General features: G+C 41.3%; 3 protein-coding genes and 3 pseudogenes across 4 annotated transcripts in view; 4 read left to right on the top strand and 2 right to left on the bottom strand.

Annotated features, from left to right (window-relative positions):
* Positions 1-2,375, bottom strand: part of TPH1 (tryptophan hydroxylase 1) — a 19,859-nt gene extending 17,484 nt beyond the window's left edge. Inside the window, exon 1 of the mRNA XM_032166482.2 lies at positions 2,259-2,375. Coding sequence (XP_032022373.1) covers positions 2,259-2,375 — 117 coding nt within the window. The remainder of the gene's footprint in view (positions 1-2,258) is intronic.
* A 37,513-nt stretch (positions 2,376-39,888) lies between these two features.
* Positions 39,889-65,632, bottom strand: SAAL1 (serum amyloid A like 1). 2 transcript variants are annotated; one of them, XM_032166480.2, is made up of 12 exons: positions 65,457-65,632; positions 62,771-62,884; positions 56,312-56,395; positions 51,795-51,874; positions 49,984-50,043; positions 49,726-49,841; positions 48,880-49,060; positions 46,690-46,772; positions 46,413-46,601; positions 43,079-43,275; positions 40,964-41,056; positions 39,889-40,037 (listed from the first exon to the last, which is right to left on the bottom strand). In XM_032166480.2, exons 1-12 carry the CDS (start codon positions 65,589-65,591, stop codon positions 39,945-39,947), a joined length of 1,425 nt encoding a protein of 474 aa, XP_032022371.1. In that variant the 5' UTR covers positions 65,592-65,632; the 3' UTR covers positions 39,889-39,944. The 2 variants fall into 2 exon arrangements, with proteins under 2 accessions (XP_032022371.1, XP_032022372.1); XM_032166481.2 differs by having other exon boundaries at positions 43,079-43,272; positions 65,457-65,615.
* Positions 65,633-82,357: 16,725 nt separating this feature from the next.
* Positions 82,358-88,290, top strand: MRGPRX3 (MAS related GPR family member X3). The gene is made up of 2 exons (XM_032168011.2): positions 82,358-82,526; positions 86,976-88,290. The coding sequence occupies exon 2, from the start codon at positions 87,001-87,003 to the stop codon at positions 87,967-87,969; it is 969 nt and encodes a 322-aa protein (XP_032023902.1). The 5' UTR covers positions 82,358-82,526; positions 86,976-87,000; the 3' UTR covers positions 87,970-88,290.
* A 10,186-nt stretch (positions 88,291-98,476) lies between these two features.
* Positions 98,477-99,106, top strand: LOC116477296 (glycolipid transfer protein-like; annotated as a pseudogene).
* Positions 99,107-106,159: 7,053 nt separating this feature from the next.
* LOC116477294 (mas-related G-protein coupled receptor member X3-like) lies at positions 106,160-107,150 on the top strand (annotated as a pseudogene).
* A 12,443-nt stretch (positions 107,151-119,593) lies between these two features.
* LOC116477242 (mitochondrial nicotinamide adenine dinucleotide transporter SLC25A51-like) lies at positions 119,594-120,628 on the top strand (annotated as a pseudogene).
* The last annotated feature ends 23,551 nt before the right edge of the window (positions 120,629-144,179 follow it).

Below are 144,179 nucleotides of genomic sequence, written 5' to 3'. Positions count from 1 at the left end.
CTTAAAAACAGTGCTGGATGGGAAAAAGAATCTTTATAGCACAATATGATTATATAAATTACTAATACATGCACACACAAAAACTACATATTCTAAAGTGCAGATAAAAGTAATTCAATGTACATATCAAACATGAGAGCAGCTCTCTATCAGAAGAGAGAAATGGACATAGAATTGAAGAATGAAATTAAACAGGAAGAGGTTGCACAAATCAACGATGATGGTGTACATGTGATTTAACGAGTGTGATTAACTCAAGCTTCTGCACATAAGGTTGCAAAAAAATTAAATGGAACTTAGGAATGAAGACACACAGAGCAAAAGACTACTTTTTAAAAAATATGTTTTATAGTATGGGTTGAGTTGTTTTCAAGCTATGCACAATTATTCTTTGATTAAAAATTAAATTAAAATAAGTTGATGGAAGAAGACATACAGGCATTTTATTTAAAGATCCAAGGATAATCAATAGAATAGCTAAAAGTAATAATATAATTATCAGATTTGGAAGGACTGGGAGAGGGAAGGGAGGGAGGTGGTATCAGTATCATTGTTCATAATAGAAAGTAAATGAATATAGTGTGAAGTCAATAACTTGAAAAGACATATAAGAGCAATGTTTCAATTTCATAAACTCACCACCAAAAAAACTAAAGGCCAGAAATAGTTAAAAGAGATTGTCTCTAGGGAGTGGGACTGAGAATATAGTATGTGTTAGGTAAGAAAACTGATGCTTTTCATTACAAGCTCTTCTAGACTATCTGTATTTAAGATTTTTAATTCTTTGAAATATTCTTTGCAAACGGCTATATAATAGTAAGTCATATGATTATTAACATAGCTAACATCTATTGATCACTTACTTTGTACTGTACCATCCTAAGCACTTTAGAGATATTAACTCCACTAAAGCTCACAATGACCCTATGAGGTAGGTAGAGTTCTCATTTTACGGACATAAATCCTGAAGTGTAGAGAGATTAATCAATTTGCCCATGATCACCCAGGTAATAACTGACAGAGCAAGGATTTGAATCCAGGTGGCCTGTCCCTGGAGACCAGAGCTTAACCACAGTGGTGTTCTGCTATCACAATTCAACATCCCCTATATTAGGACAAGTGGATTATTTATAATTTTTAGTTCCTATAAACAATAAATCTTTGTGTGTCCCTGAGCCCTTAAACTCAGTTAGGTCCCCCAAGTTCAATGCTGTCAGAATATCTGGTACTTCTGTTTCATGTCACTTTACACATAGTAATTATTCACTTACTGCAGCTGTTTGTTTAATGTTGCCTTCCCCACTAGATTATATACTCTGTGAGGACAGGCACTGTGTTTACTTTGTCCAGCTCCACATCCTTAGTGTCTGCTGTGGTACCTGACACATAGTAAGGAGTCAATAAATATTCATGTTCTGCCTGACTGAGCCATATTTTTAAGACAGATTTATGAAATTAGAATTATGGGTCAAAAATATGAATATTTTACGGCTCATAATACATATTACCAGATAGTTTCCCTACATGGTACACAAATTTATCCTTGTGCCAAAGGTGCATTGGAGGGTAATGTACCTCCAGTACAATGAAGCTCTGACAATAGGAGACACTGTCATTATAGAATCTTTGCTACATGAAAATAATATCATTAAATATACTATGACTATATCATTAAATCTCAAGTATATAATTAATAATATATGATTAAATATCAATACAATTTTAATATTTTATTAAAATTTGCTTCTCTAAAATCTATGAAGTGAATCTTTTCTCCCCCATTTCTCAAAGTAGCTATTTGTATCTCCTCTTCTATAAATTGTTTGTATCCCTTGTTAGAATTCAGCACTATTTTAGAAATGTAAGTTCTTAACAAATGTTTGTACTCCATCTCTGAAGAGTTTACAATAATTTATATATATATAATACATAAAAATTATATATTTCTATTATATATATGTATATATATATAGAGAGAGAGAGAGAGAGAGAGAGAGAAATCTCACTCTGATACCCAGGCTAGAGTGCAGTGGTGTGATCATAGCTCACTCAATGTCACCTTGGACTCCTGGACTCAAGCAATCCTCCCACCCCAGTCTCCCAGGTAGCTGGAACTACAGGTGTCCACCACCACACCCAGCTAAATTTGGGGTTTTTTTTTAAGAGATAGGGTCTTGCTATGTTGCCCTATATTTTAAATACAGTTTTAGAGATTCATTTCTAGAAGAATTCTGTGCAAAAATATAAAAAATGCTTACCTGAAAAATTTTCAAGGCTTTTATAAGTCCTCCAACTTCATTCTTTAAGGAAAAAATGAGACTTGCTCTTCCCCTTTCTAAGGAATGGTCTTTGTTCTCCTTATTGTCTTCAATCATGATGAATTTGGAGTAATTCTCTAAAACTAAAGTATGAAAACAAAGACAATGGGCTAAAAAAGAAGTTGCACAATGCAGACAATATTTGATAACTAAGGGCTCATTTACTTCTAGGAGCTTCAGTTTCTTAACCTTTTATAAAACCTGGATATGCAGATAAGCTTTGCAAGAATCTAGTGAGACCAAAATAAGATAAAACTTTGCCTGACACCCGCCTAGAATAGAATAGGCAAACAATACATGTTAGTAGTTCCCTTTCGTTTTTTTCTAAACCAATCCCTCTTTTAGGGCATGACTCAAGCCTGCTGGCTTCTTGCAGTCTTCCCAACTATTGTAGCCTAAACTAGTCAGGAAGGTCTACCTCCTCCCCGCCTTGCCCACAATCTTAGCACTTCATTATACCAGGTCTCAGATGGTTTCCCCAAATGTTTTATTTGAACATATCTCACCTTCTAACAAGGCAGCAAGCTCCTCCAGAGTGGGGACAAGGCTTTCTATTTATTTTGTGAACTAAAGGCCTGGCCAGCTCTAGATATATGTGCACTAGATGGATAACTGCTAGCCAGGAGAATTCTAGTTCTGCTTCTCAGAAGATGAACCAGATATCTACTTTGGTATCTTCTTAACCACCTATTTACACTGCAAAACAGTGTAAGGAAATATGTGGAATGTGAAGTCGGACATATCTAATCATTGGCCTCATGTTTATCAGTGTATAACCTGGGGCATGCTACTTAACCTTTCTAATATAAAACTAAGTTACCAAACAGCTACCAGAACTCATAACATCCAAAATTCCCCCTCGTTTTAAAACATTATAACGTGGTGTGTTATTCTGAGATTTTCCTCATGGAAGAAACTAGGATAGTTCAGGTACCAAGAAGAGTTAGAGATACATAATTCAAAATTTAACTGACATTTATGAATTCATTGGGTTCAAGTTCCCAAAACTACCAAGATTTTTAAATTATGCCAAATTAGTCTCTAGAACTAAAACAATTTCTATTTCAAATGCTATAAAACTAAATGGCCAGCTAAACTGAATAATTATGTGGATTTTTCTGTGATTCAAATAATTACTAATGGTAAAATGAATAAAATTTCAACCCAAGCGCATTCACATGTGTAAAGCACCAGTCAAAGTTAGGGCAGTAAAGATTTAAAAACAAGAAAATTTGCCTCCAAATAATTCACACACTTGTTCATGGGGAAGGAGAAAATGGAAGCCAGACTTCTCAATAAGTACAAATAAGCAGAAGAGAAGGGACACTGAGATCTCAGCCATGACACCCAAGGAGTATACTTAACCACCCCTCACCTTCCCACCTCCCCACCCCTTTGATCAATATCCCGTGTGCTTCTAAAGATGACTGAATATAGCTTCTAGCCCATCCATGAGTCTCTGCTGAGAAAGGATTTACGGATGAGAAGCAAGAGATCTTAAGAGATTTTCCACTTCAAAGGAAGTGACCATTTCTTAAGGTAAACTTAAGTATACACAGAAAATTCCAAATTGGTGGCTCTGGGGCTAAAAATTCAGGGATGGCCCCAGATAAGCATTCTCAAAATGTTTTTAGGGATGTGAAAACCTTCAGAAACGTTTCTTACCCATTCAATTACCACTCAAAGATTGACTTTTCTTATCAAACAGAGAGTATGGGTGATATTGTCCTATAGCATGAAAATGTAAACAATAAAAGAGATGCAAAATAATATAACAAATTGCTAGGAATAAATCTTTCTGCAAATCCATCTAGGCAAGTTATAATCTTTATGGGTATCAATCTCTTTATTTACATACTTGGAGGGAGGATAATTAACACCACTCTCATGATTATAAGGAGGATTAAATATATATAAATGTATTGTTATGAGAATTAAATAGTTATAATTTATGTAAAACTCTTAGAACAGTTGCTAACCTACACTAAGTACTCAATAAGTATTATCTCAAATAATGGGGAAAATGTCCCAAATTTTCAAGTTTTCAAAAAAAGAGAAAATGTTCAAGTAATGAAATAGACATTCTAAATACCTCTGGCTAAGATTTTTTCTTGCCCTAGGAATTAGGCATTTTACAAGATGATTAACATATTTCTTATAATAGCAAGCATATGGAAAAGTTGCTTTATGATATAAAATGTCATTATTGTTTTGTATCAAGGTGATTTCAGTTTCATTAATTTATTATAAAACCCCCAAAGTGTATTAAATTCCAAATCTCAAGCAAATAATTCAGCAGTTTTTTTGCAAACAGATAGACAAAGACCCCAAAGTAAAATGTACTGAGTTAGCCTATAGTTACTGAGTCCTCATGTTTCCTGATACCGTCACCATAACATGCAGAAGGAAGAGGATTCTGCAAGTATAAGCTATTTCCTGGCCAACCACTAGCTTCATCATGTAAATCAGCTTTAAGAATTGAGAGCAAGGATCAGAGAACAGTAAAGAAAAGTTACCACTAATTTTTTCCAGTCAGTGGTAACACTAACAGAATTCTAGATCTCCTGATAATTTGTCTTTCAACAATCTCTTGGAGCTTGGAATAAAACTCTTCATATAAAACTATATGAGGCCAGCTGCTGCGGTTCATGTCTGTAATCCCAGCACACTGGAAAGCCAAAGCCGGTGGATCACTTGAGCTCAGGAGTTGAAGACCAGCCTGGCCAACATGGTGAAACCCCGTCTCTACTAAAAATACAAAAATTAGCCTGGCGTGATGACACATGCCTGTAATCCCAGCTACTCGGGAGGCTGAGGCATGAAAGTTGTTTGAACCCAGGAGGCGGAGGTTGCAGGGAGCCAAGATCGTGTCACTGCACTCTGGCTGGGCAGCAGAGTGAGACTCCGTCTCAAAAAACAAAAACAAAAACAAACAAACAACAACAACAACAAAAACTATTATGAAGAGCCTGGGTAACATAGTGAGATGCTGTATGAACAACCACAACAAAAAAAATTGTTTAAGTTAGCCGGGCATAGTGGCTTTCACCTGCAGTCCCAGCTACTAGGGAGGCTGAGGCAGGAGGCTTGCTTGAGCTCAGGAGTTCTAGGCTGCAGTGATCCATGATCGTGCCACTGCAGTCCAGCCTGGGTGACAGAGTGAAACCCTGTCTCTTAAAAAAAAAAAAAAAATGAGAGTTTCCTTCAATTTTCAAAACTGGCCCCTAAGCTTTCCTGGAAGTTGCTATTGTGAAAAGGTACAAACAGTCATGGCTCCATCCCTTTAGGGTTCATAATTATTTTCTTTACCTGATTCTGGAATGGATCAAGTTTTGTGCCAACATCTCCTTAGTAGATGTGGGGAGAGGAGGGTGAAGGATACATTAATTGAAATTTATGATATGCAAGGCATTTATATTATTTTGATTTATTTAAAGACATACATTATTATATTAAGATGTGAGTGGCTCACACCTGTAATTCCCAGCACTTTAGGAGGCCGAGGTGGGCGAATCACAAGGTCAAGAGATCGAGACCATCCTGGCCAACATGGTGAAACCCCGACTCTACTAAAAATACAAAAATTAGCTGGGTGTGGTGGTGGGTGCCTGTAGTCCCAGCTACTCGAGAGGCTGAGGCAGGAGAATGGCGTGAACCTGGGAGGCAGAGGTTGCAGTGAGCCAGGATCACGCCACTGCCCTCCAGCCCAGGTGACAGAGAGAGACTGCGTCTCAAAAAAAAAAAAAAAAAGATGTGGAAACACTCCTCCTTGTTTAAGTCATGGTAAAAATGAAGGTTCTCAAAAGGATCTTTTGCTAAGAAACTAGAAAACTAGAAGAAAATTCTCACCCTCTTGTTCCCCCCCACCCCAAAATAATCTTACAGGACATAGATCTTTGATCGTTACTAAAACTTGGCCATAACTTTGCTTGTTTGACAGAGCTTATGAGGCATCAGTTATTTTTTCCTCCATTCAGTTAACCCCAAGCCCCTTTCAGAACCTCAATATTTTGCCTTGTTACTTTTTCCTTTCCCCTTTCAACCTACCTATCTCCTCCTACTCTTTCAGGAAAAAAAAAAAAACACAATACTAACCTGGTAAGATAAAATAGGTCACACTTGTTTGAATCGGTGTCTCATCAATACATAAGCATTTTATTTTTAAAGCAACACTCTGATTAGCTAATACCAACTGGTACCCTTTTCTCATGAAAGGCAGAGAGTCATTTTCCTACTGAGTCTCCTGGCCTGACTAAGGATGCACTGTGTGCAGGACACACCACTGGAAATAAGGAAAAAATACCAAGCAGACACTCAGAAGATGAACAGACCCAACCCTTGGTAGAGATCAAGGCGTATACAATGACCAACTCTTTTCTTCCCTTAGTTTAATCAGTAAAACAAGTGTAATTTATATTTACCTGATCTAGGAAGCACAAAGCACTACTGAATTAGTCTTTTGAAAGCATGGATATTGTTTGAAGACAGAACTAAAAACTGCAAGGAGGATTCTTTCAGAGGGAGGGAATCCTCTAGAGAGTCTTGATTTTCTTTTCTAAATAAGGAGTGGAAATGAGGATGAAAGTGGAGATGAAATACAAAAGAAAACACTATCCATGAAAAACAGTATTCTAGGAAATAAAGGCACTGGCAGAGAAAATGGAATAGAAGACATCCCTCTCTGGAGATAATCTAATAATACATGTACAAATGGACCTCAGTGATAACATATGCAAACCACAGATTATAACTTTACAGAAACATTGATATTAGAATTCCACACCCTCCCCCACCCTTTTTTTAACTAACAGGCACAAACTTTTCTAGTCTTTTTCCTTCTAAGTCAAGTAGAGTGGGACATCAATGGGAAGTTTATTTTAAACCTCTGAAAATCAAACACCAAAGGCAAGGCTGAGTTTACCTGGACTTTTAACTGACTCTAAACCGCAAGGACCTGGTCCTCTTCGTCAATTGCGACCTTGCAAAAAGCTCTCAGTCGTCTGCTGGGATGGTGGCGATGATGGTAAGTGCGATGCTGAGAAGCTTTGCATCTGAGACTCCCTCTTCTTCGGGAGGCTGTTTAAGGGAAGCTTCCCTTCATGGGAGGAGAAGAAAAAAAGAGACATTGCCCTTTGATGGAGAGGAAGGGAAGGAAGAAAAATCTCTCTGTTTCTGCCAACATAGAGGAGTCACACAGACTTGGGTTGGGCTCTGGACCCCGGTTTCCTCATCTGGGGACTCAAGAAATATCTACCAGAGTTTGTTGTGAAGGTGAAATCTCATGATGGATAAAGAGTCTGTTCCTGGCACACAGGAGGCCCTCAAAAAGTGTCTTTTCTCCCCAAACAGCGTAGGAGGAAAGAAGAGTAAGCGTTTACAGGGGTACAACTCCGACCTCCCAAATCTGACTCCGCAAGACCACCAATTTACCTCCCGGGAGGGTGACCACCCAGCCCCGCGCCTGCCAAGCGCCGCCAAAGCCTCGACGGCGGTCCCCGGTGCCCGCGGGAAGGGCCGCCTCACTCACCTGGGGCGCCAGTACGTGCAGGCTGGGTCGGCTGGCTGCCCCGCGCTGCCTGTCTCTTATAGAAGCGGGCGTCGGAGCAGCCGGGCAGCGGCCAATGAGAAGGGAGGGCCGGCTGGTGTGGGGCGTGGGTCCTCCTAGCAGACGGGGTGGCGGCGGGGGGCGGGGGGGCGGCTGAGCCCCGCAAGCTGCTGGCAGTCGCGTCCGCCTGCTCTCAGAGACTCGCACGCCTCAATCTCTGCGTGTATCTGACTGGTGTTTTAATTAAGTGAATGTTAGGCCATCCTTAACCACAGAAGTCTGACTAACACTGAACAATCCAGAGTTGGACATTCTCTCCAAACCCAGATAACGTCTATTATCGACACAATGACCTGCTATAGGACTGCAGTGCTTCTCACCTGTTGGAGACCAAAGCAAGAATCCCCCCACCTCCCACACCTCTCTGTACTTCTGGACTATTTAATAGCCCAGTCCTGCCTCATTATTCTCTTGGTGCTTTCCCCCGTTCCTTGAGGCAGAGCAATAGTTGAACTTTTTAGAAGGGAAGTGTTCAGTACCCTTCTAATTAAAAAAAATTTTAAGCTGCAAGCAGAGAAGCATTATATATTAGCAAAAAATCATGTTACGTGCTATTGTGAACAACAGGATATAGAAGCAAAAAATTTGGAATAGGTATTTATTGGTTGAGTAGTCAGTCGATTAGCTCCTATCCCAAAGGACTGTATACATAACACAGTATATTATAGGACATTCTTTTCTCCAATGTTTGAAAAGTAAGATTTATTGATGTATAATTAACACACAGTAATATTCACCCTGTGAGGTGTACAATTCTGAGTTTTGACAAACATGTATAGTTGCATAACCACCAAACGATCAAAATATAGAACATTTCCATCACTGCGAGAAAGTTCCCTTCTCTCAAGTCTCTCACCTCACACCCAGCCCCTGGCAGCCACTGATCTGATTTCTGTCTCCACAGTTTTGCCTTCTCTGGAATGTCATAGAAATGAAATCATGAAATATGTACAGACTTTTGGCTCCTGGCACTTAACATAATGCTTTTGAGTTTCATGCAGGTATTAGTGATTTGTTCCTTTTCTTTCCTGTTTTCTTTTATGCTGAGTTTGGATGTACTTTAAAGCTCAGGACCTTTAGAGCTTTTCTATGCATTTTTCTTTTATCTGTATAATGCTTCTATGAGGTAAATATTATTTGTATTTTCAGATAAGGAAATTGAAGCACAGGGGTGGCTCTAAGACGTTATTCTGGCACAGGCTAGTAAGTACCATCAATAATCAAGCAAAAGCGTCTGATTTTAAATCCAGTGCTCTTACTTCAATGCCATAAAACATACTGGTCAGGGAGAGACCTTTCAGAACCAAGCTGAGGTCAAAGATGTCTTTCCTAAACTGAAAGCCTTTCCTTGTAGATCTGGAACACGACAAGGATGCCCACTTTCACCACTATTATTCAACATAGTATTGGAAGTTCTAGCTAGAGCAATCAGACAAGAGAATAAATAAAGGGCATCCAAACTGGAAAGGAAGAAGTCAAATTATCCTTGTTTGCAGATGATATGATCCTATATTTGGGAAAACCTAAAGACTCCACCAAAAAACTATTTGAACTGATTAAATAATTCACTAATGTTGCAGGATACGAAATCAACATACAAAAATCAGTAGCGTTTCTGTATGCCAATGGTGAACAGTCTGAAAAAGAAATTAAAAAGTAATCCCATTTACAATAGCCACAAATAAAATAAGTACCTAGGAATTAACCAAAGGAGTGAAAGATCTCTACAATGAAAACTACAAAATACTCACGGAAGAAATTAAAGAGGACACCAAAAAACAGAAAGCTTTTCCAAGTTCATGGATCAGAAGAATCCTTATTGTTAAAATGTCCATACTACCCAAAGCAATCTACAGATTCAATGCAATCTCTATCAAAATACCAATGACGTTCTTTACAGAAATAGAAAAAACAACCCTAAAATTTATATGGAATCACAAAAGACCCAGAATAGCCAAAGCTATCTTGAGCAAAAAGAACAAAACTGGAGGAATCACAGTACCTGACTTCAAATTATACTACAGAGCTACAGTAACCAAAACAGCATGGTACTGGCATAAAAACAGACACATAGACCAATGGAACAGAATAGAGAACCCAGAAACGAATCCACACACCTACAGTGAACTCATTATTGACAAAGTTGCCAAGAACATACAATGGGGAAAGGACAGTCTCTCCAATAAATGGTGCTAGGAAAACTGGATATCCATCAGAAGAATGAAACTAGACCCCTATCTCTCACCATATACAAAAATCAAATCAAAATGGATTAAAGACTCAAATCTAAGACCTCAAACTATGAAACTACTGCGAGAAAACATTGGGGAAATCCTCCAGGACATCAGTCTACTCAAAAATTTCTTGAGTAAAACCCCACAAGCACAGGCAACCAAAGTAAAAACGGTTGCATGGGATCACATCAAGTTAAAAAGCTTCTGTACAGCAAAGGAAACAATTGACAAAGGGAAGAGACAACCCACAGAATGGGAGAAAATATTTGCAAACTACCCATCTGACAAGGGATTAATAACCAGAATATATAAGGAGTTCAAACAACTCTATAGGAAAAAATTTAATAATCCAATTAAAAATGGACAAAAGATTTGAATAGACATTTCTCCAAAGAAGACATACAAATGGCAAATAGACATATGAAAAGGTGCTCAACATCCTTGGTCATCAGATAAATGCAAATCAAAACTACAATAACATGTCATCTCACCCTGGTCAGACAATAACAAATACTAGAGAGGATGTGGAGAAAAGGGAACCCTTGTACACTGTTGGTGGAAATGTATAATAAATTAGTACAACCACTATGGAGAACAGTTTGGAGGTGCCTCAAAAAACTGAAAATAGAGCTACCATATGATCCAGCACTCCCACTGCTGGGTATATACCCAAAAGAAAGGAAATCAGTGTATTGAAGAGGTATCTGCACTCTCATGTTTGTTGCAGCACTGTTCACAATATTCAAGATTTGAAAACAACCTATGTCCATCAACAGATGAATGGATAAAGAAAATGTGGTACTTATACACAATGGAGTACCATTCAGCCATAAAAAAGAATGAGATTCTGTCATTTGCAAAAACATGGATGGAAATGGAGATCATTATGTTAAGTGAAATAAGCCAGGCACAGAGACAAACATCACATGTTCTCACTTATTTGTAGGATCTAAAAATCAGAACAACTAAACTCATGAAGACAGAGAATAGAAGGATGGTTACCAGAGGCTGGGAAGGGTAGTGGGAGGTACAGGGAATGGAGGGATGTGGGGGATGGTTAATGGGGACCAAAAAACAGAAAAAATGAAAAAGGCCTAGTGTTTGATAGAACAACAGGAGGACTATAGTCAATAATAATTTAATTACACATTTAAAAATAACTAAAAGAATATAATTGTATTGTTTGTAACACAAAGAATAAATGCTTGAGGGAATGGATACCCAATTTTCAATGATGTCTTTATTACACATTGCATGCCTCTACCAAAATATCTCATGTATCCCATAAGTACATACACCTACTATATGCCCACAAAAATTAAAAATAAAAATAAATTTAAAAATAGAAAAAAGATATCTTTCCTAAAGTTGGGACTACAGGAGGGCTTAAACCACCCCTGATGAAGAAGAGAGATGGCGCCAACTCATTTAATGAGCACTTCCACAAGGAGGTCAAGAGAATAGGTTGGATGCTGGCCCTGAGGTGGAAAGGCCTTAGTAGTTGACACTTAAAAATCAAGATGTTAGCAGGGCTTGGTACCTTCTGGAGGCGCCAGGGGAGAATCTGTCCCCTCGCTTTTTCCAGCTTCTAGAGGTCACTGCATTTTTTGGTTCATGGCCCCTTTGTCCGTCTTCAAAGCAAGCAATGTGGCATCTTGTAATCTAAGTCTTTTCAGTGACAAAGACCCTGTGCTTCCATTCTGTCTACCCAGATAATCTGGGATGATCCCCCATCTCAAAACCATTCGTCACATTTGCAAAATCTCTTCTCGTGTTAGATAACATAGTCATGGTTTCTAGACATTAGGACGTGGACAATTTGGGGATGCCATTATTTTGCCTACCACAGAGAGGCACTGAAACTAGACACTTTGGGCAGTATTTAGATGGGAAATGGTCTTTCTCCTTATGTGTGTCCTATCATTTTGACCTGTGGAACCTATGGCAAAGGAGTTCTCTGACCTGGAGATGGGGCTTTTGAGAAACTGAAAGTACTCACTGAACTGATGGTAAAGGACACCTCGCTGCACTCCCCAGATCTCCAGCAGAACATATTTGAGAGGGGACACATCCCAACCTCTCAGTTTCTTATTTGGTGTAACCTTTGGATTGATCCTCTTCGATATTCTTTTAGGAGTTCCTCTTTCTCTTCCCTCCAGGTATTCAGGGTTCCTCTGGCTGGGTGAGGATTTGGGCCCTCTTCTCTTTCCAGTCTATACCCTCTTCCTTGTCAATTGCACCTCCTTTCCTGTACCCTTGTTAGGCAAACAACTCCAAAATGTGTGTTTCAAACTCAGGTCTCCCTTCTGAACTCTAGACCTTTATATCCAATAATTTACCTTGTATACATGATACATTGGCATCTTCACATGTTCTAAAGTAAACTCAGGAAAAGAATAGGTGTTTGTGAGAACTGGGAGAAATTGGATCCTATCTTGCTGGTGGGAATATAAAATGGCTCAGCCACTGTGGGAAACAGTCTGTTGGTTCCTCAAAAAGTTAAACACAGAATTAACATATGACCTGGCACTTCCACTCCTAGGTATGCACACAAAAGACTGAAAAGAAAAACTCGAACAAATCCTTGTATGAGAATGTTCACAGCAGCACTATTCACAGCAGCCAAAAGATGGAAATAATTCAAATGTCCATCAACGGATAAGTGAGGTAAACAATCTGTGGTATATACATACAATTGAATAGTATTCTTCCTTATAAAAAGAATGAAACATTGATACATGCTGCAACATGGATGGACCTGGAAAACATTACACAACGTGAAAGAAGCCAGAAATAAAGGTTGCATGTCCTATGATTCCATTTATATTAAATATTCAGAATAGGTAAATCTATAGAAACAGAATACAATGCAGTGGTTGCCCAAGGCAGGGTGTGAGGGAGTGGGAGAATGAGGAGTGACTACTTCATGGGTAAAAGGGGCTTTACTTTGGAATGACAGAAATGTTTTGGAACTAGATAGAGGTAGTGGTTGTGCAACATTATTAATATACTAAATGCCACTAAGATGTTCACTTTAAAATGATTAATTTTAGGTTATGTGAATTTCGCCTCAATAAATAAAAGTAAATCTGATCTCCCTGCCCTCCAAGTCCTTCTTCCTTCCTGCATATGCTTCTCTCTCATCTCCTTCATCCCATCAATTAGCACATTTGGTCTTTTCTACCTCCAATATATACTTGCATCCATCCACATCTCTCCATCTCTTCTGCCACTGAAATTCTGCAATTATCTCCTCACTGGTTTTTTTCTTTTCCCTTTTAATCAACCTCCTCCTATCCATTCTCATTTTAAAATATGCCCAAAACTGTTGTGTAGAGACTAGACAATAATTTTTGCCCTGTTTAAAAAATGCAACACACAATCATGTCACTACTCTAATTAAAACTACGCACTGGCCTATTATTCACGGGATGACATTTAAAACCCTTCCCATGTTCTCTGTAAAGGCCCCACATCTGGCCCCTAAGCACCTCTCTGGCCTCTTATCCAATCGCTCTCCCATCCCTCACTGCATTTCATTTTGGAGTGCTCTGTGTTCCAGTCCTCTAATCCACGCTCCTTCCCGCCTTAGTTAGGGCCTTCCTAGGTGCTTAAAGCTGAAGATCCTCACTCCCACACCCTGACCCCTCCCTCTTTACCTGGTTAGCCCCTTTCTCATCCTTTAGGTTTTCACTTAGGGTCAATTCCTTCCCTGAAGTAAGATAGTCTCTCAATGTAAGTTCTTCATTTTCTTTTTACACTCTGCTCTTTGACTTCAGAGAACGTGTAACAACTGTTCTTATACGGTCATGTCATTTGTTCACTTGTATCCCCCACAGGCAAAAAAGTGTGACTGTTTTCTTCTTTTAGTTTTCTTTTTTTTTTAAAAATCTTAATTGGCTAGCCCAGTGCCCAGTACATAGGCACATAATAGTTTCTCAATAAATATTAGTTGAATTCGGGACAAATTAATGATAGCACCTATGTTCAGATAGGCGCGTGTGCATGCATCCATTCTAGCCTTTCTGTAGAACTGAATCCCAGGTGTGGAGTACTGCCATATTGCCTTCCAAAAAGATTATACCAACTTACATTCCTATTCAAAAGAAAATAAAACAACATCCTCATCCTTCTCAACAGAGGAGGTTCTTAATTGCCTTAATGTTTGATAATCTCAATAGCACAAATAAATATCTAATTTTTCAATTAGCATTTTTCTAATTATTACCAAAGCCAAGCATCTTTTCAAACATTTATTTGTTCACATGTGAACTTATTTCACTGCTCATTTCTCAATGAGGTTATTTTTTCTTATTGATAAGTAGGAGCTCCCTAAATATTATTGATACTGTCTGCAATATGCAGTGCTGTCATCCAAGCCTTTCATTTGCCTTTCATATCATTTCAGATGTCTTGTATCTCAAAACTTTTTAAATTTGTTTTTATAAAGTCAAATCAAACTTTTAGGCTGGAGTTCAAGGGAGTCCCAAAATCACATCCTTCTCTTTCTTCCAAGTTCTAAGCCAGACAGATGAAGATTAGTTGTGAGGCAAGGAGTAAGGGTGGAAGCAGGGAGATGGGTTGAAAGGCTATTGAAGGGGTCCAGATGAAATACAGTCATGGATGTGGGGTAGAGTGGACATGAGGAGTCACTTCTCGGCCTTTTGGCTAGGATCAAGTGTAGAGTGGAGATGAGGAGAATGGAGGACCAACCGAGCACACGCTTGGTAGATGGAGTCACTAGGATCAGCTGATGGCGGGATAGAGGGGTGGTAAGGGAAAAGGGGTCAAGAATGACTCCTAGGCCTTTTACTTGGCAATTGGGTAGGTTGCAGTTCCACTTGCAAAGATGAGGACTGGGAAGAGGAAGAGCAGGCTTTTCAAGGAGGAGAAAATCAAGTTTGTTTTGGACTTGTTAGATTTGAGATGCCTCCTAGCTATCCAAATGAAGATGTCATGTAGGCATTAAATGGAAGTCTAAAATTCAGAAAGACGCCACAGATATAAATGTAGAGGCCACTGGCATAATGATCATATATAAAGATAGTACATAGGCCGGGTGGAGTGGCTCATGCCTGTAATCCCAGCACTTTGGGAGGCTGAGGTGGGAGGATTGGTTGAGCCCAGAAGTTGGAGACCAGACTAGGCAACAAAGTGAGACCCTGTCTCTACAAAAAATTTTAAAAAGTTAGGAGGGGCATGGTAGTCCCAGGTGCTCTGGAGGCTGAAGTGGGAAGATCACTTGGGCCCATGAGTTTGAGGCTGCAGTGAGCCATGATTGTGCCACTACACCCCAACCTGGGTGACAGAGCTAGTCCCTCTCTCAAAAAAAAATATATATATAATATATTTTATATATTATATATATTGTTTTATAATATATATTATATTTATATTTTTTATATAATGGATGGATGATACAGAGAGACAAGAAAGAGGCCAGTACTGGACCCCGGAGCACATCAAGTTTCAGGGGTTCAGAAGAGGGAGCAGAAGGCAGAAAAGGAGATGTGAAGGAGTGGACACCAAGGAGGGAGAAAACTAAGGTGACTGTAATGTTACAGAAGCCAAGAGGAGAAAATGTTTTAAGAAGGAAGGATTCGTCAGTTACCTTGAATGCTACTTCAAGTTGAGGACAGAGGTGTAACCAACAGATTCAGCATCAGAGAGAGCACTGGCATCCTTGATGAGCAATTTAAGTGGTGTAGGGCAGAGGGAATCCAATTTACAGGGGCAGAGATGAGATTAGGTCACAGAGCTCCTTTGGGAGTTTCATCTTAAAGGGGAGCAGAAAAATGGAGAGAAATGCGAGGTAAAGGGAGGGGTTTTTTGGTTTGTTTTTGTTTTTTTAAGATAAGCAATCTAGAGAGAGAATGTTCTAGTAGGGCAGAAGAAATAATTAAGGAAAATAAGAGAGTGATTGTAGAAGCAAAGTTTATCTTGCTGAACTCATTGGTTCTATTAGGCCTGTCAGGTAAGTCTCTTGACTTCCCATGTATATAATCATATCATCTGAAAATGCACCTGAAACAAATAATGGCACTTTTCAGCCAGGTGCAGTGGCTCATACCTGTACTACCAGCACTTCTGGAGGCTGAGGCGGGTGGATCACGAGGTCAAGAGATCGAGATCATCCTGGACAACAGGGTGAAACCCCGTCTGTACTAAAAATACAAAAATTAGCCGGGCATGGTGGCGGGCGCCTGTAGTACCAGCTACTCAGGAGGCTGGGGCAGGAGAATCGCTTGAACCCGGGAGGCAGAAGTTGCAGTGAGCCAAGATCGCACCATTGCACTCCAGCCTGGCAACAGAGAGAGACTCAGCCTCAAAATAATAATAATAATAATAATAATAATAATAATCATAATCATAATCATAATTTTTTAAAAATAATGGCACTTTTCAAATAAGTGACTTATAAAAAGCAAGATAGTGGTTTGTTTTGGGGAAAGGCAGGAGTCATGATTGAGAGAGGGCATATAGAGGAGCTTCTGGATGACTGGAAAAGTTCTATACCTTCAGTCAGGTGATGAATACAGAAGTATTTGCTTTTTAACAATTCAATACAATGTACATTTGTTTAATGCAGTTTTCCCTTTTGTGTTTTACCTTACAAGAAAAAGATGAATGAAAAACAAAATAAACAAGGAAAAAACAATAGGACTTCTTATCCTTTTTTTTTAAATATTTATACCTTATACCTATTTGTTTTTCATCCTGTTGTGTTAGCTAGGGCTGTCAGTACAATGTTCAGTAATAATATCCTTGTTTTGTTCCAGACGTTAATGGGAATGTTTCAAATATTTCAATTAAGAATCATCTTGGCCAGGTGTGATGGCTCATGCCTGTAATCCTAGCACTTTGGGAGGCCTAGGCGGGTAGATCACCTGAGGTCAGGAGTTTGAGACCAGCCTGACCAACATGGTGAAACCCTGTCTCTACTTAAAAAAACAAAAATTAGCCAGGCGTGGTGGTGGGCACTAGCTACTCGGGAGGCTAAGGCAGGAGAATCTCTTGAATACGGAAGATGGATGCTGCAATGAGCTGAGATCGCACCACTGCAGTCCAGCCTGGGCCACAGAGCAAGACTCCGTCTCAAAAAAAAAAAAAAAATCATGTCAGAGACCAAGTGCAATGAATCATACCTGTAATCCCAACACTCTGGGAGGCCAAGGTGAGAGGAGTCTTTGAGGTCAGGAGTTGGAGACTAGCCTGAGCAACATAGCAAGACTTCATCTCTACTAAAAATTAAAAAAAAAAAAAAAAAGGCTGGACATGGTAGTGCATGCCTGTACTCACAGCTCCTTGGGAGGCTGAGGCAGGAGGATTTCTTGGGCCCAGGAGGTTGAGGCTGTAGTGAGCCATGACCGTGCCATTGTTCTTCAGCCTGGGTGACAGAGCAAGACCCTGCCTCAAAAAAAGAAAAGAAAAACGTCTGCTATAAGTATCATGTTAATAAAATTTTCTTCTATTTAGACTATAAAGGACTTTTTCTCAGAAATAAATGTTAAATTTTATCAAATGAGTTGTGAACATTTACTGAAATGATCACATAATTATTTCTTTAGTCTATTAATGTAGTGAATTACATTAAATATTTCCTAATGTAAAGCCATACTTGCCATTCCTCGAATAGACTCATCTTGGTCATGATTTTTTTAATGTATATTTTTATCCATCTTTTAATATAGTTAATTTTGTTTGTATTTTGTCTAGAATTTTTGCATCGACACTAATAGATGAGATTGGTCTGCAGTTTTGCTTTGTGTGTGTATGATTGTTTTTTCCAGTTTTGTTAACAATTTTGTTATCTCTGTAGAATTCATCCATTTCCCACTATTTTCTGTTGCTTTGAAGCACAGATGGAAGTAGTTTTTTTTACTACCTTTTCAACGTGAATATTAGTTTTTAAAGGTTTTCTGCCTCTTCTTGGTTTTAGTATTTAATATTTTCCTAGAAAATTATCCACTATTTTAAAATTCTCATGTGGTTATGTTTAGTTTTCCCTAAAAAATATTGTTTTCTTTATTGCGCAAGAGTCCGAGAATGTGCCTGTATGATTTCTACTTAGGGGGACTTAAGAGAATATTCTTTGTGACTTATCACATCATCTAATTTTACGGATGTTCCATTTAATTTGAAAATAATGTAACATTTCCATTTTGGGGTATGTAACAGTCAGGATAGAGCAAACACACCTGCAATGACGAATTCTCCCTTTATTATGTTAACACAATAAAGGCTTACTTCACTTTCACTCTAAGTTCAACATACATTGGGGGACTCTCCAGGGCAGCTCCTCTCCATGTGGTTCTGTGTGGTTACTCAGAGATTCAGGCAATTTCCATCTTGTGGCTCTGCCATCTTAATCCATGGCTGTCACCAAGAAAGAAGAGAGTTTTGAGATGAAATACCAGCTTTTAAATGCTTTGTCATTTAACTCATTGGCTATCACTAATCACTTCACCCTTCCCTACTACAGAGGGTTGTTAAACATAGTCTTCCCATTGGCTCAAGAGGAAGATAAAAACCAAATATGGAGAGCCCAAATAGTCTTTACCACAGAGTACAAAGGTTAATATATGTGTGCACGTGGAGTGTAGGAATTAAGAGCATGAACTGTGGAGCCAAATGCAGTCCTGCCATTCACTTGGCTGTGTGACTTCAAGCAAGTTATTTAATTTTTCCATGCCTTGATTTCTCAATCTGTAAAATTTCTGTCTCATAGGATTATTATGAGGATTAAATGAGTTCATATTTATAAAGCATTCAAAATACTGCTTGCTTGGCACACAGTAAGTGCTAGATTTGATTTTTAAAAAACAAATATATAAAATCAAACATTGTAAAATGTCATTATTCATATCCTCTGTGTCCTTACTATTATTTTTCTTTTACTTACTTTCCCATTTCTGAGAGATGAGTTTAACTTTCCCACAATTTTTAAAAGAATTACTCTTGGTATGTCTAACAAAATTTGCTTATTTAGTTGCTCTATTGTTTATTGTAAAGTTTATGATGGTTACATCTTATTAATTGTATCATTTGTAGTTATAAAATATCCCAGTGTCCCTGTAATGTTTTTCCCCTTGATTCTATTCTTTGTTTTGCAATTCCTGCTTTCTATTTTGTTATTACTTACTTACTTTTTATTTATCCCTGCCTTTATTGTGTGTTGTTTTAAGTTTGTCACTTGTAAAAACATAAAACTGATTTTGTCTCCAAACAGAATACTTGCTTTTTAATAAAGTAATCTAGCCCATTCATATCATTGGTGTTTTGAGTCTTAAAATGTATTTTGCTTTCTTTCTTTTTCTTTCTCAATCTGACCTTTGCTGGCTTGATCAAATTTTCTCTGGTCCTTTTTTTAAAATCTAGTGGTTTAGAAATTCTACATCTTTTGCCTATTTCAATAGTGATTATCCTTGAATGATTAACAAGCATATTTAAATGTATATATTCCTATCAACACCAAGATTACTCAGTATCTACAAACTCTTTCCTTAACAAGACAAGCCATTTGGAATGCTCTTATTTCTCTTTTCCCTTGCCTCCTCCACCCTAAACCTTCCAATATCTCATTTTTGTTCATTCAACAAATATTTACTGAGCTTCACGTATGTGTTAAAAACATCTGGAATTTTATTTACAAATTGTTGGTACATTAACATTTAACAATTGCATCAAATGTTACATTAACATCATCAGTGATTATTTCATTTTTACTAACAATTTTCCTGATTTGTCAGTTCATTGTTTGTAGAGGCATTACTGGGAGTTGTTTTTTTTTTATTTTTAATTTTTAATTTTTATGGGTACAGAGTAGGTGTATTTATGGAGTACATGAGATATTTTGATAAGACATGCAATGTGTAATAATCACATAGTGGAAAATGGCATATCCATCCCTTCAAGCATTTGTCCTTTGTGTTACAAACTATCCAATTATACTCTTATAGGTTTTGTTTGTTTTTTGAGACAGAGTCTTGCTCTGTCGCCCAGGCTGGAGTACAATGGCACGATCTCAGCTCACTGAAACCTCCACCTCCTGGGTTCAAGCGATTCTCCTGCCTCAGCCTCCCAAGTAGCTGGGATTATAGGTGCCTGCCACCATGCCCAGCTAATTTTTTTGTATTTTTAGTAGAGACGGGGTGTCACAATGTTGGCCAGGCTAGTTTCGAACTCCTGACCTCAAGTGATCAACCCACCTCGACTTCCCAAAGTGGTAGGATTACAGGCATGAGCCATTGTGCCCAGCCTCTTATAGTTATTTTTAGGTGTACAATTAAATTATTTTTAACCATAGTCACTGCGCCCAGCTTCTTATAGTTATTTTTAGATGTACAATTAAATTATTTTTGACCATAGTCACTGTGCCCAGACTCTTACAGTTATTTTTAGATGTACAATTAAATTATTATTGACCACAGTTACTAGACATTACTGTTTTTAATGCTCTGCATCTATTCCCTTTTCTTCTGTTGAAAAAACTCTGGTTTTCTTCTGGTGACTCACTCCTCTCTGTCTCAGTCCATTTGCTTTGGTTGGACCTACTTCTACTCCTCCTGCCCTCACCCTGAGTTCTAGGGCAGTTGCAGGACTCTGGACTGGCTGAGGAGAGGATCAATAGCCTTTGGCCAGATTAACTGGTTCAGTAATGAGTACATGATGCAATTTGGACCAATAAGAATCGGGCCCAAGACCTCTGTTTGCAATTTAGAAGATAGTTTCTCTTTCTTATCTTTAACTCTGGGAGATAAAAGCCTGAAGTTCGTGGAAGTCATCTAGTGAAGAAGGCTTATTGAAGGTGATGCCAAGGTGGTATCTAGTGAAAGATGAAGAGAAACCAGGACCTAAGGCACTGCTTAGGTACCTGGAACCATCCTACCTGAAGCTTGATTCCTCTTTGGTTAAGCCATAGGTTTTTGACCCATAAGTTACTGGGTTTTTTTCCTATCCCGTGAATGTATTTTTTATTTTTTAAAGTCCTTGAATAATTTTTTTCCAGAAAGACTGCAGGGGTATACTTCAAAGTACTCACACGTCCAAGTGTTTCAATTCTAGAGTCTTGCTGTATTTGTCATTTCATAGCTCGCTTTGGGAAGGTAAGTAAAACTGGTACAGCATTTTATATGATGGCAGTTCAATGTTCGTGTATTATACATGTAGAAAATGAAGCATTTTTAGGTAAAAATGGGGGAGGACTTTATAATCAGACAAATATGAATTCAAATTTCAACTCTTCCACTTACTACCTGTGTGAACATCAACAGATTTTTTAACTTCTCTGAACCTTTCTTCACCCAGAAAAGATAGAGATGATATTATCTCCCTCATGAGAATTGTGTTAATAAGATAATATATGTATGCCAATTCCCTAGATCAGGTCCTAGCACACAATAAGTACTCAATAATTGCAAATTTCCTTCCTCTTCCCTTTCTTTATGGTGCTTCAATAAATTTCAACAAAGAATGATATTGCAGAGAGGAACATTTATTTTAATATATGTTTTAACCTCCAATCCTTATACAAATATCTTACCAGGGTTTGGAAAGTAACATGAGCATTCACAATCTGTGCAGTTATTTTTTGGAAGTTATAATCCCAAGATGTTATACTTCTAAGATAGCAAAAGTCATATTGAATTGTTAGTGTTGAGTCATTTAAAAAGTAAATCAAATATGGGTATGTGGTGTATGGAAAGCGTAGAGAAGAACTTTCCTTTTTTGTGTGCAGTGAAATCAAAGCAAAGCGTAGCCTTGCCACTCATATACACACCTCAGGAAAGATCATTCTCTGAAAAATTATTCTTAGGCTGATCTGTAGAGATTTTAATACCATGCTAATATACAAACTGAGAGTTTAAAATGCACGCTAATTGTCTCGTGACTGGAGATTTAGGTAAAAAGAATAGTTTTGGACATCACAATGTGATTTATGTGTACGGTTAAGAAAAGTGTCCCTTCAGGGAAAAATTAGGCCCAAGGTAAAAGTTGTGCTTACTATTCTTCAGCTATATATTTGTGTGCATGCAGCAAACTAAAGGTTTTTCTGATATCAATCTCTAAAATTTATATAGTGCTTTACATTTTACAAAGTACTTTTATTTATATTGTTTACTTTGGTCATTAAAGTAACTGAGACTCAGATGGTTCGGTGACTTATCTAAAGTTACATGGCTTGTAAATGGCATAACATGAACTAGAAACCACCTGTTCTGTCTCTCATCCCTGTGCTGTTTTACGCATCAGGCCACCTCTTCTAAGAGGAAACGTGATTTGAACTCCAGTGAATGAGTATGTACATGCTTAGCTTAGATTTTATCATTTACTTGAAGGAGATCCCTGTAACAAGTGACAACCATTTTCCAGAAACCACAGTTGCCGTGGGAATGCTCCCTGAGCTTACTTCTGTCTATGGCATTGTAAATATTTGTTCCTTTGTTTCTCTCCTTGGCCATAAACTCTTTCAGGGCAGGAACTGTGCCTTTCACCTCTAGGGCAGGATCCAGCACAGTGCCTACTACAGAGAAGGCTGTTAATAAGTAATTATCCAATACATGCTTGTTGAGAAGGAATGTATGAATACAAACATGAAGCTGGGCGTGGTGGCGGGCACCTGTAGTCCCAGCTACTTGGAAGGATGAGGCACGAAAATCACTTAAGCCCACGAGGCAGAGGTTGCAGTGAGTGGAGACCATGCCACTGCACTCCAGCCTGGGCAACAGATTGAGACTCCGTCTCAAACACAAAAAGAAAAAAGCAAGCCTATGTGAGAGGTGAGAGAAATGCAAGACATGATAATAAAAACAAAATGCTGTCTGTAATCCTTAATCATGAAGGTCAAAGCTCCATTTATGCCTCCACACGTGTGAAACAGAGGCTGCTTCTTTAAGACCTCAGATGTTAGAAGCCATATGGCATTCTATCCATGTTCAAATTGAAATTAATTTGATGAGGCAAAGGGATGGAGGAGAGAGGTTAGGCCAGGACATAATCTCTTGAGTCCTCAAGATCCAGATCTACTAAATCTCCCTGCAAAAAGCATAGTAATCTTCACAACATGACATCTTCAGTGAGCTCTCATATCAGATGACACCCAAACGGCTTTACGGGAAGAGTGGTGTACAAGTCTGTTTACACACAGCATTACACAAATTTCATTCCAAGTCTCCTTCAATTCTCAATTACACTTTTTAAAATTACAATTGGAAACCCTGTTTATCACTTGAACTTCTCTGCTTCAACACATTGCCTCATGAAATGTTGGCCTGTGGCCATTTCAAACACACTGAGCAAAATGGCCCAACAAGTATCGATCGTGACAAAGCCTTTCATTTGCTGTGCATTACAGCTTGCCAAACGTCACACAGTAAGTGGCAGAGGGGAAACAGAACCTAAGGCCTCATTTATCCTTGGAAACATTTTCCCTCAATGTACCACAACATTTCAAAAAGTAGATTAAGGAACCCAAAGGATATATTTCATTTTTCAGTTCCTTCATTTGAAAACCTCCCAATCCTTTAGTGATAATTATGAAAGCACCCAATACCATCTGGAAGAGCCAAGACATTCTAAGACTAGGACTCGTGATTTACATTAAAGACAGCATGAATGGTGCCCCCCGGAGTTGTACCATGCAGCATTCCTGCTCAAGCTAATAAAGCAGACTGCAAAAATGCCATTAATATGGAAACACAGAATGGTCTGGATCATTAGGAAGTGCTGGCTACTCAGATTTTTGGGGTGAAGAAGACTATCTTATAGCATGAGAATCAACTGTGCTTGGGGAAATGGGCCCCGTTACTTGGGCACACTTGATTTCCCTCAATGTCTGCTGTCTTAATGTTTGCTTTGTGTTGTTCAAAGAGGCATTATCACCCTGCTCATACAGTGCCACTAGCCTTTTCTCCAATAAGTTAAACAGCATTTGTTGAGGCCACAGAAAGCAAAGCCAGTACCGTTTGTCGAATTAATGATCTCTGAAGCTTTTACGAAAGGGTATGATGAGTCTACCTCAGGGGAAATGAGCAAACGTGATGATTAACCTCCCTTCTTTGTTTCTCCAACTGAGCTTAAGGTACTGTGACCGAGCTTTCATGGAAATCACGAAGATTCTGAGAGAATCCAAATGTGACCATCTGGGAGAGTTAAGAGAAGAAAATACACCATGTGGAGAGACAAGGAATGCCACTCCTGGAATTCCAAATGGACAGAAGGAGAGAGCTTCCTCTCATCTTTGGGAAAACCCTATCTACATAGCATAAATGTCCCGTACCCCACCCTGGAAGAGGCTAATCAGGGGCACCTCCTCATGTGTGCCAGATATTAGAAGACTTTACAGACTCCATTGCAGCAGAAGGTAATCAAAAAGGCCCAAGCCCCACCCTACAGAGAGCAGCAGCATGACCCTAAACGGCCTCTATTGGTCACTTGGAGAGGGAGGGTCCATTTTCCTCAGTGGGCAACAAAGCCACTGATAATCAGATGCGCACATGACGTGGATGTAACCTGCTGAGGAAGTGTTTGATATACTGAAGGGGCCAGGACTCACAGCAAGCCTGGCTAGGAAAAAGAAGCCTCAGAGAACCCCAGAGCAGCCTCTACTTTGTAGATGATGTGAGTAAATACAATGCAGACAGCCACTTAGCAAGTTCAGAGCCACGTCCAAACGGCGCTGAGAGCCTGGCGTCAGCTCCTGCACAGCGAGCTCCATTCTCTCCCCTTCAGGCTGTGTGCATGTTCACTCCAGTGAGTCACAAAGACACATTCCCAGGTGTGCACCTGGCCAAAAGCACAGAAGAGGAAGTTGCACATGTGACCATCCTCTGCCAAACAGCCCACGTGTACAGCAGAAATCAGTATTGTTTGCCTCTGTAATAAAATCATTGCATAAATTTTGTAGAGCTTTGAATCAGCCTCATAAGTGTCACCAGGCAACTCTTCCAGGAAGGGTAGGGGGATGGTGAGGTAGAGAACTCCAGGGACACAGAAAAGGACCATGGTGTGTTTCTTGCAAAGCCCTTGTGCTGGAAATGCTATGAAGGCAGAAACTTTATGCTGACCATGAAACCCAATCAATATAACACAAAATTCAGGCCAGGTACAATGGCTCACACCTGTAATTCCAGCATTTTGGGAAGCCAAGGCGGGCAGATCGCTTTAGCTCAGAAGTTCGAGGCAAAACCCTGTCTCTATAGAAAATACAAAAAAGGCCAGGAGTAGTGGCTCATGCCTGTAATCCCAGCACTTCGGGAGGCCGAGGCAGGCAGACCACCTGAGGTCAGGAGTTCGAGACTAACCTGGCCAACATGGTGAAACCCCGTCTCTACTAAAAAATACAAAAATTGGCCGGTCTAGGCCGGGCGCGGTGGCTCACGCTTGTAATCCCAGCACTTTGGGAGGCCGAGGCGGGCGGATCACGAGGTCAGGAGATCGAGACCACGGTGAAACCCCGTCTCTACTAAAAAAATACAAAAAATTAGCCGGGCGTGGTGGCGGGCGCCTGTAGTCCCAGCTACTCGGAGAGGCTGAGGCAGGAGAATGGCGTGAACCTGGGAGGCGGAGCTTGCAGTGAGCCGAGATTGCGCCACTGCACTCCAGCCTGGGTGACAGAGCGAGACCCCGTCTCAAAAAAAAAAAAAAAAAAAAAAAAAATTGGCCGGTCTAGTGGCGGGCACCTGTAATCCCAGCTACTTGGGAGGCTGAGGCAGGAGAATCGCTTGAACCTGGGAGTGGGAGGTTGCAAGGAGCCAAGATCACACCATTGCACTCCAGCCTGGGCAACAAGAGTGAAACTCCATCTAAAAAAAAAAAAAAAAAAAAAGGAAAAGAAAATACTAAAAAATAGCCAGGTGTGGTGGTGCATGCCTGTGGTCCCAGCTACTTGGGAGGCTGAGGTGGGAGAATCACTTGAGTCTGGGGTGCAGAGGCTGCAGTGAGCTGAGATCATGCCACTGCACTCCAGTCTGGGCAACAGAGCAAGACTCTCTCTCAAAAAAAAAAAAAATCCTCAATAAAACTACAGAACCTTGCACTTGTAGCAACCAATGCTTCCACTCCACACTGGAGTTCCCTCTGAAAACATTGCAAAAATCCCTGTTAAGGCCCTGGGCCAAAACATAAGCGAGACAAAACCACAAAGGGTGACATCTGTTGCTTGTAATGGTTTAGCTGTCATGTGGTGGTAGCCATAAGACGGCTGCTAATCTGCATCTTCAGCCAAATTACACTTCTGAAAAGCTTGTGCTCATTAAGCAACCAGCTGACTGGACTAAGACCACCACAAGGATGGGGAAGGGCAGATTCAGATTTTATGGCACCTGAAAATCATTCAAGTTGGGGGCCTTGTTCAATAAAAATAATATAAAATTTCACATTCAAAATTGCTAGGCACCTCCCAGAGTCGTGGAAGGAGACCACGTGACCAAGTGAGGGGCCATTAAACCCATGGTTCCCAAACTTTGCCGTACAGTAGAACCACTTGGGGAGCTTTTAAAAAGTCCTGGTGCCCAGTTCGCACCCCATATCAATTGAATCAGAATGTCTGGGGGTAGAAACCAGGCGCTGGCATTTTTAAAGAGCCTGTGGTGATTCCAATCTGCATTCAAGTTTGGGAAGGGTTAAGCCTTATTGAGGCAAATCAGCCTCCAGCTAGGGAACATAGTTTTCATTCACTTATTTAACTAACATTTGTGGAGCAATTGCCCTATGCCAAGCACTGTATCCCCCAGCATTTAGTGCTGTGCCTGACATGGAGCTGGCCATCAGCAAATGCTTGCTGAATATAAAAATGAATATGCTCAGCAGTGTCTCCCGTTTCACACTGGAGACGGGTTGTAGACTGGATGTGGAATTCCAGTTTATCTTTCTCTTTAGATGTGTCAGCATTTTAAAGGAATACTTTAGGCTTACCCCAGGATAGATATGCTTCATGGCTTCACCATACATATTAGGTACTCCCTGTAGATTCTGGATATAAAAGAAGTCAGTCAGCAAGCCTACTGAAATATAATGAAATCTCTTTTTTATCTACCATCCTGCTCTTTGTTTTCTTTAAAATGGATCTATGTATGTGGAAGAATATTGAGTATATCTAACTATAGGGATTCCAAAAGTCTCTAAGGATTCTTATTATATCTTACCTATCATAACTTCAGCAAATTGATCTCCTCCTACTCTTCCCATATTGTAGGGTCTAGGTCTCAAAATTCAAGTTATACTGTTACTCAGATGCAGAGAGAAAGGTAACAGCTTCATTTTGCCTGTGACAAATCTGCTACTTCTCTGGAGCCCCCATCTGTTAGTAGCAGGAAAATTAACAAACTGAAGACCAATTCAGTTTAATTTACTCTGGTCCAGTAACTTAAATAAAGCCTTTAAGAATTGCTCAGTCCTTAGTCGGGCATGGTGGCAGGTGCCTGAAATCCCAGCTACTTGGGAGGCTGGGGTGGGAGAATTGCTTGAACCCGGGAGGTCGAAGCTACAGTGAGCCGAGATTATGCCACTGCACTCTAGCCTGGGTGACAGAGTGAGACTCCGTCTAAAAAAAAAAAAAAAAAAAAAATTGCCCAGTCTTTAAATAAAAAAAAAAAAAAAAAGATTCAGTGCTTAAATAGCTTCCTCTTAAGACGGAGCCCAACTTTATGAAAGAGAGGTACACCTACGAGACCTCATGGTAGGTGTGGAGAGGATTATATTCTTTCCAACTCTAGCCTCTTGGTTTCCAACATGCTGGTTGCTTCACTGTTGTGTGAGGCTGTGTCGTGAAGCTAATGTAATTTAAGGATTTTGTTTTTCTTGGCCTGGGTAAGACTCCACAGTACTCCCCGAGTGAGTAGGCCTCATCACAGTTCCCACTGGCAACAAAGCTTTGAGCCTCTCATATATACATCATTCCTCTAGTCTCTGCTGTGGCACAATCTTTCCCTGCCATGCAGGTGTGTTGGCATGTCCACTAGCTCTCAACTCAGCATTGATATTGCATGGGAACTTCAGGAATCACAGGAAAGCTAAAGCTAAAATTCAGAACCTCCCTCTAAAGGTGAGATATGGCCAAGCCCTGGGTTGGAATGAGAGTGGCCTGAGTGATTTCCTTAAGTCCCAAAAGAGCAGTGAGTAGAAGCATTTATCTGCTGTTCTTAATTGTCATGGAGGGTGGGCAATGGTGGAAGGGTGCTGTTGAGCCTGCATATAAACTGCAGGGAGATATTCTCTCACTAAATATGTACATCACTTATAGTTGTGTAATCCTCAAGAGACCCCCACATCTCCGACTAGCATAGAAGTTGGAAGAGTGAAAGTACATAGCTTCAGGAGAAGTGAGATGGACCTTGAACTTTCAGAAACTGATGGAATGAACAGCTATTAACTAGCCCCCCTTGTCTTCCTCCTATCTTGAATTGTCACCTCCTTAGTCCCACTAACTGAGCACAGTGCTTCACACACGATAAGTTCAGCTCATAATATACTTTGGAATGAATGAATGAATGAATGAGAAGTGTTAATCTGCAATTCAGTTTCTCTCTTACGGGTTCAATAAACTTCAACAAAGCACTTGGTGATCACATATTGGAAGTTCATCTTTGACTGAAGGTATGACACTCTCAATAGAACCTATGTTCTATTAACATCCCATTTCTCCCAGGGAGGGCCACACCGTCTGCCCACTGAAACTCTCCAAGGTCCAATAGCAACCTTACTGGAGTGCAGTTTGAGAGAACTAGTCAAGAGTGATGATAGGGGCTTTACAAAGAAAAAATTGAGCTCAAATTTTAGAGCCAGAAAAAATGGATTTTAACCAAAGATAAGTATTCCCAAACTCTACAATGTGGCAAATAAGCTCATGGTAGCTCCTCTGTATCAGACATAGACACAGATAAAAACCACTAGACCAATCCAATTCTTCTGCTAACAATCGCATCAACTACCAAACTTCTCTTCTGCTCCTTCTGCACTTGTTTCCAGAACCGATGTCCACTCCCCGGGACAACCCGTCACATGCACTGTGGCTCCACTGCCCAGTGTTTCTGTTGTTTGGAATTATTTAGGCAGAGCTGTAACCCCTTTCCCGTAACTACTCCCTCCCCACCATCCAATTGCTTTCTTCTGGTTCTTTTTATCTACAATTTCAAAAGAAATATTTTGGCTCCCATTGGCAACAAATCCTTGAATCTCTTTCTCATCATTTCTCTAGATGAGAGGCTTAGAGGGGAAATAAGACAGGAAGAATTTTTTTTTTCTTTTTCAATTAACTTCAATTTCTTTCAGGCCTAAGTAAACTCCGGGCCTAGAACAACCAGGATGATATAATTATGGAAACTATTAATCTCTCCATCAAAGGAGAGCCAGCTCATGGTTACGGAGCAGTTGGCACGTTCCTCCAAAGGGTTTCTGCAGCATGATGTTCCTGGTTTCCCTTGGAGTCACAAATGCTCAGGATACACCTTTTAGGAAGTAGGCAACTTCCTAAGAAAATGAAATAATCCATGAGTACTTTGTGAGTTGTTCTGGGAAATTGGGCACTTTTCCTTTATTGCTCTAAAGAAATAGCCAACCCACATTAAAGCATGTTCAAACAGAATGAAAGAGAAAAATCTAACATTTTGAGATCACTCAAGGCTCATCCAAAATTGTGAAATTTGGATCTTTAAAGACCAGTCAGATATCATTTGATGTGAGCAACGAACAAAGGGGTGCATCTGGAAGAAGAAGTCTCCAAATTGCTTTGAATATTGAACATCATGGAAATGGCAACAATCTCTAGAGGTCACTTAGGACAAACAGAACAGTTATCTGGTTTGTTCAAACCTAAAATAAATATAAAAAGAAATTAGAGTATTTAATTTAGAGATTTTATTCCAGGGCATCAACAAACTTTTGTTCTTCCAATGACAACAGAGTACAGACTTCTCTGTGATGGGGGGCAGGGGGCAGTGTTAAAGGATTTAGGAGTTTCCTCCAGAAATTCCTGCCAATTGGCTTATTCCTGATAGGAAAAGTCCAACATCAGTTGCATTTTGAAGAAAGCACATTCATAGATTTACAAATGCCATCAGCCTTCCAAAATACAGCCCCCCAAAACAACGAATTTGCAGAGATGCCAAATTCCTCAAATGGTTTAGGTTCAACAGGCACCACTCAAAACAAAACTACATGATCGTATGTTGAGTGACATAATAAAGCCATAGTATATGCATTTGCTTGAACTGTGGGCTGTGATTAATATATACAATCCCTACCCACCTACTGCTTTCAATGTATACTGCTTCCTGGAAGCAAGCCCATACTTCAGGAAGTCAAACTCCTCCAAGGGAACAGGAAGCCTCTTTGTTCCTTCTTCCCACTATCCTGTTGTTGGAGCCTGCATGCACATTGGGCCTGAGCAGGAAAGGTGTCACTTCTGTGAAGAGACTGTTCACAGAACTTTAATTTCTCTTGTAATCATATAAAGCCTGAATGGTAAGGGGGGAAACCTATAAAGGTAATTATAAACAGATCCCGTGATGTCAAAGGAAAAACAGCTGGAGAGAGGGAGTTTAATAAGCAGCCTTCTTTTATTATAACAGGCTTGACGTCATTGATTAGTTATTATTTCCAACACTAAAACATAAAGCCATGTGCTACACTGTGGACCAGGATGAAAAGGATATGTGGACTTTTCTGAGTATTTTAATATCCTCTTATTGACAGTAGATAGAAGATCTGAACGAGGACTGGGAACAGGAAATGATTTTAGTGATTTCATTGCAGTAATAGAGAAAAGCATTACCAATGGCAGCGTTTGGCAGATGGTCTGGTAAGTCCTCAACCTCTAAACAGCCTGCAGGTCAACAAGCTCAATATTGATACAAGGTCAGTATGTAATTATGAGGTGTTCTAGCAAGCAGAATAGTTTTTATAAATATAGGCTGTAGCCTTGGCAGTGGAACACAGGAAGCTGGTGTTTAAAAGTTAATTTAGGATGGGTGCAGTGGCTCACTGTGGCCTATAATCCCAGCACTTTGGGAGGCCGAGGTGGGTGGATCACTTTAGGTCAGGAGTTCAAGACCGGACTGGCCAACATGGTGAAACCGCATCTCTACTAAAAGTACAAAAATTAGCTGGGCGTGGTGGTATGCTCCTGTAATCTCAGCTACTTGGGAGGCTGAGGCAGGAGAATCACTTGAACCCGAGAGGCGGAGGTTGCAGTGAATTCAGATCACACCACTGCACTCCAGCCTGGGTGACAAAGCAAGACCACGTCTCAAAAAACAAGGAAAGGTATTTAGAGGCAGCACAAAGTATACAGGAAGACCATGGCTAAAGAGTTCTTGATGTTCCAGTACAAATCAGATTTGCAATGAAATATCAAGTATGGTATATCTTTACTTAGTTTAGCTCTAGTGAAAAATAAACATGGTTGTAGAATTTTCAGAGTTTTGAGACTTTTCAGATCTCATTCAAGAAAACCTAAGAAGTGATCAGCCAATTCATTTTAACCAACATCAAACATCATTTTGGTGAAGCCCCCTTAGAAACAGATTTCCCTGGAACAAAACACTAGTGTTTGGAAGCTCCCTAATATGTGAGATTTGTACAGGCCTTTACAATTTCCAGTGTTAGTTTAATCTCATTAACACTTCAAGTAATCCTGCAGGGTAGGCAATTTAACATCATCTCTACTCTATAGATGAGGATGCTGAGAAAAGCTAACTGACTTGGTCAAGGTCATACTGACCCTTGATCACCTTGATCAATGGTTTTCTTTTCATTTTCACCACTAATGTGTGTTCTATTTGTTTGATATGATCTATTTCTGTTCAATATTCTATGTATTTTAACAAAATCAAAATCATATTTCATATCCAATGTGTTGTTTCCCTTTTTAAAAAACATGCTTCCCATTATGCCATACCTGCTTGGTCAAGCATGGGTGTGAAATATAAGTTCCTTACAGGAAATATCCTTATAGGAAACCTTTCTGTAGAAGGCTATGATTTTGAGTGTCCAGCGCCAATTCATGACACGGAGCTATTTTTCCTGAGCCCTAAGTGGAGCAGTCATGTTCAGAGGTGAGAACAGTGGATCTGGAGTTCAGCTTCAAATGTACTATTTCCTTGTGAACTGTCACTTATAAGCTCTAAATCTCTCCCGAGTTAGTCCAGTATCTCCCTGTACAACCCGTCTCTTTCATTGACATTGTTAGTCCTTTAAATGTTTGTATTCTTTGGTGCTTTGTCCTAAGTCCTTAACCTGTATCTCTACCCCACTCTGTCTCACAGAGTTCCAAGTCTGTATGGAAATGGGACATCTCCATGTGGATGTCCAACAGGTATTCAAAATTGAACACGTCTTTTACCCACCTTTACCTGCAACTCTTCCTGGGTTACTTCCCTATCATGATGAATGATGCCATTATCTATTCAGTCACCTAAGCCAGAATTCTGGATTTAACTTCTCACTCTCCTTTGCTTCAAATTGATGCCCAAATCCAGTTGCGTCTACTGCTAAACCTCTCTGTATCAAGCCCCTCCTCCCTCAGAAGGCTTTCAGTGATCATGACACTTTAAGGGCTTCTCACTGCCTTCAAGGTCACACTCGGCATGGTGATGTGCCACTGAGGACCAGAGAATTTCACTTTTCCACTACGTTTTACAAAAAAGTCCTCCTCAGCCCCATGAGGCCTGTGGTTTAGATCTCAAGGGCACACAAGAAATCAATCAGTTGGCTCTTCAGAACCTTATATCATGGATGGTTTGTGTCTCATCCAGAATTGGGGAACTTTCACTACCCTGCATCCTACCCTTCTGTAATCCCACAGACACTTCCACATTTTCTCTGTCTGTCACTTACTACACCATTCCCAGTGCCATTTTTTTTTTAAAGATGGGAATGCAAATGATCATGTCCCAAGTAGAATTTATTATAAGTTAAATTTACTATAGGGATTTGGGCATATCTTACAGACAACCTAAAGCAGGAATTACTGCTGGAACCCATGAGACTGTGATATGAAGCTGGGAAGCGGCTGAGCATTAAGGCAGTTTTTCTTTCATGCTGTTTCAGTGAGAGGTTCCTTCAATAAAGATGTGTAACAAACTACCCCAAGATTCAATGATTCAAAACAATAAGCATTTAACTACTCATCACAGATCTGTAGGTTGGCTGCAACTCAGCTAGGTTAGGCTGGACTCCAGGTTGCAGATTAAAAAAAAAAAATTTTTTTTAAAGATAGGGGTCTTGCTCTGTCACCTATCCTGAAGTGCAGTGACACGACTATAGCTCACTGCAGCCTCAAACTCCTGGGCTTCAGGCAATCCTCCTACCTCAGCTTCCCAAGTAGCTGGAATTACAAGTGCAAGCCACCACACCCAGCACCGGCTGCAGATTGGGTTTAGGTTTGCTCCATGTTTCTCATCCTCCATGGATCAATGGCTACCCAGGGCATGCTCTTCTCACAGTAAATGACAGAAGCACAAGCAAACTGCTAAAAGTACTCTGCTCACATCAGCTCCATTAACATTCTATTGGCCAAAGCAAGTGACTTGGTCAAGCTCAAAGTCAAGGGACAGGGAAGTACACTCCATTCACGGAGAAGCCATGGCAAGGGCACGATACACAGAGGTGAAGAATTGAGAATAATGATCTAGTCTGCTACAGGATGCATGACCTCTATGCTGACCAGCTTCTTCCTCTTACACATGACTCTGGAATTCCAGGCCCATTGGGTCAAGATTTGTGTGTGCTTTGTCCACTGTATTTCTATTACACAGATTTTGTCTGTTTTGTTTACTGCCGTCTTCCTAGTACTTAGAATACCTGGTACATAGTGGATGATAAATATGACTGGCTGCCCCCGCAAATAGTGCCCTCAGCCTTGTAAGTTACATGGTCTAGAGTTCAGTGTCCTTGAGCCAACCTGAGTTGTCCAGCTTGGGTTAGGAGTAATTCCCTTATTAAACCATATGCTGTAACCAGGGGAAGAATGTGGGCAGTCCAGCGGCAACTTTGGAGAAAGGAATATGGATGTGCAGATAGCCTAGCTGTCTCTTCCACATGATCTATCAAGACCTTCATGCTCCAGTCCATGCCTCCCCACAGTATGCAAGTACAGTATAGTGGCTAAAAGAATATTCATTAGGCTAGGCAGGTCCAGATCCAAGCCCTGGGTCAGCTACTTACTACCAAAGTAACTTTCAGCAAGTTATTTTACCACTCTGAATCTTCATTTCTCCATCTATAAAATGGTGACAATTACCTTATGGGATTATTGCAAAATTAAATAATATATCTAAAGACCTTTATAGAGTGTCTGACACATAGTGAATCCTCAATAAATGGTGGTCATCTCTAACAGGAAATTAAGTCTGGTGTCTACCACATCCTTCTGTGTCCTTAGGTAAATTTTGTATCACACTCATTTGAATTTCAACTTTAGTTGATTGTGTTGGGTCACACACTTAGCCCAAAGCAGCCAAACCACAGGTGATTCATACTGCTTGATACAAAAAGACTAGTAACTAGGCAAGAATTTCTCTCTCACAAATTTAAAGAAATACCAGAGAATAAAGTGATTAAGCTGGCAGAACACAACCCCCCAAAAAAGACAGGCTGGTGTGGTCTTAAAAGACCACATACAAGCTGAAGTCCTAAGAAAGAAGAAACGGAAATAAGGAAGCCAGGTGACACAGGGACTCAGAGCAGACCCCGATGCCACCTCTCTGGGTACAGATCCTCTCCCCTCCAGGTCTAGTTTCAGTGTGGCATGACCCTCTCCCAGAATTGTGGTCCTTGCCAGAGCCCTGAGGCATGAACAATTAGGACAAAATGAGAATGCCCTACTCCATCATGTTACTACACTATAGAATCTTGCAAACGTCCAGGGAAAACACAGTTGTTCAGAAAGGGCAATCACATGGGCACAATCATCATGATAGAAAGAGTAGCCTGATATTACAAAATCCTTGGCTGTGACATGTGAACTCATGGAGGTTTTCTGGCTTTTATATTACAGATGTTCCTTGGGTTGTATAAAATTGGATTTAAGCAAATGTGACCTCATGCAAATTATCTAAGATACATCATAAAAGCTTAGCGATGCAGAAGATTTTGCATTCTATATAGAAATACAAAGCAGTCAGGTTGATGAACAAATAATATGAGAGGTGAGTGGACGGCTAGCAGCACCACCACAAGGTTCCCTCCTGCTTCCAGTCTCACCTGTGTTTTTTCTTTTTTTTTGGTTGCTGAACTGGCCCACAAGACTCAAGACTATATTGGCCCAGGCTCTTGTAGGTTTGACTAGCCCAATGACATAAAAGGAATAAGCATCATTCATAATCAAATTAAAGCTTAAGTTGTGTATGATTTATTTGCTTTTATAAACCTTTAACAGGGAGGCCAGGTGCGGTGACCTGCAATCCCAGCACTTTGGGAGGCTGAGGCAGGATTGTTTGCGGCCAGGAGCTCAAGACAAGCCTGGGAAACAGTGAGAACCCATCTCTACAAAATAAATAAATAGGCCAGGTGTGGTGGCTCATGCCTGTAATCCCAGCCCATTGAGAGGCCGAGGCAGGCGGATCACCTGAGGTTAGGAGTTTCAGACCAGCCTGGCCAGTATGGTAAAACCCTGTCTACTAAAAACATAAAAATTAGCTGGGCTAGGCATGGTGGCTCATGCCTGTAATCCTAGCACTTTGGGAGGCAGAGGTGGGCGGATCACGAAGTCAGGAGATTGAGACCAGTTTGACCAACATGGTGAAACCACGTTTCTACTAAAAATACAAAAATTAGCCAGGCGTGGTGGCATGCGCTTGTAATCCCAGCTACTCAGGAAGCTGAGGCAAGAGAATCGCTTGAACCTGGGAGGTGAAGGTTGCAGTGAGCCGAGATCGCACCACTGCACTCCAGCCTAGGTGACACAGCAAGACTCCGTCTCAAAAAAAAAAAAAAAAAAAGAAAAGAAAAGAAAAGAAAACCCACAAAATTAGCCAGGTGTGGTGGTGCGTGCCTGTAATCCCAGCTACTCAGGAGGCTGAAGCAGGAGAATCGTTTGAACCTGGGAGGCAGAGGTTGCAGTGAGCCAAGATCACACCACTGCAATCCAGCCTGGGCAACAAAAAACAGAGTGAGACTGTCTCAAACTAAACAAACTAAACTAACCTAACCTAACCTAAACTAAACTACACTACACTACACTAAACTAAACTAAAATAAAATAAACTGAACTAAACTAAAATAAACTGAACTAAACTAAAATAAACTAAAATAAAATAAACTGAACTAAACTAAACTAAACTAAAATAAACTGAACTAAACTAAACTAAAATAAAATAAAATAAAAATGAATAAATAAATAAAAATTAGCTGGGCATGGTGGCATGCACCCATAGTCCCAGCTATTTGGGAGGCTGAGATGGCAGGATGGCTTTAGGCCAGGAGTTTGAGGCTGCAGTAACCTATGAGTGTGCCACTGCACTCTGGCCTGGGCAACAGGGCAAGACCCTCAATTCACAGCCAGTCTTGTTTCATCTACTCCATTAACTTACTTCTTTCCCTTTGCCCCAGACTAATTTGAAGCAAATCCAAGACATCATACTATTTCATTATAAATATATAACTTTTAATAATGGTTCTTGGATTGGATCTCAAACCAGCAACAAAAAGAAAACACATTCTATTCAGGATGCTGAGGCAGGAGGATTGCTTCAGCTCAGGAGTTTGAGACCAGTCTTAGCAAGAATATAGTGAGACACGTATCTCCAAAAAAAAAAAAAAAAAAAGGAACGAAAAATATGGTATGGTTAGGAGGGGCATTTTGCCTATTTTCCCTTTCTTAAAACTTCTGACAGGAGCATGGAGGAAACTGAAGTTGCAAAGTGGTAAAAGAGAACACATGCTCAAGTAGAATAAATAATTCAGTCCTAAATTAATATGGACCTATTCTTTTTTAAAGAGGCTATTGATTAAGTCATAAAGAATATTAATTAAAAAAGAATATTAGCTGAAGAAACAGAATACTAGAGTTATAGATTATCAGATTATCAGCTTCACAGCTAGCTCAGACACAGCATCATTATTGCCCAGTCCTGAAGAACAGATAATGGTGTTCAATATTTCATACACTTAAGATTTTCTGAACCCCCTAACAGAGGTTGTTTTTTAATGCTTACAGTCGGTTTCTGCATGAGCTTCACCAAAAAAAAAGTATTTTAGGCTGAGAGGTGGCTCTTAAATTTTTTCCCACTTACATACCAAAATTATTCAGTAACTAATTCAAAGCAAGGCAATAGGAAATATTAAAGATAGAGTGGGAAAACTCTTTTGACCTGGAAAGATGAACCTACCAAGAAAACAAGAGTTTAGCTATATCCCATTTGCTGTAGGGGATAAAATATCTTAAAAAAAAAAAAAAAAAAAAAGAAACAGTGGAAGGAAACCATGCCTTCTTTCTTAGTGGTTTAGGTACTTAAAATATCAAACTCAATATAACAAATGCTAACTTAAGCTCATTTTGTATTTTTCCTCTTCCCTGCCAAAGAGTATAGGGAAAAAAATGAGTTTCCATTTCATTTGTGTATATAACTTCATTTGTATATAAAATTTCATATTTATGGTTCTGGAGAAAGCACCATTTCAAAATATCACTGCAACTGATTCAAGCACTAAATCTTGTGAGTGGATTCTTCAGAACATGTAGCATTAAAAATGCTTTAACACTGGTCACTTAAAAGTATCATAATTTATAGATATAGGATGTTTTCAAACATACCAAAGTACTATGAAAATATGTACCAAAACTCATGTTAACAATGAAGAAGTAACAAAGTAAACAGTGTAGGTCCAAGGCAGAATGTGAGCAGAAAATAAATTGGACACTCCTGGCCTTCCCACTACTATCCTCTTTCTCCTTCTCCCTCTGTAATTTGCCATTTTTGTGGAACACTCCCTTCAGGTACATAAGGTCCTTGTGCTTCCCGTTTTAAAAGATGCTTTCAGAAGGCTGGGCGCGGTGGCTCACGCCTGTAATCCCAGCACTTTGGGAGGCTGAGGCGGGCGGATCAGGAGGTCAGATAGAGACCTCCTGGCTAACACAGTGAAACCTCGTCTCTACTAAAATTACAAACAATTAGCCAGGCATGGTGGCGGGCACCTGTGGTCCCAGCTACTCGGGAGGCTGAGGCAGGAGAATGGCGTGAACCCAGGAGGCAGAGCTTGCAGTGAACCGAGATGCCGCCACTGTACTCCAGCCTGGCGACAGAGCAAGACTCCGTCTCAAAAAAAAAAGAAAAATAATTAAAAAAAGAAAAACAAAAAACATGCTCTCAGAAAAAAAAGTGAAATTCATATGCACTGAGGTAAACATAACTAATAACCTCAAGTATTAATCAGTGTTTGCATCTTAAGCTTAAACTTACAAAAAAAAAACCAAGAGTGGAATCTTCGTGTCAGCTAGCAGGTAGGAGTGATTTCATCAGTGCCTTTGAAATCTCATGTTGAATATAGTCAGTTCAGCCTACCAATAAGGTCAGCACTGAGGACATGCGAATATACATACAGTGTAGTACATATAATCCTACCAATGAGATTTCACCTGTAAGATTTTACTTTTATGTTCCAGTTCTTTTCAGCAATGACACTTCCAACCATAAACCTACCTCTAAACTGGAAATCGTATTATCTCTTACCAGTAAGATTATTCTGTTTTTATCACCAAAAATCTGGTTTTATCACCAAAAATCTCTCAAGGAAAGAAAACAAAGTAAGAGGCAAGACCAATGCTTTAAAGCCAAAAAACTGATATAAATTGGGAAAGGGCTATACCAAAAGTGAGGTTTAGAAAGCTGGCTTTGTTATTCATAACAGATTATTTTCTTAAAATCTATTAAAAAGCACCCCCCCACACCCAGCCAAACACACGTAAAGACTTGGTAGGAAAAAGCCCCTTCTCTTTCTCCCTTTTCCTTCCTGAATGTGGATAAAGGCCCAGAGATGGCACAGCCCCCTTAACCCGAAGACAATAAACATGAACGCAAAGGTCTACCTGGCAGACCACGTGAAGGAGCCACCTCATTACATCTGGACTTTCTGCATAAGGTTCCTGAAAGAGATCAGATTCAGCTACTATAGGTTTCTGTTACTGCAGCTGAATATACTTACAGTGGATACAAAGACATTATTCTCACTTAAAAAAATCAACTAGGCCGGGCGCGGTGGCTCATGCCTGTAATCCCAGCACTTTGGGAGGCCGAGGTGGGCAGCTCACAAGGTCAGATCGAGACCTCCTGGCTAACACAGTGAAACTCTGTCTCTACTAAAAATACAAACAATTAGCCAAGTGTGGTGGCGTGCACCTGTGGTCCTAGCTACTCAGGAGGCTGAGGCAGGAGAATGGCGTAAACCCGGGAGGCGGAGCTTGCAGTGAGCCGAGATCGCACCACTGCACTCCAGCCTGGGCGACAGAGTGAGACTCAGTCTCAAAAAAAAAAAAAAAAAACCAAACAAAAAAAAACAAATTAACAGCTATGAAGAAAATCAACACTGATCTCTCACATACCCTAAAAAGAACGTCAATGATAAGCTTACATTTTTGCTTTCCTCAACTGAGGATGATAAATATCACATAAAAAGAGGGGTGACAGTGGTGAAACCCCAGATTCCAAAGTCAAAAAAGTGAGACGAGTCTAGGACAGAAAAATGTAACACCAGACAATTATGGTCTAATATGGGCTTTAGCTAAGTCAATTTCAACTGTCAGTGAGAAAAATTAAGTTTATTTCTTGTACAGAAGTAATTCCAATTCAGGTTTTAAGTCTGAACCTTCAAACTTAGGAAGCTTTTTTCCAAGTCATCAGCAAGTGCCTTATCAACTTCACGTAGGATTTTAATAAAATCTTCCACCTGTGAGTCAAACAAACAAACAAAAAATCAAACACAGAAGAGAAAAATGTGCTTTAAGGTACTGATTGCTCTACCTGTGGTTTCTAAATGGTCCAATGGAAAAGAAATGCTGGCAGATCTCTAGATGACAGTAATAGTACTTCCTAAGCAGTCTTCTAAATCATTCTCAAGGAAATGACTATGCTTTCCCATTCCATTTTACTCTTGAGCTAGTACTTCTCCCCCTGCCTCCTCTTTACAGCCTGTTCCCACATTCTGTCCTTCATTTTCCTGAAAAAGTTCCTATTTTGAAATCTGATTCTAATGGCAGGAAATGTGATGTCATTTGAAGAACCATAAAAACTTACTGACTATTCCCAAGAATCTGATTTTGGCTTAATATAGATGCTACCTACTTCATAACAGAAAGGAGTACTATAAATTCAGAGCTTATTTTTTTCCTCTTAGAATTGTTACTCCCAATAGTATTATGAATTTTCCAGTAGTCATCTTTTTTTCCCTCAACTTTTATTGTAGACTCAGGGGAGTCTAATTGTCTAAATGTGCAGGTTTGTTACAAAGGTATATTACATGATGCTGAGGTCTGAGGCACAGATGAACCTGTCACCCAGGCAGTGAGCTTAGTACCCAATAGGTAGTTTTTCAGCCCTTGCCCTCCGTCCCTCCCTCCCCTCCTCCTGTAGTCCCCACTGTCTACTGTTCCCATTTTTATGTCCATAGTATCCAATGGTTTAGCTCCCACTTCTAAGAGAGAACATACAGTATTTGGTTTTCTGTTTCCAGCAGTCATCTATCTGACAAACGCATTAAGTCATATAAATGGTATATACTATCATTTTTGACAATGACCTCGAAATCAAGTGCTTACTTGGAAACATTTAGTAATCCTACGAAACTTGGCCACCTATACATTTACCCGTACTCACCACAGGGCTATAGAAAGGAAGAAGGTTTTGAAATGCAGAGGAACACTTCTGTTTGCTCAACTGGCCTTCCTTTACTCCCTGAGCCACCGTCTCCTAAAACAACAACAAGATTTAATGTCAAAAAAGGAAAATTTTTCAAGCTTTAACTAGTGAATAAAAACAAATCAGGATATTCAATTTCCTCCTGACTTCATAGGCATTTCAAATGTCCCACCTGAACCCACCAACATCAAGGAGGCTTATGTAACCCAAACATGTTCTCCACTGTCATCTTTATTTTAGTGAAGGGCACCACCATCCACCCTGCTACAGAGATTACAAACTTGGAACACAGAAAGACTTTTCCTTCTCCCCTCCCACTGTCCCCTCCTGGCAAGTGCGCAATTCTATTCTACCAAATCTCTTACACCAATCCCTCCTCTCCATTCCATTGTTTAGGCTGCCATCATTTTTCAGATTATTCTCGAAGATTACCAACCACAAGAGCCTGTTAGTTGATCTCCTGCCCTCCAGCCTCAACTCTCTCTACTCCTTCCTCTCTATTGCTTTTGGAGTAATCTTTCTAAATTGATCATATCACTTGGTGCTTAAAAGAAAAAAATCTTTAGTAGCTCCTCAGTTTCTTCAAGATGAAGTCTAAATCCCCTAAATATTACATAAGAATTTGCATGACATAGCACTTGTGTATTCTCAGCCCACCTTTCTTTGATGTTCCTACCACTTAAAAGTTAAGAAATATTGATGTCTCTTGCTCCAAAAAACAAAAGCAACAGCAAAGAATGGGAAAAAAATACATGCGATAAATATGGAAAAGATACATTATTACCCAAGACATTCACACAAATAATCAACATGGATAAATTATAAAAAAGTAGGAAACAAAATTAATATACAACATCCAAATATTTCAATCTCATTAATTTAAAAATGCAAATCAAAGTAAGACACAATTTATTACCTAAACTTTGACATAAAAATTATAATACCCAATAATAAGGATCAAGTAAAACCAACATTTTCACATGTAAATAGCATTTTGACAAAATATGGCCATTACGCCTTAGCCATCTTCACATTTATAATGTTGAATCCAGTAATTTAAATTCTGTAAAACCTGCTAAGGTAATAACCCCAAATCTGGAAAATACAAATATGGAAAAGGGAAGCAAGACAACTAATAAAAAAAAAAAATCATCAGAATAAGAGAAACTTTTTGTTTCATTTTGTTTTTTGAGATAGGGTCTCACTCTGTCGCTCAAGTTGGAGTGTAGTGGCACAGTCTGGGCTCACTGCAGCCTCGATCTCCTAGGCTCAAGCAATGCTTCTATCTTTGCCTCCTAAGTAGCTAGGATCAAAGCGTGTGCCATCATGCCCACCTAATTTTTGTATTTTTTGTAGAGATGAGGTTTTGCCATGTTGTCCAAACTGGTCTCAAACTCCTGGGCTCAAGTGATCCACCTGCCTCAGCCTCCCAAGTGCTGGGATTATGGGCGCCTGGCCAAGAGAAACTTCTTAAGGAATACTCTTTAAAAAATTAAGTGGGTATGAATAAATATATTCTTCACAGCTATATTTATAACATTTTATATTCATAGTACAATATATTCATAACATACTCATAATACATTTCTTTCCAAATATATGGATAGAAAAAATATGGTCAAAGGAAGAATGTTAATAACCACTGAACATATTCAGGCAGAATATTCCTTAAGAGAAGTTTGCAGTAAATTTTGAAAACTGATTATTTGGTAAATTAGGTTTAAACTGGCTCTCAGTAAAAAGTCTTTCATCTAGAATCAAGAAAAATGCTTATAATATAGTGTTAAGGGAAAATAGTCGTCTATAAAAATTGCATATGCTGGGTTAAAGTATATGAAAAATGCATTTATAAAAATACATGCACGCAAACATACGCATATGTCTGTCACACATAAATATATCAAACCACATCAGCTAGTTGTTTTTAAGATTATAAACTCATGGTGATATTAAGATTTTACTTTATTTTCCCAAATTATATATTACTTTCATATTTTTTAAAAAATAAAGTTTGGAGCGTTAAGCAACCCACACTTTCTTTTGCTTATGACATCATCAATACTTCTTTCCTACCTTTGTTAATGCCTGAAAAATATTAGAAAGAAATTCACATAAAATATCCTTCAAGATTTTCAAGTGGAAATCATCTTGGGTTAAATCAGTCTTTTTAGTTTCTTCTGTGTTAGACTCCGCCGAGTTCTCTGTTTTTTTCTGACACTGTTCCATATTTTGTAAGACCCGAATGAGGCTGTCAATTAGAGGAAGATCTACTGTATAAACAAATCAAGAAGCATGGAATTGGCCAGTTAAATTTGGTTTTTCATTCACATGTACTGAATTAGTGCTAGACATTATTATTTTGGGTATTACAGATACAGTGGTAACATCAGCAAGATGTCAGCCTGTAGGAGGCTTACATTTTTATACTTTCAAATACGTAAATAAAATAGACTATTTCAGGTTTTGGTTAAGTTTTATGAAGGAAATAAAAGAGGAATATAACATAGCAGCCTAGCAGGGCTAGCTCTCTGACAAGGTGACATTGAGTTGAGAACTAAAGCAATGAAGCACCAGCAATCAAAAGAGCCTAGGAGGCCAGGGGTGGTAGCTCACGCTTGCCATCTCAGCACTTTGAGAGGCCAAGATGGGCGGGTAGCTTGAGCCCAGGAGTTCAAGACCAGCCTGAGCAATATGGCGAAACTGTGTCTTTACAAAAAGTACATAAAAATTAGCTCACAGGATTTTTCTACCACTACCACTGTTACCATCTTGGTCCAAGTTTTAACATTTCTTGCTATGAGTCAATTATCAAGAATCTCTAAAAGCCTCCTAACTCATGTCCCTTTTGTACCCATGACTCCCTACATTTCTCATCAAAACAGCAGCCTATTAAAGTCAGCTCATGTGTATGCAACTTCTGCTAAAAACCCACCATGGTTCCCCACCTCATTCAGAGGAAAAGGCAAAATCAGGCCCTCCATACTCTACCTCTCTGGCTCCATGTGCTACTTTGCTAAATCCACCCCAGTCACATGGGATCTCACTGTTCCTCCTCAAAGATACCAGGCATACTTCTGGTTGAGGGCTTTTACACTTTCTATTCCCTCTGTCTGGAATGTTCTTCTCCCCAAGTATGCACATGACTCCCTCATTCTCTCTCTAAGGACTGTACTCAATGCCACCTTCTCAATGAGGTAATGTATCTATAAATGAAGATCTTAAAAATATTCAACTTTCCTTTTTTATTAAAAACTCAATAAAATAGAAACGGATTAATATTTCCTTAAATGGTAAGACATATCTGTTTTTGGAGCGGGGGTGCAGAGTCTTGCTCTGTTGCCCAGGCTGGAGTATAATGGCGCAATTTCGGCTCACTGCAGCCTCCGCCTCCCAAGTTCAAGCAACTCTCCTGCCTCAGCCTTCTGAGTAGTTGAGATTACAGGCGTGCGCCACCAAGCCTGGCTAATTTTTTTATTTTTAGCAGAGACAAGGTTTCATCATGTTAGCCAGACTGACTTTGAACTCCTGACCTCAGGTAATCTGCCCTCCTCAGCCTCCCAAAGTGCTGGGATTATAGGTGTGAGCCACAGCACCTGGCTGTAAAACACATATCTTATACCCAATAATGCTTAACAGTGGAACTCTAGGATTATTCCTAATAAAATCAGGAAGAAGGTAAGGATGTTTTCTACCATCACTATTATTTTACACCAGAGATTCTAGGCAACCCAGAAAGACAAGAAGAATAAACCAGAGATAGACAAGTGATAAAATATATCTAATTTAAGCCAAAGCACTATCAGATAAAGCCCAAAGATTATTACTGGAACGACTACTAAAAATAGTAAGAATTTGGTAAGGTTACAGGATACAAAGTTAATATACAGAAATCAATAGCCTTCATATATTCCAACAATAATAATCAGTGGAAGAAAATATGTCATAGACAATAGTAAACCCAAAAGATAAAACATCTAGGAATGAAACTAATAAGAAATATCCAAGATCTATATGAAGAAACCATTACTGAGGGACACAAAAAAAGACCTGAACAAATGAAAGGGCATAACATATTCTATCAAGTTAACACGACATCAACAAAAATGTCAGAAAAGTTTTTGTTTTTGGAACTCAAAGTTAGTGATAAGAATAGTTAAAAACATTCTGAAAACTTAGAATGAAGAGGAATTTGCCTTATTAGGTATTAAAACATAAAACCTTAATATTTAAAAACACTATGGCTACTAATATATGAATACAGCAATGGAAATGAATAGAATATATAGGTGAATTTTAAAAATAATGATGAAACTTCAAATCAGTGTGGGTAAGCTGGATTATTCACTAAATGATGTTGAGATAACTAGGTAGCCCTCTGGGAAAAAACTGATACCACTAGTACCAAAGTTATCAAAGGGGGAAAAAAAAATTAAAGCCACACTTCACATGTGACACCAGAATAAATTCTAAACGAATCATGAATTTAATTGTGGTCATAAAAATCATTCTGTGAAAGAATATGTGTTTACATAGGAAAATACTCATTTTATATTTCTAAATGAAGTGTTGGCTAAAAAACAGAATTAAATATATGTGCATGTGTGGGATGGTAAGATTACAAACATCATGTTTCCTTGATATTTTTTATTAATTTTTAGGCAGGGTGCAGTGGCTCATGCCTGTAATCCCAGCACTCTGGAAGGCAAGGCAGGAGGGTCATTTGAGCCCAGGAGTTTGTGACAAGCCTGGGCAAGACTGTGAGACCCTGTCTCTACAAAAAATTTAAAAACTAGCCAGGTGTGGTGTCATGTGCCTGTAGTCCCAGCTACTCAGGAGGCTGAGGTGAGACAATCACCTGAGCCCAGGAATTCAAGGTTGCAGTGAGCTATGATCCTGCCATTGCACTACAGCCTGGGCGACAAAATAAGACTCTGGCTTTAAAATAAGTAAAGAGGCCAGGTGGGGTGGCTCACGCCTGTAATCCCAGCACTTTTGGAGGCCAAGGTGGGTGGATCACCTGAGGTAAGGAGTTCGAGCCCAGCCTGGCCAACATGGTAAAACCCCGTCTCTACTGAAAAAATACAAAAATTAGCCAGGCATAGTGGTGTGCGCCTGTAATCCCAGCTACTTGGGAGGCTGAGGCACGAGAATCACTTGAACCCAGGAGGCAGAGGTTACAGTGAGCCAAGATTGTACCACTGCACTCCAGCCTGGGCAACAGAGCAAGACACTTGTTTCCAAAAAATAAAAATAAATAAAAAATAAAATAAGTAAATAAATACGATAATAAAATAAATTTTTGAAGTTTAGCATGTAATATTTTTATAATTAGGGAAATGAAAGCATTTTTTAAAAGGGAGAAATAAATGAAATGAAAAACAGTATGAGCCTGGGAAACTGTACTTGCCTTTTTCTATCTTTAGATACTCTTGCTCAGTCTGTGAGGCATAGATGGCAGACAACACTGAAAAAACAGAGGCTAGCACTGTTTTCTGTTCTTGAAGAATGATGGGTGGATCATCAGACTGGCAGAATTCATGGCAGACCAGGTCAAAAAGTAAATTCCAAATGTCTTTTCCAGTGTCAGGACAATGTACTTAATAAAGAGGACAAATAAAGCAGTACTTTAAAATCAGCAAACAATTAAATGAGTAACTGTAGTGCATCCCGATAAACCACCTTACCAATTGCTTGAATTCCGTCATCCACTGTAGTAAGCAGTTGTAAAATATGCATGTAAACATCAAGCCATTCTGGATTTTCAGAACTAAATAGGAAAAGTAAAAGCACTGAATCAACAACTTTACTGTCCAGGGGATTCCAATCATTCTTCCATTCAATAAATGTTTATTACTCTGCCAGCCACTGTTCAAGGTGCTGAGGATAAAACAAGGAAAGGAACGAAGTCTCTGTGCTCATTAGAGCTTTTATATTCTAATAGGGGAAACAGCAAAAAATAAACAAATATTATATAATATAATCAACATACACAGGAAAAGAAGTAAAAAATTCTTTTTGGCTCTATCTCATAAAAGCAACAATGCAGAAACCTGCTAGTTGATACTTTATCATTTTGGTTTGCTTGAATAATCAGAACAAAAAATGACTGCGATTTTTATAGTATGAACGTAAGGTCCACTGCACCATGCATCAACAATAATGATGTTCTGAAAATGTCTCAGGATTATCCTAGCTCTGTAGCTGAGAATACTAAAACCATGTAAGTCTAATTCTTATGATCAACCGTTTGGATTCTCAAAAATCTAAATAGTTTCAAAACTCAAAATCTTTAGTTCTTCAACCAAACAAGTGAAAAGACAGTGAACAATTAAAACGATGGTTTGGCAAATGTTTATTTAAGTACTTACAAATTTCACGCACTATGTTACGAGTTGAGAAAACAGATGCATAAGATGTTATCCCTACCTTCATAAAGTTTATACTCTAAAAGGAAAGAAGATTGCAAGTGGGGTAATTACAATAAAGTGGTACTAACGTAGCACTATAGGGCTAGGAACTTCACAAAGCAAGGAGACTTAGTTTGCAGGGTCAGGTAAGGTATCTCAAGAAAAATGATGTTTACATAGAAACATGAAAGGGCAAAGAAGTGTCTGAGGTGGAGGAAACATACTGTGCAAAGGCCTAAAGACAAGAGAGCCTGGTTCAGTTGAAGAAGTGAAGCAAACTTCACATGACTGAAACGCAGAGTACAAGGAATAAGGATAGCGCTACTGGGTCTATAAGCTGTACTTTATTTTTTTGAGAATTTTTCATTTATTTCATTCTTTTTTCCCCTATTTTATTTATTTATATTTTGGATTCAGAAGGTACATGTTGGGGGTTGTTACATGCATGATGCTGAGGTTTGGGAATATGGATGGTCCCATCACACAGGTGATGTACGTAGCACCCAAGCTGTGTTTGTTTGTTTGTTTGTTTTTCTGGACCTTATCCTAAGGAAGGCAACTGAAAAGACTGAAGCATGAGAGTGAGATGAGTGCATACTTTGCAAAAACAGCTTTAAAGTCTAGGCTTGGCAAAAGCAAGCATAGAGGCAGGGAATTCAAGTAAAAGAATGTGGCAGTTCTCCAGATGAGAGACAATAATGGCTTGATTGGCATGGATGGAATCCCAGAAGAAGTCAGGAATAAGGGTTGGGAGTTGACTGCAATGGGAAAATACTGGGGCAGGAAAGATTCAGTAATGGCTTCTCCATTTCTTCTAGATTATCCAAATAGGATAATGATTACATCATTTACTGAGATTGAGAATATTGGTGAAGCAGGTTTAGGGAAAGATGATGAATTTAATCCTCACTTGGAAAAAGGACACAAAATTAATAGGTTTTGATGTGGCTTACTCAGCACTAAGAATGCACTAAGCAAACCACTAAGCAGATCAATTTAAAAATTAATTTTCTAGTGATTAGCAATAAACAGTTTTAATGACCTGTAAGGCTTAGTAATCACTCTTGGCAAGACATCAGAGTCCCAACATCAGTCACTTATTGAAGACTGGCATATAAACACAAGGAGCAAAAAAAACCAAATGCAACGTTAATGAAGAAGTTGTTAAATGTTCAATGTAAAATAAAGCACAAGAAAATGTTTTCTCTTTGATTTAAATTACATAAAATATGGTAAGACAGAAACCACAGCTAATGTTGAGTAACAGCCTATAGCTAAATGATAATATAACAGGAACTTTGTAACCACTATACAGGTTGCATCACAAATAGTAGTAGTGAATTAACGTAACAAGGAGTGACTATGTACTTTATTCTGTTGTAGGGAATATAAGAAGACTTTTATATCTGAGAATATTTCCAGCAATTGCATTTTCCCAGAACATTTTGCACGAAAGAGCTCACCTACCGTACTTGTTTGGCAGCTTCAAGTATACAGGGCACAAGCCGAAACACTGGCTGCTCTTCAGACTCTTCCTGGGGTTGGTCCAGAGGCTGAGTAGCCCCATTTCTGACCCATTCTAACATTAGTTTCTCATCCAAATCAAAGAGCTTGTCCACAACCTCCCCCACCTTCACCAGCAAGTCAACTGAAGAGAATAAAACAGATATCGAAATGAAAAACAAACTGCTAAAAGCAATAGGGTTAAGCAAAATTCCTAAAGCTATTCTAAGAAAACCAAATCTTGCCAAAGCAGTACTTATTCCAAAGGGTGATTTACTTATCTTGTATGTTTAAATTTGCTTATCTTTCCTCATTTTTAAATGAGGAATTTATCACTGTCCCAGGAGTTTAAGAAATTTTATATCTTCAATCAAAAAACTTTCTCCAAAAAACAAACAAAAAGCTGGACATGGTGGCTTACACCTATACTCCCAACACTTTTGGAAGCCCAAGGCTGGATGACTGCTTGAACACACGAGTTGGAAACCAGCCTGGGCAAGAAAGCGAGACCCTGTCTCTACAAAAAATTTTAAAATGAGCTGAGCATGGCGGTGCATGACTATAGTCCCAGCTATTGGGGAGATTAACAGAAGGATACCTTGAGCCCAGGAGTTTGAGGCTGTAGTGGGCTATGATCACACTACTGCACTCCAACCTGGGTGACAGAGCAAGATTCTGTCTCAAACAAACTTCATTACCTTGCACTCGAGGCTTTTTTAAAAAAGGTGACTTCTAAAAATAGTTACTTGGTTTCCTAAAAATTAAATACAATTTAAAACATTTTTTTTTCTAGAGTACATGATGACTTACCATTTGTTGAACTTGACATAATGAAGCAAATGCTATCATAAATAGCTGGATGTTCCCGGATCCTTTCAACCCAAACACTGGCCACTTCTGCCTGGGAAAGGCAAGTAAGCAACAACCTACATGGTAAACGTGGGTTGAATTTCTACTTTTCAAAAAAAAAAAAAAACAGTAAAGGAAATTTGAAAATAAAAAATTAACTTTTTTTTCTTATCTACTCTTATGAGTAACCTTATAGAATTCATAAAAGGAAAAGTATACCTGCTTGTTTCCAGCAGAGTAGGTGGGTCTGAATCATACAAACAGTGCAATAACATCTGCCTACAAAAACAAAGAAGTTAACCGATATGCCTCACTTCTCGCATTTAAAATATCAGTTTTCATTTAATTTTTTGAACATCTTTATTGTGAAATACAGCATATATTCAGAAAAGCTCAAAAGATACAAATCTATAGTTAATAAATAATTATGAAGCAAACACTCGTGTTTCCAAGAAACAGAACAGAGCTGCATCTCTGTAGTCACCATGTGTCCATTCCAAATCACAATTCTCTTTCCCACCTAGAAATGATGACCATTCTGATTTTTCCAGCAATCATTTCCTTACTTTGCTCTATAGTTTTATTATTTTATATATTTTGATGTTGCTTTATACTGCAGGTAAAAGGATTAAGAGGACATGCTGAATAAATAGACATAATCTGGGAGGTTATTTGGATTCATGAAGACAGTCAAGGAGAGGAGACAACATATGAAATAAATTATACTTATTGAGTCTTCATTTATTTGCTGAAAATTATACATGTAAGATCCACCCATGTTGTTTCTTTAGCTGTTATTCTTTGACAGATTGCTGCAGAGCACTCCATTGTGTGAAAATAACACAATTTATTTTTCCAGACTACTGTTGATGGACATTTGTGTTGATTCCAATTTGGGGCTATTTCAAGCAATCCTCCTATAATATTTGTAAGAGTTATCCTGATGCACATGTGCACAGTTTCTCTTATCATATATGCCCACTATGAGCTGGTCACAGCACATGCATATGTTCCAACGTGACCAGATAATGCCCAACTATTCTAAAGTGGTTCAACAAATTTATATACCATCAGCAATATAAATTGCACCATACTAATATTAAGACAAGCATTTAGTTGAATTTATAACATTTGTTAACATTTCTCATTTTTGGATTTTTGATAGAGAACATTAGAGACCAAACATAATCTTAACTCATTTGCTCCATGGATGACGGTAAATTACTGAGGAATAAATACTCTGAACTAGGATCTTAAAGTCCCTCTACAACTAGGAGTTCTCTCTTTCTGAGAAACCCAGGTACTTGAATCCTGTGATAAAACCCTCACGGCCCCAGCTCTGACAAAAACTGCCTAGAACAGTTTTCTTAACCTATTTTGGGTACAAATTTCTTTGAGATTCAGATTAAAAGCCATGAACCCTTTGCCTAGAAAACTAATACACTCACAAAATTCAGCATATAATTTCGGGGTGTTCTCAGAACACAGTAACCACTTGGGTTTCCTCCATTAAAAAACCTTCTGCCCAGAACTTTACACATGGAGAAGAGAACTAGCCTCGAAGCAGAAATCTGAAAGTCTTTTCATCAGAGGCAACCCTTTATCTTCTAGTTGTTGGCAAGTCTTACCCTCTAAGTCAGAGCTCTCAGGATGACATTATTCAACAAATCTAGTTTCTGTAGACTCCAGCCGAGTCATCAGATTCCCTGCCCCTAAACTGTTTTGGATTCCAGTTGGCTGCCCCATCTCCAAGTTTTGGCCCACTGGTTCTTCCCCTATCTGGCTTACTGCCACCAGCTGACAATTCAGGTTCCTTTGCTACTGAAGAAAACAGGCTTAAATCCTGAATCATTTCAGTACCTCCTGAAGAAGCCCCTAGCTATCATCAACACACAATGAAGTTCCCAGAAAATGTTCATCAAGACAAAGAAAGGACTGTCTTTCAAATTTGCTGCTTTTCCTATGTATTAGAATTTCCTTAAGGATATAAATGAATATATTAAAAAACATAATTATATAGCAAGACTTACCCAAGATTTTTATCACTGCTGATGGACACACATATCTCCTGGAAACAGGCCATATTACCTAAAATTCCCACACAGATTTCCTGCCAAATCAAATTTTACAAGTCACAATGGCTCTGAGATGAAAGGCATAAACAAAAATATCAACTTGAACAAAAACTTTTGCTGAGCCAAGTTTTGGGGCAAGGCGGAGGGGAGGCAGGATAAAGAAATACATATACTGCCTGTACCCTAACCTTGACAAGCTTACAGTATTTGAGAAGGGATGAAAAACATAAGAACAAGAAAGGGCAAAGGCAGGAGCTATGCAATAAGAACTCCTATCGATAAAATGAGTTTTAAATGATTGATAGGACTGAGATATGCAAACAAAAGACAGACGTTCAAATAAGGGGAAAGTATCAGTAAAGGCAGGAAGGGAATCATGTACATGGCGAATACTGTAGACAATAAAGTACTCTGGTTGTGGCACAAAGTGGGTGAACAGCATGAGGTAAATACTGCAGGTATAAAGGACAGAGATTAAGGGCTCTGAATGCCGTGCTGAAGAATTAGACTTAATCTGGGAAGTTATTTGGAATCATGAAGATGCTCAAGGAGGGGAGACAACACACTGAAACAGTATCTTAGAAAGATTATTCTGGTGGCAAAATGCATAATGTATTAGTGTAGACCCTCTTTATCCATGGTTTCAGTTACCCATGGTCAACCTTGGTATAAAAGTACTAAATAGAAAATTCTAGAAATAAACAATTCATGTTTTAAACTGCATGCCTTTCTGAGCAGCATGATGAAACCTTGCACCGTCTCACCCGGGATGTCAATCATTCTTTTGTTCAACATATCCACACTGTATATGCTGCCTGCCCATTAGTTACTTAGTAGCCATCTTGGCTATCAGATCGACCATCGTGGTATCTCACAGGGCTTGTGTTCGTGTCACCCTTATTTTACTTAATAACGACCCCAAAGCACAAGAGTAGTGATGCTGGCAATTTGGATATGCCAAGGAGCCGCCATTAAGTGCTTTCTTTACATGAAAAGGTAAAAGTTCTTGACTTCATAAGAAAAACAAAAATGTATGCTGAGGTTGCTTAGGATCTCTAAGAACAAATCCATCCATGAAACTGTGAAGAAGGAAAAGGAAATTTGTGCATATTATAAATAGGGTTCAGCACCATCTTCGGTTTTAGGCATTGGGGGCCTTGGAATATAACCCCCAAGGATAAGGGGAGACTAGTGTATAGGGAAAAGAAGTTGAAAAGAACTTAAGAATCTATCTCAGTAATAGTTAATTAATATGTAATAACAGTTTATTACCACTCATTATGGCCAGGCATTACTCTAAGCATTTTCCGTGTATAATTTCACATAATAACTTAGGTGACAGGTACTAATAGTATCCTTATTTTTTCAGATGAGGAAACTAAGGCACAGAGAAGTTAACCTACTTGCCTAAGATCTTAAGATCTCCAACTAGAACACGGCAGAGCTCCTGAGCTTGAGCATTTAACCACTATTCCAAACTGCACCTCAGTTATCAAGATGCAAGAGGAGGAGGGCCCTCAGGCATGGAAAAGGATGAAGCTGAGGAAGACTCTCAAGGTGAAAGCAAAATAATCCAGTGTGAGGATAAGGGAGAAAGCAGTTGAACTTGACTCCTAGCTTTCAAGTTGCCTCATTTCCCCGTCAGTGATATTGGTCCCGTTGACAGGAAAACTAAAAAAGAAAGTGCATAAAAGGCTACAATGAGTTCAGATGGTACAGTGTTTCCAACCTTGCTGGAACATAAGAATCACTCAGGGAGCTTGTTAAAAATACAGATTTCCAAATCTCATCTCAGATCTACTGAATCATAATTTCCAGGGTAGAGCCTGGAAAGCTATTGTTTACTCAGCATATACCAGGTGACTTTTATGATCAGTTAAGTGTGACCATAAATCACTGAGGACATACAGAATTCAGGGTTAGAGAGTACAGCTGACCCTTGAACACAGGTTTGAATGTGTGGGTCCACTTATAGGTGGATTTTTTCTAACCAAAATTGGACTGAAAATACAGTGTCCTCAAGATGCAAAACCTGCGTAATATGCAGAGCTGACTTTTCATACACACAGGTTCCACAGAGCTGACTGCAGAATTGAGTATGTGCGGATTTCAGTATGGGTGAATGTCTTGCAACCATCCCCCATGTATACCAACGGACAACTGTATGGATATGCAAGCAGAGAATGCCTGAAGAAAGTTGGAGATGTGACATCAGTTATCAGAAGGGAAGTCGAGGCTTTGCTCCTACAGGCAGAGCTGCAACTTTAAGGTGTAAAGAACACGTAAGTTCACTAGGGAAATGAATATAACGAGAACAAAGGATCAGGGCCTACACCTTAGAAAAAGTCCATATTCAGGACAGTATAAAAAAGGAAGAAAGAAAAAAGCCAATGAAAGGTGACAGACGAGTGACTGAAGAGGTCAGAGACGACAGTGAGGTGACATAGGAGCTATAGAAATGAAGTTTCAATAAAAAGTGGGTGGTCAAATGTTGGGAAAAGATTAAGAGTGAGTAGGGGCAGAAAAAAACCACATAACGTTTCCCTTATACACTAAAGAGGGAATAACTGAACTTCCAATCAAAGATCAAGTTTTTCTGTCTTGGCTGTTCACTGGAATCACCTGGGGAACTTTAAAAGCTGCCCAGAGTCTCACACTTGGAGATTCTGCTTTAACTCATCTAGGGTATGGCCTGACCCAAGATTTTCAAAAGTTCCCTAGGGCAAAGCTTCTCAGAGTGTGGCAATGCACTAGAGCACCAGCATCACCTGGGAACATATTAGGAATCCTGGACCTACTGGACTAGAAATGCTGGAGGCAGGCTCAGCAATTAGTGATGCGGGGACATGCTTAAGTTTGAGAGCCCCTGTCCCAGGTGATTCTAACATGCAGCCAAGGCTGAGAATCACTGTGGCAGCAGACGGTGGCCAGCAGATATATACAACAATATGACTAATTCCTAAAAGGTGCCATTCCTGACATAAGCTTATTTCTTTATATACTAGTAGTGAGTAAATATATTTAAGACAGAAAAACTCAGTACAAAAATAGCATAATCGTCAAATCTTATATTAATGTAAGGAACCAAGGAAAAAATGATTAATCAGGCTCTAATTCAGAGATAACATTCTGCTTAAATAAGAATTTTAATTCAACATTCAATTTGTAAAAATATACTATGGAATTCTCCATTTTATAATCTGAAAGAGAGGAAATACAGTACAGTGGTTATATTGGAGTCAGGCCTAGGCTGAAATCTCAGCTCCATTCTTTCCTAGTTGTGTGACCCTGAACACATATCTTCACTCAAGATTTAGTTTTTTAAAAGTATACCTCATAGCAGTAAGACCAGGTATTCAGTAAATAGCAGTTTTCCATAATTATTGAACAGATATTTACTAATCCACAATATGCATAGAACATGGCAATTTAATTGGCAATAAAGCACAGTACACTGCACAGTATATAAAGGCCTCTCCTTTAGTCTTTATCTGTTGTTTATGGCAGTTTACTAACAACAATGACCACTGAAAGCTTACTTACTTATTTGGGAAGGTGTAAAAGGAAAAGTACCACTGTGAATAACAGATGCAAATACTGAGAGGGGACAGAAGGCACACAAAGGGAGGCACGGAGACAGCGTGAGACAGGGAGTAGAAAGGTCTGGCTAAATCGGAAGGGTTATCTGGCTATCCAGATTTTATGCTGGAAAGATGAGTTAGGTTCAGAGAGTAGAAGTCTTGAGCAGTAGGCTGAGTTTAGAATGGTTTTCAAGCAATGGTGGATTTTGTCAGTAAAAAAGAGAAATCAACTGAAAAATGGGAGGCCCAGGCTCTGTTCCTTGTTCTGATACGTACTAGCAGCATAACAGTGGTTATGCCTAACTCATCTCCACAGCTGGTAAATGAAAGTGCTAATTTCCCTGGTCCGGCCTGACTCTAAAATTCTATGATTCTCATAATTTTAAATTATTAAATGATTAATCATTTAATAATTTAAATTATTACAGGCATGTAGTTCACGCTTATAATCCCAGCACTTTGGAAGGCCAAGGTGGGAGGATCACTTGAGGCCAGGAGTTCAAGACCAGCCTGGGCAACATAAGGAGACCCTTGTCTCCACAAAATAAAAGTAAAAATTAGCTGGGTGTGGTGGCTTACACCTACAGTCCCGGTTACTTGGGAGGCTGAGGTGGGAGGGTCCCTTGAGCCCAGGAGGTCAAGACTTCAGTGAGCCGTGATCACGCCACTGCACTCCAAGCCTTGGAGACATAGTGAGACCCTGTCTCAAAAATAAAATTAAAAAAATTTAAATAGCAAATTACCTAGGACCTGGCAATGTTCAATTAACATCTACAGGCTGATTTGTTGATTTATGGTCAGTAAGAAAATCAAAGTGAGAAAAATAAATGACTATCCAGCACTATTTGTTCTTATTGCTTCAAAGAAGGCTTTAGAAATGTACATACTTACTCTTAATCGAGGACACTTGGACTTGGCCAGTACTCCCATGAATATATCAGGAGCATTAAATTCTTGGAGAAATAAAGCCACATCCTGAAAAGAAAAATGATTATTAGCTTGGATGTTGAATATTCCTCCCTAAACCCCAAAGCTTAGGCAACCATAAAATTCTATATTAAAATTAGAACTTTAGGCCAGGCGCAGTGGCTGACACCTGTAATCCTAGCACTTTGGGAGGCCAAGGCTGGCAGATTGCCTGAGCTCAGGAGTTCAAGACCAGCCTGGGCAACATGGTGAAACCCTGTCTCTACTAAAAATACAAAAAAATTAGCCAGACATGGCAGCATGCGCCTATAGTCCCAGCTACTCGGGAGGCTGAGGCAGGCAAATCGCTAGAACCCAGGAGGCAGAGGTTGCAGTGAGCCGAGATCACGCCACTGCACTCCAGCCTGGGTGACAGAGCGAGACTCTGTCTCCAAAAAAATAAAAAAATAAAATGAAATTAGAATTTTAGACACAAGGAAAAAAAAACACAGGCTTAAGAACTGTGTCAACAGACAAAAGTGATGTTAGAGAGTCTTTGTGGTAACTGGTCCCAGACAATGGAACAATTTCATAAACAAATCTACAACTACCTACAATACTCCAGAGGATTATCCCACTCTTTTCTGCCCCAAATCTATTTACCTTAATAATTTTTCTGCCCACTAGGAATTCTCATTAAACACATTCAAACACATTTGGTGATTACCTATCAGGTATTGAGCTAGAAGTGGGGGACAAGGGAAAAAAGCAACACGCTGGGCACAGTGGCTCACACCTGTAATCCTAACACTTTGGGAGGCTGGTTAGAAGGCCGAGGTAGGTGGATTACTTGAGCCCAGCTTGGGGAAACATAGTGAAAATCCATATCCACAAAAAATACAAAAATTAGCCAGGTGTGGTGGCACATGCCTGCAGTCCCAGCTACTTGGGAGGTTGAGGTGGGAGGATCACTTGAGCCCGGGGAGGTCGAGGTTGCAGTGAGCCATGACTTTGCCACTGTACTCCAGCCTGGGCAACACAGCGAGAAAAAAAGGAAAAAAAAAAAAAAAGTAAAACTTGGCTGGGCAAGGTGGCTCACGCCTGTAATCCTAACACTTTGGGAGGCCAGGGCAGGCGGATCACTTGAGCCCAGGAGTTCGAGACCAGCCTAGGCAAACATAGTGAAACACCATCTCTACAAAACATACAAAAATTAGCTGGGCATAGTGGTGTACCATCTGTAGTTCCAGCTACTCAGGAGGCTGAGGTGGAAGGATTGCTTGAACCCGTGAGGCAGAGGACGCAGTGAGCTGAGATCTCGCCACTGCACTCCAGCCTGGGCGACAGAGTGAGACTTTGTCTCAAATAAAAACAAAATTCCTCCTTGTCCTCCAAGAGCTTAAAACATGGTAGGGGAAAGAAGTCAAGAACTGCTATAGGGTCCTGTCCAAAACCAGAACTTGTGTTTTCAAAATCATCAACAGAATAAAAATTCTGATCACAATGTAACTGTGGCAGCCTCATAACTTCTTCCTACAGAGTCTGCCACAGTGCCTAAAAGGGCATCACACAGGTGACATATGAGTGGACATGTGGCCCCAAATGGGCCAAATCTCACCTAGGAATGTAAGATACAAAAGCGAAGTCAGTTTGCTTGGGGACTTGCAATGTAAAATATATAAATAAAATTAAGTTTCTGGCTGTCCACTGCTTCAGATTTTCACTAAATTTGAGGTGTATATTTGAGAAGCCTTAACTTAAAATATAAGCTGCATGGCTTATGTAAAAATTAAGGGCCCTGGAACATCTCAAAGAGAGAGGCAATTATTCTGCACAGCAACTGAAACCAGTAACCTGCCAGACAACTGACTGAGACACACTCTACTTACTAAAAGACCGTGGTCAGAGAAAATAGTATTTTCAAAGATACGCTCTAAACTGAAAGTCATAATGGCAGATTCTCTTCACTGTAAGTGATCAAGCTGTCCTGTAGGCAATTCTTTGTCACATGCAGAAAATTTTAAATTTAATGGTAATTCCTGGAGTAGCACAAGGGTGGCCTAACAATATCAACACCAACAGTAATAAAATTAACATTCATTGAACAAGTATTAAATGCCAGGCACAGTGAAGTGGCTTGCATGCTATCTCATTTAATTCTCAAAACAACTCTATCAACTAGTTATTATTAGCCCCATTACACTCATAAGCACTCTGAAGTTTAAAAAGTTTAGCAACCTGCCCAAGATTATACAGTCTCAGTAGAGCAAAGCTAGGATCTGAACCCATAAGAGTCTGATTTGAGCCTATGGTCTTGTTTTTTAAAAGAGATGGGGGTCTTGCTATCCTGTCCATATTGGAGCAGTGGCTATTCACAGATTCACAGGCATTATCATAGCTCACTGCAGCCTCCAACTACTGGGCTCAAGTGATCCTCCTGCCTCAGCCTCCCAAATAGCTGGGAATACAGGCAAGTACCCAGCGAGACTATGTTCTTAACCAGCACAACATGCTACCTCTCAGGTATTCATCTATTCATTCATTACCCCCCAAATATTTTCTGAAAAACCTAATAGGCACTGTTTTAGGTTCTGGGGACACATCAGTGAACAAGCTAAACAAGGGCTCAGTCCCATGGAATTTTCATTCTAAAGAAATGAACAAACAATAAATATAAAACAACTAAACTACACAATTTCTAAATGCTACAAAGAAAATAAGATATTATGTGCCAGAAACCAAGATAAAGCAGGCTACTTTAGATATGACATTGAAGAAGGTATTTCGGAAGGGGTGACATTATGCTTTGATGAGAAGGAATTTAAATCCATCAGAGGATACATGTAACAGAGTAAAGCAATTCTGTGGGAACACTGAAACAAGAGAGGTTAATTCTGACTGGAGTGTCTGGGGTGGCATCACAGAGGAGGTGACATTGAAGCCGGACCATAAACAATGAGAAGGATTTTGCCAGCTGGAAGCCATTCTAAGCAGAGCGGCATGAATAGTGCCCATGGACACATGAAAGTGCAGGAAGTATCTGGAGGTCTCTGGTCCTCACACACTGAATTCGTGGTTACAGAACTATAGGAGACAAGGCTGAGATATAAACTCACTAGACTTTGCACCAGGGACCTCAATGGTCAGTGGAGAGCTCAGTACTGAGTGGTGCCTCAAGGGCACCTCTTGTAAGGGAGCAAAAGGAGGCCAAAGAACATGACTTTGCCCTGCACCAATAACCTCCTTCAAACAGTAGCGCTGTTTTCTCAATTTTAAAACTGAGATTTTCACCCTAAGAGTTATTTAAAACACAGGTTTTCTTTTTTAAAAAATTTGTTTAACCATAATTTATCAATAGTTGTAGAATAGAAAGTAGATCTGAGCAATACTCTCAACCAACCTGATCTGACATTGAGAATAAGATACTCCACCCAGCAACAGCAGAACACACGTGCTCTTTAAGTGAACATGGAATATTTACCATGTTCACTTAAAACCATATTCTGGGCTATAAAACAAGTCTCAACGCATTTAAAAGGATTCAGCGTTCACCAACCACAGCAACAGAAAGATAACTGAAACATTCCCAAATATTTGAAACTTATTATGAACCAAAGAAAAAGTAAAGAATATTAGACAGTATTCTGAACTTCTGCGGTCATGGTGGCTCACGCCTGTAATCCCAGCACTTTGGGAGGCCGGGGCAGGCGGATCACTTGAGGCCAGGAGTTCAAGACCAGCCTGGCCAACATGGCAAAACCCCATCTCTACAAAAAATACAGAGCGAGACTCTGTCTCAAAAAAAATTGTAAACACAGCATATCAGAAATTGTGGAATACTGGTAAAGCATAAATATTTAGGGAAAATTTTATAGTGCTAGATGTCTATCTTTAAAAAGAAAGGATTTCAAAGTATAAAGTATGTGGACAACTGATTTTTGACAAAGACACAAAAGCAATTAGTGGAGAAAGGATCGTCTTTTCAACAAATGAACTTGAACAACTGAATATCCATAGGCAAAAAAAAAACTTCAATCCATCCTTGCACCATATACTATACAAAAATCAACTCAAAATGGATCACAGACTTATATGTAAAACCTAAAATTATAAAACTTTTAGAAGAAAATGTAAGAAAACACAATTAAAAAGCAGGCAGAAGATTCAAACAGGTACTTCACCAAAAAAGATACACAGAGTACAAATAAACACATGAAAAGATACTCATCATTAGGAATTAAGGAAGTCCAAATTATAATCACAATGAGTTATCACTACATACTTATTAGCATGGCTAAAATTAAGAAGACTGAACATACTAAGTGTTGGTGAGGTTGAGGAGAAACTGGACCTGGAATTATGTCTCATACACCGCTTGTGGTTATGTAAAATGGTAAAAACTGCTTAGGAAAACAATTTGAAAGTTTCTTAAAAAGTTAAGCATACACCTACCATATGATCCAGCCATGCCACTTGATATGGTCTGGCTCTGTGTCCTCCCCTAAATCTGACCTTGAATTGCAATCCCCATAATCCCCATGTATCAAGGGCAAGACTAGGTGGAGGTAAGTGAATCATGGGGGTGGTTTCCCCTACGCTGTTCTCATGATAATGAGTGAGTCTCATGAGATCTGATAGTTTTATAAGCGTCTGGCATTTCCCCTGCTCGCACTTCTCCTTCCTGCCACCGTGTGAAGAAAGTGCCTGCTTCCCCTTCCCCTTCTGCCATGATTGTAAGTCTCCTGAGGCCTCCCCAGCCATATTGAACTGAGAGTCAATTAAACCTCTTTCCTTTATAAATTACCCAGTCTCAGGTATTTCCTTATAGCAGCATGAGAATGGACTAACACACCACTCTAGGTATTCACTCAAGGGAAAAAAAAGTATATGTCCACAAGTATATTGTACACTTGTATACAAAAGTTCACAACAGCTTTATCTGTAATAAACCTTAAACAACTCCAACATTCATCAACAGGTAAAAAATAAATTGTGGTATATACATATAATGGAATACCATTCAGCAATAAAAAAAAAAAAATAAGCCACTGATATACACAAATGGATGAATCTCAAAATAATTATGCTGTATAAAAGAGCCAGACCAAAAAAAGAATATGAGCACATTTATATAAAACTCTAGAATACACACTAATCTGTAGTGACAGAAAGCAGATCAGTGGTTGCCTGGAGAGGATGGAGGAATGGAGAGGCAAGAGGAAGAGACTACCAAGGACCGTAAAGAAACTTTTAGGGGTGATGGGTATGCTCTCTATCCTGATCACAGTGACAGCTTCATCTGCGTACACATCCGTCAAAGTTTATTGGCTGGGTGTGATGACTCATGCCTATAATCCCAGCACTTTGGGAGGCTGAGGCGGGTGGATCATTTGAGGTCAGCAGTTCGAGACCAGCCTCGCCAATAGAGTAAAACCCTGTCTCTACCAAAAATATAAAAATTCGCAGGGATTGGTGGCGCACACCTGTACTCCCAGCTACTCTGGAGGCTATGGCAGGAGAATCACTTGAGCCCTGAAGGTGGAGGTTACAGTGAGCTGAGATGGCACCACTGTACTCCATCCAGCCTGGGTGATAGAGACTCCATCTCAAAAAAAAAAAAAAAATCAATGTCAATGACACTTCAAAACAATATGCAGTTTTTTTGTGTTAATTATACCTCAATAAAGTTTTAAATAAAATGACTGAAACAATGAATAGCCATTGACAATTTTTAAGAAAATGAGTACAATTAAGTCTGTATTTCTGGAAAAAAAGGTAACACAGGTGGCAATGTAGAGGACAGAAAGGAGGTTAAAGACACTAAAACAAGGATTTTAATCAGGAAGCTACTGCAAAAGTCCAGGTAATAAATCAAGAGAGATTACATAGGTCATTTAATGTCTTTTGGCCTCTATTTTCTTAACTGTAAAATAAGTGTACTACCTACATCACAGGGTTATTGTGAAGATCAAATAGAATACTACACATGAAAATGCTTTTGAGCTATAGAATACAGATATTAAAACACAATGATTAACATTGCAATTATAGACATATAACTATTTATTGTCCTTTCCTTCTAACATTATCATGGTATATTAGCGGTCTTCCAACTCCTAACCTGCTCTCAAATATATGGCCAGAGTTCTCTTTGGGTAGGAAGGTAGGTATCAGAACTTTCCCGGCCTACATGTGTGTAGGAATACATTCATAAGAGCTACGTATTTAGTCCGAATCTATCGAGAGCTCAGATCCTCCAGCCTCAAAGACAGAAGTTAAGCATTTATAGCTCCTGGGATCTCATTCCCTATATCATATATGGGTGTGATTAAAGACAGGAGATAAAGCCTTTCCCCAGAGTGAAGGACTGAACCGTTTTTAAAACATCCATTCACCATCTCCTCACCCAACAGTCTTTTCAGAGTTTTGTTTCCAGCCTCATACCTCATCCATTGACATATCCCATACTCTGCAAATTTCATTCTCCATTTCTTCATCAAGCTCCGTCTGCTGCTCCTCATCATGTGAGCGAGATTTGGTGTTTTCAGGGCTAACAATCTTCAGAAACATAAACAAAGAAAACATGAATAAAAGTTGTCTACAATACTAACCAGGTACCCAAATACAGCAGGTGATCAAATAACATTTCCTTGTAACGCTGATGAGAAAAAAATTTGATTCCTGGCCAGGGCCACCGTCTGTGTGGAGTTTGCATGTTCTCCCCAAGTGTGCATGAGTCTGTTCCAGATACTTTAGTTTCCTCCTACATCCCCCAGATTTGCACATTAGCATAACTGGTGTCTAAATGGTCCCAATTTGAGGGAGTGTGGGTGTGTGTGTACCTGTGATGGGATGGCATCCTGTCCAGGGCTAGTTTCTGCCTTGTACCTTGAGCTACTGGTACAGGCTCCAGTCACCCTCAACCCTGAACCAGAGCAAGTGGGTTGTGAAATGGATGAATACAAAATTATTATAAAACAAAAATCTGTAAAGAAGACAATAATCATAGAGATGCACGACAATAATTATGTGGTAGGAAAGTGCTCAGTAAGCCTGCCTTATTTGTTATTGTTTTTGGACTGTACAGTAGTAAGAGGTGGTCATTTTTGCTTTGTAAACATTTATTCCTTGATTTAACACAATCAAAGAATAAAGGTTGTAGTGATAATCACTACAACCACCATCACTCACTAACTCACCAAAATTGGGTAAATAATTATCTTGTTTTTATTAACCTCTCCTAAATGTATTTATAGCTCACATTTATCTCAATGTTTAATATTAGAAGTGTTTTAGGTCCTCATTTAGAAGTTTGGTGATGTTCTTGTGTCCAGAAGTATGCCACAGGGACTTAACTCTTGTTTATATCAATTAGCTATGGTAAAATTGGTTTCATTATCAGTAATTTTGCTTAAAGTCACAATTTCCAAGAACCTACTGATGTTAAGTGAGGACTTACTTTAATATTAACCCATAATCGTTTAGAAGTCACAAAGAAGCTATCAGCAAAGTATCTTCTCTTGCAAAAATCTTTTAAAACCGTAGTGCCTTGGGTAGATCTATTCTTTCAACATTCACAAAGTAAATACTGTTGCTAGGCACTGGGGTAGATATACAAAGACGAGTAAGATATAATCCCTTATGTTTAAGCTTTTTTTTTTTTTTTAACTTTTAGGATCTAGTGGGGAAAGACATGTAAAGGGATAGTCACATTAGAAAAGGCAAAGTGATGCAACTGAATTGTGGACAGAGTTGTGGTAGCAAAAATGATGGACCAATGACCTATTCCTGGGAGAAGATGGGGAACCTTCTCTTAGGTGTTGACATTTAAGCTAAATTTTAAAGGAAGAATAGTAGTTTGTCATGTGAAGAAGGAGAGAAGTGAGTACTCAGAGGAAAGCACAAGAGTTCAGAGTTAAGAAAGGGCCTAGCATGTTTGGGGATGCTGAACAGTTCGGTGTTGATGGAACACAGTGTATCACGAGAAGATGAGGCTGGAAAATGTACAAACAGCCCCGGATTCCAAGCTTCAAGAAACACGCATTTTTCTCCCAGGCAAAGAGAACTAAGAGCAGTATCATGAATAGCCCTGTCTTTAAAGAAGATTATTCTGGCAGCTGTGTAGAAAATTGACTGGAGAGGATAGACAAGAGAAGCAGAGGAACCAATTAGGGAAACATGGGGAGAAGAAAACTCACATTTACTGACAGCCTCCTATAAGCCAAACACCATGCTAAGCACTCTATTGCCATTATAATCTCACTTAACCTACACAATAATCCTATATATAATAATATAAATATTATAATCCCATTTTATAGAAATTAAGAGACAAATAGAGGTTCTGAGCCGTTAGGTGACCTGCAGCTAGTGGGTAATGAAGCTGCGTTTTTTGTTTTTTTGGTGTTTTTTTGAGACAGGGTCTCACTCTGTCCCCCAGCCTGGAGTGCGGTAGCTGGATCATAGCTCACTGCAGCCTCCAACTTCAGGCTCAAGCGATCCTCCAGCCTCAGCCTCCTGAGTCGCTGGGACTACAGGCGTGCACCGTCACGACCGGCTATTTTTTTTTTTTTTTAAGTTTGTAGAAACCAGGTCTATGTTGCCCAGGCTGGTCTCAAACTCCTGGCTCAAGCGATCCTTCTGCCTCGGCCTCCCAAAGTGTTGGGATTACAGGCGTAAGCCACCGCGCCTGGTCAGAAGCCACGTTTTTTATATAAAAGTTGCATAACCCTAAAGTCACCATTTATTCTATTACAACGATAGTCCATGAAATATATAAATTAAGGACCTGGGCTTCAGAAATGACAGTGGGGATGGGGAGCAAAACCCGAGCAATGCAGTTACACGATCATGTATTTTTGGAGAACTTGAGAAAGCAAAATAGAACGGCAAGTATTTCAGCATCCCTACCATTATACTTCCCTTTGTGTCGAGAGATCCCGAGGGGGCCCAGATAGTTTTGGGGTCCGCAGCGGCCAGCGAAACGCAAGGAGCGAGGTCCCGCAGCGCACGCCTCGGGAGGGGTCTTTGTGGGGATGGCGGCTCCCGGGGCAGGAGGAGCCGCCAGAGGCGGAGCCCCGGTGCCCGGGGGATGTGGGGAGAGCCCACGCCTGGCGCAAAGTTTCCACACCTGGATGAGTCCGCTGAGGACGCCGAAGAGCCAGTGTTTGCTGTAGACCGTGCTCCCTATGCAGTCTCCACCGGCCACCTCCTCCTCCTCCTCCTTGTTGAGACCCAACGGCGGCGGCGAGGGGTTACGATCCATGACTTTGTCGCGTCCCGCGCTCGAGGTCCGTGCCGGAAGCTGCGGAGGAGACGACCGGCGCCCTAGTGCCAGAGCGCCCGGAGCACCGGGCGGGACTCCCCCTACAGCGCCCCCTGCTGTTCGGAGCCTGGCCAGCCAGCCAAGATGGCTTGACCTCCCCCACTCCATCCTACCCAGGACCCAGGCATGAACATACTCATAATTATTTGTCACCCTCACTGAATCAGGTGTTCCATTTCTCCAGGAGCTCTTAGCCTGATTAAAGAAGGAAGAGTAGGGAGCAGGGAGGAAGCCTCAGGAACAGATGTGAATCTAAAACTATTGGCTGCACACCACAGTGGCTTATGCCTGTAATCCCAGCACTTTGGGAGGCTGAGGTGGGAGGACTGCTTGAGCTCAAGAGTTTGAGACCAGTGTGAGCAACATTGAGAATCCCTGCCTCTACAAAAAATACAAAAGTTAGCCAGGTGTGGTGGTGCATGCCTGTATTCCCAGCTACTTGGAAGGCTGAGGTGAGAGGATCACTTGAGCCCGGGAGATGGAGGCTGCAGTGAGCCATGATCATGCCACTACATTCCAGCCTGGGTGACAGAGTAAGACCCTGTCTCAAATAAAAAATAAATAAAATTTTATTAAACCAGACATGGTGACATGCACCTATAGTTCCAGCTACTCTGGAGGTTGAGGTGGGAGATTGCTTGGTATCTGAAGTTCAAGACCAGCCTGAACAACATAGCAAGATCCCATCTCAAAATAAATAAGTGAATAAAATAAAATGATGTGGCTGGGCATGGTGGCTCACGTCTGTAATCCCAGCACTTTGAGAGGCCAAGGTGGGCGGGTCACCTGAGGTCAGGAGTTCAAGACCAGCCTGGCCAACATGGTGAAACCCCATCTCTACCAAAAATACAAAAATTAGTTGGACGTAGTGGCGCGCACCTTTAATCCCAGCTACTCGGGAGGCTGAGGCAGGAGAATTACCTGAACCTGGGAGGCAGAGGTTGCAGTGAGTCAAGATCACACCACTGCACTCCAGACTGGGCAACAGGGAGAGACTCCATCTTGACAATAAAAAGAAAAATAAATAAAATGATATGGGGTTTAAAAATTATTATATCCAGTATCATTAAAATACCTTTTTAAAAATTTAAGTCAGGAAAACCTTAGCTAAAAGAATATGTTAGGGCTGGGCGTGGTGGCTCATACCTATAATCCCAGCACTTTGGGAGGCTGAGGCAGGCGGATCACATGAGGTCAGGAGTTCAAGACCAGCCTGGCAACATGGTGGAACAACGTCTCTACTAAACATACAAAAATTAGCCGGGCATGGTGGTGCACACCTGTAATCCCAGCTGCTCAGGTGGCTGAGGCACAAGAATTGCTTGAACCCGGGAGGCAGAGGTTGCAGTGAGCCAAGATCTCGCCACTGCACTCCAGCACAGGAGACAGAGCAAGACACCGTCTCAAAAAAAAAAAAAAAAAAAAGTGTTAGTATTGCAGATAAAATCATCCCACCAACTTCCCACCAATTCCAAAGATGTTCATGTCCTAATTTTTGGAAGCTAAGAATATGTTATCTTGCATTGTAGAAAAAAAATTCAATACCATGGATCATTTCTTTCTCTACCTTTTGAGACTATACATCATCCAACTACTGTCAATTTGATGGCCAAGTCATTGGAAGAAGTATACATGCTTCTTCTTGTCAAATCAAGACAGTGAAGGGGGAATGGCTTCACTAATGACATCTGTGTCAAACATACACACCAACTAAAAAATCAACAAATTATCTAGAAATTATAAGAGTATTTGAGGAACAATTTGTGCTACAACCATACCTTTTGATAAGCAGTTCTATATTTATGTGTTCATATGGTGGATCAGTAGTCTAACTTGTAAATTTAATATGTTAACCTTTAATATATTAATTTGTATTACTTTATTAGTTAAAATTTTTGAACTGTCACCCCCCTGTGAGCTCTCCAAGCAATCCAAGAAATAGAAATGACTAATACTGCCGGAGGTCCTTATGCTCCTCTCTCTGGCTGCATGCTTCTGCCTGCTTTTTCTTCAGGGTAACCCCCATCCTAAACTTTGTTCTTATTCCCTTGCTCTGTTAAAATTGTTTGTGTCACATGTGTGTATTCGTAAACAATATTTTTACAAAGCAATCAATGGGCTCATGGTCTGATGCATATAGAAGCCAACAGCATGGCACCAGCTTTTGGGAAAAGAAAAGCTTCACTGCAAGTTGACTGGCAAGGAGATAGCAGGAAATGCTCAAATCTGTCTTCCTGAGCTGGGGGCTGGGTCGGGTTTTATAAGCGTAGGGTAATGAGACATGATCTGATTGGATCTTCCAATGAGGTGATGCTGATAGGCATGACCTGACTGGATCTTGCCATGGGGTGATATCAGGGCTCAATCTGATTGGATCCTCAATCCTGACATGTGTTGTCTGCTTCTTAATTCAGTTCCCATTTCTCAGTCTGAGCACTTACTGGTTTCATCCATGGCTGTACACTTAGTTCTTCTGGGTATGCTTATCTGGGGGTCCATAGCAACTGAAAAACAACTCACAACTTTGTTAGATAAAAGCTGAACCAGACTGGTATGCTGTGGTTACAGTACTATTTAGGCTTTTACCTCTTTTTGAACTTCTTATTAACCGAATTATGTTATATGGATTCTCTGGTCACTGACTTGTTTTGATGAACAATATGTTCTTTAGACATAAGCATGTTGATGTCTGTTATACTAGTTCTTCATTTCCAATGCTAAATAGTGTTCCAAAGTATGACTAGACCACAACTTGTTCCAATATCTGGGTTGATTCTATTTTTGCTACTAAAAACAATGATGTTTTAAACAATCTTACACATGTGTCCTGGTACATGAGTTTCTTTCGGTACAGACCCAGGAATGGAATAGAATATGATCGTGTTGAACTAAAGTTGGTAATGTCAGATTGTTTTTCCAAAATGATTGTACTAATTTATATCCCCACCAGCAATGGGTGAGTGGCCTCCTCACTCCATATTCTAGGCCATACCTGTTTTTTACGTCCAATTGGTTAGTGGTAAATAGCATTGAAACTACCTTTCCAAAATTATAACAGTGAGAAAATTATGAGAGTGAACTAGATCAGATCTAATCAAGCCCCATCTTGCCTTTAACCTCCAAACTGTCCTTAATCATTCCTGGGCTTAGGCCAAGCTAACTTTGGGAGACATTTAGTTTATAGTTTAATCAATACTAGCACTTCCTCCAAAGTAAATTGCCTTTGTAAAGCTAATAAAAAACCACCACGTTAGGATGATGAGAGGATCCTGAATTCTGCTAAGGCATAGACATACGTGATTACCAGCCATTATTCCAGAAACCACAAGATTTACAACTTTCCCAATTACTCCTGAAGATAACACCACTATTCTAGAACCCAAGATTGGCTTTTGAGATGTCTTTCCAGGTTTTTGCATTTCAGGTGATGATGGCTCTACCAAGACTGGCCAACAAGTCCTGTGATCCCACCCAGAAGAAGACCACTTCCCCACATCTCCATTCCCTTGCCCACCAAACTATTCTTGAAAAGCCCTAGCCTCCCAATTTTTAGGGAGATTGATTTATGTAATAACACCGTCTCCCACGTGGCGTGGCTGGCCTCATGTCAATTAAACTTTCTTTTTCTTTTTTTCTGTTTTTTTCTTTCTTTTTTTTTTTTTTTTTTTGTGAAACGGAGTCACTGTCTGTCACCCAGGCTGGAGTGCAGTGGTGAGATCACAGCTCACTGCAGCCTTGATCTCCCAGGCTCAAGCAATTCTCCTACCTTGGCCTACTGAGTAGCTGGAACCACAGGCATGCACCACCGTGTGCAGCTAATTTTTGTATTTTTTGTAGAAATGGGGTTTTGCCATGTTGGTCAGGCTGGTCGTGAACTCCTGACCTCAAGTCATCCACCTGCCTCGGCCTCCCAAAGTGCTGGGATTACAGGCATGAGCCACTATGCCCAGTCTTCAACTCTTTCTTTATTGCAATGCCCTGGTCTCAGTGAATTGGTTTGTGCAATGAGCAGGGGAGAAACCATCTGTCAGTTGCAGTATCACATTGTAGTTTACATTTGTATTTTCTTGATTATTACTTCGATTGATCACTTTTTTACATTTATGAGCCATTTGTGCTTCCTCTTCTGTGAAATTTCTACTTGTTTCTTTTGCCCTTTTCTAAAAAACTGATGCTTAGGAGTTTTGTTTGTTTGTTTTTGAGACAGGGTCTCACTCTGTCATCCAAGCTGGAGTGCAGTGGTAAACATGGCTCACTGCAGCCTCAAACTCCTGGGCTCAAGTGATCCTCCTGCCTCAGTCTCTTATGTAGTTGGGACCACAAGCATGCCACCATGCCTGGCTAATTTTTTTTATTATTTTTATTTTTTTAGTCTTACTTTGTCTCCCAGGCTGGTCTCAAACTCCTGGGCTCAAGCAATCCTCCCACCTCAGCCTCTCAAAGTGCTGGGATTACAAGTGTGAGCCACTGTGTCCAGCCAGTTCTCTGTATATTTGATTATATGTGTTGCAAATATCTTGCCCCAATTTGTGGCTTTTATTTTCACTCTATCGTCAATCATTTTGTTAATGGAAGTTGTGGGGATAGGAGTGACTATATTTTAGATGCTAAGCCACCATGTGACTCCTGACTAGACTCAAGTCCAGAGATGCCTCCAAGATGTCTAGTTAATATATTATTCTTTATGTAGAAACACCTATTCACTGTAAGTTTTGCCTTCCCCCCAAAACAACCCTGATGTTGTTGCATACATTGGCTGTGAAGTCTGTAACCTCCTACACATTCGTTCCAAAGCACATGTACGTCTTCCCCAAGATGTAAGCTCTGTGTCTGGGGGATTGCAATGAGGAAATCTACCTGTTTTGTGGCAGTCCAAGACTATGTGGCAGCCCATACATTCCCCACATAAATTGCCTTTTACTAACAAACTGGATTTTTCTGCCTCATTCTTTGGTTTCTCGGCTCCTTCTGTGTTTGGGGGCCACTTTGCAAATATGGCCCTTTCACAGGACAGAAGTAAATATATTTGATTTTATATTTAACAGACTCATAATTCAATAAAATTATAATTTATAGCCAAACACTAATCTTTTTAGTGCTTTTTTTTCTCTTTTTTAAAAATCAATTTTTAGAATAATGGGTTGTAATCCTGTAAGCAGATAGGGAAGGTCTCCAGGGACTATCATGTTGTTAGTGGACCAGTTTGGGTTCTTGACTTCACCACACAAAAGAATTTGAGAGCAAGTCCAAAGTAAGAGTAGGCAAAGAAGTTTATTAGAAAGCAAAATATACTCTGAGAGGCAAAGTGGGCTGCTCAAAGCTAGAGACAGCAGCTAGTGCCTTAAGAGGAGCTTGTTTCATGGGACTTGTATAAACATACTCATAAAATACAGGTGAGGGGCGGGCACAGTGGCTCACGCCTCTAATCCCAGCACTTTGGGAAGCTGAGGTGGGTGGATTACCTGAGGTCAGGAGTTCTAGACCATCCTGACCAACATGGTGAAACCCTGTCTCTACTAAAAATACAAAAATTAGCCGGGTGTGGTGGCACATGCCTGTAGTCTCAGTTACTCAGGCGGCTGAGGCAGGAGAATCACTTGAACCCAGGAGGCGGAGGTTGCAGTGAGCTGAGATCGTGCCACTGCACTCCAGCTTGGGCAACAGAGTGAGACTCCGTCTCAAAAATAAAAAAATAAAAAAATAAAATACTGGTGAGGTCAAGTATGCAGAGGTGGGCCTGTGGTTGGTGCATGCGCTCAGCATCTACATGCTTTAACATGGACTGCATGTATCATTAGCATATAAAATCTCAACCTAGGGACATGAACAGACACTTTTCAAAAGAAGACATACATGTGGCCAACAAGCATATGAAAAAATGCTCAACATCACTGATCATTAAAGAAATGCACATCAAAACCAAAATGAGATACCATCCCACACAAGGCAGAACGGCTATTATTAAAACGTCAAACAATAACAGGTGCAGTTGAGGTTGTGGAGAAAAGAGAACATTTACACACAGTTGGCGGGAATGTAAATTAGTTCAGCTATTGTGGAAAGCAGTTTAGCAATTTCTCAAAGAACTCAAAGCAGAATTACCATTCGACCCAGCAATCCCATTATTAGGTATATACCCAAAGGAATACAAACCATTCTACCATAAAGACACATGCATGCATATGTTCATCACAGCTCTATTCACAGTGGCAAAGACATAATGCCCATCAGTGGTAGACTGGATAAAGAATCAACCTATATGTCCATCAGTGGTAGACTGGATAAAGAAAATGTGGTACATATACACAATGTGATACTATACTGTCATAAAAAAAGATCTTGTGATCATATCCTTTGCAGCAACATGGATGAAGCTGGAGGCCATTATCCTAAGCAAACTAATACAGGAGCAGAAAAGCAAATACCACGTGCTCTTACTTATAAGTGGGAGCTAAACACCGGGTACAAATGGACACAAAGAAGGGAACAACAGACACCAGGGCTTACTTGAGGGTGGAGGAGGAAGGAGGGTGAGGATCAAAAAACTTTCTATCAAGTACTATACTTATTACCTAGGTGATGAAATAATTTGTACACCAAGCCTCTGTAACATGCAATTTACATATGTAACAAATCTTCACATGTTTCCCTGAACCTAAAAGTTAAAAAAATAGGCCAGGCACAGTGGCTTGCACCTGTAATCCTAACACTTTGGGGGCTGAGGCGAGTGACCTCCTGAGTAACCTCAGGTGATCTTGAGGTCAGGAGTTCAAGACAAGCCTGGGCAACATGGTGAAACCCTGTCTCTCCTAAAAATACAAATATTAGCCGGATGTGGTGGCATGTGATTGTAATCCCAGCTACTCGGGAGGCTGAGACAGGAAAATCGCTTGACCCCGGGAGGCAGAAGTTGCAGTGAGCCAAGATTGCACCACTGCACTCCAACCTGGGTGACAGAGTGAGACTCTGTCTCTAAATAAATAAATAAATAAATAGGCCTGGCGCGGTGGCTCATGCCTGTAATCCCAGCACTTTGGGAAGGCAAGGCGGGCAGATCACAAGGTCAAGAGATCGAGCCCAACCTGGCCAACATGGTGAAACCCCATCTCTACTAAAAATACAAAAATTAGCTGGGCATGGTGGCGCGTGCCTGTAGTCCCAGCTACTTGGGAGGCTGAGGCAGGAGAATCACTTGAACCCAGGAGGTGGAGGTTGCAGTGAGCCAAGATTGCACCACTGCACTCCAGCCTGGCGACAGAGTGAGACTCTGTCTCAAAAATAAATAAATAAATAAATATTAAAAAAAATAAATATCCACCTAGGAGTGTGGTTTTTACTATTAAAATGAGGAAAAGGTCACTGTAAGCTAAACCTTGAGCCTAGCTGAGCATCCAGGACCTCGGAGAAGTACCTAGCTCCACCAATGCAGGAATTTGTAGCTAATAGCTTCTTGGGCTTTTGGTGATGGTTGACTGGACAGTGGGGAAGCTACATTAGGAATAAGGAGCTTTTGTTCTCTTCCCTGGGCTCTACTAGGTATCAGGAACTTGTAACCATCTGGCAGTTGGCTGGTATCCTGCAGGACTAATCATCTTGCAAAAGGCAGTCTAGGCCATAAGGACTGCAATTCATAGGCCAGTCCTAGGGCTGAACTAGGCCAAGAGGCAGTGAACTTGGGGGCTAGGACACACAGCCTACTCAGATGCTAGCTGGGGTGGCTAAGGTAGTGTTAGAATCAACCCTCCCCTAACCCACGCTGCACAGCTTGTGGCTCCAAAAGAGACCCCTTCCTTCTGCTTGAGGAGAGGAGAGGGAAGAGTGGGAAGGACTTTGTCTTGCATCTTGGATACCAGCTGAGCCACAGCAGGATAATGCACAGGTCAGAGTTATGAGACCCCTATTCCAGGTCCTAGGTCCCAGATAACATTTCTAGACACAGTGTGGGCCAGAAGGAAACCTGCTGCCCTGAAGGAAAGGACCAGTCTCACCAACATTCATAACCTGCTAACTGAAGAGCCCTTGGGTCCCGAATAACCAGCAACAATACCAGGTATTACATCAAGGGCCTTGGTGAGCCTCTGAGACTTGCTAGCTTCAGGTACCCATACTGCCACAGGGGTGTAGAGCACCAAGCAGGCTCTTGGGGTCCCCAGTTCCAGGAATTGACTCTTAAATGGCATTTCTGGAAGTGCCCTGGGCCAGAGGGGAGTCCATTTTTCTGAAGGGTGAGTCCCAGGCCAGGCAGCATTTACCACAAGCTGATTTAAGAGAACTTGGGTCTTAAGGGAACATTGGTGGTGGTCTGGGAGAACTCCTTGTGGCTAGGGATGGCTACAGGAGCTACAGTGTGAGGCACCTCTGCCTTTGGAAAGTGGAGGGAAGAGTGGGAAGGACCGTGTCTTGTAGTTTGAGTGCTAGCTCAGCTGCAATACAATAGAATACCAGTCAGACTTCTAAGGTTATTAACTCTAAACCCTGCCTCCCAGATGATGCTTCTGGACTCACCCAAGGCCTGGGGTACCAACCTCCCTGAAGGGAAGGACACAGGCCTGGTTGAATTTGCCACGTAGCAATTGTAAAGCCCCAGGACCTTGACGGAACATAGGCAGTGGCTAGGGAGTGGTTACAGTAGGCCTTTGGGTGAGACCCAGCACTATGCTGCTGGCTTCAGGTCAGACCCAGTTCAGTCACAGTGGTGGTGACCACTGGGGTGCTTATATCACTCCACCCCCAGCTTTAAGTGGCTCAGAATAGAGAAAGAAAGGGGGGCGGAGAGAGAGAGAGAGACAGAGAGAGACTCTGTATGTTTTAAGGGAAGAGGACAAGAGTCTCTGCATGGTATTTCAGAGAATTCTCTAGAATTTTGTCCAAGACCCTCAAGGTGATACCTCTACAAGTCTGCAAGAACCACAGCATTACTTGGCCTGGGGTGTCCTCTAAAGCAGAAACAGCTTAGATCACAACACCCAAGTCCTTTTGAATGTCTGGAAAGCCTTTCTAAGAAGGATGGTACAAATAAACTCAGGCAGTGAAGACTACAATAAATACTTAACTCTTGAATGCTCAGACACTGAAGAACATCTACCAGCATCAACAACATCCAGGAAAACATGACCACCAAATAAGCTAAACGAGTCACCAGGAACCAATCCTGGAGAAACAGGGATATGTGATCTTTAAGACAAAGAATTTGGCTGGGCACAGTGTCTCAAGCCTGTGATCCCAGCATTTTGGGAGGCTGAGGTGGGTGGATCACTTGAGGTCAGGAGTTCAAGACCAGCCTGACCAACATGGTGAAACCTCATCTCCACCAAAAAATACAAAAATTAGCCACAAAAAAAAGTTGGCACACACCTGTATTCCTAGCTACTCAGGAGGCAGAGGTGGGAGAATTGTTTGAACCGAGGATGCACAGGCTGCAGTGAGCTGAGATTGGGCCACTGTGCTCCAGATTGGGCAACAGAGTGAAACCCTGTGAAAGAAAGAAAGAAAGAAAGAAAGAAAGAAAGAAAGAAAGAAAGAAAGAAAGAAAGAAAGAAAGAGAGAGGGAGGGAGAGAGAGCGAGAAAGGAAGGAAGGAAGGAAGGAAGGAAGGAAGGAAGGAAGGAAGAAAGAAAGAAAGAAAGAAAGAAAGAAAGAAAGAAAGAAAGAAAGGAAGAAAAAGAGAAGGGAAGGGAAGGGAAGAAGAGAAGGAGAAAAGTAGACAGATAATTCAAAATAGCTGTGTTAAGGAAACTCAAAGATATTCAAGATAACCCAGAAAAGGAATTCGGAATTTTTGTTTTGTTTTGTTTTTTTTATTATCATACTTTAGGTTTTAGGGTACATGTGCACATTGTGCAGGTTTGTTACATATGTATCCATGTGCCACTCTGGTGTGTTGCACCCATTAACTCGTCATTTAGCATTAGGTATATCTCCTAATGCTGTCCCTCCCCCCTCCCCCCACCCCACAACAGTCCCCGGAGTGTGATGTTCCCCTTCCTGTGTCCATGAGTTCTCATTGTTCAATTCCCACCTATGAGTGAGAACATGCGGTGTTTGGTTTTTTGTCCTTGCGATAGTTTACTGAGAATGATGGTTTCCAGTTTCATCCATGCCCCTACAAAGGACATGAACTCATCATTTTTTATGGCCGCATAGTATTCCATGGTGTATATGTGCCACATTTTCTTAATCCAGTCTATCGTTGTTGGACATTTGGGTTGGTTCCAAGTCTTTGCTATTGTGAATAGTGCCATAATAAACATACGTGTGCATGTGTCTTTATAGCAGTATGATTTATAGTCCTTTGTGTATATACCCGGTAACGAGATGGCTGGGTCAAATGGTATTTCTAGTTCTAGATCCCTGAGGAATTGCCACACTGACTTCCACAACAGTTGAACTAGTTTACAGTCCCACCAACAGTGTAAAAGTGTTCCTATTTCTCCACATCCTCTCCAGCACCTGTTGTTTCCTGACTTTTTAATGATGGCCATTCTCACTGGTGTGAGATGGTATCTCATTGTGGTTTTGATTTGCATTTCTCTGATAGGCCAGTGATGATGAGCATTTTTTCATGTGTTTTTTGGCTGCATAGATGTCTTCTTTTGAGAAGTGTCTGTTCATGTCCTTTGCCCACTTTTTGCTGGGGTTGTTTGTTTTTTTCTTGTAAATTTGTTTGAGTTCATTGTAGATTCTGGATATTAGCCCTTTGTCAGATAAGTAGGTTGCAAAACTTTTTTCCCATTCTGTAGGTTGCCTGTTCACTCTGATGGTAGTTTCTTTTGCTGTGCAGAAGCTCTTTAGTTTGATTAGATCCCATTTGTCAATTTTGGCTTTTGTTGCCATTGCTTTTGGTGTTTTAGACATGAAGTCCTTGCCCACGCCTATGTCCTGAATGGTATTGCCTAGGTTTTCTTGTAGGATTTTAATGGTTTTAGGTCTAACATTTAAGTCTTTAATCCATCTTGAATTAATTTTTGTGTAAGGTGTAAGGAAGGGATCCAGTTTCAGCTTTCTACATATGGCTAGCCAGTTTTCCCAGCACCATTTATTAAATAGGGAATCCTTTCCCCGTTTCTTCTTTTTGTCAGGTTTGTCAAAGATCAGATAGTTGTAGATATGTGGCATTATCTCTGAGGGCTCTGTTCTGTTCCATTGATCTATATCTCTGTTTTGATACCAGTACCATGCTGTTTTGGTTACTGTAGCCTTGTAGTATAGTTTGAAGTCAGGTAGCATGATGCCTCCAGCTTTGTTCTTTTGGCTTAGGGTTGACTTGGCAATGTGGGCTCTTTTTTGGTTCCATATGAACTTGAAAGTAGTTTTTCCAATTCTGTGAAGAAAGTCATTGGTAGCTTGATGGGGATGGCATTGAATCTATAAATTACCTTGGGCAGTGTGGCCATTTTCATGATATTGATTCTTCCTGCCCATGAGCATGGAATGTTCTTCCATTTGTTTGTATCCTCTTTTATTTCATTGAGCAGTGGTTTGTAGTTCTCCTTGAAGAGGTCCCTCACATCCCTTGTAAGTTGGATTCCTAGGTATTTTATTCTCTTTGAAGCAATTGTGAATGGGAGTTCACTCGTGATTTGGCTCTCTGTTTGTCTGTTATTGGTGTACAAGGATGCTTGTGATTTTTGTACATTGATTTTGTATCCTGAGACTTTGCTGAAGTTGCTTATCAGCTTGAGGAGATTTTGGGCTGAGACAACGGGGCTTTCTAGATATACAATCATGTCATCTGCAAACAGGGACAGCTTGACTTCCTCTTTTCCTAATTGAATACCCTTTATTTCCTTCTCCTGCCTGATTGCCCTGGCCAGAACTTCCAACACTATGTTGAATAGGAGTGGTGAGAGAGGGCATCCCTGTCTTGTGCCAGTTTTCAAAGGGAAAGCTTCCAGTTTTTGCCCATTCAGTATGATATTGGCTGTGGGTTTATCATAGATAGTCTTATTATTTTGAGATACGTCCCATCAATACCTAATTTATTGAGAGTTTTTAGCATGAAGTGTTGTTGAATTTTGTCAAAGGCCTTTTCTGCATCTATTGAGATAATCATGTGGTTTTTGTCATTGGTTCTGTTTATATGCTGGATTACGTTTATTGATTTTGGTATGTTGAACCAGCCTTGCATCCCAGGGATGAAGCCCACTTGATCATGGTGGATAAGCTTTTTGATGTGCTGCTGGATTCCGTTTGCTGGTATTTTATTGAGGATTTTTGCATCAATGTTCATCAGGGATATTGGTCTAAAATTCTCTTTTTTTGTTGTGTCTCTGCCAGGCTTTGGTATCAGGATGATGCTGGCCTCATAAAATGAGTCAGGGAGGATTCCCTCTTTTTCTGTTGATTGGAATAGTTTCAGAAGGAATGGTACCAGCTCCTCCTTATACCTCTGGTAGAATTCGGCTGTGAATCCATCTGGTCCTGGACTTTTTTTGGTTGGTAAGCTGTTAATTATTGCCTCAATTTCAGAGCCTGTTACTGGTCTATTCAGAGATTCAGCTTCTTCCTGGTTTAGTCTTGGGAGGGTGTATGTGTCGAGGAATTTATCCATTTCTTCTAGATTTTCTAGTTTATTTGCGTAGAGGTGTTTATAGTATTCTCTGACGGTAGTTTGTATTTCCGTGGGAATCGGTGGTGATATTCCCTTTATCATTTTTTATTGCATCTATTTGATTCTTCTCTCTTTTCTTCTTTATTAGTCTTGCTAGCGGTCTATCAATTTTGTTGATCTTTTCGAAAATCCAGCTCCTGGATTCACTGATTTTTTGAAGGTTTTTTTGTGTCTCTATCTCCTTCAGTTCTGCTCTGATCTTAGTTATTTCTTGTTTTCTGCTAGCTTTTGAATGTGTTTGCTCTTGCTTCTCTAGTTCTTTTAATTGTGATGTTACAGTGTCAATTTTAGATCTTTCTTGCTTTCTCTTGTGGGCATTCAGTGCTATAAATTTCCCTCCACACACTGCTTTGAGTGTGTCCCAGAGATTCTGGTATGTTGTGTCTTTGTTCTCGTTGGTTTCAAAGAACATCTTTATTTCTGCCTTCATTGCGTTATGTACCCAGTAGTCATTCAGGAGCAGATTGTTCAGTTTCCATGTAGTTGAGCAGTTTTGAGTGAGATTCTTAATCTTGAGTTCTAATTTGATTGCACTGTGGTCTGAGAGACAATTTGTGATTTCTCTCTTTTACATTTGCTGAGGAGTGTTTTACTTCCAATTATGTGGTCAATTTTAGAATAAATGCAATGTGGTGCTGAGAAGAACGTATATTCTGTCGATTGGGGTGGAGAGTTGTGTAGATGTCTATTAGGTGTGCTTGGTTCAGAGCTGAGTTCAAGTCCTGGATATCCTTGTTAATTTTCTGTCTTGTTGATCTATCTAATATTGACAGTGGGGTATTAAATTCTCCTATTATTATTGTGTGGGAGTCTAAGTCTCTTTGTAGGTGTCTAAGGACTTGCTTTATGAATCTGGGTGCTCCTGTATTGGGTCCATATATGTTTAGGATAGTTAGCTCTTCTTGTTGAATTGATCCCTTTACCATTATGTAATCGCTTTCTTTGTCTCTTTTGATCTTTGTGGGCTTAAAGTCTGTTTTATCAGAGACTAGAATTGCAACCCCGGCTTTTTTTTTCTTTCCATTTGCTTGGTAGATCTTCCTCCATCCCTTTATTTTGAGCCTATCTGTTTCTCTGCACATGAGATGGGTTTCCTGAATATAGCACACTGATGGGTCTTGACTCTTTATCCAATTTGCGAGTCTGTGTCTTTTAATTGGAGCATTTAGCCCATTTACATTTAAGGTTAATATTGTTATGTGTGAATTTGATCCTGTTATTATGAAGTTAGCTGGTTATTTTGCTCGTTAGTTGATGCAGTTTCTTCCTAGCCTTGATGGTCTTTACAATTTGGCATGTTTTTGCAGTGGCTGGTACCGGTTGTTCCTTTCCACGTTTAGTGCTTCCTTCAGGAGCTCTTTTAGGGCAGGCCTGGTGGTGACAAAATCTCTCAGCATTTGCTTGTCTGTAAAGTATTTTATTTCTCCTTCACTTATGAAGCTTAGTTTAGCTGGATGTGAAATTCTGGGTTGAAAATTCTTTTCTTTAAGAATGTTGAGGCTGGGCACGGTGGCTCACGCTTGTAATCCCAGCACTTTGGGAGAGGCGATGCCTCGCCCTGCTTCAGCTCACGCTCGATGCACTGCACCCACTGTCCTGCACCCACTGTCCTGCACCCACTGTCTGACAATTTCCAGTGAGATGAAGCCGGTACCTCAGTTGGAAATGCAGAAATCATTCGTCAGATTCTGTGTCGCTCACACTGGGAGCTGTAGACTGGAGCTGTTCCTATTCGGCCATCTTGGCTCTACCCCCCCTCCTGAATTATTACTGGATCAACAATGAAATCAAGATAGAAATTTAAAAATTATATAAACTGAACGATAATAGTGACACAACCTATCAAAACTCTGGAATATAGCAAAAGTGGTGCTAAAAGGAAAGTTCATTGCATTAAACGCATATATCAAAATGTCTGAAAGAGCACAAATAGACAATCTAAGGTCACATCTCAAAGAACTAGAGAAGCAAGAACAAACTAAACCCAACCCAGCAGAAGAAAAGAAATAAAAACTATCAGAGCAGAACTAAATGAAACTGAAACAAACAAAAAAAACAAAAGATAAATGAAACAAAAAGCTAGTTATTTGAAAACATAAACAAAATTGATAAACCATTAGCAAGGTTAACCAAGAAAAGAACAGAGAAGATTCAAATAAGCTCAATTAGAAATGAAAAAAGAGATGTTACAACCAATGCTATAGAAATACAAAAGATCTTTCAAGACTACTGTGATTACCTTTACATGCAGAAACCAGAAAACCTGGAGGTTATGCATAAATTCCTGGAAACATACAAACCTCCTAGATTAAACCAGGAAGAAATATAAAGTCTGAACACACCAATAAAAAGCAGTGAGATTGAAATAAAATTTTTTTTTAAATTGCCAACAAAAAGTACAAGACCAGATGTATTCACATCTGAATTCTATCAGATATTCAAAGAAAAATTGGTATCAATCCTACTGAAGCTATTCCATAGAGAAAGAGGGAATCCTGCCTAAAGCATTGTATGAAGCCAAAGTCACCCTAATACCAAAACCGGGAAAGGACATACAAAAAAGAAAACTACAGACCAGTACCACTGATGAATATACATGCAGAAATCCCCAACAAAATACTAGCTAACCCAATCCAACAGCTGTTCCTACATCTGAAAAAGAACTAATATCCAGAATCTACAAGGAACTCAAACAAATCAGCAAGAAGAAAGCAAACAATCCCATGAAAGAGTGGGCTAAGGGCATGAATAGACAATTCTCAAAAGAAGGTATACAAATGGCCAACAAACAGGAAAAAATGCTTAACATCACTAGTGAAATAATAGATGTTGGTGGGGATGTGGTGATAAAGGAACACTTTTACGCTGCTGGTGGGAATGTAAACTAGCACATTTTTTTTTTTTTTTTTGAGGAGTCTCGTCTCCCCAGGTGGTGCAGTGGCTCGGTCATGCAAGTCCGCCTCCGGTTCATCTCCGAGTAGCTGGGACTACAGGCACCCGCCACCATGCCCGGCTAATTTTTTGTATTTTTAGTAGAGACGGGGTTTCACCATGGTCTCGATCTCCTGACCTCGTGATCCGCCCGCCTCGGCCTCCCAAAGTGCTGGGATTACAAGCGTGAGCCACCGCGCCCGGCCTGGAGATTTCTTAAGGAACTAAAAGTAGATCGACCATTTGATCCAGCAATCCCATTAAATATGTATGAATATATATATATTTATATACCATGGAATACTACTCAGCCATAAAAAGGAATAAAATGATGACATTCACAGCAATCTAGATGGAATTGGAGAGCCTTATTCTAAGTGGGGTAACTCAGGAATGGAAAACCAAACATCATATGTTCTCACTTACAAGTGGGGGCTAAGCTGTGAGGACACAAAGGCATAGAATGATATAACGAAATTTGGGGACTTGTTGGGGAAGGTTGGAAGAGGGGTGAGGGATAAAAGACTACACATTGGGTACAGTGTACACTGCTCAGGTGATGGGTGCACCAAAATCTCAGAAATTACCACTGAAGAACTTATCCACGTAAGCAAACACCACCTGTTCCCCAAAAACCCAATGAAATAAAAATAAGAATAAGAATAAATGATTTAATTTCACAGAACTTAAAAAAAGTTCACTGTTCAGAATTGATAATAATAAAAGCAGTAAGAATGAAAAGTGTAGCAAGTGGTAGCCTCTGGACAATGGGACTCTAGATTTTCACCTTGCATACACTTCTCTAGCATTTGGAAAGAAAGTATACACATTAATATATCACCACTATGATAAAGAAAACATCAAAAAATGGTGTCAGGCCATTGTCAGCCTTAAATGATCCCATGATCTACTTTTTCATTTGGATATAAAGCCCCATAATGATAGTTCACATTGCTTAATGTGATACCTAGGCCCATAATTGATTTTTAAAATCAGGACAGCAATTACTTACAGGAAGTTGAACAAGATAGGATGTGATAGGAGAGGCTTAAATGTACTGGATATGGGACAGAGGCCAAGAATCACCTCAGTTAGGATTTGTGTCTCAAATACCTCTGGCCTCTGATTTGTCCATAGTCCTCATACAGGAAATAACAAGACTGTCCAGCATCTTCATAAGCCTGGATTGCTCACCAGCTTTCATTTCAGCTCCTGCAGGCATGTCCTGAATTAAGCAACACAGAAAAGTCCTCTGAAGTCACTGAATCCCAGAAAGGCTCTCTACCTTTAGCACAAGGGAGGTCTTCACCACTGGACAAAGAAGGAACGATAAGGGTAAGTACCAAGAACTGTCTTCTTCCACAGTCAGTTATGGTTTTTGCTGTAAGATCATGTCCTTATGCTTCCACCTTGGTGCTACATGCAGGGGTTCATGAGCTTGTTTCAGGAAAAGACAGGAGACATGAAGCTTCCTTTCGGAAACTGAGTGCTGTCAACCCAAACTATGTGAGTTCTAAATGGTGTCCCCCCTTCTAATTTATCTCCCCATATCATCTCCTTCATTCCAATCATTCAATCTGCCCTCATGGAGAGACTGCTGCCTCTTACATTCATTTAACGAGCAAGGGGACATGCAGGCATTTCTTCCCAGAGTTGAACTGCTATAGAGCCAGTTTTGTTGTTTCGCTTACTTTTCAAATTTATTCTTCTTTGCCTATCTGGAAAGGTCTAAGGAAGATATAGATGGTCTGATAATTAAGGTGTGTTTCATGAGGAAAGTATTTACAAAGATGCACAGAGTTAAGGGTCAGCACCCTAAGCAGCAATACATAGGGGAGCACTACTTCCTCCCCTAGGCTGAAAGGGACAGGGAAGGAGCAGTTACCATTGTCGCCATAGCCATAGCTGTAGCCATAAGGGTGGGAGAGCACGAGCAGGCAAGTGGAGAAGCCCTGCATGGCCAACACACAGCCACACAGGCTGATATAGTTTGGATCTGTGTTCCTACCAAAATCTCATGTTGATTGTAATATCCAGTGTTGGAGGAAGAGCCTTGTGGGAGATGATTATTAGATCATGGGAATGGTTTTGCATGAATGTTTTAACACCATCCCCTTTTGGTATTTTTGTTGTGATACTGATGAGTTCTCATGAAATCTAGTTGTTTAAAAGCGTGTAGCACCTCCTCCCTCTCTCTTGCTCCTGCTCTCACCATGTGAGATGCCTCGCTCCCCCTTTGCCTTTCACCAGGATTGGAAGCTGCCTGAGGCCTCCCCAGAAGCAGAAGCTGCTATGCTTCTTGTACAGCCTGTAGAGCTATTAGCCAGTTAAACCCATTTTCTTCATAACTTTCCCAGTCTCAGGTATTTCTTTTTAGCAATGTGAGAAGGAACTAATACACAGACAGAGAGCCAGGAGGTGGAAATCCCAAGGTGCTCTCCCGCCGTCTTCCAGTCTCCTGCTGGTGACTCCCAGTGTCTCAATTCCACCAGAAACCAGAAATAAAAAGAATCTCACTGATGTGGTATATAGAAGCCACTCTCTTGGGGTGTCAAACAGGATAAAGAAGAATGGAAAGCAAATCCTCATGGCAAATGAGACTATCCTTCTCACCTTCTTGTATCCTCCTAATTCCTGGGGCTTTCTCTATCTGATTGATCCCTGTCTCATTTCAGCTCTATCAGACTACTTTAATGTTTTGCATGTCTTTCTCTACTGTCACTTTTATGCAGAAATGTTTGCATTTGTCAAAAATGCATAGAAAATAAAATGTAATTTTAAAAAGAGAACATATTTATTTTGTTTAGAATATAAGTTTGGCTGATCTAATAAAGACATGAAGTAGAAATACCTTAAACAAGAAAGTACAGTGGTGCCTCTGGGTCACTAGGTTCTGAATCTACAGATTCGACAAACCACAGGAGGAAACTTTTCCAAAAATAAAGGTGTGGCGGAGTTGTGTATGTACTGAACAGGTACAAATTTGTTTTTCTTTGTCATTATTTCTGAAAAACTACAATATAACAAGAATTTACATAGCATTTGCATTTTGTCAGTTATTCTAAATAACTTTAAATGATTTAATGTATCTGGGAGAAAGTGTATAGAGTATATACAAATAACCACATATAAGGAAATTGAGCATCTGCAGATTTTGGTGTGTGCTGGGGTCCTGGAAAGAATCTCCTGTAAATACACAAAAATGACACTCTTCGAGATCTGGACTAGAAGCTCCAAAGCATCATACATCAGAATTCCAAAAATTGCTGCTCCCCAGTTCCTAGAGAGTTGCCCTCATCCTTGTGATCCTACATGGTTCCCAGCAACATTAGCGTTCCAGTCTTATGGAAAAAGGACGAGGGGAAGGAGAGGCTTTCCTCCTTCTATTAATCCCATGATCCGGGACTTGCTTCCATCACTTTTGTGATTATTCCACTTAACAGCACCTGGTCATGGGATGTCATCCAGCATCAAGGAACACTGGGATGTGGGTCCTTGTGCTACTTGTACATTCTCAGAATTGTTATGTGACCAAAAAAGGAAATGAATATTCGGGCAACCTAGCAGTCTCTTCAGCCCCTGACTGTCTCTGATTCTGTGCTCACATCAAGATTTTTCGAGAACTCCTCAGAAATAATAAATGATGGGGCAGAGAACAGAACTGGAGTCTCATGCAGGGCTCCAGGGACCAGGGGCTGGTATTGGACCTGCTCTTTGTGTTGCGAACCAGGAAAACCCTTTAATTCTCTAGGCCTTGGCTTCATCTTATGTTATATGAGGATAATACCATAGATGGTCTTTGAAGAACATCATAGCATGTTAAACAACATGCTAAATGTTGGTGATACCACAGTGAAAAAGATCGGCATGACTTACTCCTTACGGATCTTCGGGTTTCATGAGGAAGACAAACATATCACACCATAACTATAGATGGACAAACAGTTTAGTGCCCTGAGTGTGGATAACAGAAGTTTTCTCCTTTTCCTCCCATTTCCTTTTTGGGCCAATCAGAGCTATGGAAGCTTGTCTCCCTAAGAGAGCTCAAGATGGATGCACTCACTCCTGATGCTCCTCTATACTTCCAGAAGAGGGTGCTTCTTCTTTCCACCTGGAGGGCTCCTGCCCATGTGCATTCTCAGGATTCCAGAGCAAATGTGGCCTCTGATAGGCAAAAAAGAACTCCTGAATTTGTTCCAAAATGGTGCTCATTCACCTCTATTTTTTTCCCTATTTCATTTGCTTCTCATTCTCTATCTGGAGTTTGTTTAGGTTAATTTTTTTTTCCAGCCCACAATTTTGACTGCCAACTTGGATTTAACTTGAGAATCACTCCTCTACTTTACCTCCTCTAACATGTATAATCGACACATAGTGGTGCTGGGTCCAAAGGGCTGGTGAAAAAATGGATCGTGAGTCAGCCCTGCTGGGCTCACATTCATGCTATATAATATATAACCCCCAGGACAAATAATACCCTCTCTTTGTACTCTAATTGCATTATCTGCAATACAGGAATAATACTAATTTTTACCTCCTAGGCTCTTCAGATGATTAAAAGAGGCAATACCTAATAAACTGTCAATCAGCTGCTGTTATTCTCCCAAATTAGACCTAATCCTCATTCTCCAGTTGAAATTTGCATGAATATCTCTCTTTACAACCCAAGCCCTACACTTCTCCTATTTCCACTCATGGACTCCTCTCATACAAATGTTTGCATCAGCAAAGAAACGCTACCAAAGATTTCCCTAAAGAGAGAATGAAATAGGTTTACATTGTGTACACCCAGCAGAACACTAGGTAGTGCCCCACAGATATTCCCACACTTCAATTACCTGCTTCAGTGGCACTCAGACCTCACCCTCACTTACTCTTACCTCTGCTGTATTGCTGAGCAATTCAGCTTAGACCCACACCCTACCCAAAATATTGTGTATGAAATGCTTCTAGGCGTTCAGCAAAGACACACTGAGTCCTTATTTTAAAGGCACATCAGTGGTCAATTTCAGGTTTTGGGCACTCATCCATAATTCTTCTCAACACAGATAGAGCTGTCCACAAATAGAATTCTGATGAATTAAATTTTCTTCATCTAATTATATGTGTGTGTTCTAATGCCTTACATTGTGCTTTCATTTTTATTTTCCATTTCATCCAAATCTACCAGTACCATTAGGCTCTCATGCATGCATTCCTTCATTAAATGAACGTTTATGAAGAGCACAGTGTGCTGCTTATGGAATAGGCACTGGGAGTATAAAATGTAAAATGTGGTCCTGTCTGCAATGACTGACACACTGAGTTATTTCTCACCCACCAGGTCCAGCCATTTTCACACTTATCCTAGCGAAGATCCCATTTTCCTCTGGTTCATAATGCATGACCTTTTTTCCTGTCCAGAGATGACCAGTCCTGGTCATGGGGGTGTCACAACCACCTTTTGTGTATCTGAATTCCTCCACCTGAGAGAAAATGTCAGGCCTAGGATACAGTAATGATCAGGTCCACAGCCCTGGCCAGATGAGTGGGGGTGTTTTGATCCTAATGTTATTCCCATGTCAGCACAGAACTTGTGTGGCAGTAGAGAGAGGTCAGGCTTCAGAGTCAGTAAGACTGGATTTCAAACTGGATTTGAGGACGCCCACCTCTTGATAGGTGACTTATTCTCTGCAAGTCTCTGATCTCTCCTCTTTAAATGAGGACAGTAAATCCCATGTGGCAGGGTGGTGGGGAGAATCAGAAATCATACAGCTGGTGATTACATCTGGTCTGTGTTCCCAGGGACACCAGACTGGGGTTTCTGAGCATGGATTCAACCATCCCAGTCTTGGGTACAGAACTGACACCAATCAATGGACCTGAGGAGACTCCTTGCTACAAGCAGACCCTGAGCCTCACGGTGCTGACATGCATCATTTCCCTTGTTGGGCTGACAGGAAATGCGGTTGTGCTCTGGCTCCTGGGCTTCCGCATGCGCAGGAACGCCTTCTCTATCTACATCCTCAGCCTGGCCGCGGCCGACTTCCTCTTCCTCAGCGGCCACATTATACGTTCGCCATTACGCCTCATCAATATCCGCCATCCCGTCTCCAAAATCCTCAATCCTGTGATGACCTTTCCCTACTTTATAGGCCTAAGCATGCTGAGCGCCATCAGCACCGAGCGCTGCCTGTCCATCCTGTGGCCCATCTGGTACCACTGCCGCCGCCCCAGACACCTCTCATCGGTCGTGTGTGTCCTGCTCTGGGCCCTGTCTCTGCTGCGGAGCATCCTGGAGTGGATATTCTGTGACTCCCTGTTTAGTGATGCTGATTCTGTTTGGTGTCAAACATCAGATTTCATTACAATCGCGTGGCTGATTTTTTTATGTGTGGTTCTCTGTGGGTCCAGCCTGGTACTGCTGGTCAGGATCCTCTGTGGATCCCGGAAGATGCCGCTGACCAGGCTGTACGTGACCATCCTGCTCACAGTGCTGGTCTTCCTCCTCTGCGGCCTGCCCTTCGGCATTCAGTGGGCCCTAAGCTACAGGATCCACCTGGATTTTGATGTCTTATTTTGTCATGTTCATCTAGTTTCCATTTTCCTGTCCTCTCTAAACAGCAGTGCCAACCCCATCATTTACTTCTTCGTGGGCTCCTTTAGGCAGCGTCAAAATAGGCAGAACACGAAGCTGGTTCTCCAGAGGGCTCTGCAGGACATGCCTGAAGTGGATGAAGGTGGAGGGCGGCTTCCTGAGGAAACCCTGGAGCTGTCGGGAAGCAGATTGGGGCCGTGAGGAAGAGCCTCTGCCCTGTCAGTCAGGTGGGACTTTGAGAGCAACGCTGCCCTGCCATCCTTGACAATTATATGCATTTTTCTTAGCCTTCTGCCTCAGAAATGTCTCAGTGGTTCCTCAAGGTCTTCGAATAGATGTTTATCTAACCTGACAATTGCGGTTTTCACCCATGGAAAGCATTAGTCTGACAGTACAATGTTTAGATTCTCCTTGATATTACCAACACATTTTCCCTGTTATCTTACACTGAATCTTTCCTACTGAACACTTTTCCTGCAATTTTCATTGTAATAAAAGGAGTTCCTGTCCACAACCCTAAAACTCTTCTTTATACTTGTTTCCTACCTGATAGTATCAAAAAGGAAGATTCCTTATTAATCTCTCAGACTATGCTGCCCTGAAAATCATGCTCCCTTCTATGACTAGAGGCATTACTGCAGTTAGAAGCTCAATTCTTAATAAGTGAGTTCTGCTACCTTTAAATTCCATTGAATTCTCAGATATAAAGAAAAATAATGTCCTTAGAGACAGACTCTGTCTTCATAAAAACACTCTCACCAATTGGTTTTATGAAAAGTCCTCTCCTGTCATTTGTCCACAGCATGGTGACATCTTGGCCTTGGTTTCTAGTAAAGACAACTGTGGCCCCTTCCCCTTGAGAACTGGAGAGTTCTTATTTAGCTCTTCCTGGACTAACGGACTAGTGAAGAGCCTATAAATATGCCCCACCAGTTCCATTTTGGCCATTGGAAACCTCAATATTGATTTTAAAGTGGAAATTATCTTGAAAACCATTTATTATTCACTTACAGATTCTTTCAGTTATAGGAGAATTCTTCATACTTCCAGGTTTTGTGTAAATTGTTCTGACTGTAACTTTCAGTTAGTTTTATGGCTGTTTACATGAGAAGCAAAACTGAAAACATCTGACCTTTCCATGCCAATCTCAAGTATGGTATCTGGATAATAACTTACAGTTGGTACGGAATTCCGATACGTGCTGTGACATAGATGAACCTGGAAATATTGTGCTAAGGAAAATAAGCCAGATGCCAATCAATATTGTAAGTTCAAATTCTATGAGGTATCCAAACTAGGAAATTCTTGAACACAGAAAATAAATTAAGAGGATCCTGGTGCTGGAAGATGGAGAGAATGTGTAGCCATTATTAAATGAGCACAGGATTTCTGTGTGGAATAATGAAAAGTTTTTAAAAGGGACAGTGGTAATGGTTATGACTTATTGTGAATGTACTTACCTACACAGAATTGGACAATTAAAATGGTTAAAGTTGTAAAATGTATGTTATGTAAATTTTACCACAATTTAAAACATTTAGTTATAAAAACAGGATCAATACAAAATTCAGGACTATTCTCCACCAGTGGTTATCCCTTCCACAGATAACTCAAGCAGACAGAAGAGACCACCAAGAGAAGATGTGACATCACAGTGGACTCTGTGCTGCTCACAGTGAGGCTGCCCCTCAGATAACCCTCACTGAGGGGAGCTGACACAAGCAATCTGAGTATGCAGGAGGCAGTACAAAGCAGCTATGAAAGTAATAAAGAGGTCTATACTTTTCCATTTTTCAAACCATATTTATTGCTGGCTCTTATCACACTGTTCACAATGTTGAACTCAGGTCCCCTGAGTCCAGATCCATTGCTCTTCCAGGCCTGGCATTCTGCTGATGCTCAATCCTATCTGTCCACCCTCAATTTCCAAATGCTGTAGTAGGACATAGCTGTAGGTGAGAGTTTCCTACAGGTGACAGGAAGCAGGAAAGCAGTGTTTGCAGCCAATGCTCTGGGCCAGGAGCTTTGCTGTGATGTCTTTAGTTCAGACTGAGGGTTATTGAGAGAGTGCACTCTGGAAGTCTGTGATATCAATTGTACAGTTTCGGCTAAAGATGTTGTCTGTCATGAGGAATTCTGTAGAGAATTTTCACCTGGCAATTGAATCAAATAATGTTGGTTCTCACCTGCGATTCTGCTTATTTTGATGCTAGTGACATTCTTTTTCTTTTGATAGAAGAAAACTTCAACTTCATGAAGGCTTAGATTCTGTCCCTGATGCCCATTCTGAACTCACTTGGCCTCACACATTACTCCACTACAGCACTTATAACAGTGTACTTCAAATATTTGTCCTCACATCTTTCTCTTCAACCGCACCCTGAGGTCTTTAAGAGCAGAGAACCTGTCTTTGAATTTCTAGTGCAACAGACTAGGTGTGGAATTTAGAAGAGTGTTGGTAACTATTTCTCTCAAGCAGCTCCCGCCTGAAAATCAGAGTCATCCAGCATCTTGCAAAGGCTGGCTCAGTCGCCAGATCTCACTGGAACTCCTACAGGCACCTCCCACTCAACAGAGTGTCCTCTGCAGTTGGTCATTCTGAGAACAGCTGTTCCCCTTCATTGCAGGTCTGCTCACTGCCTCTGGGAAGAAGAACGGAGGGGATGCGGGAATCTGCTCATGAGCTGCCTTCTTTCCAAGGCCAATGATATCATTTCCTCTAAAAGTTACATGTCGAGGAAGAGCATGCAGGACATTCAGGAGTATTCTCCAGAAAGTGAGAAATGATATGAAAATCTCACGTGGCACCTTTTGGGAACTACCATTCATGACTACTTTTTTTTTTTTTTGGAGACGAGTTTCGCACATTTATTTATTTATTTATTTATTTATTTTTGCCCAGGCTGGAGTGTAATGGCATGATCTCGGCTCATTGCAACCTCCACCTCCTGCGTTCAAGCGATTCTCCTGCCTCAGCCTCCCAAGTAGCTGGGATTATAGGTGCCTGCCACCACACCTGGCTACTTTTTTGTATTTTTAGTAGAGACGGGGTTTCAGCATGTTGGCTAGGATGGTCTCGATCTCTTGATCTTGTGATCCGCCTGCCTTGGCCTCCCAAAGTGCTGGGATTACAGGCGTCAGCCACCACACCCGGCCCAGACTACTTTTTAGGCATGAATTCAACAAACTTTTAAACCTAATTCATCAAGCACTGTGCTAATTCTATGTAAAAGCAAACACCTTTCAAATAAGTCTCTCACTAATACATCCTATCTCTATATCCAATCCTTTCTACTTCATGAATAAAATATATTGATTGATGCTGAGCAAATGCTGAGACCTCGTGGCCATTCACTGATGCTCTAGTACACCTGGGCTCAAGGGCACTGAGTCATCAGCCTCACAAGAACCAACTGGATCTGTTTCCTGTCTTTCTTTTGCCAATTAGGCTTGTCATATAATTACCTAATTTATGAAAATACACCACAAATCAATGAAATACGAGTATGAAAGAAGAATTGCGGTTTCCATACAAATTAATATGAATGCTTAAAGGGACAATAAAAGCAGCTTCCAAAATTATTGTTAGTTTCATAGGTGTGAGTCTGCCAACTCTATAAGATTAAACAAAAATGAACAATATTGAACAATATCCTCAGAGAGAATGTTATGTATTTGATGCTAAGATCTACACTTAAACTAATCCACACTGCAAATCATAGACAATGATTGATAGATATGCTTTCAGACAGATAGAGTAGAATTCTATTTGCTGAACCCTACACAAAGGAATGTTCTGTAGTCTAGTTCTGTTATAGTGAATGAATCTAGGTAAAAATGAAATATTCATGTTACAAATGAACCCTTTTTTATTAATACTGATAAACAGATATTTTCAATTAATCTATCCACTTGCATTTCTGAATATATCATTAAGTGGGCTTTTCATAGCAATATCTCTCACTTATTCTACTGTTTATTATATAAATACATACTAGCATCTTCTATTCTCTAACTTGCATGCCAGACACTTAGGAATCAAAGCGAACACACCTACATTCACAGAGCTCATAGCCTGTGAAGGAAGGACACTAGTGCAGGAAAGACTGACTCCCAATGTGACACATGCTATCCAAGCGTTGTGTTTGTGGCTCAAGGGTGCTTAGAGGAGAGAGTATCTAAAAATTCTGAGTTATCTTGCTGCCATCCTGAAGAGGAATGCCACCCCCAAGCACCCAGCTGAAGCAGGGCAATATGACTCCAATAAACTAGAGAATGTTCACCAGGTGGCTGCTCATGCAGGATAATAATCTCAACAATGGTTTTATAATTGATGACATCAAAAGATTAATAGGCTGAATCTTACAACACCCCTCAGTCTATAGTCCAATATCACACCAGTGTACAATTCCAGAAAAGATTTTCAACAGACACTGCAGGTGCGTGGGTCACAGGCATTGCAGAACTACCTACTACCATTACCCTGTGTTCCAGCAGAAGAATCCCTTACCTCAAGGCAAACCCAAATCAAAGTATCTAGAAATCTTAGAATACAGAAGGATGCAGAATATGCAAGTGCTAAAATGGGAAGAACATGGACACAGTTTCAGGGATTTGGGATTCTCAAGCTGACTGCATGGCCAACATGAGTCACATGCTCATTCCAGGCAAACCAAGCAGATAGTGAGGTTATGGGATTGTCTCAGTCTGAAACTGTGTCATTTGTGCATTTGTGCTCAGGTATCTCTTTTCAGAATATGTGGGTAAAGTGTGACTTTGCCATAAACATGAACTGAAGATAAGTACTGTTATGATCCAGACTGCCTGAGAAATTCATGTCTCTGCACAGTGACTATAATTACAGTCAGTATATATTCTTCTCACCTATGTGGCAGCGACCTAGAATCCGAAGAGACTGCTGTGATGCTTGTTCTGTATGATGGTGTGGTATCCATTGGGCACCATTACTGTCAATGAACCAATGCTGACTATAGATATAGATGGCATTTGTTTGCTGTTATCTAACAACAACAGCAGAGTGTAGAAGAAGAAATCTCAATGCTCATGCCCATCATATTGGTCCAATTCTTCTGAAACCTTGCAGGATGCAAACACAAGGAAGGAGAGCAGAGACAGAGCAGATCTCATTCCTAAGTGTGTATGTAGAAGTGAGTGGATCATGGAAGGCCTCGTGTAATAGGTAGGATTTTAACTGATGACTACAATTTACCCGGGATTATTATTATAATTATACCCTCTGTAAATTTTGCCTGTCACACAAATTTTTGTACTGGGCAAGGAGAGATAAATAGGATCTGGACAGATGGAAATAGAAGAAGAGATAATTTACAGTGGCACTGTTAATAAAAGCATAGAGTTTTTCAGGGAATGGTGAATAATTCATTCATGAGTTTTATTCCTTGTGTCACCCCATGTATCTGGTCATGGTGGCAAGATCCCTCTTAATAGAATCACAAGGCTAGAGTGCTCTGAATAATGAGCATTATCTTTTGTGGCCTTGAAGTGGTAGGTGTTGGTGTTAATTTTGTGATATTTGTAGGAGTGAGCTCTATAATAATGTAAAGTCCAGAGTGGGCCAGGTAGGTCAGGCCAAAAGGACAAGCCACAAAGTCAATGTCCTGCTCTCCATACCCTCCTCCAGCCCTCCAGGGTCAGAAGGCATATGTGCAGCCCTCCAGGGTCAGAAGGCTTATGTGCAGCCCTCCAGGGTCAGAAGGCATACATAAAAGATAAGAAAAAGTTGGGGGGTTGGGGGGAAGACAGAAACAGTGGAATGCAGCCCCTTCTCTGGAGCAGCAATTTTACCTGCAAAAGACCCACATTGGGAGTAGGGGAGATAGTTAATCTTTGAGTTAATTTTAACATTTTATTTGTCACATAAAAATTTAACTCTAAACTTTTGCATAGCCTTGATATGGGTGCTAGCTTAAGAGTTGGTAACCAGTTGTCCAAAATATCTCTATTCAAATTCTGTGTGTCATCTTGCACCTCTTTTGTAATGTAGTATCTATAGTGTGTTGATATTTAGCTCAGTAATCCTGGTTTAATATCCTGATACACATGTGAAAGAATAATACATACCAACCTGAGAAGTTCTAAAGAAGTTGATGAGAATTGTCATTCCCTGTCCAGGTCCTCAGGCACGCTTACCTTCTTATCAAATTCATATACAGTTACTAGTGAGAGTAGAGATGCAGGATTCAGCCTTTAATTGTGTCTGTAAAAGTTTATATATTAATTGCAAGATAAATTGGAAGCAAATATGATAAAAATTTAATATGTGCTCAATTTTGTGGTAGGTGTGTGACTCATTATTATATCATCTTCTAGCCTATGTCCCTGGCTTGCAAACTTCCTTCCAGTATACCCCATATCCTCATTCTTAGTGTATTAGTTTGTTCTCACATTGCTAACAAAGGCATACCCAAGACTGGGTAATTTATAAAAGAAAGAGGTTTAATTGACTCACAGTTCTTCAAAGGTGGGTAAGCCTCACAATCATGGTGGAAGGCGAATGGGGAGCAAAGTTACATCTTACATGGCAGCAGGCAAGAGAGACGTGCAGGGGAACTCCCCTTTACAAAACCATCAGATCTTGTGAGACTTACTCACTATCACAACAGCATGGGAAAGGCCAGCCCCATGATTCAGTTATCTCCCACCAGGTTCCTCCCATGACACATGGGAATTATTGGAGCTACAATTCAAAATGAGATTTGGGTGGGGACACAGTCAAACCATATCACTTGGTGACTTCAATATCTATGGAAGTTATACATACAAAGAAAAGGCCTTTTGCTTGTTTTTTAAGTTTTCATTCTCAACTAATTGTAGACTATGAAGAAGTTACAAAAACAGTACAGAGTTTCTGTATGCCTACCACCCAAACTACAGCAATAGTAACATATAACATAAATGTGTTATCAAAACCAGAAGATTGACATTAGTACCATCTAATTACTACACTTCAAATCTTATCAGATTTCACCAAATATCTACAGTACAATCTTACCAGATTTTACCAGTGTTTGCATGCACTCATTTTTGAAGCGAGCTATGCCTCTGTGTTTCATTCCATAATATTTTGTCCCATGTGTAGATGAATATAACCAAAACCACACTGAAGACCCAGAAGTGTTTATTCCCCACAAAAGAACTGCCTTGGACTCCCCCTACTGTTATAGCCACACTATGTTTCTTCCCAAATCCCTTTAATCACTGACCTATTTTCCTTCTCTATAATTTTGTCATTTCAAACGTGTTACATAAATGGAGTCATACAGTAACCAATCTTTTGACTTTGGCTTTTTTCATTCTGCACAATGGTTTCAAGATCCACCCAAGTTGTTGCAGGTATCAGTAGCTTATTGCTGATTTTTTTTTTAATGCTACCGATTAGTGTTCCATTGTGTGGATGTGCTATGCTTTGTTTCACTATTCATAAGTGGAAGGACATTGTCATTTTTTTCTAATGTGGCATTTAAAAATAAAGCAACTAGAAACCTATGTGTACAGATTTTTAAGTTATCATAGTTTTCCTCTCCATATAATAAATTCTAGAGCTGGATTTCTGGGTTGTATGAAAATAGGATTTCCCAGCATAGCTCTATCATTTTACTTTCTCACTGGCAATCCCTCCAAATCTCAGCCAATATTTGAGATTTTTTATTTATTGCCCTAAATATTAGTGATGTTGAGCATCTTTCGTGCATATTTATTTGCCATGCATACATCTCCTTGCTGAAGCATCTGTTCATCTTTTGCCCTGGTTGAATCCAGCTCTTCACTAACTCCAGGCCTGTTCCCATAGAACTGAATGTGGCTGGAGCAAAGTAAACAACCATGCCCCATTGTTTCACTTTATATTTATGACTTTCAACCTGAAATGTCCATTTATTTCTCCTGAACAATCATCTAGCATTTCCATAATTGCCTCTCACTCTGCAAGCGAAACTCTTCACCCCATCTCTCTCTTGAAACCACTTCCTCATTCTTTTTATCATTCTGAAGTGATGCACTCCTGAGCATTACCCACCTCCCCACACAAGCTACCTGCCCATTTGTCTCTGAGCCCATTTCTCTGCCTTTTCTCTCATGCCAGGAAATGGGCTCTGTGTGCTCCTGTTTGAAATCATCCTTTCCACTTGAATGCAGTTTCTCTTGCCCCCTCGCCCTGAATCATTTTATAAAATCATTGGATCCCCCTCCTGCATCTTTCATATTTTCTTCTCTATTGGATCCTTCCATTACAGTTGAAACCCACTATCCTATTCCTGGCTTAAATCACCACCCATGTCCACATTTCCCTTCATCTACAGCCTGATTTCTTTTCTTTACTTTAGAAAAAGTCTCTTCCAAAGAGTCTTCCTACACTCATTATCCTTATTTCCTTTCCCATTCATATCTTCTCAAATCCCCATCTCCCTCTCTTAGCTAGATCATTAAATTTATTTACCTTGCTTGAAAACTTATGTTGTCAAAGTAATAAAGTCACAGGTTTCAAAAAAATTTAATATACACAGTAAAAATTGTCATTCCCATTCCAGGTCCTCAGGCATACCTGCATATATATATGTTTCAACTGTAGTGGGAGGATCCAATAGAAAAGGAAACATTGCAGGTGCAGGAGGGAGATTCAATAATTATGTAAAAGACTAAGCCAAAAGAACAAAGCTGGAGGCATCACGCTACCTGACTTCAAACTATACTACAAGGCTACAGTAACCAAAACAGCATGGTACTGGTACCACAACAGAGACATAGATCAATGGAACAGAACAGAGCCCTCAGAAATCATGCTGCATATCTACAACTATCTGGTCTTTGACAAACCTGACAAAAACAAGCAATGGGGAAAGGATTCCCTATTTAATAAATGGTGCTGGGAAAACGGCTAGCCATATGTAGAAAGCTGAAACTGGATCCCTTCCTTACACCTTATACAAAAATTAATTCAAGATGGATTAAAAACTTAAATGTTAGACCTAAAACCATTAAAATCCTACAAGAAAACCTAGGCAATACCATTCAGGACACAGGCGTGGGCAAGGACTTCATGTCTAAAACACCAAAAGCAATGGCAACAAAAGCCAAAATTGACAAATGGGATCTAATGAAACTAAAGAGCTTCTGCACAGCAAAAGAAACCACCATCAGAGTGAACAGGCAACCTACAGAATGGGAGAAAATTTTTGCAACCTACTCATCTGACAAAGGGCTAATATCCAGAATCTACAATGAACTCAAACAAATTTACAAGAAAAAAACAAACAACCCCAGCAAAAAGTGGGCGAAGAACATGAACAGACACTTCTCAAAAGAGGACATTTATGCAGCCAAAAAACACATGAAAAAATGCTCATCATCACTGGCCATCAGAGAAATGCAAATCAAAACCACAGTGAGATACCATCTCACACCAGTTAGAATGGCCATCATTAAAAAGTCAGGAAACAACAGGTCCTGGAGAGGATGTGGAGAAACAGGAACACTTTTACACTGTTGGTGGGACTGTAAACTAGTTCAACCATTGTGGAAGTCAGTGTGGCGATTCCTCAGGGATCTAGAACTAGAAATACCATTTGACCCAGCCATCCCATTACTGAGTATATACCCAAAGGACTATAAATCATGCTGCTATAAAGACATATGCACACATATGTTTATTGCAGCACTATTCACAATAGCAAAGACTTGGAACCAACCCAAATGTCCAACAACGATAGACTGGATTAAGAAAATGTGGCACATATACACCATGGAATACTATGCAGCCATAATAAATGATGAGTTCATGTCCTTTGTAGGGACATGGATGAAACTGGAAACCATCATTCTCAGTAAACTATCGAAAGGACAACAAACCAAACACCGCACGTTCTCACTCATAGGTGGGAATTGAACAATGAGAACTCATGGACACAGGAAGGGGAACATCACACTCCGGGGACTGTTGTGGGGTGGGGGGAGGGGGGAGGGACAGCATTAGGAGATATACCTAATGCTAAATGACGAGTTAATGGGTGCAGCAAAACAACATGGCACATGGATACATATGTAACAAACCTGCACGTTGTGCACATGTACCCTAAAACCTAAAGTATAATAATAAAAAAAAAAAAATTTGCTCAGCATTGAAGAATATTTCTGAATATTTTAAATAGGTTCTAATTCAAATGACTTTTTTTTAAATGACGAGTAGCTTAATTTGGCTACAGCATGAGGCACAAGAGGGCAGTGATAGAAGATAAGTCTTTAATTTTTTAATATTCATACCAAATGAAAATAAATAACAAATTTCATGAAGTAGAGGGAGAAAGAATAAGGATATATTATATGTGCTGAACTATTTACATTTTATAAGGGATGTCCATTGAGCCACTCCTTACTGATAAATTAAAGATAGAAATATGTTTACTATTCAGAGCTCATAATTTTAAAAAGTAGGAATAAAAAGAGTAGCAAGGGGAAGCCTCTGGAGAATAGATTTACGGAGTCTTTCACTTTGTAGGTACTACGTTGTCATTTGGAATTAAAATACACGCATAGATGCATTATCACTGTGATCATGAAAACATACCCAAAAAAAGGGGTGTGACGGCCCCGGCGCTGACGGCGGCGGGCGTGGGGTGCGGTGGGGTGGGGTGGGGCGGCCGGCTGCGGCATCACCACGGGCCTCGACCCCGAAATGGCGCTGCTGGCCGAACAGCTGCTGAAGCCGCTGCCCGCGGACAAGCAGGTCCAGACCGGGCCCTTCCGCGAGGCGATGTCCCACCTGCCGCCCTTCTTCTATTGCCTTAGGTCCCCCGTGTTTACTCCCATCAAGGCAGACATAAGCGGCAACATCGCGAATATCAAAGCTGTGTACGACACCAACCCAGCCAAGTTCCGGACCCTGCAGAGCATCCTGGAGGTGGAGAAAGAAATGTATGGAGCAGAGTGGCCCAAATTAGTGGCCACACTGGCGCTGATGTGGCTGAAAAGAGGCCTCCACTTCATCCAGGTCTTCCTCCAGAGCATCTGCAACGAGGAGCGGGATGAGAACCACCCCAACCTCATCCGCGTCAACGCCACCAAGGCCTACGAAATGGCTCTCAAAAAGTACCACGGCTAGATCGTGCAGAAGATCTTCCAGGAAGCACTGTACGCAGCCCCCTGTAAGTCCGGCTTCCTGAAAGCGCTCTCCAAGAGGCAGAATATGACGGAGGAGGAGTGCCTGGAGAAGATCCGCCTCTTCCTAGTCAACTACAGGGCGACCATCGATGTCATCTACGAGATGTACACCCAGATGAACGCTGAGCTTAACTACAAGGTGTAAGCATGCCCACCGCTGGACACGCCCCCGACTAGTGGCCAAACGGAGAAACAGGCAAACCAGAATCACTGTGAATCAAGTCGGTGAGCTGCCCCTGGCCTGCATCCCCCACAGCGGCCCAGGGTCCTGCCAGAGTCTGCAGGGGACAGCCCTCGTTTTTTAAGTTTTTTTTTTTTTTTGGTCTATTTTAAAAGACCAATAAATAATGATCTTACTTCCAAATCTCCTTGGAATTTCACAACAGCACAGACTGACTTTACACCTTCATTTCAGCGTGGTAAAAATCAATTAACACTTCTAATGAGTCAAGTCCTAGGGTTTTTTGTTTTTGTTTTGTCGCCAGCGAGGAACACGGCTCTGGGTGAATGGTGTCATCCACCTCGCTTTAAAAATAAGCACATGATGGCTGGGTGCCGTGGCTCACGCCTGTAATCCCAGCACTTTGGGAGGCCAAGGCGGGTGGATCACCTGAGGTTGGGAGTTTGAGACCAGCCTGGCCAACATGGTGAAACCCCATCTCTACTAAAAATATAAAACAATTAGCCAGGCGTGGTGGCACGCGCCTGTAGCTCCAGCTACTCAGGAGGCTGAGGCAGGAGAATCACTGGAACCCGGGAGGTGGGGGTTGCAGAGAGCTGAGATCACACCATTGCACGCCAGCCTGGGCAACAAGAGCGAAACTCCGTCTCAAAAAACAAAAGAGGCAGGTGGATCACTTGAAGTCAGGGTTTGAAATCAGCCTGACCAACATGGTGAAACCCTGTCTCTACTAAAAATATAAAATTATCCAGGCATGATAGCGCATGCCTGTAATCCCATCTTCTTGGGAGGCTGAGGCAGGAGAATCACTAAAATCCGGGAGGTGGAGGTTACAGTAGCTGAGATCGCGCCACTGCATTCCAGCCTGGGCAACAAGAGCGAAACTCCGTCTCAAAAAAAAAAAAAAAAAAAAAAAAGCACGTGACCTTATGAGACTCTCACTATATTGCTATTTTGGTTATTTTAAGGACTATAAAGAGTTTGATTTGAAATTATGCAGGGCCCCTATGTGTGATTTTTTTAAAAAGCAAACTGGCGTGTATTCTCATGTGGTTTGCACAGCCCAGCCTCACAGCACTATTATAAACCCTGCTCTTTCTGTCTCACTAGACAGGTTTTTTTTTGTTGTTTTCCTTATTCTGGTTGTTTTTGTTGTTGTTGTTTTACAGCTGAAACCAACCAGCAAGCCCTTAATGACCAAGAGGCGTTTCTTTCAAAGCTATAGGGCACAAACAATTGACCATAGAAGACTGTTTGCATCCTTCTGCAGAATTATTTCCTTCAGGGACAGATTTTCCAACCTAAGAAACTACCTACTGGTGACAGGGAGAGATGGACCCTTCAGTTGCTAAGATCCAAGAAAACGCCTCACTGCCTTAACCTTAACTGTTCTTCCTGGTGCTAAAAAGAGCCGTATTTTTTAATGTGCTGGGGCAAACAAAGCAACTCCAAAAGAGTTGATGTGTGTTTTTAAAGAAAAAACCCAATGAGGAACAATTGGAGATTTTTATGCAGAAACTAAATAATCCTTAATAAATAAATCTCTATTTTGGAATCACAAAACAAAAAAATACCAAAAAAAGTAGAATCAGACCATTGTAAGTATTGAATGACCCTATGATCCACTTTATTCTTTAGTTATAAAGCTCCACAATGCAAGCTCTCATTGCTTGATGATACTACCTAGGCTTGCAGTTGGCAATTAAGGGTCCAGAACAGCAATTACTTACAGGGAGGTGAACCAGAAAGGATGGAATGAGAGAGGCTAAGGTGTTAGTGGAAATGGGGTAGAGGCTAAGAAACATCTCAGTGAGAAATCCTGCCTCAAATGCCTCTGGTCTCTAATTTTTCTGTAGTTCTTGTGCAGGAAATCACAAGATGTCCAGCAACTTGATAAGCCTGGCTTAGTCATCAGCTTTCAGTTCTGCTCCTGTAGGCATCTCCACAATTAGAGAACATAGAAAAATCCTCAGGTAGAAAAGAAGTCATATTAAAAAGACACTTGTAAACACATAGAGTTTTGTTTTGTTTTGTTTTGTTTTGTTTTGTTTTGTTTTGTTTTCTGACGGAGTCTCACTCTATTGCCCAGGCTGGAGTGCAGTGGCGTGATCTCGGCTCACTGCAACCTCTGCCTCCCTGGTTCCAGCAATTCTCCTGTCTCAGCCTCCCGAGTAGCTGGGACTATATGTGCACACCACCATGCCTGGCTAATTTTTGTATTCTTAGTAGAGACGGGGTTTCACCATATTGGTCAGGCTGGTCTTGAACTCCTGACCTCAGGTGATCCACCTGCCTCGGGTTCCCAAAGTGCTGGGATTACAGGCATGAGCCACCATGCACAGCCGTAAACACATGTTTATAGCAGCACAATTTGCAATTGCAAAAATATGGAACCAGCTTAAATACTCATCAACCAATGAGCGGACAAAGAAAAAGAAACAACATAACAGCATTCGCAGCAACCTGGTTGGAGTTGGAGACCATTATCCTAACTGAAGTAACTCAGGAATGAAAAACCAAACATTGTTATGTTCTCACTTTTAAGTGGGAGCTAAGCTATGAGGGCGCAAAGGCATAAGAATGATATAATGGACTTTGGGAACTCGCGGGGGAAGGGTGGGAGTGAAGTGAGGGATAAAAGACTACACACTGGATACAGTGTACACTGCTTGGGTGATGGGTGCACCAAAATCTCAGAAATCTCCACCAAAGAACTTATCCATGTAACCAAACACCACCCGTTCCCCAAAAACTATTTAAATAATAATAATTTCATTAAAGAAAAAGGAAAAACAAGAAAAATCCTCAGGCATCACCCAATCCAAAAAAGGCTGTCCCCATTCAGCACCAGACAACTCTCTACCCCTGGACAAAAGAATGGAGGAAAGGTAAGGATATACACCAAAAACTGTCTGATTTCCAGTTATAACTTTTGCTCTAGTTTTACATCCCTGTGCTTATACCTTGGAGTGCTACATGCAGTGGGTGATGGTGCCTCCCTCAGGAAAAGGCAGGAGACATAAGGCCTCCTTCTGGAGACTGAGTACTGGCAGCCTAAACTATGGCAGTTCCAAACGGAGTCAAGCAGACCTTTCTTTGGATCCATCTCCCTGTATCACTCCCTTTATTCCAACCATTCAAATCTGCTTTCATGGAAAGAAGCTGCCTCTTACATTCATTTAAGGAGTAGGATAACATACAGGTATTGCTTCCCAGAGCTGAACTGCTGTACACCCAGGTTTTATTGCATTACTTGCTTTTCAAAGTTATTCTCCTTTGTATATTTGGAAAGGTCCAGGAAGAAACGAATAGTCCTAACTGAAATAATTGAGGAGTGTTTCATGAGGGAACTATTTACTAAGATGGGCAGAGTTAAGGGAAAGAGACAATGCCTAGGGCAGCATCCTAAGCAGCAATAGTGGAGCACTGCTTCCTCTCCTAGGTTTAAAGGGACAGGGAAGGAGGAGTAATCATTGAAATCATAGCTTTACCTGTAGCTAGCTGTAGGGGTGGGAGAGGACGACCAGGCAGGTGGAGGAGCCCTGCATCACCAACACACAGCCACATAGGCAGAGAGCCAGGAAGCGAAAATCCAAAATCACTCTTCTTCTGCTGGGATCTCCCAGTGGCTCAATTCAGAAACCAGAAGGAAAAGAATCCCACTGATGAGGTAAGCATCCCTCTTGGGATGTCAAACAGAATGGAAAAGGGTGAGGAAAAAATATCCAGGGCCAATGAAATGATCCCTCTAACCTCCCTTTATTCCCGGGGTTTTCTCTATCTAAATGTTAGTAAACCATTTTTTTCATCACATCTCCATCAGTTAGTTTTTTTCCTGTTTGCATTTTCTTTCTCTAGTGTCACTTTTATGAAATAATCTTCCATATTCATCAAAAATTCCCTGAAAATGGAATGTATTGAAAAAGAGAAAACTTTTTCCTTATCGGTCAGAGTATAAGTGTGGCTGCTCTAAAAAAGTCCCATAGTAACAATGACTTCTGTAACAAAGTTTACTAGACCTGGGCTGGACTGGAGGTTCCAGGCATTAGACACCAGGAGCCCTTCCATGTTGCTGCTCCCTAATCCCTAGACAGGTGCCCTCATCCTTGTGATTCTGCAGGCTTCCCGCAACATCAACCTTCCAGCCTGGGATGAAGAAGAGGAGAGAGGGAGACCACACTTCTTCCATTAATCCAAGAGTCAGTTACATCATATGTGCTCATCTATCATTGTCTAGTGCCTAATCACAAGATGTCATGAACATCAAGGCAGGGGTTAGGGTAAATAGGATCCTTTTCATGATTTATAACTCTCAGAAATACTATGTGACAGGCCAGGCACAGTGGCTCACACCTGTAATCCCAGCACTTTGGGAGGTCAAGGCGGGTGGATCACCTGAGGTCAGGAGTTCCAGACCAGCCTGGCCAACATTGTGAAACCCCTGTCTCTACTAAAAATACAAAAATTAGCCGGGCATGGTGGCAGGTGCCTGTAATCCCAGCTACTCGGGAGGCTGAGGCAGGAGAATCACTTGAACCTGGGAGGCGGAGGTTGCAGTGACCCGAGGTCACACCACTGCACCCCAGCCTGGGTGGCCGAGTGAGACTCCATCTCAAAAAGAAAAAAAAAGAAAGAAATACTATGTGACTGAGGAGAGGAATGGTTAGCAGGGGACACTAGCAGTCTCTACAGACCCTAATAGTCTCTTCGATTCTGTGTTCACATGACAATGTTTTGGGTGTTCCCCCAAGAAATAATGATTGATAGGGCAGGAGACAGTGGAAAAGCCTCAGATAGGGCTCCAGGAGACAGAGGCTGGTATTGGCCACGCTCTTCATGATGTGAACAGGAAAATCCAATGTACTCTAAGCCTCTTCCTGTATTAACTGAGAATATTACAAAAAGTGGCCCTTAAGGAGCACATACTAAATGTTGAGGACACAATAGTGAACAAATACAGGTACGACTTAGTTATGAAGGTTCAGCTTTGATAAGGAAGACAAATGTATCACACCCTAATAATACATTTACAAACTATTCAGTACCTTGAGTGCGAGCAACGGAAGTCTTGGTTTTCCTTCCTTTTCTTTTCCTGGCCAACCAAGGCTGTGGGAGTTTGTCTCTCTAAGAGAGCTCATAGTGGATGCATTCACACCTGATGCTTCTCTCCACGCTCGGAAGAAGATGCAACCTCTTTCCACTTAGAGGCCTCCTGTTTTATTGAATCCTCTGGATAACCGAGTGATGGCTACATCTGTAAGGTAGAAAAGGGCTCCTGGATTCTCCTATCTGTTCCTAATTGGCTTTCACTCATCACTCTTTTGTTTCCTATTTGATTTGCTTCTCATTCTCTCTCTAACTGAAGTTTGTTATAGTTAGCTTTTTTTTCAACCCCTAATCTTGACAATCAACTTGGATGAAACTTGGGAATTACTCCCCTGTTTCCCCCTCAAACATGTGTATTGAACGCTTGGTGGTGTTGGGGCCAAAGGGCTGGACCTAAGATTGAATCCTGAGGCAGCCCTGTTAGGTTCAAATCCACATTGTGTGAGACCAAGGAATAATTATGCATCCATTTTGCGGCCCTATGCCATCCTCTGTAAAATGGGAATATTAATAATTCTTCCCTCCTAAGCTCTTGAGAGGATTAAAGGAGACAGTAGCTGGTAAACTCTCAATTAGCTGCTGTTATTTACCCGGATGAGAGCTAGTCCTCTGTCTCCAGTTGAAATCTGCATGAGCATCTCTCTTTATACTCCAAGCCTGGTGCTTTTTCTGCATCCCAACATAGACTCCTCTCACACAGAAGATTTAGCCAGCAAAAGAAACTCTTCTAAAGATCTCTTGGGAAAGAGTGAAGTAGGTTTACGTTGTGCACACTCAGCACACCACTTAGCAGTCTTCCATCTCTATTCCCACACTTCAGTCTCCTCCTTCAGTGGCACTCAGACCTCACACTCACTCCTTCATCCACTATATTGCTGAGCAATTCAGCTCAAATCCACTTCCTACCCCAACATTGTGTACCAAAATGCTTCCAGGTGTTCAGCAAAGCCATACTGAGTTCTCATATCAAAGGCACATCAGTGGTCAACTTCAGTTATTTGGGCACACATCAGTAATTACTCAACACACACAGAGCTGTTCAGAAAAAGAATTCTGAATAAATGAAGTTTTCTTCATTTCATTATACATGTGTATTCTAATGCTTTTAATTGTGCTTTCATTTTTATTTCCCGTTTAACCACCAAATCTGCCACTACCATTAGGCTCCTCATTCATGCATTCATTCATTGAATAAACATTTGTGGAGAACACAGTGTGCTGAACAAGGAATTAGGCACTGGGGTTATAAAAAGTGCTTCTGACTTCAATGACTGACACACGGAGCCATTTCTAACCCACAAGGCCCAGCCATTCTTACATCTGTCCTAGCAAAATGTTACATTGCTCTCATGTCCCTTAAATCATGATCTTCTTTCTCCTCCATGGATATACCACTCCTAGTCATGGGGGTGTCACAGTCACCTCTTTGTCTTTCTGAATTCCTGCACTTGAGGGAAAATTTCTGGCCCAGGAGAGAGTAATGCTTGGGTCCATAGCCTTAGCCGGTTGAGTGAAGGTATTTCCAGCATAGAATAGTCCCATGTCAGCAGAGGACCTCTGTTGCAATAGAGCCCAGGCTTTAGAGCCAGCGAGAACTGGGTTTGAATCTAGTTTCAAGGGATCTCTACCTTTCGATTTGTTATTTATTCTCTATAAGCCTGTATCCCTTCTCTGTAAAATGGGGACAGTAATTCACACATTGCAGAGTGGTCCTACAAATCAGAGATCATACAGATGGTGTTCAAATCTTGTTTGTGTTCCCACTAACCTTCCAGGGGCACCAATGGAGGGTTCTGAGCATGGATCCAACCATTCCAGCCTGAAGGACAGAGCTCACACCAGTAAATAAAAACAAATGAGACTCCTCTTCTAACTTGTGACTTGGACACTCTGAACTTCTTCACCAGCGTGATGACCTTTGCCTACCTTGCAGGCCTGAGCATGCTGAGCACCGTCAGTACTGAGCGCTGCCTGTCCATCCTGTGGCCTATCTGGTGCTGCTGCCGCCGCCCAAGAAACCTGTCAACAGTCATGTGTGCCCTGCTCTGGGCCCCGTCCCCGCTGCTGAGCACTCTGGAAGGGAAGTTTTGTGGCTTCTTAATTAGTGATGGTGACTATGGTTGGTGTTGGACATTTGATTTCATCACTGCAGTGTGGCTGATTTTTTTTTTTTTTTTTTTTGAGAAGGAGTCTCGCTCTTTCACTCAGGCTGGAGTGCAGTGGCGCGATCTCGGCTCACTGCAGGCTCCGTCCCCCGGGGTTCACGCCATTCTCCTGCCTCAGCCTCCTGCGTAGCTGGGACTACAGGCGCCCGCCACCTCGCCCGGCTAATTTTTTGTATTTTTTAGTAGAGACGGGGTTTCACCGTGTTAGCCAGGATGGTCTCCATCTCCTGACCTCGTGATCCGCCCGCCTCGTCCTCCCAAAGTGCTGGAATTACAGGCATGAGCCACCGCGCCCGGCCCAGTGTGGCTGATTTTTATTTTATTTTATTTTTGTTGTGGTTCTCTGTGAGTCCAGCCTGGTCCTGCTGGTCAGGATCCTCTGTGGCTCCCTGCACATCCTGCTGACCAGGCTGTGTGACCATCCTGCTCACAGTGCTGCTCTCCCTTATTTGCAGCCTGCCCTTTAGCATTAAGTGGTTCCTATTATTCTGGATCCTCGGGATTTTGATGTCTTCCTTTGTCATTTGCATCCAGTTTCAGATGTCCTGTCCTCTCTTAACAGCAGTGCCAACCCCATCATTTACGTCTTCATGGGCTCCTTTAGGCAGCGTCAAAATTGGCAGAACCTGAAGCTGGTTCTCCAGAAGTCTCTGCAGGACACACCTGAGGTGGATGAAGGTGGAGGGTGGCTTCCTCAGGAAACCCTGGGGCTGTCGGGAAGCAGATTGGAGCAGTGAGGAGGAACCTCTGCCCTGTCAGTCAGACAGGACTTTGAGAGCAACACTACCCTGCCAGTATTGACAGTTACCTGCTCTGCTCTCAGCCTCATGCCTCTGAAGGGTCTCAATGATTCCTCAATGACTTTGGGTAGATGAATTTTAGCCTTGTTTTTCCTGTTTTTGTTTTCTTTTTTTCTTAGAAAAAGCAGTCTGAACTAAGAACATCTCCATCTTTCTCGACTGTACCAATAAATTCTTTTTTTCTGGAAACGGGAAAGGAGGGAATTCATAGTAGCATTGTTAATAAAAGCATAGAAGTAATTTAGGGAATGGTGATCTGTATGTAAATGAGTTTCTTTCCTTGTGCCACCCTAAGTATTTTGTCATTGATACGGTTTGGCTATGTTCCCACCCAAATCTCATCTTGAATTCTCATGTGTTGTGGGAGGGACCCAGTGGGAGGTAATTGAATCATGGGGGCAAGTCTTTCCCATGCTGTTCTCATGATAGTGAGTAAGTCTCACGAGATCTGATGGTTTTAAAAAGAGGAGTTCCCCTGTACAAGTTCTCTCTCTTCGCCTGCTGCCATCCATGTAAGACGTGACTTGCTCCTCCTTGCCCTCTGCCATGATTGTGAGGCTTCCCAAGCCACGTGGAACTGTAAGTCCAATTAAGCCTCTTTCTTTTGTAAATTGCCCCCATCTTGGGTATGTCTTTATGAGCAGCATGAAAATGGACTGGTCATAGTTGCAAGATCCCTCTTAAGAGTACTCTAAAGGCCAGGCACAGTGACTCATGCCTGTAGTCTCAGAACTTTGGGAGACCAAGGCAAGAGGATCTCTTGAGTCCAGGAGTTTGAGGCTTGGAGTTCAAGACTAGCTGGGCGACATAGCAAGACACCATCTCCACAAAAAATTAAAAATTAGGCACAGTGGCACATGCCTGTAGTCGCAGCAACTTGGGAGGCTGGGGTGGGAGGATCGCTTCAGTGCAGAAGGTCAAGGCTGCAGTGAGCCAGGATTGCACAACTACACTCCAGCCTAGGCAACAGAGCAAGACCTTGTCTCTAAAAAAAATTTAATTCAAGTTTTAAAAAAGAAGGTTTATAAGGCTGGAGTGCTTTAAACAATGACCAGTGTCTGTAGTGGCCTTGAAATGATAGGAGTTGGCAATCCTTTTGTGAAATTAGTTGGAATGAACTGTTCAGTATGGCCAAGTCTTGTGCAGGCCAGCCAGGTCAGCCTAGCAGGAGAAGCCAAAAGGCAATGTCTTACCCTCCCAACAATCCTCCCCGGAATATGTCAGATCCTTCAGGGTCAGAAAACATTGGTAAAAACAACAGAGAGATTGGAACAAAGAGAAGTGTGGGAGTAGGGGGAAAGAGAGAAGCAGTGGAAAGCACCCCCTTCTCTGGTGCAGCATTTTTGCCTGCAAAAGACCCAAAGTGGAATTAGGGAAGATAGTTCATCTTTAAATTAAGTTCAACATTTTATTCCTCACGTAAAAATCCAACTCTAAACTTTTTTATAGGCTTGACATGGATATATGGATGATGGATTGAGAGTTGGTAATTGGTTATCCAAAAACTTCACATTTAAATTCTGCATTTCACCTTGCACCTCTTTTGAAATGTAGTATCTACAGTGTCTTTTTTTTTTTTTTTTTTAGTAGAGACATGGTTTCCATGTTGGCCAGGCTGGTCTTGAACTCCTGACCTCAAGTGATCTGCCCGCCTCGGCCTCCCAAAGTGCTAGGATTACAGGTGTGAGTCACCCCACCCAGCCTAGTGTCTTGATATTTCAATTAAAACTCCTGTTTCAACATCCTGCTACACATATGAGAGAATAATGAATATCAGATTCAGAAGCTCTGAAGAGATCAGTGAGAGGAGAGATGCAGGTTTGAGCCTCTAGGTATATCTGTAAAATTGTATTTATTTATTTTAAAGACCAATTGGAAGAAAATATGACAAAATTTAAACATATGCTTCATTTTAGAGATGTGTGTATGATGCTTATTATATGATCTTATGGCCTGTGTATCTTGGTTTACAAACTTCTCATTAACATACCCCTCATCAACATCACCCTCATTCTTTGTGACTTCAATTATCCACATAGGTAGTAGGTAGTCAACCCAACCAACTGCTCTTTCCATTGTTTCTTAACTTTTCATTCTGAATTAATTACAGGTTAACCAGAAGTTTCAAAACTAGTACAGAGAGTTCCTGTGTACCCTACACCCAGCCTACACCAATGATGATAGATTGCATAAATATAGTATATTATCAAGCAATTGACACTGGTGCAATAAAATTATCTATACCATAGCTAACCATTCAGATATGACTAGTTTTTTATACACTCATTTTTTTTGTTTGTGGATTTCCCTTTGCGAATCATTCTATGACATTTTATCACATGTATAGATTGACATAACTACCACCATATTCAAGATATAGGACTGTTACTTCACCACAAAAGAACTCTCTTAGGTTACACATTATAGTCACACCCACACCCATCCCCCTTCCCAAATCCCTGGCAACCACTTACTTGCTCTTTATCTCTATAATTTTGTCATTTCAAAAATGTTATAAAATGGAATCACATAGTATATAACCTTTTTGAGTTTGACTTTCTTCACTAAGCATAATGTCCTCAAAATCTACCCAAGTTGTTGTAGTAAGTAATTTGTTGTTGATTTTCTTTTCTTTTTTTTTGGAGACGGAGTCTTGCTCTGTCGCCCAGGCTGGAATGCGGTGGTGTGGTCTAGGCTCACTGCAAGCTCCGCCTCCTGGGTTCACGCCATTCTCCTGCCTCAGCCTCCCAAGTAGCTGGGACTACAGGCGCCCGCTACCATGCCCGGCTAATTTTTTGTATTTTTAGTAGAGACAAGGTTTCACCATGTTAGCCAGGATGGTCTCGATCTCCTGACCTCATGATCTGCCTGCCTCGGCCTCCCAAAGTGCTAGGATTATAGGTGTGAGCCACCGCGCCTGGCCATTGATTTTCTTAAATTGTTAAGCAAAATTCTATTCTCTAGGTGTATTATAGTTTCTTTCACTATTCATAAGTGGAAAGACATTTGAATTGTTTCCACTTTGGCTATTATAAATAAAGCTGCTTGTATTAGTCTGTTTTCACACTGCTGATAAAGACATACCTGAGACTGCGCAATTTACAAAAGGAAAAGGTATAAATGGACTCACAGTTCCACATGGCTGGGGAGGCCTCATGATCATGGCGGAAGGCAAGGAGGAGCAAGTCACATCTTATGTGAATGGCTGCAGGCAAAAAGAGAACTTGTGCAGGCAAACTCCCATTTTTTAAAGCCATCAGATCTCATAAAGACTTATTCATTATCATAAGAACAGCACGGGAAAGACCCGCCCCAAAATTCAATCACCTCCCACCGGGTTCCTCCTGATATGTGGGAATTGTGGGAGTTACAATTCAAGATGAGATTTGGATGGGGACACAGCCAACCCATATCATTCCACCCTGGCCCCTCCCAAATCTCATGGCCTCACATTTCAAAACCAATCATGCCTTCCCAACAGTCCCCCAAAGACTTAATTCATTTCAGCATTAACTCAGAAGCCCACAGTCCAATGTCTCATCTGAGACAAGGCAAGTCCTTTTCACCTATAAGCCTGTAAAATCAAAAGCAAGTTAGTTACTTACTAGATACAATGGGGGTACAGGCACTGGGTAAATACAGCCATTTCAAATGGGAGGAATTGGCCAAAACAAAGGGGCTACAGGCCCCATGCAAGTCTGAAATCCAGCAGGGCAGTCAAATCTTAAAGCTCCAAAATGATCTCCTTTGACTCCATGTCTCACATCCAGGTCACACTGATGCAAGAGGTGGGTTCCCATGGTCTTGGCAGCTCTGCCCCTGTGGCTTTGCACGGTACAGCCTCTCTCCCAGCTGCTTTCACGGGCTGGCGTTGAGTGTCTGCAGCTTTTCCAGACACACGGTGCAAACTGTCAGTGGATCTACTGTTCTGGGGCCTGGAGGACGGTGTCCCTCTTCTCACAGCTCCACTAGGCAGTGCCCCAATAGGTACTCTGTGTCGGGGCTCTGACCCACATTTCCCTTCCGCACTGCTCCAGCAGAGGTTCTCCATGAGAGCCCCACCCCTACAGCAAAATTCTGTCTGGACATCCCCTGAAATCTAGGTGGAGATTCCCAAACACCAGTTCTTGACTTCTGTGCACTAGCAGGCTCAGCACCATGTGGAAGCTGCCAAGGCTTGAGGCTTGCACCCTCTGAAACCATGGCTCAAGCTCTATGTTGGCTCCTTTCAGCCACGGCTGGAGTGGCTGATACACAAGGTACCATGTCCCTAGGGTACACACAGCACAGGGACCCTGGGCCCAGCCCACAAAACTATTTTCTCCTAGGCCTCTGGGCCTGTGATGGGAAGGGCTGCTGTGAAGACCTCTCACATGTCCTGGAAACACTTTCTTCATTGTCTTGAGGATTAACATTCGGCTTCTCGTTACTATGCAAATTTCTGCAACTGGCTTGAATTTCTTCTCAGAAAATGGGTTTTTCTTTTCCATCACATTGTCAGGCTGCAAATTTTCCAAACTTTTATGCTCTGCTTCCCTTATAGAACTGAATGCTTTTAATAGCACCCAAGTCACCTTTTGAATGCTTTGCTGCTTAGAAATTTCTTCTTCCAGATACCCTAAATCATCTCTCTCAAGTTCAAAGTTTCACCAATCTCTAGGGCAGGAACAAAATGCCACCAGTCTCTTTGCTAAAACATAACAAGAGTCACCTTCACTCCAGTTTCCAACAAGTTCCTCATCTCCATCTGTGACCATCTCAGCCTGGATCTTATTGTCCATATTGTTATCAGGCTTTTGGTCAAAGCCATTCAACAAGTCTCTAGGAAATTCCAAACTTTTCCACATTTTCCTGTCTTCTTCTGAGCCCTCCAAACTGTTCCAACCTCTGCCTGTAACCCAGTTCCAAAGTTGCTTGCACATTTTCAGGTATCTTTTCAGCAACACCCCACTTTACTGGTACCAATTTACTGTATTAGTCCATTTTCATGCTGCTGATAAAGACATGCCCGAGACTGGGCAACTTACAGAAGGAAGAGGTGTAATTGCACTCACAGCTCCACATGGCTGGGGAGGCCTCATGATCATGGCGGAAGGCAAGGAGGAGCAAGTCACATCTTATGTGGGTGGCAGCAGGCAAAGAGAGAACTTGTGCAGGCAAACTCCCATTTTTTAAAGCCATCAGATCTCATGAGGCTTATTCACTATCACAAGAACAGCATGGGAAAGATCCACCCCAAAATTCAATCACCTCCCATCAGGTTCCTGCCATGATATGTGGGAATTGTGGGAGTTACAATTCAAGATGAGATTTGGGTGAGGGCACAGCCAGACCATATCACTGCTATAAACATTTGTGTGCAAATTTCTTAAGTGAACATAGTTCCATTCTCTAGGATAAATGCCTAGTATGGATTGTTAATTAAGAACGGTGTGTATAGATACCTTTTTAGGTAAATATGAAAGAGTTTCCCAAAGTAGTTATACGATTTTACTTTCTTACTGGCAATGTATGAAAAATTGAGTTTCTCCAAACCTCTGCCAACATTCGAAACTATGAACTTTTTTTAGCCATTCTAAGAGGTGTATAGTGATATCTCATAGTGGCTTCTTCTGAGGCCTCTTTCCTTGGCTTATTTATGGGAACTTCTTCTCCTCTCTTCACATGGTCTTCTATGTGTCTGTGTCCTAACCTCCTCTTCTTATAAAGACATGAGTCATATTCAGTCCAGGCTCACCCTAACGTGCTCATTTTAACTTCATTCGCTCTGTAAAGGCCTTGTCTCCAAATACGGTCGTCTTCTGACATACTAGGGGTGAGAACTTCAATATATGAATATTGCAGTGACACGATTCAACCCATTACACAATCCTTAATAAATATTTTCTGAATGAATCTATTAAAAAACTTTTCTAAATATTTTAAATAATTCTTAATTTAAATGGCATTTTTTAAATGACAAGTAGCTTGATTTAAGTGTTGCACGTGGCACAAGAAGATAATTCATAAGAGATACCATTGTGAGTATATATACCAAATGAAAATAAATACATAACAATTTTCATGAAGTGGAAGGAGGAAGAAGAAGGATACTTACATGGGATTAACTCTTCACCTTTTAGAAGGGAAGTCAATTGATCTACTTGTTAATATTGACAAATTTAAAATAAAACTATAGAGGAGGGGCTTTGAGATGGCTTACTAGAAGCACTGGACACTAGCCTCCTCCACAAAGAAGAATCAAAATAGCAACTGGATTATCACACTTCAAACAGAGCGTCTAAGAGAGAATGCTGGAATTCAGCAAAAAAGTGACAGAAAACACTTAAGGCATGAAAAGACGGGGAAGCGAGTGGGAAAGCCTAACTGGGATCAGCTGGAAGCCCTGAGCAGCTTCCCAGTGTGGGGAAAGGGTAAGAGAGAGATCTCCAGCAGTTTCACATTCCCATCATGAACTCCTGCAGTCTTAGCCACCGGAGAGCCCCTCAACTGCCATGGGCCCTGAGACTGTTATAGAGAGCCCCCTGGAGTCTGTACTACAACATTGCTCCAGAAAGGGAGCTCATGCGAGGTCCCACACATTTCCTGGAGATCCGGACAGCTGCAGCATGGCACCATTTTGAGAGGCCAGAACCCATAAGACTACATCCTGCCCTGGGATCCAACAGCTCTTGCATCACTATATTGCCCAGAGCCCCACCAACATCGCCCCACGTTCACCTGGAGTGCCACAGTTAAACGCAATAGACTTGCAGGGTTTTCGGCACTCTAGCCCACATGCTCTCCTGCACCCTGGGGAAAGGGTGGTGCAGCACTCAAAGGAAACTGCCCCCAGGATAAAGGGAGTCAAATCACATTTTTCCTAGAGCCTGAATCCCACCTGCCTCATGCCACTGCCACTGATGGCATCTCTGCTCCCACCTGCAGCTGGACTACCGTGCACTTGCATGCACTCTGAGAATAAGCTCTCCCTGCCAGCCACTGCCACTAGGAGGATGAAGTGTGCACTCCCCATATCCTGAGAGCCACCTGTCTGGGGTGGCTGCCACTGTCAACAACTCTACCTCTCCCCAGCAGCAGGGCCGCCATGCACTTGCCCATGCCCTGAGAAGACAGGCTCTTCCCACCCACTGCCACCACTGCCACTGCCAATCAAGCACACCACCGAGAGCCTGAGGATAGCCTCACCTCTCCCACTGCAGCCTGCACCTGTGTGTGCCACTGGAGGGCCTACGGACAGACCTGCTCAGCCTGGCACTGCCACTCATGGCTCAAGCCCCCTGCCTAGGGGTCTTCGGATTGTCCCACCCATCAGTTGTCCAAGGCACACATGTATACCACCAAAGGATCTAATGACAACTCCAAAATGCCTGCCACCACCAGCACCCTAGCACACCATCCAGAAGCCTGGAGATTGCCCCACCTAGCCTACCACAACCTATGCCTGTAGACACCATAAAGGGGAGCCTGAGGACAGGCCTGCCACACCTGGCATGGCCCACCTCAGTGCCCAAGCACACCACCTAAGGCCTGGGTGGTGCCCCACCTAGTCTACTACCACAGATATCTATACTGTCCTCTTGGGGGCCTGAAGACGGGCCTGCCAGTCTGCCACCACTGGCACTCACCCACATCCACCTGAGAAGCTGGAAACTGGCCTGCCCACCCTGTCACACCCACTGCTAACACCAGTGTTTGCCACCTAGGAGCCTGAGGGTTGTCCCAACATGCCTGTTGTCATCACTTATGACCACACACTCTGCTCAGAGACCAAGGACTTGCCCACCTACCTGACCAAGTGCTGTCATCGCTGGCACCCAAGAAAGCTGACTGAAGTCCAAGAATCAGCCTGCCAAGACCCTCTAACACTAATGCCTGTGTAGATGCCACCCAGGGGCCCAAGGACAGGCATGCTCGGCCTGCTGCCACCACTGGAGCCTGTGGACTGGCCCACCTGGCATCCTATCCCAGAAAAGCCTCATCGCATCCTCCATTAACAACTGCAGCCTAAGTCACTGAAGGAATCACAGACAATATTGACAGTATTTATAGGCAAAGAAATTATATGGGGACAACACTACTGCATGTACCCATAATCAAACCTAAAGTGCTTTACTCAACCAATACAATGGATACATCTACAGGAAAAAGTCTTGCCCTACAAATGCCAATCCAAAAAATTTAAAAAACTACTCTTACACCACATGCACAGATATTAATGAAAGGACAAAAGAAACATGAAAAAGCAAGGATATATGACACCTCCAAAGGAACACAGTAATTATCCAGCAGTAGATTCCAACGAAAAAGGAACTTATGAAATGCCTATAAAAGAATTCAAAACAATTGTTTAAAAGGAGCTCAGTGAGATACACAAGAACCCAGATAAATAATACAAAAGAATTAGAAAAATAATTCAGGATATGAATGAGAAATTTACAAAAGAGATAGATATCATTAAAAAGGAATCAAACAGAAATCCTGAAAATTATTAATTCAATGAATGAAATTTTAAAATAAGAGCTTCAACAATAGACTATATCAAGCAGAAGAAAGAATTGTAGAATGTGAAGACAAGTCTTTCAAAATAACCCAGTCAGACTTTTTTAAAAAGAACAAAGGAAAAAAAAATAAAAGGGATGGGAAGGGAAGGGAAGGGAAGAGAAGGGAAGGAAAGGGAAGGGAAAGGAAGGAGGCTGAGGCGGGCAGATCACGAGGTCAGGAGATCGAGACCATCCTGGCTAACACGGTGAAACTCTGTCTCTTGCTAAAAATACAAAAAATTAGCCGGGCATGGTGGCAGGCGCCTGTAGTCCCAGCTACTCGGGAGGCTGAGGCAAGAAAATGGTGTGAACCCAGAAGACAGAGCTTGCAGTGAGCCGAGATCGCACCGCTGCACTCCAGCCTGGGGGACACAGCAAGACTCCGTCTCAAAAAAAAAATAAAAAAATAAAAAGTAAAAAAATGACCAAACCATATACCACCACCTACAAGGAACTCACTTTACCTGTAAAGACACAGACTGAAAATAAAGGGGTGGGAAAAAATATTCCACATAAATGGAAACCAAAGCAAGCAGGAGTAGCTGTACTATTAGATAAAACAGACTTTAAGTCAAAAATAGTAAAATGAGACAAAGAAGGTCATTATATAATGATAAAAGGAACAATTCAGCAAGAAGATAAAATAATTCTAAATATGTATGCACCCAACACTGGAGTATATGGATATATAAAGCAAATAGTATTACCTCCAATGCGAAAGATAGACTATAATACAAGAAAAGTTGGGGATTTCAACACCCCACTCTCAATATTAGACAGATCATCTAGACAGAAAATAAACTAAGAAACAGTGGACTTAAACTGCATTTTAGACCAAATTTATAGAACATTTCATATGACAGCTACAGACTACACATTCTTCTTATCACTACATGGAACATTCCCTGGGATAGACCATATGACAGGCCACAAAACAAGTCTCCACAAATTTTTTTAAAGTCTAAATTATATCAAGTATCTTCTCAGACCACAATGGAATAAAACTAGAAATAAATAATTCTTATTATTTGAAAATTGGACAAACATGGAAATTAACAACATGATCCTCAACAACCTTTCAGTCAATGAAGTAATTAAGAAGGAAATTTTTAATAATCTTGAAACAAATGAAAATCAAGACACAACATACCAAAACCTATGGGATACAGGAAAAGTAATGCTAAGAGCAAAGTTCATAGCAATAAACGTCTACATCAAAAAAACTGAGAGATTTCCAACAAACACGCTAATGATGCACCTCAAGTAACTAAAAAAGTCAGAACAAAGCCCAAAATTAGTAGAAAGAAGAAAGATAAGAGCAGAAGTAAACAAAATAGAAACAAAAAATATATACAAAGGATCAATGAAACAAAAAGTGGTTTTTTGGAAAGATAAACTCAGGCCGGGCAAGGTGGCTCACACTCGTAATCCCAGCACTTTAGGAGGCTGAGGTGGGTGGATCACGACCTCAGGAGTTCAAGACCAGCCTGGGCAACATAGTGAAACCCTGTCTCTACAAAAAAAAATACACAAATTAGCAGAGCACAGCGGTGCATGCCTGTAGTCCCAGCTACTTCGGAGGCTGAGGTGGGAGGCTCTCTTGAGCCCGGGAGGTGGAGGTTGTAGTGAGCCAAGATCGTACCACTGACTCCAGCCTGGGTGGCAGAAATAAAACTTTGTCTCAAAAAGAAAAAGAAAAAAGATAAAATCAATAAACTACTAGCTATACCAACCAAACAAAGAGAGAGGACCCAAATAAACAAAATCAGAAAATATTACAACTGATAACATCTAAATAAAAAGATCATCGGACTATTGTGAACAACTGCACACTGACAAACTGGAAAGCCTAGAGGAAATGGATAATTTTCTAAACACATACAACCTACCAAAGTTGAATCCGGAAGAAATAAAAAACCTGAACAGGCCAATAATGAGTAGCAAGATTAAATGAGTGATAAAAAGTCTCTCAACAAAGAAGAGCCCAAGGCTGAATGGTTCCACTGCTGAATTCTACCAGACTTACAAAGAAGAACTAATACCTATTCTCCTCAAATTATTTCAAAAAATGAAAAAGGGGAGACAGGGCAAAATGGCAGAATAGAAGGCTCCACCCATCATTCCCCCCACAAGGACACCAATTTAACAACTATCTACACACACACACACACACACACACACACACACACAAAACCTTCTTAAGAACCGTAAATCAGGTGAGCCCTCATAGTGCCTGGTATTAACTTGGTATCGCTGAGAGGCTCTGAAGAGGTAGAAAAAACAGTCTTGAATTGCTGACACCCCCTCTCCCCCACACCCCAGCAGCAGCTGCATGGTCTGTAGAGCATCTCTGGGTGCTGGGGGAGGGAAAACACAGCAATTATGAGCCATTGAACTCAGTACCGTCCTGTTAGAGCAGAAAGGAAAACCAGACCAAACTCAGATGGTGCCCGCCCACAGAGAGAGCTTTTAAACCGGGACCAGCCAGAGAGGAATCACAGGCCCAATGGTTGGAACTTGAGTTCCTGCAAATCTCGCCACCTACACTGCTCTGTTTCTTTAAGTAAATATGAAAGGCAGTCAAGGCCATAAGGACTGTGTGATGATTAACACTGAATGTCAGCTTGGTTGGATTGAAGGATGCAAAGTATTGATCCTTTGTGTGTCTGTGAGGGTGTTGCCAAAGGAGATTAACATTTGAGTCAGTGGACTGGGAAAGGCACACCCACCCTCAATCTGGGTGGGCACAATCTAATGGGCTGCCAGCATGGCCAGAATAAAAGCAGGCAGAGGAACATGGAAGGACTAGACTGACTGAGTCTTCTGGCCTACATCTTTCTCCCGTGCTGGGTGCTTCCTGCCCTCGAACATCAGACTCCATGTTCTTCGGCTTTGGGACTCTTGGACCTTCCACCACAGACCGAAGGCTACACTGTTGGCTTCCCTACTTTTGAGGTTTTGGGACTCAGAATGGCTTCTTTGCTCCTCACCTTGTGACGGGCCTATTGTGAGACCTCACTTTGTGATAGTGTGAGTCGATAATCTTAAGAAACTCCCCTTTATACATACATCTATCTTATTAGTTCTGTCCTTCTAGAAAACCCTAACTAGGATGGGTGAGTGCGGGGCGGGCGTGGGGAAGGACCGGGCTTCCCTCGCATGTGGCTGGAGGGAGGAGAAACGCGCCTAAGGGCCAGTCGCGGCAGCGGGCCGCCCTGGCGGCTCACCCTAGTTCTCTGTGCGAGCCGGCTGCCCCAGCATGGCTGCTGTGGGCCCCGCCCAGGCGGCGCGCGTGGAATCAGTTCTGAGTCTCTTCGGCTTCCGGCTCTTTCTCCTGCGGTGGGTGTTTGTCCCGCTGCTGGGCGACCTTTCCCGCGAAGGAGGTTGTGCCTTCATTCGGTCGCGCCCCGGGCTGGGGAGGTACCTCCCTGGTGCTCAGGAACCGCAGGGACGGGTAGGAGCCTGGCTCTGCCTGAGCCCCGGAGAGAGCAGGGCCGGCACCGCGCAAGGGCCCCTGCCTCCCGGGAGACTGGGATTTCTGGCCTCCTCACCTCCGGACCCCTGACTGTGGAATGTCAAAGACGGAAGAGGACTTAGTGATCTTGTCCAACCCCCTCCCCGCTTTTCACAGATTGGGGAAATGGACGCCTGGAGAACGGAAATCCAGTTATCAAAATTGACTCCAGAAAAGAGAACCTAACAGAACAATAACAATGGAAGAAATGGGGAATATTATCAAAAAGCTATCATTCTGTTAAACTCCAGGCTTGGATGGTGTTACAGGTTTAAAAAAAAAAAAAAAAAAGTCCTTCATGAAAAAGAAAGAACTTAAGCAACATGATGGATTCAGAAGCTCATGGATAGAGACCACCAATACTAACATCTTCGAAACAAGATATGTCACCTTATATTACAAATTTGGTGAAATGAAGCATTGTGGCTGCTGTGCAGCCTTCAACAACGTCGCAATCATATTTCCCATTCAGAAGGTCCTCTTTCGACAACAGCTGTATGGCATCAAAACCGGGGATGCAATACTTCAGTTGAGAAGGGATGGATTTCGAAACTTGTATCGTGGAATCTTTCCCCGATTGATGCAGAAGACAACTACACTTGCACTTATGTTTGGTCTGTATGAGGATTTATCCTGCCTTCTCCACGAGCATGTCAGTGCTCCAGAGTTTGCAACCTGTGGCGTGGCAGCAGTGCTTACAGGGATAACGGAAGCAATTTTCACTTCAGACATTGCTTCAAGACCACAAGCATCACGACAAATTTGCCAACACTTATCAGGCTTTCAAGGCACTGAAATGTCATGGAATTGGAGAGTATTATCGAGGGTTGGTGCTCATTCTTTTCCAGAGTGGACTCAGCAATGTCTTTTTTTTTTTTTTTTCGGCCTTCAAGGTCACATTAAGGAGCATCTGCCTACCGCAACGACTCACAATGCTCATTTGGTCAATGATTTTATCGGTGGAGGTCTATTGGGTGCCATGTTGGGATTCTGTTTTTTCCAATTAATGTTGTAAAAACTCGCATACAGTCTCAGATTGGTGGGGAATTTCAGTCTTTCCCCAAGGTTTTCCAAAAAATCTGGCTGGAACGGGACAGAAAACTGATAAATCTTTTCAGAGGTTCTCATCTGAATTACCATCTGTCCCTTATCTCTTGGGGCATAATCAATGCAAAGGTTATATGAAAAAAACCATCAGTTAAGTGCCACTTATCAACTGAATAGACCTTCTAAGAAGAATGCAGTTTGGCCTCTTTCTTAATTGGCCAAATACAAGTTGGTGTCATAACTCCAGGCCACAGTGACTTATGGGCAAAGCTGTTTTCCTTAAGCACCAACAAAATAGAGTAAAATGTTCCAATAGGAAAATATAAGGGTTCTTTTTGTTTTTTGTTTTGTTTTTTATCATTACCTAAGATATTTAGGCTAATTGCCTGGTAAATAGCTGTCCATCTGATGGCCTTTGACAGGGATCCTAATGCCCGAGACAGGAATCTTTTTCTCAAACCAGTCTTGAAATCTTCTGCATTGAAACATAAGTGGCTGTGACTGGCCAGAAAGAAGGTCCTCAGGGGCCAGGGGCTCCTCAGGCTTCCTTTGTTACTCCACTGCTTGCTCCTCTGCCCCCAGGGGCAGCTGCGGAGGATAATCTTCATTAAGCTCAAGCATATGACAAAGAGGCGGAATAGAGAAGAAAAACAGCTTATTAGGTATAGGCTTTTCATGACAAATTGCTTGTATTAGTTTTGAAACTAAGCACCTATTGGATAGTCGTTATACTCTTTCTATTCAGATATGGTAGATCAAGGAGGTATGAAAGTTCTCATTTTGCTCTGTAGGTTTGAAAGTTTTCTGTTTGATTCAGACTGTGACCTTCAACCCTTCCAAAATATCCTTATGTTAATTTCACTTATTTCATTGTCAAAAGATGAAGGGACTTAAATTTTGTTATAGTTTTCCATCAAGTTTTCATATTAATTGTGTATAGATAAAATTCTGGTTAGCTTGGTTTCTTTGAATTATTGGTGCCATCTCAGCAAAGGACTGTGGTTATTTTTCCCCTTGAGTAGGAGTTGGTCATATTCAAGCATCCTGTTCTCTTAAAACTCTCCTTTTAAAAAATAAACTCTTCCGTAACATTTTGTTTTAGAAGTCTATTAATGCAATCCCACTTCCCCCCAACCAACCCCGGTTTCTAAATATTACAGAGGGGGGAAAAGGGCTCAGGATCGTTTTCACCCCACAGTGTTGGCTGTCTTTTATTTTACTCTTGGAAATAGAGACTATATTAGAGTTTTGACATTTTGGGAACCCAGTTTTACCATTGTGTCAGTAAAACAATAAGATAATTTGAGAGCATATGATCTAAATAAAGGCATTTGAAGGGTTAGTTTGAATTCTAAAAGTAGGTAATAGCCAAATAGCATTCTCATCCTTTAACAGATGAAAACTTCTTTGACAAAGGAATTGGAAAATGTGAAAATATTTTTTTCAGATAAAGCAAAATGACTCATGTGCCACTTCTAAGTGACTAATGAAATATAAGAGACAGACTGAAAAAGTGGATTATGAATCTTAAAACCCTTTCTGTAAATATTATGTAGTTAAAGATTGATTTCCAGCATCTGACATGATGGTAGGTTTCTTGTTAACCAGTTTTTCTTCGTTCTGGGTAATTGCATGTGAATATGTGCACATACTGACCAAAATAAAATCAGGGCCTCAACTTGGTAGTTTACTTAAAGTTTCTGGGCAAATAGTCTATAAACGCTGTTTACCTCCAAATGCTGTATGGCTGGTTAAATACAGTGAACATCCTTCTTCCAGCTATAAAGAATGAAGCATATGAAGTATTAGCCAGGCAGTAATGAACTTAATAGCCATACGGCAGCTCTGTCTGACAATGCTGTGCTGGATATTGCAGTTTACTTTCAAGGTGCAGATGTAAGGATTTAAAAATAATAATAATTTGGCACCAAATAAATACGAAATAAATATGAATAGCATCCTTTGGCCTATTAAATAGAGTCAGGATTTGAAGGGAGTTGAGTTTGAGAAATGAATGAATAAAAGTACCTTGGTGCCTGATCCCCTCATTCATGTATGCACTTCACAGGCGTGTCCAGCTACTCAGCACAGGGCATGTGGGTTAGCCTGGGGTTATGACTTGGCCCTAGGAATAGACACCATTGGGCCTTTGATTTTGTTGGGCTTCCTTTTGTCTTTACACTCCATACAGGTGGTAGAAATCTGAAGCACTTTTGTGAAATATAAGCTAAGTGAGAATTCTAAGGAAAATGCTTTGGTTTCTGCTGTCTCAAATAAGTGGCATTTAAAAACAATTATTAATAAATATTTTTAGGCTGGGCACAGTGGCTCACATCTGTAATCCCAGAACTTTGGGAGGCCGAGGTGGGCGGATCACAAAGTCAGGAGATCAAGACCATCCTGGCTAACATGGTGAAACCCCGTCTCTACTAAAAATACAAAAAAAAAAATTCGCCGGGCGTGGTGGCGGGCGCCTGTAGTCCCAACTACTCGGGAGGCTGAGGCAGGAGAATGGCATGAACCCAGGAGGCAGAGCTTGCAGTGAGCCGAGATCACGCCACTGCACTCCAGCCTGGGCAACAGAGCAAGACTCCATCTCAAAAAAAAAATAAATAAATATTTTTAAAGGTTTCAACTTAATTTTTTTTTATTTCTTTGTCACTTTTTACAGCTTTTGAAGACCAGACTGCAAATATATTACCAGGGATGGTTTTGTGTTGTCCTATAGACTTCTTAAATTTGACAAAAAATTCAACAGAACTTGTAACCAACAGCTTTGTCTGAACTTGAAGTCAAAATGTGTTGTTAATAAGAGATTCTAACTACTGCTTTTACCTTCAGTGTGAACTAGTGTGGTAATAATTTTGAAAAGGCAGGCTGGGCACAGTGGTGCATGCCTGTAATCCCAGAATTTTGGGAGGCCGAGACGGGCACATCATTTGAGGTCAGGAGTTCAAGACCAGCCTGGCCAACATGGTGAAACCCCATCTCTATTATACAAAAAATTAGCAGGGCATGGTGGCACATGCCTGTGATCCCAGCTACTGAGGAGGCTGAGGCAAGAGAATCGCTTGAACCCAGAAGGCGGAAGTTGCAGTGAGCCGAGATAGTGCCACTGTACTCCAGCCTGGGCAACAGAGCAAGACTCCATCTCAAAAAAAAAAAAAAAAAAAAAAAACTTGAAAAGGCAAACATGATTGAATATCTGAAAAGCTTTAAAAGTGCCCTTTCTGTTACATATGTGGCACAAATGGCTCATGATAGCAGGACATTTATGGTCTTGTGTCCTATACTTCATGTCTGATGCCATCAGAAATGTTATGGATTCTGGATTTAACACATTTAGAGTGATATGATCCCTCAGGACTGCACCACAGAGTAAACACAACCTTTATATGGTGGTGAATATGTGTGTCTTTCTTGTTTCATTTGTGGTTGGGGACAAAATCAATGTTTTTGTCTAAATAGTCAATATTCATCTTAACATGTTTGGTTGTGTAATCACCGGCTATATTGTGAACTGTGCAATAAAACAGAAACGTGTGTATATAATTACCTTTGGATACCTGAAATTCCCAAGCCCAGTTACAGTGTAATACTCAGTATAAGACTGTGCAAACATGTAAGGAAATAATGGTGGTCGACGGGATATATGAAATGGGATCTAGAGGGCTTTGAGTGAAGCCAATCATGCTGAACTAACACTGGTTCAGTGTAGATGAAGTAGAGTGAGGGGTATGCAGTCATAAAATGAAGGGCAAACAGATTACATTTGAAGAAAGGGTAAGCAGTCAGACTTGCTTTCTTTTAAATTAAAATATTTCTTTTATCATGTGCAAATGCATATCAAAGACTTGAACAGGCATTCTCTTGAAATTTGAGGATTTTTAGTTTTTAATGCTGTCTTTGTTTAAGATTAAATATATGTTGCCTAATAGCTCCCAAATTTTGTGGGAGTCTCTAAATGTTTCCTCTTAAAAGTTCATTATGAAAAGTGGTTAAGCACACAATGCTATTTTTGTTTGATAGTTTGAGTTTTATGACCATACGAGTTTAAATGAAATCTGTTAAATGTTTCAGAGTTAACACTTTTTTTGGATAATTTGGAATAAATTTTGTTTTGCAAGTCAAAAAAAAAAGAAAGAAAGAAAGCCCCAACTAATAAAGACCGCAACTCTTAGATGAGTCCTAGTGCTGAATCAGGCCCAGACACAGTGGACTGGGCAAGGACGGCACGTAGGGGCAGACAAATTATGGAGACACCAGCTGGGGTGCTAAGGGAGTGCTGATATCACCCTCCCCTAAGCCCAGGCTGCACAGTTTGTGGTTCCAAAAGAGAACTCAGACTTCCACTTAAGGAGAGGAGAGGGAAGAGTGGGGAAAACTTTGTCTTCCATCTTGAATACCCACCCAGCCACAGAAGAATAGGGCACTAGTCAGAGTCACCAGGCCCTCTTTCCAGGGCTCTTGGATAACATTTCCAGACACACCCTGGGCCTGAAAGGAACCCATAGCTTTGAAAAGAAAAACCCAGTCCTGGCACCATGCATCACCCACTAACTGAAGAGCCCTTGGGCCCTGAATAACCAGCAGCAATACCCAGGTATACACAAGCAATACACCAGCAATACCTATATTGAAGGCCCCGAGTGAGTCTCAGGACTTGCTGCTTTAGGTGACACTCAGCACATTACCAGCAGTGGTGGTGATGGAGTGAAACTCCTTCTGCTTGAGAAAATCAGAGGAAAAAGTAAAGGAGACTTCACCTTGCACTTTAGGTGCCAGCAGCGCCACATGGGGTAGAGCACCAAGCAGGCTCTTGGGGTCCCCAATTCCAGTACTGGCTGTTGGCATTTCTGGACCTGCCCTGGGACAGAGGAGACCCCACTGCTCTGAAGGGTGACTTTTAAGCCACACAACATTCACCACAAACTGACTAAAGAGACCTTAGGCTTTAAGAGAACATTGGTATTAGTCTGGTGGTACTCCCCACAGGCCTGTGGTGGTAGTGGCCACGGGGTGAGGCTTCTCTGCCTTTAAAAAGGGGAGGGAAGAGTGGGAACAACTGCATCTTGTGGTTTGAGTGCCAGCCTACCTGTAGTGCAGTAGAAAACAGGTAAATTTCTAAGGTTTTGGACTCTAGTCCCTGAATCCTGGTTGGCACCTCTAGACTCACCTGGAACCTGAGGATACTCACCACCCTGAAGGTAAGGACACAGGCCTGACTGGCTTTGCCACCTGCTGACTGTAGAGCCCCAGGGCCTTGAGTGAACATAGGCAGTAGCCAGAGAGTGGTTATAGCAGGCCTTGGGCAAGACCTTGTGCTGTGCTGGCTTCAGGTCTGACCCAGACCAGTCACAGTGGTGGTGGCCACAGGGGTGCTTGTGTCACACCACCCCCAACTTTAGGTGGCTTAGAACAGAGAGACAGACTCCATTTGTTTGGGAGAAGTAAGAGAAAAGAACAAGAGTCTCTGCTTGGTAATCCAGAGAATTATCCCAAATATTGTCCAAAACCATCAAGGCAGTACCTCTACAAGTCTGCAAGAACCACAGCTTTACTGGGCTTGGGATGTCTCCTAAAACACATACAGCTTAGATCAAAATACTCAAATCTGTCCAGATATCTGGAAAGGCTTCCCAAGAAAGTTGAGTACAATAAATCCCAGACAGAACACTACAATAAATACTTTAGCTCTTCAGTGCCCAGACAGTGAAGAACATCTATTAGCATCAACACAATTTAGAAAAACATGACCTCATCAAATGAACTAAATAAGGCACCAGAGACCTATCCTGGATAAATAGAGTTTATGTGACTTTTCAGACAGAAAATTCAAAATAGCTGCATTAAGGAAACTCAAAGAAATTCAAAATAACACAGAGGAGAAATTTATAATTCTATCAGATAAATTTAACAAAGATATTGAAATAACTAAAAAGAAACAGGAATTCTGGAGCTGAAAAATGCAATTGGCATACTGAAGAATGTATCAGAGTCTTTTAATAGCAGAACCGATCAAGCAGAAGAAAGAATTAGTGAGTTTGAAGACAGGTTATTTGAAAATACTTAATCAGGCTGGGTGCAGTGGCTCGTGCCTATAATCCCAGCACTTTGGGAGGCCGAGGTGGGTGGACTGGTTGAGGCCAGGAGTTTGAAACCAGTCTAGGCAATATGGCAAAACCCCATCTCTACTAAAAATACAAAAATTAGCTGGGTATGATGGTGTGCACCTGTAGTCCCAACTATTTGGAAGGCTGAGGCACAAGAATCACTGGAGCCCAGGAAGCAGAGGTTGCAGCAAGGCTGGGCAATAGAGTGAGACTCTGTCTGAAAAAAAAAATAATAATAATAATCAAAAAAGCAAGAGAATAAGGAATAAAAACCAATGAAGCACATCTACAGGATCTAGAACACAGTCTCAGAAAGGCAAATCCAAGAGTTATTGGCCTTAAAGAGGAGGTACAGAAAGAGATGCGGTAGAAAGTTTATTCAAAGGGATAATAACAGAGAACTTCCCAAACCTAGAGAAAAATATTAATATCCAAGTGCTAGAAGGTTATAGAACACCAGGCAGAATTAACTCAAAGAACACTACCTCAAGGCACTTAATAATCAAACTTCTGTCCAGGCACAGTGGCTCATATCTGTAATCCCAGCACTTTGGTGGACAGATACAAATGAATCCCTTGAACCCAGGGGTTTGAGACCAGCCTGTCTCTGCAATAATACAAAAAATTAGCCAGGTATGCTTTCATGTGCCCACAGTCCCAGCTATCAGGGGTCTGAGGTGGGAAGTTTACTTGATCCTAGAAGGTTGAGGCTGCAGCACTGCACTTCAGCCTGGGTGACAGAGTGAGACCCTGTCTCAAAAAATGACAATAATAATAATAAAACTTTTAAATGATAAAGAAAGGATCCTAAAAGCAGCAAGAGAAAACAAACAACATACAATGGAGTTCCAATACATATGGCAACAGACATTTTGGTGAAACCTTACAGGCCAGGAGACGGGGCATAACATACTTAAAGTGCCGAAGGGAGAAAATTTTTACCCTAGAATAGTAAGTCTGGCAAAAATATCTTTCAGACATGAAGGAGAAATAAAGATTTTTCCAGACACACTAAAGCTGAGAGCTTTCATCAACACTAGTCCTGTCCTACAAGAAATGCTAAAGGGAATACTTCAATCAAAAAGAAAAGGATGTTAATGAGCAATAAGTAATCATCTGAAAGTACAAAACTCACTTGTAATAGTAAGTACACAAAAAAACACAGACTGTCATAACATAGTAATGGTGGTGTGTAAACAGCTTTTATCCTAAGTAGAAAGACTAAACACTGAACCAATCAAAAATAATAGCTACAACTCATAGATGGTACGTAATATATAGATGGTACAATAAGGTATAAGTAGAAACAACAAAAAGTTTAAAAGTCAGGGGATGTAGTTAAGATGTAAAGTTCTTATTAGTTTTCTCTTTGCTTATTTGTTTTGTTGCTGTTGTTGTTGTTGTTCATACAGTGTTAAGTTCTTACTGGTTTAGAGCAATGGGTTATAAGACAGTATTTGCAAGCCTCATGGTAACCTCAAACCAAAAAAACATAAAATAAATATACAAAAAAAAATAAGCAAAAAACAAACCATATCACCACAGAAAATCACCTTCACTAAAGGAAGACAGGAAGGAAAGAAAGAAGGAAGAGAAATTCACAAAACAGAAAACAAAAAAATTGGCTGGAGTAACTTCTTATTTATCAATAATAACATTGATGTACATGGACTAAATTCTCCAATAAGAAGATACAGAGTGGCTGAATGGATTAAAAAAAAATAAGACCCATTGATTTGTTGCCCACAAGAAACATATTTCACCTATAAAGACACACATAGACTAAAAATAAAGGAATGGAAAAAGATATTCCATGCCAATGAAAGCCAAAAAAAGAGGAGGAGTTGCTATATTTATATCAGACAAAATGGATTTCAAAACAAAAACCATAAAAAGAAACAAAGAAGGTCACTATATAATGATAAAGCAGTCAATTCAGCAAGGGATATAACAATTGTAAATATATATGCACCCAATGCTGGAGCACCCAGATATATAAAACAAATATCATAGCTAACAAGAGAGAAAGACGCAATACAATAATAGGTGGAGACTTCAATGCCCCACTTTCAGCAATAGACAGATCTTCCAGACAGAAAATCAATCACATAAAAAATTGGACTTAATCTGCACTATAGATCAAATGGATCTAATAGATATTTACAAAACATTTTATCCAACAGCTGCAGAATGCACATTCTTTTCCTCAGCACATGAATTATTCTCAAGGATAGACCATATGTTAGGTCACAGAACAAGTCTTAAAACATTCAAAAAAATTGAACTCATATCAAGCATCTTCTCTAACCACAATGGAATAAAACTAGAAATTAGTAACAAGAAAAATTTTGGAAACTAAACAAATGCATAAAAACTAAACAATATGTTCCTGAATGACCAGTGGGTCAATGAAGAAATTAAGAAGGAAATTGAAAAATGTCTTGAAACAAATGATAATGGAAACACAACATACCAAAACCTATCAGATATGGCAAAAGCAGTACTAAGAGGGAAGTTTATAGGTATAAGTGCCTAATCAAAAAAGAATAAAAACTTAAACAATCTAACAATGCATCTTAAAGAACTACAAAAACAAGAAGAAACCCAAGCCCAAAATTGGTAGCAGAAAACAAATAGTAACGATCAGAACAGAAATAAAAGAAATTGAAGTGAAGAAAAGAATACAATAGATCAATGAAACAAAAAGTTGGTTTTTTGAAAAGTTAAACAAAACTGGCAAACCTTTAGCCAGACTAACTAAAAAAAAAAGATAGAATATCCAAATAAATAAAATCATAAATTATAAAGGAGACATTTTAACTGACACTGCAGAAACTCAAAAGATCATTAGTGGCTATCATGAGCAACTATATGCCAATAAATTTGAAAATCTAGAAGAAATGGACAAATTCCTAGACTCATGCATAACCTACCAATATTGAACCAGGGAGAAATCCAAAACCTGAACAAAAACAATAGCAAGTCATAAGATCAAAGCCATAATAAAAAGTCCCCCAGTAAACAAAAGCCTGGGACTTGGTGGCTTCTCTGCTGAATTCTACCAAACATTTAAAGAAGAACTAATACCAATCCTACTCAAAATATTCCAAAATATAGAGGAGGAGGAGGAAATACTTTCAAACACATTCTATGAGGCCAGTATTACCCTGATACCAAAACCAGACAAAGACATGTCAAAAAAATAAAACTACGGGCCAATATCTCTGATGAATATTGATGCAAAAATCCTCAACAAAATACTAGCAAACTGAATTTAATAATATATTAAAAAGATCATTCATTATGACCAAGTAGGATCTATCCCTGGGCTGCAAAGATGGTTCAACATATGCAAATCAACCAATGTGATACATCATATAAACAGAATGAAGAATAAAAGCCATATGATAATTTCCATTGATGCTGAAAAAGCTTTTGAGAAAATTCAATATCCTTTCAGGATAAAAACCCTGAATAAACTAGATAGAGAAAGAACATATCTCAAAATAATGAAAGGCATATATGACAGACTCACAAGTAGCATCATACTGAATGAGGAAAACTGAAAGCCTTTCCTCTAAGAAGGGGAATACAACAAGGATGCCCATTTTCACCACTGTCATTCAACACAATACTGGAAGTCCTAGCTAGAGCAATCAGACAAGAGAAATAAATAAAGGGCATCCAAATTGGAAAGGAAGAAGTCAAATTATCCTTGTTTGCAGATTATATGATCTTATATTTGGAAAAACCTAAAGACTCCACCTGCTGGAAACCTCTGTGGCCAGGGGTGCCTTTACCCAAGTTTTGCTTAGTCCTGCTGGGCTCATTCTACCCACTCTGCCTGGCAGGCTGCACTTGGCTAGTGCTACTGGCCCCAAGGTCATGCCTGCCAAGGGCAAACCAGGCACAGAGTGGCAAGGGATGCATGAATGAGCGAGGGGACAGCCAGGCCCACTGGCTGCAGTGGGGCAGGCAGCTCCAGGCACCAGCACGGGTTCCTTGTGAGGCTTCGGCTGGACCAGGTGTACTGCAAATGGCTTCCACTGAGGGTACCAGGGAACACGGTGGTACCTGGAAGCATGGAGATGCCAGGAACCACGGAACCCCAAAGAGGGTGTCACAGCCCTAGCTTGGGGAGCTCCTAGGTCTGGGCTCCCCGAAGGGTCACAGCTCTTCTCTCCTTCATGTTGCCCACAATGTGGCGAACAAGAGGGATGTTTCAGCCCACTTTGTGTTACAGCTCTTTCAGTCCTGCTATCCAGTGGGTCTGGAGGGTCCTGGGTTCTTGTCCCATATCCAGGAAGAATGATGTACAGAGACAAGAGGAGAGTGAGCAAGGTGAATAAGAGCTTTATTGAGTGACAGAATATCTTAAAGGAGACCCTGGAGTGGGTGGCTCCTCTCCGCAGGCAGGTCATTCCATCAAGTTGAAGAGACCTGAATTGGGTAGCTCCTTCCCACCGCTGGTAGTCCCAACATCTTCCCAGCTTTTAGCAGAGAGGAGACCTTGGAGTGGGCAGCTCCTCTCCACAGCTGGTCGTGCTGTGGAGTGTCTGAGTCTGGCTGAGCCTGGGGTCTTTATGGGCTGAGAAGGAAGGAAGTGCATGCTGATTGGCCCATGGGTAGCCATGGGCAGGCCTGGAAAAGTCAGTATAAGTTCTTATTCTGGTCCATGGAACTGGCAGCCTGGCCCCCAGGCTTCCAGCTGTCCCTGGCTTGAAGGTAGGGCTTCACCAGGGACCTGCCCCTTTCCGCCCAGGAGCCTGGGAGTCTGCCTCCTGCCACTGTTCATGGTGCCCAGGCTGTCTGTGCAGAGGGGCACCTGCAGGCCATCACTGAGCTGCCTTCAGCAGCCACCTTTGCCTCCCTCCTGTGCTCATCAATGTCCAAAGTCCAGAGGGAGCTGAGGCAGCAGGGGGCTGGCATGTCAGCACTGCCCCAAGTGTGTGCACTCCCAGCCGGGTGATGACAGTGCCCAGGCTTGACCTCAACTTTGCTCTGAGATCAGAGTGAACACCGGGAGTCGGGAGAGGCCAGGCAGCAGTGGTAGGCACTTCCGAGCCTGCAGGGACGGGGGCCAAGAGTGCAGGACATGCCCAGGTCCAGAGCCATGTCTTGAGCAGCTGCAGCCACACCTGGGAGAGTGGGTCTCCTGCCTGCTCCCAGCCCCCAAGAGCACAGGGGAGGACAGGGATGCCCAGGTCCACAGCCACAGCTTGGGCAGGTGCAGCCACACCCGGGAGGGCAAGGCTCCTGTCTGCTCCTGGCTCTCTCTGGCTCTGCAGAGCCCACAGCCCAGTTGTGCCTCCCTTGCTGCTGCCAGCATCTTGGCAGTGCCCACACCAGGCAGGCCACCATTGCCATCACCATGTGTATCAACAGAGTGATATTGTTAGCCCATATGTCTTTCTTTTACTTCCAAATGTCACACTGCTCTCCAGGATGATAACCCATCTACATGCTCTAGCAGTACAGGAGGATTTCTATAGCTCCACATCCTTGCCAAAACTTGGCACAATCCAACATCATTTTTTTCTAGTCTAGTAGATTCCATCAAAATAATGATTTTGTTTCAAAGGTATAGATTAAAGTCTAAATATTAAATAAGATATTATAGGGTTTCACCGGCTATAGTAACAATCTCCGAAGAGTTTTTTGTTGTTGTTGTTGTTGCTGCTGTTGTTTTACAAAATTCCTGTTAGGAATAATTTTTGTGGCCAGGCACGGTGGCTCACACCTGTAATCCCAGCACTTTGGGAGGCTGAGGCAGGTGGATCGCTTGAGCTCAGGGGTTTGAGACCAGCCTTGGCAACATGGCAAAACCCATCTCTACCAAAAGTACAAAAAAAACTGGCTGGGCATGGTGGCACATGCCTGTGGTCCCAGCTACTCAAGAGGCTGAGGTGGGAAGATTGCTTGAGCCCCCGAGGTGGAGGTTGCAGGCATACCACTGCACTCCAGCCTGGGTGACAGTGTGAGAACCCCATCTCAAAAAAAAAGAAAGAACTTTTGTAAGTACAGCTTTTATTATCCTAACTGCTGATCTAGCAGCTACAGGAGAAAATGGAACATTTTCTCTTCCTTATCTTGAAGAAACTTCTTTCACCAGAAATTAGTAGGGCCTCTAGTTCTCAAGGTCAGCTGCCTAAATTCCATTGGTTAATCCTGATGGATAAGCAGGCCTGAGAAGAAATTGAATCACACTGGGGAAAAAGGTCAGAGTAAGGATTATTGGAATATGGAGCATATTTCATTGCAATCTTTATTAATTTGTATGCATTATGTGTACCTATGTGTTTGCATATGTATTGCTGTGTGGTGTGTGTGTGTGTGTGTGTGTGGGTGTGTGTGGTGTGTGTGGGGGGTGTGCGTGGTGTGTGTGGAGAGTGTGTGTGTGGTATATGTGGTGTATGTGTGTGGTGTGTGAATGTGTGGTGTGTGTGTGTGTGGTGTGTGTGTGGTGTGTGTGTAAGGGGGTGTTGGGGGGGGTGTGTGGTGTGTGTACATGCTGTGTGTGTGGAGTATATGGGGTGTGTGGGGTGTGTGTGTGTGTATGTGAGTGGTGTATGTGTGTGGTATGTATGTGTGGTCTGTGTATGTGTGTTGTGCGTGGTGTGTGTGTCTGTGTGGTGTATCTATGTGGTGTGTGTATGGTGTATATGTGTATTGTGTGTGTGTGTTGTATGTGTGTTGTGTTTGTGTACAGAATTGGCTTCAGCAACCAACCACTTCCTCGTTCCCATCGCACCCTCTAGTCCATAGAAGGAGAGAGAGAGAGAGAAAGAAAGAGAGAGGGCTATAAACTCTGAACTATATTATAAATAAAATATTTGTTATTTGTCCTTGTCTGAACACTGGAATCCCAATCAGGACAGGAACAGTGTAGTTGGGTTTTTCACTATGGATATTCAGTACCTGGGAAGGTGCCAGTGACATAGTTCGGCTGAACAAGTCTTAGTTGAGCGGACATGTTCACTGATGGAAACTTGAAAAATACAAAATAAGTACAAGGATAAAAATAAAAAGCAATACTAATTTCATCAGCCAAGATTGGGGTAGGGGTGAGGAGAGCCACTGTAGAATCTTCACACTTGGTCTCTAATCTATTTTCTAAGTGTTTATAGATATATGAATACATAAACACCAAGTGATAGAATCTCTGTCATTTTATAGTCTGCGTTTTCATTTGGCAATTTAACATAACCATGTTTTCATGTCATGCCCTTAGCAACCGCAGAGTCAATGACAAAGCTGAAATTCAAATCTGGTCTGATAGGATTAAGTGTTGGGATTATTAACCAAATGCTATACAGCTGCAGCCTAAACTTGGCAGCAGTATAGCATATATACAAATACATGTACGACATAATGTAATTCAATTACATCAACTAGCTTGATAATAACTCTTCCAGTGAAACATCAGCTCCATGAGAGCACTAGTCTTCTCCGCCTTATTCCCTACTGTATTCGCAGGGTCTAGAAGAGTTCCTGCCAATACTAGGAGTTCATTAAATACATGTTAAATAAATAAATAAATAAATAAATTTTGCAAGCATCTTTACCAGAAAGGTAAATAGACTGAGGACTTTGTGTTAAAGAGAAGCATGGCACTATTTGGACAGTACTAAGTCCAACCCTAAACAGGAGTAAACAAAGATCACAGTGCATTGCACACTTGCCGCAGGTCAGATCATGCAGGAACAAGGCACACAGAGCCCAGCCTGGAGTTACTGTAAATTCCCTCAGCCATTTCACAAAACATACAAGTAGGTCATCGGCTAGAGTTTTTGCAAATATGTTTTAAACAATGTGGTTTGAAATAAAGCATACTGTTTTCTGAGAATGGACCTGGATTTTTTCCCATAATTAGAGATTTTAAAAAGTGAACCTAGTAAGTTAGAGGATTGCAAGAGGGCTGCTTTTGACCCAAGTTTGGAAAACAAGCTGTTGAGTAATATTTTTTTTTTCCCTCTGACCACAGCTGAGACCAAAGAAGCTCCAGGTACCCCACATTGTAGAGAGAGCATCCAAGAAGTAGGGCCAGATCTCATAAGCCCCCAAGGCTTATGAAGAGGTAGTGGTGTAGGCCTTCAGCAACCAACCACCTCCTCATCCCCATTGCACCCTCCAGTCCATATAAGGAGAAGACTGAGGAAAGGAATGGGGGAGGGAGCACGGTTGTCAGTCTGTGGGGAGTACAGTGTTTGTGGAGACTGGTGATTTCTTCATATAGATTTGGGATTCAGAGAGGGAAAGAAGAACACTGTGTAGACGCTCTTTAGTCTAATTAGATCCCACCTGTCAATTTTTGTTTTTGTTGCAATTGTCTTTGGGGACTCTGCCAAAATTCTTTGCCAAGGCCAATGTCAAGAAGGGTATTTCCTGGGTTTTCTTCTAGGAATTTTATTGTGTGAGTCTTACATTTAAATCTTTACTCTATCTTTTTTTTTTTTTTTTTTTTGAGACACAGTCTCACTCCATCGCCCAGGCTGGAGTGCAGTGGCTCGATCTCGGCTCACTGCAACTTCCGCCTCCCAGGTACAAGCAATTCTTCTGCCTCGGCCTCTTGAGTAGCTGAGACTACAGGTATGCACCACCACACCCAGTTACCTTTTTGTATTTTCAGTAGAAACGGGTTTGGCCATGTTGCCCAGGCTGAACTCCTGAGCTCAAGAAATCTGCCCACCTTCTAAATTGCTGGGATTACAGGCATGAACTACCACGCCTGACCTCTTTAATTCATCTTGTTAATTTTCATATATGGTGAAAAGTAAGGGGCTAGTTTCAATCTTCCGCATATGGCTAGCCAGTTATTCCAGCACCATTTATTGAATAGGGAGTCTTTTCCCCATTGCTTGTTTTTGTCAGCCTTGCTGGTGATCACACGGTTATAGGTGTGCAGCTTTATTTTTGAGTTTTCTAATCTGCTCCATTGGTTTATGTGTCTGTTTTTGTACCAGTACCATGCTGTTTTGGTTACTGTAGCCTTATAGTATAGTTTGAAGTTGGGTAATGTGATGCCTCCAGCTTTTGTTCTTTTTGCCTAGGATTGTTTTGACTATTTTGGCTCTTTTTTTTTCTTCCATATGAATTTTAGAATAGCTTTTTCTAATTCTGTGAAGAATAGCATTGGTAGTTTGAGAGGAATACCGTTGAATCTGTACATTGCTTTGGGCAGTATGGCCATGTTAACAATATTGATTCTTCTAATCCATGAACATGGAATGTTTTTCCATTTATTTGTGTTGTCTCTCATTTCTTTCAGTAGTGTTTTGTAGTTCTCCTTGCAGAGATTGTTCACCTCCTTGGTTAGCTGTATTCCCAGGTATTTCATTTTCTTTGAAACTGTCAACAAAGTAAACAGACAATATACAGAATGGGAGAAAATATTCACGAACTATGCATCCAACAAAGATCTAATATCCAGAACCTATAATAACTTAAACAAATCAACAAGCAAAAAACAAATAGGCAAAGGACATGAACAGATACTTCTCAAAAAAAGACATACAAGTGACCAAGGAACATACCAAAAAAAATGCTCCACATCACTAATCATCAGAGAAATGCAAATCAAAACCACAGTGACATACCATCTCACACCAGCCAGAGGCAATTATTAAAAAGTCAGGCCAGGCGTGATGGCTCATGCCTATAATCCCAGCACTTTGAGAAGCCAAGGCTGGCAGATCACTTGAGCCCAGGAGTTCAAAACCAGCCTGGGCAACATAGCAAAATCCCATCTCTGGAAAAAAAAAATACAAAAAAGTAGCAAAGTGCAGTGGTATATGCTTATAGTACCAGCTACTCAGGAGGCTGAGGTGGGAGGATCACCTGAGCCTGGGAGTTTGAGGCTGCAGTGAGCTGTGATTGCACCACTGCACTCCAGCTTGGATGACAGAGTGAGACCCTGTCTCAGTAAAAATAAACAAATACATAAAATAAAATAAAAATAAAAAGTCAAAAAGCAACAGATGCTGATAAGGCTGCAGAGAAAAGGGGACATTTATACACTGTTGGTGGGGATGTAAATTAGTTCAGCCACTGTGGAAAGCAGTTTGGAGATTTCTCAAAGAACTCAAAACAGAGCTGCCATTTGACCCAGCAATCCCATTGCTAAGCGTATACCCAAAGGAAAATAGATCATTATGCCAAAAAGATATATGTACTCATATGTTCATTGCCACACTATTCACAATAGTAAAGACATGGAATCAACCTAGGTGCCCATGAGTGGTGGGCTGGATAAAGAAAATGTGGTACATACATGCTATGAAATACTACACAGTCATAAAAGAGAATGAAATAATGTCCTTTGCAGCAACATGGATGCAGCTGGAAGCCATAATCCTAAGTGAATTAACACAAGAACTGAAAACCAAATACCACATGTTCTCATGTATATGTGGGAGCTAAACATTGAGCACACATGGACATAAACACGGAAACAATAGATACTGCAGACTACTAGGAGGAGGAGGGAGGGCAGCGTGGGTTGAAAAACTACCTTTTGGGTACCATGCTTACTACTTGGGTTCAATATATGTAGATCAACCTGTACATGTACCCACTGTCTCTAAAATAAAAGCTGAATTTTTAAAACGTTAAAAATGAATAAATACAAAGAAAAGAAAAATGCCTTCCCAGCTGGGTGCATACTGAGCTGCAAAAACTGCCAGCTCATTCTGGTGCCTCCATCAAAGCAGAGGGGAGTGTGGTGAGTTCCTGAGAGAGCTCACCATGTGTGAACATTCTGGTGCCTGCTTCTCGTCTGGGGATTTCTGAAGGATGGAGTAGCCCAGGCCAGCAGAGCTTGAAGAGGTAGTGGTGGAATACGCCTAAAAAGAAGATGGGGTGACTTCTTACCCAACTCTGCTCTCTGCACCCCTGGGCAGGAAGAGGAGATCCTCAGCCATTCTGGTGGGTCTATTGAGAAAACCACTGAGGTTAGGGAAAAAGCAGTGGCTGGGCCAGATAAGGTAAACCTTACTCAGGGAGAGGGCTTGGAACAAGGACCACTTTCAGGACCAGTCGTAGATACAGCTGTTCTTCTCTGGGGAGTTCCACCCCCATATCTGAGGGAGCTGGATTTCACATCAGGAACAACCCTGACCACCATCTCGGTGGAGACCTCCACATCAGTAGAGAATATGTATCAGCATCAGTTAGAAGCACATCAAACCAGGGTGAGGCCAAAATGATTACCCCCTCCTTTACATCTCTCTCCTTTCCCAATCCTGAGGCTGAGAAGTGTGACAGAAAGACATCTCAGAATTGGACTATCCCCACCCTTCTCTAAGGTGCTGGTGCCAGAGGAGCAGGGAAAGAGTCTCTAAACTCTCACCCCTCCCAGCACTCCCACTACAATCTAGCCAACAATAGCGGAGCAGGATGCTTTAAAACAGACACGATATTGGAGCTTGAAACAGGACTGCAGTGACCTTTAATAATCTAAATAATCAGCCGGCTGCGGTGGTTCACGCCTGTAATCCCAGCACTTTGGGAGGCCGAGGTGGGCGGATCACGAGGTCAGCAGATCGAGACCATCCTGGCTAACATGGTGAAACCCCGTTTCTACTAAAAATACAAAAAAATTAGCCGGGTGTGGTGGCGGGCGCCTGTAGTCCCAGCTACTCGGGAGGCTGAGGCAGGAGAAAGGCGTGAACCCAGGAGGCGGAGCTTGCAGTGAGCCGAGATCACGCCACTGCACTCCAGCCTGGGCAACTGAGCAAGACTCTGTCTCCAAAAACAAACAAACAAAAATAATCATCATCATCATCATCATCATCATCATCATCATCATCTAAATAATCTAAAATGACCTAACTGTTAAGGATAGAGAAAAGGATTTATAAGACCACAGATGAAAGCAGAGTTTAGGAAAACTAAGCCACTTGGAGTTAAAAGCCCCTTAAACTGAGAATCCTCTATAAACTGATTACATTTGGATAATATATATCTTTTGCAGAACGACATTGGTTTTTTAAATTTTTTATTTTATTTCAATAGGTCTGAGGGAACAGGTGGTATTTGGTTACATGAATAAGTTCTTTAGTGGTGATTTCTGAGATTTTGGTGCACCCATCACCCGAGCAGTGTACGTTGTACCCAATGTGTAGTCTTTTATCCCTCACCCCCCTCCCATCCTTTCTCCTGAGTTTCCAAAGTCTACTGTATCATTCTTATGCCTTCGCATCCTCATAGCTTAGCTCCCACTTATGAGTGAGAACATACGATGTTTGGTTTTCCATTCCTGAGTTATTTCACTTAGAATAATGGTCTCCAATCCCATCCAGGTTGCTGTGAATGCCATTACTTGCAGAACGACATTGTTTTTAATCTGTGTATAATAACGGGTAGCTTTAGGTTGTAAGCTCCACACTTTTCCATGCCCTTCCACCCAGCCCTTCTGGGCACACTAAAACATCTAGAACCTTTCTCAGTAATGACTCTGAGACCTGGAAGAGACTAGGGCAGTAGCATCACATCACTATTATACTCCATGAGGCAAATTTGGACCATCCTCTAAGATCCATGAACTTGTGAAGAGTATTTCTTCACCATTTCATTCACTTATTTCAACACCTGTTTATTGAGCATCTACTACCTGCCAGGAGCTATAATAGGTGCTGTGGATACAATGATAACATACAATAAAACAGACATAATTTTTGCCTTTGATTTCTTACATACTTGCCCTACAGACAGACAAGTAAATGGGCAAAACAATGTAATGTGATGGATCTTGGGAGCGGTAGTGTACAACAAAACAAGTTTACATGGTTTGGCTCTGTGTCCCAAGCCAAATCTCATGTTGAATTGTAATCCTTAATGTTGGGAGAGGGACCTGGTGGGAGGTGATTTGATCATGAGGATGGATTTCCCCCATGCTGTTCTCATAATAGTGAGTGACTTCTTACGAGATGGATGGCTTAAAAGTGTACTTCCCCCTTCTCTCTCTCTCTCTCATTCTCTCTCTCTCTCTTTCTCTCTCCACCCCCTACCCCGCCTCCACATGAAGAAGGTGCTTGCTTCCCCTTCACCTTCCACCATGATTGTAAGTTTCCTGAGGCCTGCTAGCCATGCTTCGTGTACAGCCTGCAGAACTGTGAGTCAATTAAACCTCTTTTCTTCATAGATTACCCAGTCTCAGGCAGTTCTTTATAGCAGTGTGAAAACTGACTACTACACGAATACCACTGAACTCCCTCAGATCCCTTGTCCTCCATGTCAAATCTTCTACCTTCCCTGACCCCATCCTTCTCCCCTTCCTTTCTCAGAGCAAGAGCTATTTCTACTCTTTTGGCGTTAACTCATCACCTGTGGATTTGATCCCATCTCCTCATGCTTCCACTTGACTTTGGTGAGGGTGTTATTCCCACTCCCTTTGTCTCCAGTATCTCCCTCTTCATTAGCACCTTCCTGTTCCCTGAAACTAAACTGTCCTACTTTGAAAATAAAACTTTTCCTTTATTAGTAAATTAATAAATTAATTCAACCACTCATTCATTCATTCATTCATTCAATAAGCATTTGTTGAGGTTCCATTATATGTCAGGCACTTTGGTTGGTACTGGATATTTAGGGGTGAACAAGACAAAAGTGGTCACTCCTCTGACCTATTTTATAATCTAGGGAGAAAGATGGACCAAAAGAAAATCCTAACAAACAAGAATAAGCCAAGATATCAATAAAATAATCCCACATATTAAAAACTGATTAAGAAGTAAAGAATATCCATAGTAGATCAGCCAGGGAAGGCCTCTCACAGAAGAAAGGGGGATTTCAAGAGAGACTCACAAGGTGAGAAAGAGCCACCCATGTGGGCAGCAAGGAGAAGAGGGTCTGGGGCAGACAGATTGTCATGTGCAAAGGCCCTGTGGCAAATAAGAGGCTGGCTTGTTGGTGGGACTGAGAAAAGGCCAGTGCGGGGAGCTTGGGAAGGTATGGCATGTGATGATGCTGGGGGGTGGCCAGGGACAAATCACACAAGCGCTTTATAGGCCAAGGTAAGGATTTGGATTTTACCTAAGTGAGATAGGAATCTTCTAAAGGATTTTAAGCAGAGGAGAGATATGATAAGATTGACTTACAAATGGGGTTATTTCCAGGTAACTCATCCTAAATTCAAAATATTATAGGTCAAAAATGCATCTAATACACTTAACCTACCAAATAGCATAGCTTAGCCTCACCTACCTTAAACATGCTTAGAACACTTACATTCACCTACAATTGGGCAAAATCATCTGGCAACACAGTACGCTACAGAGTATCAGTTTTTCATCCTCATGATCTTGAGGATGAATGGGAGCTGCGGCTCACTGCCGCTGCCCAGCGTTGCAGGAGAGTATCGTATGGCATTTCACTAGTTGCAGAAGAGATCAAAATCCAAAATTTGAAGTACAGTTTCTAGTGAATGCAATAAATGTCCTGTTTTGCCCAGGACAGTTCTGGTTTATTCCTATTATCCTGGTACAATTATCAATAATGCCCCTTTTCATTCTTGAAAGTGACTTGGTTTAGATGATAAATTATATGGTCACCTGAAGGAGAGGGGCAAAGAATGAAAATGGGTAAACTAGGCCGGGCACAGTGGCTCACGCCTGTAATCCCAGCACTTTGGGAGGCCGAGGCAGTGGATCATGAGGTCAGGAGATTGAGACCATCCTGGCCCACATGGTGAAACCCTGTCTTCACTAAAAGTACAAAAATTAGCTGGGTGTGGTGACAGGCGCCTGTAGTCCCAGCTACTTGGGAGGCTGAGGCACAAGAATCGCTTGAACCCAGGAGGCGGAGGTTGCAGTGAGCCGAGATTGTGCCACTGCACTCAAGCCTGGCAACAGAGCGAGACTTCATCTCAAAAAAAAAAAAAAAAAAAAAAAAAAAAAGAAGGAAAAGAAAATGGGGAGACTAGTTAGATGGCTACCGCAGTACCCTAGATGAGAAATGATGTAGCCAGGAGCATGAAGGTATAAATGAGAGGAAGTCAATGGATTAGAGATGAACTTTGGAAGTTCACATCCAGCGGATTGGATGTGGGGGTAAAGTGAAGGGAAGCATCAACACATTCCCCTATCTGGTGTGAGGAACAGAGAGAATGGCCGTGTCATTAACTGAAATGGAGAAACCTGGAGTGTGAAGAGTTCTGACGGGAAAACTCAAGTTCATTTTGGGACACGTTAAGTTTGAGATATCTGGAAGCCAGCTACGTAGATATGTCAAGTAGCCAGTTGAATGTACAAGCATGGAGCTCAGAAATGAGGTTTGCAGGGGAACATACAATTTTAAAAGCCATCCACATATAAGTACTATTTAGACTTGTGAAAGAGAGCATAGAGAAATAAAGAATGGGGGCCCAGAGCCAAGTCTGAAGAACACAGAGTTTGGGGATATAAAAAAGGCCCAGCTAAGGAAATAAAGGAGAATTGAGGTAGAGGGTAATATTATGCTACTTAGAGCTGATGAAGGAAAGAGTAGTATTATGAAGCCAAGAGACCAAATATATCACGAAGGAAGGGGAAGGCAACTGTGTTGAATGTTTCTCACAGGGCTACTGATATGAGAAGAGAGAGATGTTCATTGTTTTTGGCAGCATGGAGGTCAGTGGTGACAAAGTTATTTTGCTGAAGTTGTGGGGACAGAGACCAGGCTGGAGTGGGTTAACATATGATCAGAAGTGAAGAATCAGAAGGTGTGTAGATGGGCAATACTTTCGATAAGTTTGCCGTACTAAGAGGAAGAAGACAATGTGCAAGAGTGAAGAGTAATGTGGTTGAAGTATAGGTTTTCAATGTGATAATCTAATTCAGAAAGCAACTACTGAGTGCCTGGACCCTGCTAGGCATTATGCATGCAGTGATGAACAAGATATGGTGCCTGTTTTCAAACAAGTCAGGCATTTCCCCAAGCATAAGGGCTCACCTGGCCATCTAAACCAAGTGCTGGAGATCCAAGAAGAAGAAAGGGGTCTCCACTGCTGAACCTCTTGGCCTCGTTCAGTGTATCACAGGTTCTGAAGTCAGACAAACCAGCCTGCAGTCCTGGCTCTGCATCTGTTCCATGTGTGACCTTAGAGAAGGTCCTAAACACAAACCTCTCTAAATCTCAGTTTATCCAGCTGAGAACATCAAAGCCTTCTCTGCAGCTTAAATCAGATAAACTATTTAAACTGTAGGACACAATCTTGCAACTGCGATTAAAAATGGCAGCTATTCTAATTACTATTTGCTGACTTCCCATACCCCAGCAAAATTTGGACTGCCACCAGTGTGTGCTTCTGTTGAGGCTCTTACTAAACTGTGTTGTCTATCTACATATCTCACTTCCCCTTTAGGACAGGAAGTAGAATTTTATCTGAACTAAAAGCCAGTGAGATGCCGGCCAGGTGCAGTGACTCAGGCCTGTATTCTCAGAACTTTGGCCAGCTGAGGCCATGAGTTAGACCAGCCTGGCCAACGTGGTGAAACCCCATCTCTACTAAAAACACAAAAATTAGCCAGGTGTGGTGGCCCATGCCTGTAATCCCAGCTGCTCGGGAGGGTGAGGTGAGAGAATCACTTGAACCTGGGAGGCGGAGGTTGCAGTGAGCCGAGATCGCACCATTGCACTCCAGCCTGCTTGACAGACGGAGACTCTGTCTAAAAAAAAAAAAAAAAAAAAGCCAATGAGAATAAAGATAAGGGAAACCAACAGGAGAGTCATTCCTTAGGTAAAATGAGCGGGACAAATTAAAAATTGAGTCAGGGGAGGCACAGGTGTTGATAAGAGATAAATCACAGTTGACCAGGCAGAGGGGCTCAGGCCTGTAATCCCAGCACTTTAGGAGGCCAAGGCAGCAGATCACTTGAGGCCAGGAGTTCGACACCAGCCTGGCCAACATGGCGAAACCCCGTCTCTGCTAAAAACACAAAAATTAGCCGGGCATGGTGGTGTGCACCTGTGGTCCCAGCTACTCCAGAGGCTGAGGTGTAATAATTACTTGAACCCAGGAGGCGGAGTTTGCAGTGAGCTGAGATCGTGCCATTGCACTCCAGCCTGGGCAACAGAGAAAGAGTCTGTCTCAAAAAAAAAAAAAAAAAAATAGAAAGAAAGAAATAAACCAGAGTCCAAGATAGCAGTTTCTAGGATAGAACTCCTTGGATTAGGCTTCTCTAAGCAACGTGCCTTCTTTTTGTTGAGACAGGGTCTCACTCTGTCATACAAGCTGGAGTACGATGGAGTGATCATAGCTCACTGCAGCCTTGACCTCCTGGGCTCAAGCAGTACTCTAGCCTCAGCCTCCCAAGTAGCTGGGAATACAGGCACATGCCACCATGCCTGGCTAATTTTTTTGTTTTTTAGTAAAGATGAGGTTTCGCTATGTTGTCTAGCTGGTTTTGAACTCCTGGACTCAAGCGATCCTCCTGCCTCAGCTTCCCAAAGTGCTGGGATTACAGGCATGAGCCACCGCACTCAGCGCACAATGTACCTTGATATGGAAAGAGGTCACTGGGGGACAAGGCCTAGAGACAGAGAGTGGACAGGAGGCAATGAATTGGGCAGTACAAAGTTTCTATACAGAGTGGCCTGGAAACTGCAACAAAATAACCTGTGGGGCCCTGAAGAAGAAGTGGGGATTTGGGGGTAGAAGTCCCATCTGAGTTACAGAGGAGACTGATGGAAGACTGCCCAGGGCTGTGCCAGAGCCATGACTCCAGCCACTCAGAAGCCCAGGATGATGGTCAGTGTTTTGCCGGCTTAGGCT

The sequence above is a fragment of the Hylobates moloch genome, unplaced genomic scaffold (genome assembly GCF_009828535.3).
Source record: "Hylobates moloch isolate HMO894 unplaced genomic scaffold, HMol_V3 SCAFFOLD_11, whole genome shotgun sequence".
Taxonomy (NCBI): domain Eukaryota; kingdom Metazoa; phylum Chordata; class Mammalia; order Primates; family Hylobatidae; genus Hylobates; species Hylobates moloch.
This window is presented reverse-complemented; position numbering and strand designations above follow the sequence as displayed.

What these genes read in the sequence shown, in the direction of transcription:
- SAAL1 (XM_032166480.2), bottom strand. Translation starts at nt 65,591, where the DNA reads ATGGATCGTAACCCCTCGCCGCCGCCGTTGGGTCTCAACAAGGAGGAG. An exon ending in TCCTCAGCGGACTCATCCAG is followed by an intron (nt 62,885 to 65,456) that starts GTGTGGAAACTT and finishes ATGTTTCTGAAG; the next exon opens with ATTGTTAGCCCTGAAAACAC. An exon ending in GGGATATGTCAATGGATGAG is followed by an intron (nt 56,396 to 62,770) that starts GTATGAGGCTGG and finishes TTTTCTTTTCAG; the next exon opens with GATGTGGCTTTATTTCTCCA.
- MRGPRX3 (XM_032168011.2), top strand. Translation starts at nt 87,001, where the DNA reads ATGGATTCAACCATCCCAGTCTTGGGTACAGAACTGACACCAATCAAT.